Genomic DNA, 144,179 nt, shown 5'->3' with positions numbered 1-144,179 from the left:
AGGTGTTTGAAGAAGGGAGGGCCCTGGCCTACTGAAAATTTTTTTTATGATTTCCTAATCCATATCAATGTGATTCATAAGCATTGCATCCTGAAGATGCCTCCTCCAATCTGTGTAATGGTTGCATGTGATCCAGGTGTACAATTTTCTTTCTCCAGAGAAAGACCAGAAAGGTGTGCAGAAGGAAGCATTTCCTGGAGGAAGGAGTGGCTCATTGGCAGCCTCTTCTGCAGGAAGGGAGGCGATGCCAGGCACAGCCATAGGAGGTAATTGCTGTGCCTCTGGGCCTGAGCCCTACTGAGGCTTGAGCTGCCCTCTCTGCTGCTTGGCACTGCGGGCACAGCCCGGACAAGACGGGCACAGCCCAGAGGAATTGTCCCGAGCAGGCTCAGGGCACTCGGGTACTGAGCTGTCCTGCTGGGCTCCCTCCGTGGGAGACACGTCCTGAAACCTGGGAGCGGCTGCACGGGGTGCCCATGGTGGGGAAAGGGCAGAGGAGGAGAGCAAGGCTCCACTGGGTCCTGACAGGGCCTGGCCTAGTGTCATAAGGTTCGGCAAGGTGTCCCAGCAGAAGGAGGGAGAGAGGGGGGCCGGAGGGAAGCAGGTAAGAATGGTTCTGGCACTACATGCTGCAGTTTTCCCCAAGGCTTTAGGGAAGTTTCCCGCTGTGGCAGGGAGCGAGTCCCAGGGCCGCTGGGTGACTCCAGCTGCCCCTCCAGAAATGTTACACAGGGCCTGCAAAGCATCACCAGGAGCCAGCCCAGAGCCTCCCAGGCCCCTTTGCAGCTTTGGCCACGTCCGTGGACATCCAGCTTTCACAGGCTTACCCAAACCCCTTGCAGCACCCAGGTTCCAAAGCCAAAAAGAGATCCTAGCACCTCACAGAAACAGTTCTGTTTTCTGTTCTTTTCTAGACTTGCGTTGTGACATGGATTCTCTGCTTATCCTTGTGGATGACAGTTTGAAGACCTTGGCACATGCAGGAGCCAAGTTCTCAAAGTCCCTTTTCAATTAAAGGATAATCAGTGTCAGTGAGGCAAAACCTAATGCATGCTCCACTGTCATTAATGGTAGAAAGGTTGTTGAATTCTAGAAGCCTGGCCCTGCTCCCTTCTGGAGCCCTGAGTGATCCCACAGGATCACTGTCAGTGGGAGGAAGGAGCATTTAGCTGTCCATCCTCCTCCTGTGTGCAACGCCACTGTGTCCTTCCGTGTGCTCTGTGCAGCCACGGAGAAGAGCAGAGAGGGAAGGGGCTGGGCCCAGGGCTGTGCCCTGGGGCTGAGCCTTTCTCAGCTCCTTTGCCGGCCCCAGGGAGCCTGAACTGCTCCTGCTGCCACTGCCAAGCCCTGGCCCTGCCTGGGGCTGTGTTTGGAGCTGCTGGCAGCTCCAGGGAGTCCTTTCTGCCCCGACTGCCCCACAGGGGGCTCCTTCCATCCCAGTGTGGGGCCACTGCAGGCACGAGCTCCCCCTGGCCCTGCTCCTGAGTGGAAGGCAGAGCCGAGGGAGTGCCTTGGAGGGCACCAATCACCCAGGTGTCCTCACTGCCACTCGGGCCTGAAGGAGAATCTTCAGCTGTGCTGCGGGTGCTGTTCAGTCCTTCCTTTCTTTGCAGCTGAGCCTGTTGGTAAAGGTGATCTGGCTTCTCAAACCACATTCAGGATTAAATCTCCGGGAGATGGTGAGGGTAGGTCAAGGCCTTTCCCTGGGAGAGCTGCCAGCTCAGAGCCCAAAGCTCGGCCAGGGGGGCATCGCTGCAGGTGCCAGGACAGAGCCATGCACGTGTGTGCCCTCGCCCTGCGTGATCCCCTCACACCTTCTGTGGCTCAGTGGTGCCCGTGCAGCTGAGCAGAGATGGCAGAAGCTTCTGTGGCTGATGTGTTGCAGATGTGTCTGCAGGGAGGACTTTCCCAGGCCCTTTGGTGGATTTTGCACAAAAGCCCAGCTTCCATCGCAGGTGTGAGTAGTGTGTCCCTGCTGACCCCACAGGCTGAGCCCTGCTTTTGTGGCATCCATTCATGGGAAATGGAACCGTGTTGCTCTAAGGTCCTCCAAGGGGAAAGAACAAACCTACAGGACAGAAGAAACCCCATGAGCAATCTGAACACATGAGGCAAATGCTGAAGGAAATGCAGCAGGCAGGACAAGGTGGGTGCATTTCCCTCAGCCTTGTCCTGGGGCTCAGCAGCCGGGGGCTTTGTCTGCACATCTGGACACGCCGTGCCCGGCACAGCGGGAAGGGATCCATGGCAGCCTCGCTGCCCCGCTGCTGCTTCCACGCCCTGCAGGGCTGTTTGCCAGCCTGGCCTGGCTGCAGCTCCTCCCCAGCCTCTGCAGGAAGGCATTGGGCATCAGCTGACAGGCAGACCAAACTGCAGCAAGGGCATGAGATGCCCTGCAATTTCCTGGTCTCGAGGAGGATCAGGAGGGGTGGTGGTTTGGACAAGAGAGAGCCCTGTCACAACACCAATAGCCCGGGCCTTATCCTGATCCTTATCCATGTCTTGGGCAAGTATTGGTTCCTGAAGAGGCCACCTCCCGTATGTGCAATGATTCCCTCTGATCCAGCTCTGCCTCTTTCTTTCTCAAGAGATGGACAGAGAGGCTCTGTGGAAGGCTGCATTTCCTGAAGGAAGGGAGGCAATCCCAGGCATGGGCTCAGCCACAGGAGGTAATTGCTGGTCTGGTCTCAACCCTCAGTGAGGCTGTGTGCCAGAAACTCTTCCATTGTGAAAGGTTCTGACTTTTCCTTGACCTGTCTGAGCTGCCCAAGCAGAGAGAGACAAGAAGGGATAGTTGTGGCACTGCCTGCTGCAGATTACCCCAGGGATTTAGGGAGGAGGAGCAGGAGAATAACCATGGGCCCTGGGCAGGTCAAGCCACCTCCCCAGGGATGTGTCACAGGGCCTGCAAAGAGGGTGGAGGGTGACCAGGGGCCAGGCCAGAGCTCCCCAGGCCCCTGAGCAGTTTGGCCATGTCCATTTACATTTGGCCTCACAACTTTACCCGAGACCCTTGCAGAGCCCATTTCCCTAAGGCAGAGAGAGACCCCAGCAGGCCATGGAAATGGTTCTGATCTCTACTTTCCTCTAGACTGGGACCTTGACATGGTTTATCTGGGAACCCTGGCACATGACAGTTTTAAGACCTTGGGAAATGCTGGAGGCAAGTTCTCAATGTACCTTTCCTGACAACATTTGCAGAGATCAGGTGGCAAGAGCACATAGATGTGCCCTTTCCCTTCAGACCATCTCAAGGTTGATGGATTCAGGAAAATTTGCCCTGCTCCTTTCTGGAGCCCTGAGTGATCCCACAGGATTGCTGTCAGTGGGAGGAAGGAGCATTTAGCTGTCCATCCTCCTCCCATGTGCAATGCCAGTGTGGCCTTCTGTGTGCTCTGTGCAGCCACGGAGAAGAGCAGAGAGGGAAGGGGCTGGGCCCAGGGCTGTGCCCCGGGGCTGAGCCTTGCCACAGGCTGAGGATCACCTACAGTGCCATGGGAGCTGTTCTGTCCTGCCTTTCTTTGCAGCTGAACCTGTTGGTGAAGGTGGTGCAGCTTCCCAACCCACATCCAGGATTGAGCCTCTGGGAGATGGTGAGGGTAGGTCAAGGCCTTTCCCCTGGGAGAGCTGCCAGCTCAGAGCCCAAAGCTCGGCCAGGGGGGCATCGCTGCAGGTGCTAGGACAGAGCCATGCATGGGTGTGCCCTCGCCCTGCATGATTCCCTTGCGACTTCTGCTCAGGCCTGGCAGCTGTTTGGAGGTGGGAGGGCCCTGGCCCAGCCCCAAAATCCCAAATATGGTCCTGATCCTTATCCATTTCTTTGAAAAGCATTGCCACCTAAAGATACCACCTCCATGAATAGTGGATGGTTCCATCTGATCCAGCTATGCCTCTTCCTCTCTCAAGTGATAGACCAAACGTCTTTGCAGCAGGAGGCGCACCCCGGACAAAGCAGAGACCCATTGCCAGTCCCTGCTGCAGCAAAGGAGGAGATGCCAGACACAGGCACCCGTACAGAAGGTAATTGCTGTGCCAGGCTCAGCCCTTGACAGGGCTGTGTGGAAGCAGCTCTTCCCCCAGGTCCTGCCCTTGCTGGGCCCAGCAGCAGCCAAAGCTGGAAGCGCCTCTGGAGGCTTGGAGGCCTCTGGAGCTCATTCAGAGCCCCGGGGAAAGGGGACCCGTGCACCAACGTCCCTCCCGCTGCAGCTGCTCCGGAGCTGGCCCTGAGTGCCCAGAGGCCCAAGGCACAGGAGCAGCCCCGAGCGGGAGCCCTGCCGCGAGCCCAGGGCCAGAGCCAGCCTTGGCTCCCGACTGGGCAGGGGCTGCACTGGGTCCTGACAGGGCCTGACTCTGTGCCCTGAGGCTGAGGGAGCTGTCACGGGGCAGGGAGGGCCAGGGCTGGCAGTGGCTGCTCAGGGATGGCTTTGGCCCGTGTCCCTCCAAGCAGCCACTGCCCAAGCAGCTGCGCTGCCCCCGGGCTCTCCTCCCGGCCTGCTGGGCTTTGTTGGGTGGCACAGCCTGTGCCAAGGGGCGGCAAGGTGCCTGCAGGCCCCAGCTCTGGGGGAAACGGAGAACGTCCTGCCCGCATCCACCATGCTGCCAGCTGAGCAGTGCAGCACAGTACGGGCTGACGCTCCCCATTGCTTCCACAGGGGCAGCTGGCCCCACCACACGTGCTCCTGATTCCCAGGAGGGCCTTGGAAGACGTTTCTGTCAGTGAACAGGCTTCTGGCTAGGGTTACGGGCAGGCCCGCTGGGGCTGCAGCCAGTGCTGGCTCCCACTGAGGCTGCCTGGCCAAGAGCAGCCCCAGGGGCACAGGGCAGAGGCAAAGCACGGTGGGGAGGAGAAAGAGCAGGGACGAGATTGCCCTTGAAAGGCAGAGGCGCTCTGGGGCCCGCTCCTGGCCAGGGAGCCTGCCCAGAGCCGTGCCCTGCTCGCCGGGGCCTTGAGGGGCAGCTGTGCAGCTGGGCCAAGCTGTGCCAGCAGCTCCAGCCGTGCTGGGGAGCCTTGCCAGCTCTGGGCCCTGCTGTGCAGGAGGCTCCCTGTGTGCCACTGGCAGCTGGGGCCTCAGCCACCTCCTCTTTCCACAGATCCACCTCTGGACAAGATTTGTAAGACGATGGCTGCATGTCACACCCAAAGAGCTGCAGCAGCTCCTCCAACACTAAGAAGGGCCTGGGCAGCCCTCTCAGGAGTTCTGAGAAGAAGAGTACAGAACAGTCATCTACAAGGAAACCTCCTATTCTGCTGTAGATCCCACTGCCACCTCCTCTCCCCATGTGTATCCCCAAGCTACTTTCATCTCTTATTTATCCTCCTCTCTCCCGTCCTGAGTTCTTCTATAGACCCCGGGAGAGCAGCCCAGCACCCTTCAGCCCCTCCTGAGTCCAACATGTCCCTTCCTCTGCCCCCGAGCCTGCTGGCCCTGCCCTCTAAACAACACTGAAGTTAACCCTGCTCTCTACCAGGCTAAGTAATGGACCTTTCTTTTGTTGCACTAAAGGGAAGGTGCCATCACACCAGTGTTTGGGTGGCAGCAGCAGCAAAGCCCAGCCGGCAGCAGCACTGGCTCAGCTCCGTGCCCAGGAGCAGCCATGGATGGCCACGGTGTGGGCAGGCAGGAGCCAGGCAGGGGCTGCTGTGACCAGCGGCGGGGTCCCGAGGGCTGGGGGAGCCCAGGGGGCAGGCAGCAGCATGGGGCTCCTGAGAAAAAGCAACCCCATTTTCTTACTTTTCCATTTTTACAAATTAGAAATTTGTAGAAATCTTTAGAAATATTTTTTCGGTATAGAGACCTCTCCAAATATTTCTTCCAGTTTCTCTAGTAGTTAAAGATACTTTAAAGTCATTTTAGAATCCAGAAAAAGTGACCTCATTTTGTCTTCAATTTTCATTTTCAGAAATATTTAGAAATATCTTTGTAGAGGGAAATCCCCAAATGTTTCGTTCTATTTTCCAAAAAACATCTGTATTTTTGAAATTAGTTTTAGGGTTCTGGAAAATATATTTTCCCCTTATAAAATAAAAAATAAAATTGCATTTCAGTGGTAATCTTTATTCTAGGAAGAAGTAAGATCGCCTCAGCCAGCCTGCTGCAGAGGCTCTTTTCCCCGCAGGAGCTTTCTACCTAGTCACAACCAACATACATAAAACCTTTTCCCAGATATTTCCTGGGATTTTTGACAAGCTCATGTCTTAGTATTCTCAGATGAACTTTGAACACAGTGGGAATCTCTTCAAGTTACCATCTTTGTTTGCTTCTGGTGGAACTCCCTCAGTTCCAGAGCAGGGCCTTCTCTCAGATTCCTGCTGCCCCTGGGCTCTCCTCCCGGCCTGCTGGGCTTTGTTGGGTGGCACAGCCTGTGCCAAGGGGCGGCAAGGTGCCTGCAGGCCCCAGCTCTGGGGGAAACGGAGAACGTCCTGCCCGCATCCACCGTGCTGCCAGCTCAGCAGCGCAGCACAGCACGGGCTGACGCTCCCCATTGCTCCCACAGGTGCAGCTGGAACCACAGCACATGTTCCTGATTCCCAGAAGGGCCTTGAAGGTGTTTCTGTAAGGGAACAGGCTGCTGGCTGGGGTTTCTGGCAGGCCTGCTTGTTTTGGAGCTTATCTTCACCTTATACTCTGTCCGAATTTGGACTTAATTGAAGAGAGGACAGTGATTGTTTACTTCACCTTTCCCTCAAACAGCTTCTTCTGAAAGTCTACTGTACATATCAAACATTCCCAGTGAGGCTGCGGTGTAGGTGTGGCCAGTCCATGATTGTCCAAAGAACTCTGCTGAGGGTTGTGCTGCTGCCCAGAGCTTTCATTGGCCTCCTCATTGCTGGGCCTTGTCCTGGGGGGCCCGCTGGGGCTGCAGTCAGTGCTGGCTCCCACTGAGGCTGCCTGGCCAAGGCAAACCCCAGGGGCACAGGGCAGAGGCAAAGCACGGTGGGGAGGAGAAAGAGCAGGGACGAGATTGCCCTTGAAAGGCAGAGGCGCTCTGGGGCCCGCTCCTGGCCAGGGAGCCTGCCCAGAGCCGTGCCCTGCTCGCCGGGGCCTTGAGGGACAGCTGTGCAGCTGGGCCAAGCTGTGCCAGCAGCTCCAGCCGTGCTGGGGAGCCTTGCCAGCTCTGGGCCCTGCTGTGCAGGAGGCTCCCTGTGTGCCACTGGCAGCTGGGGCCTCAGCCATCCCCTCTCTTTACAGGAGCCCCTCTGCAGCTTCACAAGACCGGCCAAATAACTCAGGCAGGGAGAACTGGACATGTCATCTCTCATTTCCGTGCCTGTGTCCGTGGTCCCTTCCATGGCTGCCATACCAGTTTGTTGCTGGGGTCATACTGTTGCCACCACCACCCAGAACAGGACCCTCTGTCCCCAGTGGGGCTGGCTCTGCTCGACAGCCAGGCCAGGATGTGCAGCCCCCCAGACAGGGAAGGGCCTGAGTACAGCAACGTCTTTGGGCTTCAGCTCATGTGTCTGTGAGCTACCACCAGCACAGGCTGAGCTGCTTGTCTAGGAACAGTCATGGGTGGGCAGGCAGTGGCCGAGCATGGGGCTCCTGAGACACCATATTTTGGCATAGTTCTTCATTTTATTAATTAGAAACTTTTAGAAATAAGTAGGGTTTATTTTTTTCCTAATAAAGAAATCGCCAAAAATTTGTCCCCTTTTTCCATAGTAGTTAAGGATTTTTCAAAGTAGTTTTAGAATTCAGAATAGCTTTGAACATTTTAACGCTTCTAGAATCAACTGGACTTGTCATCTTGCATCTCCGTGCCATTGTCCATTGTCCCTTCCCCACAGCTGCATTACCAGCTTATTGCTGCGGACATTCTGTTGCCTCCACCACCCGTAACAGGATCCTCTGTCCCCAAAGTGCTGGCCCTGGTGTCCAGCCAGGCCAGGAGGTGCAGCCCTCCTACCAGGGAAGGGCCTGAGTCCACCAGCATCTTTGGGGTTCAGCTCAGGTGTCTGTGTGCTACCACCAGCACTGGCGGAGCTGCTTGTCTGGGCACAGCCAGGGCTGGGCAGACAGCCGCTGAGCACAGGGCTCCTGAGAAAAAGCAATCCCATTTTGTATTCATTTTACATTTTTACATAGCAGAAATTGTTCAAAATATTCAGAAACAGTTTTTGTAGACAAAAATCCCCATATATTTCTTCCATTTTCCCACCGGAGTTCAGGATTTTTCAAAGTAGTTGTAGAATTCTGAAAAACGTAGAACACTTTAATACTTGCAGAATAAAAAATAAAACTGCATCAAATTGGTAATCTTTACTCTAAGAAGAACTAAGTCATCACAAGGCACCCAGCATACTGGAGAGCCTCTTTTCCCACTGGACATTCTTACCGAGCAACAACAACCAAACTTAAAACCTTTTCCCTGATATTTTCTGGGATTTCTGAGAAGCTCATTGTTGCCCGATTGATAAATGACACAAAACTCGGATAAGTTTTGTGGGTGCTTTATTAAGGGCCCGGGGAACTGGGGGACTCACGTCCCAAAGTCCGAGCCCCCAAATTCACGTATGGGTGCTTCCCTCTTATACATGCGATTCACAACAAAGTCTCCAAGGAACAGTTTCCCGTTCCCCTTGCCTAGTCACAGACCCCTTGTGATACATTCCTTGGTTCACAAACAAGATCATTAATCCTCTGCTTATCTTATTCTAAGAGCATTGTATGCTGCCTCTAGACAGGTTAGCATTCTTACTTTCTTGCACTAGTTTAATTATTATTAAATCTCTAAGACTACCTGCTAGGTAACACACAAAACCCAACACACACTTTCAACGGCTACAAAACTACTTTTTAACAAACCAGTTCACACACAACTCACTATAATTAAATATTTTGCTAAATTTCATTTCTTTTCCAACATTTCCCCCCTTTTGAGCATCCTTCAGTCCTGCTGCAAGGATGCTCAATCAACAGTATTGACAGTAACATCTTCATAACGAGGTGGGGAGTGTTCCTCATTCTGCCGCCCGCGGGTCATCGCCTTCAGCAACCGGAGAGATTGCCTCTTTTCTTTTTCGATCACACCTAAGAGGCATCTATATACAATCCATATAGTCACTAAAAATACTAAAAACATTAGTACATACTGTATAGCAGACATAATCCAGCCAGACAGGTGAAGCCCCAAAGAATCAAATACTGCTCCTATCCAATTAGGCTGTGCTTCCCTTTCAATTTCCTTGGTTTTTGTTTCCACTTCTGCCAGTTGAGAAATATCTTTCTCAACTTCAAGTGTAACATTTGGAATGTGTACACAGCAATGATCTATTCTCCAACTCAGGTAACCACAAACTCCATGTTCCTTTAACAGTAGCAAATCCAATGCCATTCTGTTTTGTATGGCCATTCTTGATGTAGCTTGCAATTGCAAATTTAGATCTTTAAATCCCTTCTTAGTAGCTGCTGCCAACCTTTCTGTCTGTCCTAACAAATTGTTGAGCATTTCCCTGTTTCGATATGTCGCTACCGGAGGGAATGATGACTCCAATATCCATCCAAATTGCACTCCTGAGCCAGGTTCATGCCACTGCTCCTCTAGGGATTCTTCCCTCTTTATGAGTCCTTTCCTTTGGATCAATCTATTCTGTTTCCAGTATGGACACAATGTGGGAACCCCTAGGGTGATTTGTGTTACTGATCCATCTAGAGGTAAATGTGTGGTCCACTGTCCGTGTCCCAACACCCAGACTAGATTTCCAGGGCTATGCACAGTAGTATATCTGCAATCTATAGGCCCATCCATGGACTCTCTGCTAACCATGTGATCATACCCCCTACACTCGCATCCCCACTTTAATGCCATTTTCACCGGTACCAATCCGATTCGGTCTTCCGGTGTATCACATGTAAAAACCTCAGTACAATTCCAATCCTCTTTCTGCGGTCTGAACTCTCGGGAAGATGTAGACGTGATAAGGGCCCTATAATGTGACTGATTCTTTACTCCTGACCATTGGATGCACCATTGTACTTCCCCAAGGTAATTATAGTGTTCCAAAACACTAGGTCCCCATAATGTCTTCCAACTATTCCAGGTGTCAAAATTCTGTGTGACATTCTGACAACTCATCTCATTTTGTTGGGATTTCGTTCTTATTCATACTGTATTGCATGGCTCATCTATTGGGGTTGCAATTAAATACCTCCTGGTATTTTGAATCCAACCATAAAGACTGGATTTCTTTTCACATTCCTCTCTAGTCATAGCCCGAATGGTCATACACAAATCCCTCCATACATCTACTGGTTTGGGAACTGACTGTCAGGACCATGAAACATTCTTGAATGTTTCAGGCATTTTGGTTACTGGTATTATTCCCCAGGGAATTGGTTCGCCTGCAGCCTGTGGTAATGGCAGGCAAGTTGTTATTTTAGTCACATTCTGCATGATCCCAAAATCTCTGATTAATCCTACCACTAAGTTTTCCTGCTCAGTATTTCGTTCTATTGTATCATTAACCTCCCATCTACTCCTACCGTGTCTCTGTAAGGATAACATCATTCTGTCATGCCTCCACCATGCATTTCCTATTCTAGGATTAGCGACACTCGACCACCCACAACCTTTGCCTTCCTTCCCCCACCAACTGGTCCCGTCCTCTATTCTGTCCCAGGTCAGTTCCCTATTTTGCTTCCACCATTTGACCCAAAGGTTCCTTTGATATCTTGATCTTACTAAGAAGGAACAATTTATTCTGAGAGGTGGCCCATCCCACATGTCCACTGCCATTGATACTGGATTAACCTTTATGTTTTCAGCACGATCCCCTGTCCATGGCAAAACCCTCATACTCACTCTTTTGTAATCAAAACTATCCCGTATTTTGACCAAACATGTATATTCTCCCGTATCGTTTGTGGTTACCTTGGTAAGATTCAGTACCGTGTTTCCTTGTTGTTTATCCTGATCCCAACCGACTCCTATCTTGCCTCGGCTTCTTTCAGCCCCCCGTTGCCATATTGCAATAACTTCACCGGCCTCACCTTTCTGGCTGTCAAAGATAACACAAGTTAATTGAACATCCATCCCTTCCATGACTGTAACCTTTGTTTCTTCAACCTGTACAAGAGTAGGCCTTTGAACGGGTAATAGTCTCATGATCACTAGCAGTAATATAATTAAGAAGGCGGCTTTGCGCGGAAGATCATCCGGGTTGGAGACACTATCTGGGTTTCCCACTGGAACGGTGCCTTCTTTACCCTGGTGTAATGGATCCAAGCATCCATCCCCTGGACCTTCACCGCCGTGTAGGTCGTCATCATCACCTGGTGGGGTCCGCTCCATGATTCCCGTAGCGGATCCGTGATCCACTTCTTGACGTACACCTGGTCCCCAGGCTGGATGTCGTGGACAGAATTCTCCAGCGTGAGCGGTCTATTCCACTGTAACGTATTTCTTAAAGAATTCAAGATCTTATTAAGTGACATAACATACTCTGCAATCGCCTGGTCCCCACTCACATGTACCTCCCCTTTTAATACAGTTGCATGATATGGTTTGCCATATAATATCTCATATGGACTTACGCCTACCTTTTCCCTTAGTTTAATTCGAATCCTGAGTAGGGCCAAAGGCAAAACTTGAGGCCAGTGCAGTTTAGCTTCCTGGCAAATCTTTTTGATTTGTCCTTTCAGGGTTTGATTCATCCTTTCCACCTGCCCACTAGACTGAGGTCTCCAGGGGGTATGCAAATTCCAGGTTATATCTAACATTCGTGCTAATTCCTGCACTACCCCGGCTATAAAATGTGGACCCCTATCTGATGACAATCCTAACGGTACTCCAAATCTTGGTATTATTTCTTTTAACAAGGTTTTTACCACCTCCTTAGCCTGATTAGTTCTACATGGAAAAGCTTCCGGCCACCCTGAGAACGTACATACGTACACTAACAAGTATCTGTATCCCTGTGCCCTAGGCAATTCAGAAAAATCAACTTGCCAGTAATCTCCTGGTTGTGGCCCGACTTGCAACTTTCCCATTTGTATTTGTCTCCTAACTACTGGATTATTTTTCAAACATACTGGGCACATTGCATTAACTCTTTTTGCCATTGTTAACATCTGATTAGAGATTATCTCATTCTTCAAAAATTTTACCAATACTTCTGCCCCCCAATGACATTTATTATGTTCTGATTCCAAAATAAATTTCATTATGCGGGTAGGTACCACTATTTGTCCCATTGGTGTAACGTACCACCCAAGTTGATTCTTCTGTGCCCCTAGCAAGTTTATTAGTTTTCCATCTTCTATTGAATATTTGGGCTCCTGATTCAGGTATGGGGTAGCCGGATTTGTTCTTACTGGTACCAATGCCATTTGAGTCCATACTTCCCATGCCACTTGCCGTGCTGTAACATCAGCAAATCGATTTCCTCTGTAAACGTCTCCTTCCGCAGTCTGATGTCCTCTAACATGCATTACTGCAACTGCTTTGGGACTGTGTACCGCATCCAGTAGCTGTAGCACTTCTTCCCGGTGCTTGATGTTGGTTCCCTGTGAATTCAAAAGCCCCCTTTCCTTCCATAACACCCCATGTACATGAACCACACCAAAGGCATATTTAGAATCTGTCCAGATATTAACCCTTTTGTCCTTGCTCAAATACAGGGCTCTGGTGAGTCCAATCACCTCTGCCTTCTGGGCCGAAGTTCCAGGTAACAAAGCCTTTGCCTCTATTACCTGATCCAATGTTACCACTGCATACCCGGCATAGCGAGTCCCATTCTCGACAAAACTGGATCCATCGGTGTATAGTTCCCATTCAGGTTCTTCCGATGGTTCATCCTTTAGGTCGGGTCTGCTGGCATATACTTGTTCAATTACCTCTATGCAATCATGCACCAGTGCCCCAGCTTCCTGGTCACTGCGTAAAAACTCTGCTGGATTAACATGATTTGTAGTCCTTATTTCAATATCATCCTGTTCTCTCAGGATGGCCTGGTATTGCAACATTCGACTGGATGATAGCCAGTGACCCCCCTTTTACTCCAAAACGGCCATGACCATATGGGGAACAAACACTTTCATTTTTGCCCCCAAAGTCAATTTCCGGGCCTCTTGAATAAGAATTATTGTTGCCGCCACGGCTCATAAACATGAGGGCCACCCAGAACTTACCGAATCCAGTTGTTTAGAGAAGTATCCCACTGGCCTCTTCCAGGATCCCACCTTCTGGGTGAGGACCCCCAATGCCAGGTTTTGCCTCTCATTCACGTACAACTGGAATTCCTTGGTCACGTCAGGGAGTCCTAGGGCTGGGGTCTCCTTTAGTGCCTGCTTCAATTCCTGGAAGGCCTTCTTTTGCTGTGTCGTCCACTCCAACCAATGCTGCTTCAAGGCCTCATATAGTGGCTTGGCTAGGAGACCGAAATTCATGATCCACAGTCGACACCATCCCACCATTCCTAGAAAAGATCTCAATTCCTGATGGTTACGAGGCAAAGGAATAGCACATATTGCCTCTATTCGGTTTACTCCCAAACGTCTCTGCCCTTATGTGATCTCACAACCGAGGTAAGTAGCGCTATTTTTGACCAATTGAGCTTTTTCCTTAGAAACCCGATACCCTGCTTGGCCAAGCATGTTGAGTAATAATTAATTGTTAATTCCATGCACATTTCCCTTTCCTTAGTAGCCAGAAAAATGTCGTCCACGTACTGCAGGACTACATACAAGGATGGGGATATTGTTACCTGGGTTATCTTCCATTCCTCCAGCTCCTTGGCCAGTTGGTTTCCAAAAATAGTAGGGGAGCATTTAAATCCCTGTGGGAGTCTCGTCCACATAAGCTGCTTCTTTCTCCCAAAATCAGGACTCTCCCACTCGAAGGCAAAATATTTCCTACTCTCTACTGCCAGTGGGATGCAGAAGAAGGCATCTTTAAGGTCAATCACTGAGAACCATTTAAACTCCTCCGATACAGATGTTAACAAGGTGTAAGGATTAGCAACAACTGGATGTATGTCTTTCACTATTTCATTAATAGCCCTTAAGTCCTGTACCAAACGGTACTTACCATTAGGTTTCTTTGCTGGAAAAATTGGAGTATTATACTCCGATTCACATTCCTGTAATATTCCTTGAGCCAAAAATTGTTTAATTAACGGGGCTACTCCCCTCCTTGCCTCAAGCTTCAAGGGGTATTGCTTTATCCTCACTGGTCGGGCCCCTTCCTTTAGTTCCACCTTTACTGGCTGCGCAGCTTTAGATTTTCCGGGGACCCCTGACTCCCATACCCAGGGTACTACAGCCTGCTCAATTTCTTCTGGAATAGGAGAGGCATCCACTTCCTTGATTACAAAAATGCCTGCTATTTGTTCCTCAGGTATTTCCAATTTCACCCTTCCCCCTTCAAATATTATTTTCACATTAAGTCGGGACAACAGATCTCTGCCAAGAAGGGGTGTGGGGCAGTTTGGCATATACAAAAATTGGTGATCTAATTCCTTCCCCCCAAACCTAAGATTTAAAGGTTGTAAAAATGGTTGTTCCTCTAGCTTCCCTGTTGCCCCCACCACCTGTACCGTTGTGTCACTCAAAGGTCCCAATCGTCTATTGAGTACAGAATAAGTAGCTCCAGTGTCTACCATAAATTCTTGACTATTTCTAAAACTACCCTTAAATCCTTTTCTAGTCAGCTTTGATTCTGATAGTTTCCTAAAACTAGTGCTTGAGCGACTTCTGCTGGTCCTCCCGTGAATCCTCCCACAGGAGCATTCCCCATTGGACCTGTCCTTAATCCCATGTTTCCTATGCCCATACCTCCTCTAACCGGGCATTCATTTTTCCAGTGTCCCAATTGTCGGCAAAACGCACACTGGTTTGGATCCAACCTCCCCGTGTTAGGTGCAAACCCAAATCCTCCCCGACCTCTTGGCAACCCCCTCTGTCCGTGATTAGCTCCTCCCAGACCTCGACCCCTAATGGGTCTTCCTCCTGCCCCTGCCTGTTGCATTACAGCCAGAATACTAGCTTGTTGTCTTTTTGCAGTTTCTTTTTCCCTGTTGTTGTATACCTTCCACGCTACCTCCAGCATTTTATCCAAACTTCTAGTATCCTCTCCTTCCAGCTTTTGTAACTTTTTCCTAATATCCTCTTGTGATTGCCCCATAAAAAACAATGCCAATTGAAGTTTTCCTGATTGATCCTCTACATCTAAATTAGTAAACTTCCGAGCCATGTCTTTTAATCGTTCTAAAAAGGCAGACGGAGACTCATTCTTGTCCTGCTTGACCGAATACAACTTAGACCAGTTCATAGTCTTAGGTATTCCTGTCCTAATTCCTTCCACCAACAATTCCTGATATCGTTTTACAGCCCTTATTCCTCCCATAGAGTTTGGGTCCCACTTAGGTTCCTCACTTGGTACCAATTCATCAACTGTCTCATTTAGTTGTCTCAACCGAATTTCCTCACGAGCCTTTTCTCTAGTGGCTCTAATAACCATTTCCTTTTCCGTGGAATCCATTATAGTATCTAATAATACCTGTAAATCATTCCAGTCCGGATTCTGAGTCTTTATTACCATTTTAACCACCCTTGCCACCCTTTCAGGATCCTCCTGATAACTCCCCGCTGATTGCTTCCATATCACCAAATCCCCGGGGGAGAAAGGCACCTTTATAAGTATCCTTTCTCCCTGTGGTCCCACAGCTTCCCTTAACGGTGCAATTAACTGTGGCCCCTTCTGCCCCTTCCTTCCCTTGCGAGTCCGCCCTGCTAACGGAGTTCTTTTAACACTCTCATTCTTTTCACCATCACCACCATCACTATCACTCTCACTAGATCCTGTTTTTATAGCTATATCCGCAGGGGGAGCAAGGGGCACATTAGGAGCAACCGGAACCCTTGGAGGTGCTATACAATAAGACAAATCTTCCTCAACTGAAGGATACAAATTACGCTCCTTTCTTTCTTTACATCCCACACACTCCCTTTCATCATTCACTTCTAAAACAAAAATACCGCATTCCTTTTGCCATTCCTCTTTCCGATATGAAACGAAAAACAAATCCAAATATGGTATTTCATCCCATTTCTCATTTCTCCTTAAAAATTGCATCAAAGATTCCATTATCCCCAATTCCAGTGTACCATTCACCGGCCATCCCGCTTCCCCAATCTCATATTCAGGCCACCAATGATTACAATAATCTATCATTTTACTTTTATCCAATTCTTGATAATACCCTTCACTTTTCCACCGTTTCAATATACAACCTAATGATGTATTTCCAGGTATTTTACCATTGGCTTGCACTAAGGTTTTAAAAGCTTTAAAAGACATCATATTACAACCTTTAATTCCACTATTAATCCCAATAAACCAATATACCTTAAACCAATATACCTTCTCACCGTCCTTCCCTAAAACAAACAGGAGGCGAGTTCCGGTCCTGCGTCCTTAGACGTCTTATGGCCGGAGACTAGGCTTTTTTACCAACCACCAAATCCAAATCCAATTATCACCTTTTTCCAAAATAAAGCACCTTTGGGCTTACCTTAATGCAGTTTGTCCGACATGCGCGGGGGGTCGGGCACGACCGATGACTCCCCGAGAAGTGCTCGGTGCCGGCTTGGAGTGGATCGGGACGCGAACCGCCCCAGCAGCCCTCGGAGTCCTGCCGCGGTCGCCAGAAAACTGTTGCCCGATTGATAAATGACACAAAACTCGGATAAGTTTTGTGGGTGCTTTATTAAGGGCCCGGGGAACTGGGGGACTCACGTCCCAAAGTCCGAGCCCCCAAATTCACGTATGGGTGCTTCCCTCTTATACATGCGATTCACAACAAAGTCTCCAAGGAACAGTTTCCCGTTCCCCTTGCCTGGTCACAGACCCCTTGTGATACATTCCTTGGTTCACAAACAAGATCATTAATCCTCTGCTTATCTTATTCTAAGAGCATTGTATGCTGCCTCTAGACAGGTTAGCATTCTTACTTTCTTGCACTAGTTTAATTATAATTAAATCTCTAAGACTACCTGCTAGGTAACACACAAAACCCAACACACACTTTCAACGGCTACAAAACTACTTTTTAACAAACCAGTTCACACACAACTCACTATAATTAAATATTTTGCTAAATTTCATTTCTTTTCCAACATCATCTCTCAGTCTTCAGAGGCAAACTTTGAGCACACTGGGAATCTCCTGCTGTGCAGGAGGGTCTCTGTGTGCCAGCTGCAACTGGGACCTTAGCGTCGTCTTATCTCAACAGGCATCCGTCTGCAGCTTCACAGGAGCGGCCAAACGCCTCAGTCTGGGACACCTGTACCAGACATTCCCCATCGCCATGCCCATGCCCGATGCCCCTGTCACAGTTGCTTTCCCAACTTGTTGCTGTGCAGATGCTGCCAGCACCCAAACAAGGTCCTCTCCCCCGGAAGGCACTGGCTGTGATCTCTGGCCCCTACTGAAGGTGGGCAGAGCTTGGCCCAGCATTTCTGTTGAAATAAAGACATGGACCTGCCACCCCAATGTCCGGGTGGCAGCAGCAGCAAAGCCCAGCCGGCAGCAGCACTGGCTCAACTCTGTGCCCAGGAGCAGCCATGGATGCCCACGGTGTGGGCAGACAGGAGCCAGGCAGGGGCTGCTGTGACCAGCGGCGGGATCCCCAGGGCTGGGGGAGCCCATGCTGAGCATCCCTGCGCTGAGGGCACATTTCCTTCCCCGGCATCATCTGGGTCAAGACTTCCCCCAGCGGCAAGCGCAAGAAAAGAGGGAAGCCATCAAGAGCATCTCCATGGACACAGTCTAACCCAAAATGTCAGCAGGTCACAAATAAGGTTTTGCTGAGCAGTGGGATACAGGAAAACAATCAAGGCAGTTTTTTTCTACAGATGGGGGCACACCCTGGGAGTACAGCTGAGGCCATGAGGTCACAGCAGGCTCAGGGGTCACAGCAGGGTGAGGTCACAGCAGGCTCAGGGGTCACAGCAGGCTGAGGTCACAGTTGGCTCTGAGGTCACAGATGTCCCAGACCCAGTGGTTGCACAGCAGCACAAGGAGCGAGCAGTCAGTGCTTGAGCACAACTGTTGCGGCAGCAGCAGCGGCGGTGGCAGCAGTGGTGCTGACATTGGGACAGCGGTGTCAGGACAGCGGTGGCAGCAAGAGCTGCGGGACTGGCAGAGGGCAAGGCAGCATGGCCCTTGCTCTGCGCCTCTTCCTCCTGCTCCTCCTGGCCGTGGCCCTGCCTGCCAGGGCTGCCCAGGCTGCTCCGCTGCAAGCGCGGCGAGCAGGTGAGTCGGCAGCCTGGCTCCCCTTTCCCGGGACAGCGCTCCCTGCTCCCCGGGAAGCGCTGGGGATGGTTTTCCCCAGGCCTTCAGGGAGGGTTTGCTCTGGGGGAGGGAGAGAGCCCCCAGGGTCCTGGGCAGCCCCAGTTTCCTCTCCAGGCATGTGTCCCACGGCCTGCAAAGAGGGTGGAGAGTGACCAGGAGCCTGCCCAGAGCACCCCAGGCCCCTGTGCAGTTTGGCCTTGTGCATTCACATCTGGCTCCCATAGCCTTACCCAACCCCCTTGCAGTACCCAGTTCCCAAAGGCAGAAGGAGATCCCAGGACATCACAGAAATGGTTCTGATCTCTGCTTCCCTCCAGACTGGGATCGCAACTTGCATATTCTAGATGCCGTATTGCATGACAGTTTGAAAATGTTGGAGGATGCTGGAGGTACATTCTCCATCTGCCTTTCCTAAGACAATGATCCTATGTGTCTATGTGGCAAGAGCTCACTCATGAGCCAATTCCCTTAACATAATATCATGGCTGAAGGAATCTGGAATTCTTGACCTTCTCCTTCTGAAGCCCTGAGTGTTCCCACAGGATCGCTGTTAGTGGGAGGAAGGAGGATTTAACTGCCCATCCTCCTCCCATGTACAATGCCACTGTGTCCTTCCGTGTGCTCTCTACAGCCACAGAGAAGAGCAGAGAGGGAAGGGGCCAGGCCCAGAGCTGTGCCCCGGGGCTGAGCCTTGCCTGCAGCCTGAGGATCTCCTACAGTGCCACAGGAGCTGTTCTGTCCTGTCTTTCTTTGCAGCTGAACATGTTGCTGAAGGTGATTTGGCTTCCCAACTCACATCCAGGATTGAGCCTCTGGGAGATGGTGAGAGTAGGTCAAGGCCTTTCCCCTGGGAGAACTGCCAGCTCAGAGCCCAAAGCTGAGCAACGGAGATGGAGATAGAGATGACAGAAGCTTCTGTGGGTGTTGAGTTACAGGGATGTCTGCAGGGAGGACTTTTCAAGCTCCTTTGCTGGTTCCTACACACAAGCCCAGATCCCATCGCAGGGGTGAGTAGTGTGTCCCTGCTGACCCCACAGGCTGAGCCCTGCTTTTGTGGCATCCATTCATGGGAAATGGAACCGTGTTGCTCCAAGGTCCTCCAAGGGGTAAGAACAAAGCTACAGCACAGAAAAAACCCCATGAGCCATCTGGACACATTAGGCAAATGCTGAAGGAAATGCAGCAGGCAGGACAAGGTGGGTGCATTTCCCTCAGCGTTGTCCTGGGGCTCAGCAGCCGGGGGCTCTGGCTGCACATCGGGACACGCCGTGCCCAGCAGTGTGGGAAGTGATCCATGGCAGCTTCGCTGTCCCGCTGCTGCTTCCACGCCCTGCAGGGCTGTTTGCCAGCCTGGCCTGGCTGCAGTTTCTCCCCAGCCTCTTCAGGAAAGCACTGGGCATCAGCTGACAGGGAGCCCAAACAGCACCACGGGCCATGCACACCCTGAGATCCCCTGCAATTTCCCAGTGTCTATCTAGGCTGATCGGTATGGGCGGCTGTTTTGATGAAAGTAGGCCCTGGCCTACCCAGCAAGTTTGTGTTTTTCTCAAGCATTACCTCCTGAGGATTCCACCTTTCCAGTGGGGAACAGCCCTACTGGACCCACCTGTCCCTTTTCCTTTCTGCAGAAATGGATGGAGAAGCTTCAGAGAAGGAAGCATTTCCCAGTGGAAGCAGGGGCTCATTGGCAGCCTCTTCAGCAGAAAGGGCGGCGATGCCAGGCACAGCTACAGGAGGTAATTGCTGTGCCTCTGGGCCTGAGCCCTGCTGAGGCTTGAGCTGCCCTCTCTGCTGCTTGGCACTGCGGGCACAGCCCGGACAAGACGGGCACAGCCCAGAGGAATTGTCCCGAGCAGGCTCAGGGCACTCGGGTACTGAGCTGTCCTGCTGGGCTCCCTCCGTGGGAGACACGTCCCGAAACCTGGGAGTGGCTGCACGGGGTGCCCATGGTGGGGAAAGGGCAGAGGGGCAGAGCAAGGCTCCAGTGGGTCCTGAGAGGCCTTGGCTCTGTCCACTTCTGTTGGGGGAGCAATTTCGAAGGAAAGAGGAATAAAGAGAGAGAGGGAGTCAGGAAGGGAGTAAGGGAGGGCAGGATGGAGGGAGGGATGATTGTGGCACTGCCTGCTGCATTTTTGCACCAGGGCTTTAGAAGGAGTTTCAGCTTTGGCTGTGAGAGAGCCCCAATGCAACCTGTGCTGCTCCAGGCACCTCTCCAGGGATGTTGCACAGGGCCTGCAAAGAGAATGGGGGTGGACCAGGAGCCAGCCCAGAGCTCCCCAGACCCAACTGCAGCTATGGCCATGTCCATGTACATCTGTCTCCCCCGGCCCTCACCGACCCCCTTGCAGTGCCCATTTCCAAGAGGCAAAAGGGGACTCCAGCACACCATGGAAATGGGTCTGATCTGTGCTCGCTTCTAGACTGGGATCGCAAATTGCATTTTCTGGATGCCCTGCTGGATGATGGCTTGAAACTCTTGGAGAATTCTAGAGGCAAGTTCTCCATGTGCCTTTCCTAACAGTGCCAATATCCTGGCATCGATGCAGGTGCCAGGACAGAGCCATGCACGTGTGTGCCCTCGCCCTGCACGATCCCCTCACCGCTCCTGCGGCTCAGTGGTGCCCGTGCAGCTGAGCAGAGATGGCAGAAGCTTCTGTGGCTGTTGAGTTACACGTGTGTCTGCAGGGAGGACTTCTGCAGCTCCTTTGCTGGTTCCTGCACACAAGCCCAGCTCCCATCGCAGGGGTGAGAAATGTGTCCCTGCTGACCACACAGTCTGAGCCCTGCTTTTGTAGCATCCATTCCTGGGAAATGGAATCGTGTTGCTCCTAGGTCCTCCAAGGGGAAAGAACAAAGCTACAGGAGAGAAGAAAGCCCATGAGCCACTCAAAGTCATGCAGCAAATGCTGAAGGAAATGCTTCAGGCAGGACAAGGTGGGTGCATTTCCCTCAGCGTTGTCCTGGGGCTCAGCAGCCGGGGGCTCTGGCTGCACATCTGGACACGCCGTGCCCGGTACAGTGGGAAGGGATCCATGGCAGCCTCGCTGCCCCGCTGCTGCTTCCATGCCCTGCAGGGCTGTTTGCCAGCCTGGCCTGGCTGCAGCTTCTCCCCAGCCTCTGCAGGAAGGCATTGGGCATCTGCTGCCACGCAGCCCAAAACGCACCAAGAGCATGAGATCCCCTGTGACTTTCCATTTCTAGGGTGATCAGTAAGGGCGGGTGTTTTGATGAAAGTGGGCCCTGGCCTCTCCAGACATTTTGTATCATTTCCTGATACTTAACCATATGTTTCACAAGTACTGGCTGCTGAAGATGCCACCTTCCCAGTGAGGAACAGCCCCACCTTATCAGGGGGGCTTCTTTCTTTCTCCAGAAGTGGATGGAGAGGCTGTGCAGAAGGCGGCATTTCCCAGAGGAAGCAGTGCCTCATTGGCAGCCTCTGCTGCAGGAAGGCAGGCCATGCCAGGCACAGCCACAGGAGGTAATTGCTGTCCCTCTGGGCCTGAGCCCTGCTGAGGCTTGAGCTGCCCTCTCTGCTGCTTGGCACTGCGGGCACAGCCCGGACAAGACGGGCACAGCCCAGAGGAATTGTCCCGAGCAGGCTCAGGGCACTCGGGTACTGAGCTGTCCTGCTGGGCTCCCTCCGTGGGAGACACATCCTGAAACCTGGGAGCGGCTGCACGGGGTGCCCATGGTGGGGAAAGGGCATAGGGGGAGAGCAAGGCTCCACTGGGTCCTGACTGGGTGTGGCCGTGTGCCCTTGGACTGGGAGAATTTGTCCCAGCAGAAGGAGGGGTGGTTGGGAGGAGAGGAGGGAGGGAGTTTGCAACACAGCCTGCTGCAGTTTTCCCCAGGGATCAAAGGCAGATTTCATTTGTGCAGCTGAGAGAACCAAAAGGGGCCTTGGCTGGTCCTGCTACCATACCAGGGATGTTACACAGGGTCTGCAGAGCGGGTGGAGAGTGGCCAGGAGTCACCCCAGAGCTCCCAAGGCCCCTGTGCAGCTTTGGCCTTGTCCATTCACATCTGGATCCTAGGGACTTGCCTGACCCCCTTGCTGTGCCCAGTTCCCTGAGGCAGACAGGGATCCCAGCACACAATGGAAATGAATCTTATTTCTGCTAACCTCTAGATTGGGATCAGGACATGGATTATCTGCAAGCCCTGCTGGAGTACGGCTTGAATCTCTTAGGAAAGGCTGGAGGCAAGTTCTCAATATACCTTTCCTGACAGCATTTGCAGAGACCAGGTGGCAAGAGCTCATAGATGTGCCCTTTCCCTTCAGATCATCTCAAGCTTGATGGATTCAGGGAAACCTTGCCCTGCTCCCTTCTGGAGCCCTGAGGGATCCCACAGGATCACTGTCAGAGGGAGGAAGGAGCATTTAGCCGTCCATCCTCCTCCCATGTGCAATGCCAGTGTGTCCTTCCATGTGCTCTGTGCAGCAACAGAGAAGAGCAGAGAGGGAAGGGGCTGGGCCCAGGGCTGTGCCCCAGGGCTGAGCGTTGTCTGCAGCCTGAGGATCTCCTACAGTGCCACGAGAGCTGTTCTGTCCTGCCTTTCTTTGCAGCTGAACATGTTGCTGAAGGTGATTCTGCTTCCCAAACCACGTCCAGGACTGAGCCTCTGGGAGATGGTGAGGGTAGGTCAAGGCCTTTCCCCTGGGAGAGCTGCCAGCTCAGAGCCCAAAGCTCGGCCAGGGGGGCATCGCTGCAGGTGCCAGGACAGAGCCATGCACCTGTGTGCCCTCGCCCTGCGCGATCCCATCACTGCTACTGCAACTCAGGCCTGGTGGCTGTTTGGAACAGGGAGAGCCCTGGCCCTGCCCCAAAAGCCCACACATTTTCTGAATCCTTTCCCCATATTTGGCAAGCATGACATCCTGAAGATGCCAGCACCCAAATCAGGAATACTTCCATTTGATTCAGCTGTCCATTTCCATTTATCAAGGAATGGACCAAATATCTATACAGAAAGAGGCATATCCTGAAGGAAGCAGGGGCCAATTGGCAGCCCCTGCCGCAGGAAAGGAGGAGATGCCAGACACAGGCACAGACACAGAAGGTAATTGCTTTGCGAGGGTGAGGGCCTGCCCTTGCATGGCCTGGCAGCAGCCAAAGCTGGAGGCGCCTCTGGAGGCCTTGAGGCCTCTGGAGCTCGTTCACAGCCCCGGGGAAAGGGGACTCGTGCACCAATGTCCCTCCCGCTGCAGCTGCTCCGGAGCTGGCCCTGAGTGCCCAGAGGCCCAAGGCACAGGAGCAGCCCCGAGCGGGAGCCCTGCCGCGAGCCCAGTGCCAGAGCCAGCCTCGGCTCCCGACTGGGCAGGGGCTGCACTGGGTCCTGACAGGGCCTGACTCTGTGCCCTGGGGCTGGGGGAGCTGTCACGGGGCAGGGAGGGCCAGGGCTGGCAGTGGCTGCTCAGGGATGGCTTTGGCCCGTGTCCCTCCAAGCAGCCACTGCCCAAGCAGCTGCGCTGCCCCCGGGCTCTCCTCCCGGCCTGCTGGGCTTTGTTGGGTGGCACAGCCTGTGCCAAGGGGCGGCAAGGTGCCTGCAGGCCCCAGCTCTGGGGGAAACGGAGAACGTCCTGCCCGCATCCACCGTGCTGCCAGCTCAGCAGTGCAGCACAGCACGGGCTGACACTCCCCATTGCTTCCACAGGTGCAGCAGGAACCACAGCACATGTTCCTGATTTCCAGGAGGGCTCTGGAGGGTTTGTCTGTAGGGGAAGAGGCTGCTGGCTGGGATTAATTGCAGGCCTACTTTTTGTGGAGCTTATCTTTATTTTATGCTGTTTCCAAATTTGGAATTACTGGAAGAGAAAATCGTGAGTGTTTTGTTCATCTTTCCCTCAACAACTTCTTTTGAAAGTCTACTGCAGACAGGAAACATTCCCAGTGAGGCTGCAGTGGAGTTGTGGCCTTTCCATGATTGTCCAAAGAACTCTGCTGAGGGTTCTGCCTCTGCCCAGAGCTTTCATTGGCCTCCTAATTGCTGGGCCTTGGCCTGGGGCCCCGCTGGGGCTGCAGCCAGTGCTGGCTCCCACTGAGGCTGCCTGGCCAAGGCAAACCCCAGGGGCACAGGGCAGAGGCAAAGCACGGTGGGGAGGAGAAAGAGCAGGGACGAGATTGCCCTTGAAAGGCAGAGGCGCTCTGGGGCCCGCTCCTGGCCAGGGAGCCTGCCCAGAGCCGTGCCCTGCTCTCCGGGGCCTTGAGGGGCAGCTGTGCAGCTGGGCCAAGCTGTGCCAGCAGCTCCAGCCGTGCTGGGGAGCCTTGCCAGCTCTGGGCCCTGCTGTGCAGGAGGCTCCCTGTGTGCCACTGGCAGCTGGGGCCTCAGCCACCTCCTCTCTTCACAGGAGCACCTCTGCAGATTCACAAGACCGGCCGAGGACTTCAGTGTGGGAGAACTGGACCTGCCATCTTGCATCTCCGTGCCAGTGTCCATTGTCCCTTCCTCAGGTGCATTACCAGCTTATTGTTGGAAACATCCTGCAACCACTACGCAGAACAGCACCCTCATTCCTCAAAGGGACTGGCCGTGATCTCCTGTCAGGGCAAGAGGTGCAGCCCTGCAAGCCAGGGAGTGGCTTTTGAGGAAAATGATACTTTCTCCTAAAAATTCAAGAGGTTTATTAAAAATTTTTTTGAAATATCACAGGAGACTGAATAGGAAATTATTACAGCACCAGGAGTACAGGATTTTCCCACCATATGCTCATCTACAGAAGGCAGGTTTCACTTTTTGACTCTTTTGCCCTTCCTAAAGTTCTGTCCATGGACCTATTCTTTGCTGTCCAGTGGTGCACTTTGATTCCTTACATCTCCATTGGAGGTCAGGTGCTGCTGTCATAACAAGGTGACCCTCCTGATGTCCGGAACTGAGGTCACCCCATGATAACAATGCAAGGGGGGGGGGGGTAAAACATAACAATAAGTCTATAAAACTTCTCTTAACATATATACATTATATTTGTCTTTTAATTGTGAGAGTCAAATGGCATATTACTCATCTATCACAGGCTTGAGTCCAGCTCCAGCTCAGGTGTCTCTGTGCTACCACCAGCACTGGCAGAGCTGTTTGTCTGGGCACAGCCAGGGCTAGGCAGGCAACAGCCAGGCATGGGGCTCGTGAGACCAACAGCACCCTCATGTTATCTTTGTTTTTCATTTGAAACATTTTGATATGTTTTTCATTTGTAGCATTTAGAAAAGTTTTTCGTAGAATACAGACCCCAGATATTTGTTCCCCTTCACTCCAACAGTTCTCTCTTTGTCAAAGTAGTTTTACAGTTACCTAGTTTTACAGAAACCTAGAATCTTCTGACACTTTGACAATACAAAAAAAAATTGCTTTTAATTCTTAATGTTTACTCTTGCACAGCCCGGACAAGATGGGCGCGGCCCAGAGGAATTGTCTCGAGCAGGCTCAGGGCACTTGGGTACTGAGCTGTCCTGCTGGGCTCCCTCCGTGGGAGACACGTCCCGAAACCTGAGAGCGGCTGCACGGGGTGCCCATGGTGGGGAAAGGGCAGAGGGGCAGAGCAAGGCTCCAGTGGGTCCTGACAGGGCCTGGTCACGTGCCCTGGCACTGGGGGAGCTGTCACAGGGCAGGGAGGGCCAGGGCTGGCAGTGGCTGCTCAGGGATGACTTTGGCCCATGTCCCTCCAAGCAGCTGCGCTGGCCCCGGGCTCTCCTCCCGGCCTGCTGGGCTTTGTTGGGTGGCACAGCCTGTGCCAAGGGGCGGCAAGGTGCCTGCAGGCCCCAGCTCTGGGGGGAAACGGAGAACGTCCTGCCCGCATCCACCGTGCTGCCAGCTCAGCAGCGCAGCACCGCACAGGCTCACGCTCCCCATTGCTCCCACAGGTGCAGCTGGAACCACCACACGTGTTCTGGATTCCCAGAATGGTCCTGGAAGGGGTTTCTGTAAGGGAACAGGATGCTGGATAGGATTAATTGCAGGCCTGCTTTTTCTGGAGCTTATTTTCATCTTATGCTGTGTCCAAATTTGGACTTGCTGGAAGAGAAAACGGTGAGTGTTTTGTTCACCTTTCCCTCAAACACCTTCTTTTAAAAGTCTAATGTTGTAGACAGGAAACATTCCCAGAGAAGCTGCTGTGGTGTTGTTGCCAGTCTGTGATTGTCCAGAGAAGCTGGGGAGCCTTGCCAGCTCTGGGCCCTGCTGTGCAGGAGGCTCCCTGTGTGCCACTGGCAGCTGGGGCCTCATCCACCTCCTCTCTCCACAGGGATGCCTCTGCAGCTTCACAAGACTGGCCAAATAACTCAGCCAGGGGGAACTGGACCTGTCATCTCGCATCTCCATGCCTGTGTCCGTTGTCCCTTCCACGGCTGCATTACCAGCTCATTGCTAGGGACAGCTTGTTGGTATCACCACCCAGAGCAGGAGCCTCTGTCCCCAAAGTTGCTGTCCCTGGTGTCCAGCCAGGCCAGGAGGTGCAGCCCTCCTACCAGGGAAGGGCCTGAGCCTGGCATCATCTTTGGGGTTCAGCTCAGGTGTGTCTGTGCTACCACCAGCTATGGTGGAGCGGCTTCTCTGGGCACAGCCAGGGCTGGGCAGGCAGCAGCTGAGCACGGGGCTCCTGAGACAAAGCAACCTCATTTTGTCTTTGTTTGACATTTATACACAGCTGAAGATTTTAGAAATATTTAGAAACATTTTTTGTAGAAAAATATCCCCAAATATTTCTTCCCTTTTCCCATTGTAGTTTAGGATTTTTCAAAGTAGTTTTAGAATTCTGAAAAATTTGGAACACTTTTACACTAAAAAATAAAACTGCATTTAATTGGTAATCTTTACTCTTAGATGAACTAAGTCATCACAAGACGAGCAGTGTACTGGAGAGGCTCTTTTCCCACTGGAGATTTTTACCTAGTGACAACAACGGACTTAAAGCCCTTTCCCTGATAATTTCCAGAATTTCTTACAAGCTCATCTCTCAGTCTTCAGAGGCAAACTTTGAGCACAGTGGGAATCTCCTGCTGTGCAGGAGGGTCTCTGTGAGCCAGCTGACACTGGGGCCTGTTTTCCGGACATAAATGAAACTCCACGACTTTGTGGAAGTTGTAAAGTTGGTATGTTTATTACTGTGCTGGATGCATGTGGAGATTCCTCTCCTTAAAAGACATGTGTACCTCTGGGAACTCCAGATCCTTTTTTATCACCCTCTCAAATAGATATGCATCCAATTTTACGATAGGTTCATATATATTCATTTTTACAAATTTGGCATAACATTTACTGCTAGTTAGAAAGAATTCCCAGGTCAGGTTGGCCTGTTCTCATAGCAGTTCCTCTGTCTCTGTGTCCCCTGCCACCCCCTTTTCTCTGTCCTTGACTGAAGCAGTTTCTCTGAGCCTAGGCTTTTTACCAGTCAGACTAAACAGCTATATTTTCCAACTACAGACTTTACTCAAAGATGTACATTTCACCTAAATCAAAATGGATTTCTACTCTGGAAAATTTCTACTCTGTCTCTTTTCCCCCCTTTCCTAGAAGTAAGTAAATTCTTTTATCTAATGCAAATGCCTACGACAATAAGTGTCTCTTAATGCTTTAACATGTAGGTTTGATAAGGAGGTTAACACAGCTGTTCGCTGTAGTATTCTCCAATTTCAAATTAGCAATATAATGGATAACCCTAAACTTAGTCCAACTAATATTAACAAAACTACAATGGGATGACACCATTTATTAAGGATTATTGCATTTGGTGACCACCCAAAGATCACATCCCACCAGTGATGATCTGCATTTTGTTTTATTCTTTGCTGAATTCTAGTTATTTCTTTGTTATCATGTTAGACAGTAATTAGGGCTTTCTCTGCTTTCTTGGATTTCTTTCAAGATCTCCAGTAGGTCTTGGTCCTTAATTATTTGTTTTACCAATGTAAGGTCCATCCCAATAGGAGTAGGTGATAGTCTGTGTTACATTGTGTAATTGGTTTCAGTCAACTGGTGGGATGTCACTGGGGTCACGTACAAAAAATCACGCCCAATAATCTTAACAAAATTACAAATACAAAAATTAAAATGTTTTCTTCATGACAAAATAACATCATTGCTATCAATTTTTACAGCAGCACAAGCAGTTCTCAGGCACACATAACTTTTACTAGTATATACGAGCACAGTTTTCTGATCAGTGACTGGGTGAATCTCAAAGTGGCAAATATTCTGTTCACTGTCTAGACACACATCTTGGGCATTAATTGTATTGCTTTCACAAATGAATCCTAGTTGTTCTCTACTAATGCAGGATTCTAACTTTACTGTTTGCCTTTTTTCATTCACCTTTCCTGCCCACACCCTATGTTGTGAAGGGTAGAGTACTCTTTTTTCATTATTTAGTCCCAGTGCAATGATGGGGCGGATAACATAAACAGTGGCATTACGTATGGTAAGGACAAAGGCAGTGGCCACATTAGAAGCAGGATCATAGGTGAAATTTACTGTAGTCCACCAGGATTGAAACTTCTTTTCAAAATCAATCACATTCTCCCAGACAACTTTCCGAATTTCAGCTGGAAAATTACCTTCACCCCCTTCCCGTATGATCAGAGCTGCTGTTGCCTGCATCTATAACTGTGCTTGTATACAACTGAAAGCTAAAGACACATTATTTTCAACTGTACCAAGTGCTTCTACTATTAACTTGTGGTCTTGGCCCCCGACCTTTTCCCACTTTGGCAGTCAGTACTTTGGAAATCTGCCACTGGCTAGTTCCCAAAGCCAATAGAGATGACTGTAAAACCCACTTCAATATTGCAAGGTCACCTGCTGCAGTGGCCAGCTAATTCATCAGTATTTCTGAATCAATTCCATTTAAAACTCTCAATCCATTCCCTAACATCCCAGTTAGATCATTTCTTATTCTGCTCCTGAGCTGTATCTGTCTTTGTAACCATGTTGTGCAGCCCTCAAAGGATGTTCTTAGGAAAGGGGAGCAGGCTGGTTGGATTTTTGAGATGTTAATTTGCACTAGCAACTCAACACGTTTGAGAGACGGTTCTGGATTGAACAACAGTTGTTTTCACTTACATTCTTCACTACGTATGGGCCTATTTCATACACTTCAGGTTCAAGTTTGGGTTGGGTCTGTACTATTTGATTACTAGTGTGGGTTGTATAAGGTTCTACTGTTGTAAAATTGCAGTGTCTATTTAAAATTTAAATGAGAGCCCGATAGCATCTCGAGCTTAAAGGCAGGTCACTTCTACAGGCTGTATCAAGGAGAAATTACACCAACAGTCTGATTCACTTGGGCTATCACAAACTTCTTGGTGCCTGTATACGGGGAGGTTGAGACACTAATTTCATCTGGTTTCTCATAAGCTGTCTCATTGACTACCTAACACTCTATTTTGATTTCTTCTCTCTTGATCTCCTGAAGTGTCCACAGTTCTCGTTCTTGCCACTCTTGCTCCTCATATACCTGATCTTCATGAATTTCTACACTGGATAGGTTTAGCTCTTTTATCTCAGAAAGTTCTCCCATGGATCCGGTATACAGAATGAAAGCTTGGGACCAAGGCCATTCAGCATTGCTTTGGATAGAGGTACTCTCTAATTCTAAGACTCCAGTTATAATTACATAGAAATCAATTCTGTAATTGAAATGACAAACAACCCCTGACTGCAATATACTCATTTTGCCTGAGTAAGTTTTAATCTCAGTTCATTGTTTCTTGATGTCTCTCTCTAAGGGGCTCCTGGGGCTTTCTTCACTCAAGAGTGATGGATCCAGGCATTCTGCTCCTTGATCTGGATTGCAGTGAAGGTGGTGAGAAGCACTTGCAATGGTCTCTCTCACTCTCTCACTTAGTGCATCCAAAGTCTTTTCTGCAAGAGGCTTAACATATACATAATCTCTAGACTGTATGTTATGTACTTGTCTGTCTAGCTCTTTGCTCCGAGTTTTAGCCACGTGTTTCTCAATTTCTCTGAGCTGTTTGCTTAAAGCCGCCATGCAGGTGGCCAGGGTTATCTCTCCAATGTGGGTGGACATTCTCTTTCGTATTCCATATGGTCTTCCATAAAGCATTTCAAAAGGACTCAGCTTTTCTTTAGCTCGTGGTTTAGTCTGAATTCACAATAGTGCCAGTGGAAGAGCTTGGGGCCAGGGCAGATTAACATCCTCCCCAGTCTTACAATCTGCTGCTTAATCAAATGATTCATTTTCTCCACCTGGCTGCTTGATTGCGGGGGGTATGGAGTGTGAAGTTCTCAATATATGAATCTATGCCCAGGTGGCTACTAATCGGTGGCACTATTTTGGAAATGAAATGTGATCCTCTATCCGAGGATATTGTGGCTGGAGCTCTGAAGCATGGTATTATTTCTTGTAATAATACCCTGGTCACCTCTAGAGCTTTGACAGTTCTGGTGGGGAATGCTTCTGGCTAGCCTGAAAATGTATCTGTCAATACTAATAAATACAGATACGCTCCCTTTCCTTGGGAGTTCTGAAAAGTTAATTTGCCACGGCTGTCCAGGCCAATGGCCTCTCTTAATTTGACCGAGTTTCGGCCTGGGGGTATTTTTGGCGTTAGTCTGGAGGAAAGGATCTCACTGTTGGTTTACCTGAGTAATAGTGGCATGCTAGTTCTTGGCAATGATTCTTTCAATCAAATATGCATTTTAGAAAGCCTGTGGAAACTACTACTTAAAAGTCAACACTTTATTTTGATGCACTCTGTATCACTGGCAGCCTTGGTCATTCTGGGAAAGGAGCCACACTTTATAAAAGCTTTTAAGTAGTTAGGCCCCAGTGTGTTTTCTGGTGCTCTTCTTTCACTAGTGATCACAAAAATGGGAAGGGATTACTGGCTGTCTTTCAATGGTAGCCCACCCCTTGTAGTTGCATGTCTCTTTTGATTAGTACTATTATATTTTGGCTTACTTTTGAGGGAAATCTGTCCATAATTACTCAACTTTTTGCTGCTTTATTTGCCTCTCCATCCACTAGCTCATTTCCTTCTTCCAGTGCTGAGCTCTTTCTATGGTGTGCCTTAATACGCCTTTTCAGGCAGCTGAACTGCTTCCAGCAGCTGCATTGTCTCTTCTTTTTGTGAGGTTAGCAGTCCCCTCTCTTTCCAGATGGCTCCATGTGCATGCACAACTCTGAATGCATACCTCGAGTCCATAAAGATGTTTATTCTCTTTCCTTTTGCCATTTCCAAGGCACGGGACAGGGCAATTATCGCTGCCTTCTGCGCAGAGGTGCCTGTCTCTAAGGGCCTGGATTCTATTACTTCTCTGCAGGCAGTCACTGTGAATCCAGCATGTCGCTTTCCACTGGCTACTACTGCCATCAGTGAACCTGATCTCTGCATCATCCAGAGGAGTGTCTTTCAAGTCTAGGCATCTGGAGACAGTAGCTTCAATGGTCTCCAGGCAATCGTGGTGTACTGCTTCTCCTTGATTTCCACTGAGAAAAGAAGCTGGGTTGACAATATTAGTCACCACTATCTCTACATCATCTTGCTCTACCATGATGGCCTGGTATTTCAGAAACTTCTGTGGTGAAAGCCAGAGGCCACCCTTTGCTTCCAGTACTGCGGACACTGTGTGGGACACTAGCACAGCCATTTTTGTCCCAGGGTAAACTTGCGTGCCTCTTGAATATTCAGCACGACTGCTGCTACAGCTCTGAGGCAAGCTCCTGTGGAGCTTCCCAAGACTCCAGATCTTTTGCAAGTTGCTCCCCAAAAAGAGTAGGGGAAATTTTGAAGCCTTCAGATGCATGGACCATGTGAGCTGGGGTTTGCGCCCACTTTTAGGGCTTTCCCATTTGAATGCAAAAATTTTCTGGCTGGCTTTGTGGATAGGGAGGCAAAAGAAGGCATCTTTTGCATCTAAAATGGTTAACCAGATTAGCTCAGGTGTTAAACAAGTTCATAAAGTATATGGATTGGCTACCACAGGATACAAATCTTCTGTTACTTTATTGACAGCCCTCAAATCCTGTACTATCCGGTCTGACCCATCAGATTGCCGAACGGGTAAAATGGGAGTATTGAAATCAGATTGGCATTCCTTTAATTATGCTACCCGCAGAAAATTTCAAATTACTGGGCTGATTCCTTCCCTGTCTTAATTTTTTAGGGGCTACTGCCTAATTCTGACTTGTTGTGTCCCTTCCTTAAGCTTAATTACTATGGAGGAGGCATTTTTCACCATCCCTGGTACACCAGAGGTCCATACCCTGGGAAATACTTAACTTAGTATCTCTTCATCAATTTCCCCCTCAATTTCAATAGCTGGTATGGTTAAACTTAATACCTATATGTACTTTTGATCATTCAGCTCCAGAGCACCCTCTTCATTTTTGAATGTAATTGTGGCTTCAAAACTCCTTCAAAAAATCATTTCCTAAAAGTGCCTTTGGTGAATTGGGCATACACAAAAAATTATGAATACCCCACTGTTTTCCCAATTTCCCAGCCACCTCCTCTCTTCACAGGGATGATTCTGCAGCTTCACAAGACCTGTCAAATAACTCAGGCAGAGAAAACTGGACCTGTCATCTCTCATTTCTGTGCCAGTGTCCGTTGTCCCTTTTACGTCTGCGCTACCAGCTTATTGATGGGGACATGCTGTTGCCAATACCATGCAGACCAGGACCCCCTGTCCCCAGAGGTGCTGGCCCTGGCGACCAGAAGCACAGGGAGCACAAATGGACACAGCCAGGAGGCCCAGCAGCTCATTGCTGAAGGTCCATTTCATGCAAGAGCTGACAATCAGAATATTAAACAAAATAGAAATAAAAGGGTGGGAGGAGGCAGAAGTGAGGTGGCCTCACAGGTTCAACTCTGCATTCTGCTTTTGTCACCAGCATTATCCAAGTTCCTGTACTTTTTTCCTGGAGAATTTGCAGTCAACAGAGCTTCAGTCCCTTTCATCAAATCAGTCTTAAGGCCAGCTTCGGGCTGGGTCATTCATTTAAACTCAAGCACTGACTGGGGTCCAGGCAAAAAAGAACATTAGCTGCAGGCCACCCTTGCAGCTTTTCATATTAATGAGCACAAAGCCTTTATTTCTGCAAACTCAGGGATGCTGGGGGAATCTTTGCACCATCCGGCCGAAGTACAAGTCTCTGGATCCTCCAAGGAACAGAGCCAGCCCCCTTGATTGGGAGAAGGCACGACCTCAGTTGCAGCCCCGGGTCCTGTGGGCCAGGGCACGGCCCTGGCTGTAAATGTGTTGGGCTGCAGCACAGGGCCAGGGCGGAGCTCAGCAGCCTCATCAGAGTCCAAGGCTGCGGCCCTTCCCTGCCGGGACCGGCCCCAGAGGATGGGCTCCGCCTGTCCGCTGTGCCCGCAGGCCGGGCTCAAGGCTTTGCAAGAGGCTTTCTCCCAGCTTTGCAAAACCTCGGCCAAGTGACCCTTTGCTGTGCTGAGAAGAGTAAAAACCCCCTCAAATGTAACCCCACTGCACACCTCATGAGGAATCCCTGCACACTTTAAGAGAGGCCATCAATACTCCTTTGTGATTCATGAGTGACCCCAGCATCCCTCAGCAGGGACCCCAAAATATCCATGCCTGCCTCATGGGGCACAGGCCCAGATGATGCCAGGGAAGGAAATGTGCCCTCAGCGCAGGGACGCTCAGCATGGGCTCCCCCAGCCCTGGGGGCCCTGCCGCTGGTCCCAGCAGCCCCTGCCTGGCTCCTGCCTGCCCACACCGTGGACATCCACGGCTGCTCCTGGCCATGGAGCTCAGCCTGTGCTGCTGTGGGGTGGCCTTTGCGACTGTTACCATCTAGACAGAGCTGTGACAACTCCATTTCTTTATTGAAATATAAAATGTGGGCCAAGCCCTACCCTGGCAGACAGGGGCTGCCCTCCTTCACTCCTGGCTGGGAAACAGGACTTGGGGACTCTGGGGTAGAGGGTCTGTTTTGGAGGGCAAAACCAATTTGGAATTTGAGAAGGCCTCGTGACGGTGCTGCAGCCACGGCAGGGCAGATAGGGGCAGAAATGGAGACCTGGGATAACAAGTTGAGTTCTCTTTGCCCGAGTTGCTAGGCCTATCTTCTGAAGACGCATAGGGGCACCTGTGGAGAGAAGAGGTGACTGAGGCCCCAGCTGCCAGTGGCACACAGGGAGCCTCCTGCACAGCAGGGCCCAGAGCTGGCAAGGCTCCCCAGCACGGCTGGAGCTGCTAGCACAGTTTGGCCCAGCTGCACAGCTGTCCCTCAAGGCCCCGGCGAGCAGGGCACGGCTCTGGGCAGGCTCCCTGGCCAGGAGTGGGCCCCAGAGCACCTCTGCCTTTCAAGGGCAATCTCGTCCCTGCTCTTTCTCCTCCCCACCGTGCTTTGCCTCTGCCCTGTTTTAGGCCAGGAAGCCTTAGTGGGAGCCAGCACTGGCTGCAGCCCCAGCAGATCTTAAGCCCATGCTTCAGCTTGGGCTCCCTGCCAGCTGATGCCAAATGCCTTCCTGCAGAGGCTGGGGAGAAGCTGCAGCCAGGCCAGGCTGGCAAACAGCCCTGCAGGGCATGGAAGGAGCAGCAAGGCAGTGGGGTTTCCATGGATGCCCTCCCGCTGTGCCTTTACTTCACCATTTGCTCTTCATGTGCAATTTAAGGCACTGCTTCCTCTTGTGGTCCTCAAAAGACACAGCCAATAAAACAGGGCGGAAAGTCACCCAACCTCTTCAATGCTTGGATCTGCCAAAAAAACCCTTGAGGAGCACAGGGTGAGTCTGTGCTGCCTGACCAAGCCAGAGCCCTTCCATGATGGAGTGGCTGCCTCAGTGAGTTCTTCAGCCTGGGCTGCTCCCAGCACTGTCACCAGGAGGAGGCTGCCCCCAAAAAGCCACACAATTTGGGGTGCGGCTGTAGGGCACACTGCTATATGGCACAGGGGGAATGCTTCAAGGGCAGGGACAAGGAAGAAGGAGAGGTCTTCTGTATGACTCCCAAAGGTGTTTATGTCCAGGAAGGTCAGGCACAGAAAGACACAAGTCCAGGCTCTAGAAGGGGTTTTCAAAAAGGGGAGGTTCAAGAGGAGGGTACAGAACTTTAACCAAGTGGGAGAAACCTGGGGAGAAGCATAAGGCAGGGAATACAGTGTTTAAACCAATTGGGAATTACAGGGGAGGGGAAGAGGGTAAACAAACCAATGAGACCTCAAGGGATACAAAAATGACAAGGAAGTTTCTGGAGAAAGGGGCAGGCATGAGGAGGGACTGAACATGTTCCTCCTGGCAGAAGGAACAGGTAACATTAAGGAACAAAGGGCAGGTCTTTTGGAGGATGGAATACCAGGGCAAAACCAATGAGGGAGGTGCAAAGGAACAATCCATTAAGGATAAAATATGCTATAACAATACAAGAGACGGGGGGAGGTGGATTATAGAACTGACCATTGAACCTGAATTGCAATTGAAAACACAATAGAGACACACCGCAACACCCCAGTGTGGTAGTCTATTTTACAGTTTGTTCTTCTGTAGTAAGTCTTAAATATTCCTTGTTATACGTTTGTAATGCTTCATTCCGCATATCCCACTTGGTTTCTTTGGTGATTCAGTCTTGAGTTGTTTATTCACCAAGTATATGTCAATGCCCCTGTCCAACAAAGCACAGCCTGTTGTTCTGGTGTGTACACTGTTCATCCCCTCCTCAAAGCAAGATTGCATTTCAAGGTTTGCTCCTTCCCCTTGTTGGTTTCTATTGGATAGCCCTTGCCCTGCACTCCTTCCCTAATGCCTTCCCCTTGGTGAAAAGTTGTGTCACTCCCCTTCTTCCCTCCCTTCCTTAAAATTCAGTGTTTTGCCCTCAGTTATTGTCACTTGTCCCTGACTCCTCTGGTGACATAAACCTTCCTTAGAACTCAAACAAGTGATCTCTCTCGGTTCCTTTGCCTCGGTCCCTCGTACTGGGTTGCTGCTGTGTCACCCGTGCCACAGGTGTCGGCTGCAGGGAGCTGCGAGCCCCTGTACGCACCGCCAGCCGGGAAGGTCCCTGTAGGGATCCAGGGGCAGCCTCTCTTGTGACTGTCCATGGGACTCAGGCAGTGAGCTGGCCAGAGAACATATTGCCTGTGACCCAGCCGCGAAGTTACACCCCAGTGCACAAGGGAAGAGCTAGAGATGGCACCACTCTGGACTTCTGCCATGCCCTGGACACATCAGCCCTGCCCTGCATCCTTGTCCCTCCTTTGGTGAGCTATGGATCTGATGGAGGCACAGTTTGGAGAATGAGCAATTGCCTGGCTGGTCACATCCAGGGGGTTGTGGTCAATGGCTCAGAGGCCCGATGGACGTCAGTGACCAGTGGTGTCCCTCAGGGTGACAGCAGAAGCTCCCTGGACACACTGGGGACTCAGTGTCCTGGTGGTGGTGCTGGACAAGAGAGCTGGAGGGGCCTCCAAAACAGAACTGTTCTGATTGCCCAAGTCTTTCAGACTTGCTCAGTGAATGAGCAGCTGATTGAAGTGAAAAGATACTGAGAAACCACACAGTCCCTTCCCTGGGAAGAAGCATCTCCCCATTCAAACCTCCCCTCCCTCTCTTTATCCAGCTCCAAGAGCAAAAGACATGTATATACATCTATGTATGTATGTATGTATGTATGTATGTATGTATGTATGTATGTATCTATCTATCTATCTATCTATCTATCTATCTATCTATCTAAGTCTATCTTAGTTATCTAGCTATCTAGCTATCTAAGTATCTACCTGTCTTCCTATATATCTACCCATCTATCTATCTAACAAAATAATTTCAGCTTTAAATTAAATCTCTTTATTTATCCTTATCCTTTGAAGTACTTGTTTAGAAAGAATTTTTATTTTTTACAATTACATTTATTAAATGCATTAAATAACAGATGCTTTTAAGCTGTCCATTATGGAAACTGCAGCAAATTCCTCCCTGACTGACAGTCATGAGCACCTGCTGTCAGGGAGGGATCAGAGGGTGTCCAGAGGGTGGGAGCAGATGTATGCCCTCTTCTTCAGGATCTGCTTTGCAGCTTTTTTAATGCGATCATCCCGATTTTCATCTGCATCCATGGTGAAACAGAGAAAAGTAATCTAAGGGAGCATAAAGAGCCATTGTAAATTTCTTTCAAGAAGTGGTTTTGAGTACAAATGCAAGAGGGAGTGCCAGGAAGAAATTTAATATTCTCTTCTGAAAAAGACTGATTATTACAGACTGAGATTCGCAGAGCCAATGCACTGCTGGTGAGTACTTCCCAAAGAGTCCAAATCCCTCATATCTATCAGTCACTAGACAGGAGTCTATACATGTAATATAGATTTTATATTGTTCCATAAAGGACCCTGGCAGTTTGCTTTAGCAATGAAGTGAAGTGACTCTGCTCAACAGGTTCCAGCTCTGCTGCTTGTTTGAATTAAAAGCAGAGAAAAACTCTTCTGTTGGTTAATTAACACTACCAAAAGTTTCATAAGTCTGTGAAAGACATAAGAGCAGAAAAATGATTCCATTTTATAGTACTTACAGTCTTCTAATTCAGCCATGGGATAATTAGGCCAACATTCATTATACCAAATAACGGTATAAAGCACTGGAAAAGAAGTTATATTTTAAACTAAGTTTTAAAACAGTGTATGAATTTCATAAAGAAAACCACGTTTTAACACTGAACTGGACCACATTTGCTTGTGCTGCAACACCACTGTTGCCATTAAACTTTTCATGAGGCAGTAAATAAGCACTGTCCTGTCCTGAACTGTGCTGCCCAAACACTGCTGAGAACTTGCTGTGCCTCTGCCCTGTGCCCCTGGGGCTGCTCTTGGCCAGGCAGCCTCAGTGGGAGCCAGCACTGGCTGCAGCCCCAGTGGGCCCACCAGGACAAGGCCCAGCAATTAGGAGGCCAAGGAAAGCACAGAGCAGCAGCAGAACCCTCAGCAGAGTTCTTTGGACAACCATGGACTGGCCACAACTCCACAGCAGCATGACTACGAGTCAGGCTACCAATGCAATGGAGCACAGTAAAAAGAAAAGCGTAGAGAAAAATCAGCAACTGACCGTCTGATCTCATACAGCTTGCGAATGCCAAGATAGCAGCCTAGCAGCACAAGTGGCACAGTGAACACTATCACCACTGTGCCTATCATGCACTTTCTGCGCACATCCTGGGGGCAGACAATTCTTGGGAGGCGCACTGGATCCGGGCCATATATTCCTGCTTCAGTGACAACGTCTGTGGGAGCAATGGGGAGCGTCAGCCCCTGCTGTGCTGCACTGCTGAGCTGGCAGCACGGTGGATGCGGGCAGAACGTTCTCCGTTTCCCCCAGAGCTGGGGCCTGCAGGCACCTTGCCGCCCCTTGGCACAGGCTGTGCCACCCAACAAAGCCCAGCAGGCCGGGAGGAGAGCCCGGGGGCAGCGCAGCTGCTTGGGCAGTAGCTGCTTGGAGGGACACAGGCCAAAGCCATCCCTGAGCAGCCACTGCCAGCCCTGGCCCTCCCTGCCCCGTGACAGCTCCCCCTGCCCAGGGACACACAGCCAGGCCCTCTCAGGACCCAGTGGAGCCTTGCCCTCCCCGTCTGCCCTTTCCCCACCATGGGCACCCCATGCAATCGCTCCCAGGTTTCAGGACACGTCTCACATGGAGGGACCGCAGCAGGACTGCTCAGACTGGCTGAGCCTGGCACAGCAATCACCTTCTGTGGCACTGTCTGGCATCTCCTCACTTCCTGTATCAGTGGCTAGTACAGGTACATTGCGTCCTCCAGGATGTGCTGCCTTCCGGAAAGACTTTTGGTCCATCTCTTTAGAAAGGAAAAGGGAGAGCTGGATCAGGTGGAGCCATTGCCCCCTGGGGAGGTGGCATCTTCAAGGAGTACCACTTGTGAAAGACATGGATAAGGACCAGGGAAAGGCCAATGCTCTTGGGGCTGCCACAAGACCCTCCCTCCTCCAAACATCTGCCCCTCTGTCTCTGCCCAGAGATCAGGAAATCCCAGGGAATTTCAGGCTCATGATGCAGTTTGGGCTCCCTGTTAACTGATGCCCAATGCCTTCCTGCAGAGGCTGGGGAGAAGCTGCAGCCAGGCCAGGCTGGGAAACAGCCCTGCAGGGCATGGAAGCAGCAGCAGGGCAGCGAGGCTGCCATGGATCCCTTCCAGCTGTGCTGGGCATGGCGTGTCCAGATGTGCAGCCAAAGGCCCCGGCTGCTGAGCCCCAGGACAAGGCTGAGGGAAATGCACCCACCACGGTGCCTCTCCAGGTGAATCAGGATTTGGTCCCGTTGTTTGGATGCCTCCAGGGGCACATTCTGTTTTGTAGGTTTGTTCCTCCCTCTCAGAGGACCTTAGGAGAAAATATTTCCATTTCACCAGGAATAGATCCCACAGAAGCAAGGCTCAGCCTGTGGGGTCAGCAGGGACACACTACTCACCCCTGCGTTTGGGCTTGTGTGCAACATCCACCAAAGGACCTGGGAAGATCCTCCCTGCAGACACACCTGTAACTCAAGAGCCACAGAAGCTTCTGTCACCTGGTTCCTGCCAGGTTGTCAATGATTATTGTCTCAGAACTTACCTGCAGAAGCTCCCATGGGTTCCAAACCATCTTCCATCCCAGCTGCTGGCAAAGCCATTCCAGCATTCTCATCTAGAAGGGAGCACAAAACAGACCCATTTCCATGGTGTACTGGGATCTCCCTCTGCCTATGGGAACTGGGTACTGCAAGGCGATCGGGTAAGGCTGTGGGAGCCAGATGTGAATGGACAAGGCCAAAGCTGCACAGGGGCCTGGGGAGCTCTGGGCTGGCTCCTGGTCACTCTGCACCCTCTTTGCAGGGCCTGTCTGACATCCCTGGAGGGCAGGCACTGACGCACAGCCAAGATGGCAGCTCAAGCCTCAGCAGGGCTCAGGCCCAGAGGGACAGCAATTACCTCCTGTGACTGTGCTGGGCATCACCTCCCTTCCTGCAGCAGAGGCTGCCAATGAGCCCCTGCTTCCTCCAGAAAGTGCTGTTTTCAGCACAGCCTTTCGGTTCATCTCTGGAGAAAGAAAAAGAGACAGCTAAATTAGGTGCGTATGTTCCCCTTTGTGGGAGGTGGCATTTTCAGGAGGCAATAGTGGTCAAATTGATGGATAATAAGCAAGAAATCGTAAAAACTTTTGGGATTGGCCAGGGTTCGCCGTTCTCTAAACTGCTGTCATTCCTGATCTCCCCATGGTCCAGGCAATTGCAGGGGATCTCAGGGCATGTATGGCCCATAGTGCAGCTTGGTCTGTCTGTCAGCTGATGCCCAATGCCTTCCTGCAGAGGCTGGGGAGAAGCTGCAGCCAGGTCAGGCTGGCAAACAGCCCTGCAGGGCGTGGAAGCAGCAGCGGGGCAGCGAGGCTGCCATGGATCCCTTCCTGCTGTGCCGGGCACGGCGTGTCCAGATGTGCAGCCAAAGCCCCCGGCTGCTGAACCCCAGGACAAGGCTGAGGGAAATGCACCCACCACGGCGTCTCTCCAGGTCACTCAGCATCTTGTCCAGAAGTTTGGCTGCCTCCAGGGATTTCTTGTCTCCTGTCCCTTGGTCCATCCATCTAGGAGGATCTTAATAGAAAGTTTTTCCATTTCTACTTCTTGCTGGAGTGGCAGTGAGGGCACCTGGGTGATTGGTGCCCTCCAAGGCACTCCCTCAGCTCTGCCTTCCACTCAGGAGCAGAGCCAGGGGCACCTTGTACCTGCAGTGGCCCCAACTGGAATGGAAGGAGCCCCCTGTGTGGCAGTCCGGGCAGAAAGGAATCCCTGGAGCTGCCAGCAGCTCCAAATACAGCCCCAGGCAGGGCCAGGGCTTGGCAGTGGCAGCAGGAGCAGCTCAGGCTCCCTGGGGCTGACAAAGGAGCTGAGAAAGGCTCAGCCCCATGGAACAGCCCTGGGCCCAGCGCCTTCCCTCTGTGCTCTTCTCTGTGGCTGCACAGAGCACACGGAAGGACACAGTGGCGTTGCACATGGGAGGAGGTTGCATAGATAAATGATCCTTTTTCTCAATGACAGCGATCCGGGGGGATTTTGCAGCCTGCATTGCTGCTAGTAAAGTGCAAGGTAAAGAAGCAAAAAGGGCCTTTGAAAAATATCCGCAGATGTTTAATTCAGCCAGGCGGTGAAATATTCAGGTCCCAGAAACAAACACACAGTGGGTCCAGCTTTCTCTCTCTGGGGGCCCGAGGCCTGACGTTGGTCTCAGGGCACTACAAAGGGCCAATCAAGGAAATGGGAGGCAATGGCTCAGGAACATAAGAACAGTGGAGGGAGCCAATGGGGTGTAACTTAGGGGATACCCCCCAGGGCCTCCAGAGTGGGATCGCTCAGGCTCCAGAAGGGAGCAGGGAAAGGTTATTAGATTCTTTCAACCCTGAAATGATGTTAACCTAAAGTGTTCATGAGTGACCTCTTCGCACATGGACATGGATAATTTTGTCAGGAAAGGCAAAGAGAGAACTTACTATCAGCATTCTCCAGGGATTTTAAGCCATCATCCGATAGGGCATCCAGATAATCTATGACGCCATCCCAATCTAGAATGGAGCACAAACAGACCCATTTCCATGGTGTGCTGGGATCCCCCTCTGCCTTAGGGAACTGGGCACTGCAAGGGGGTCAGGAAAGGCCATGGGAGCCAGATATGAATGGACAAGGCCAGAGCTGCACAGGGGCCTGGGGAGCTCTGGGCTGGTCCTGGTCACTCTCCATCCTCCTTGCAGGCCCTGGGACACATCCTGGGAGAGGAAACAGGGCCAGCCCAGGGCCCATGGAGATTCTCTCCTTCCCCCAGAGGAAACCCTCCCTAAAGGCCTGGGGAAAACCATCCCCAGCGCTTCCCGGGGAGCAGGGAGCGCTGTCCTGGGAAAGGGGAGCCAGGCTGCCGGCTCACCTGCTCGCCGCGCTTGCAGCGGAGCAGCCTGGGCAGCCCTGGCAGGCAGGGCCACGGCCAGGAGGAGCAGGAGGAAGAGGCGCAGAGCAAGGGCCATGCTGCCTTGCCCTCTGCCAGTCCCGCAGCTCTTGCTGCCACCGCTGTCCTGACACCGCTGTCCCAATGTCAGCACCACTGCTGCCACCGCCGCTGCTGCTGCCGCAACAGTTGTGCTCAAGCACTGACTGCTCGCTCCTTGTGCTGCTGTGCAACCACCGGGTCTGGGACATCTGTGACCTCAGAGCCAACTGTGACCTCAGCCTGCTGTGACCCCTGAGCCTGCTGTGACCTCATGGCCTTAGCTATACCCCCAGATTGCACCCCCACCAAGGGACCAAAGCGCACACACAAAGGAGAAAAGTTCCAAAGTTCAGTCATGAGGAAGACCACAGTCTTCCGCCTCAGAGATCACTAAGAGACCCCTGTGCGAACACCACAGCAAACAATGCATGCCCAGAAGGACCTGGATCTGATTACCATGCGAGGCGAGGACAGGAGGGGCCAGGGGTTGAATATGCATGGCAAGGTTGTGCAATGTAATGAACATGGAACATCTTTGAGAATGAAGATGTGGGTCAGACCGAGGCTCAGGGCACAAGTTTTCACGAGAGCTATCTCGCTTGTGTCGGCTGCTGACAATACGTACCCACTTCATAACTTCATCAGACTGTGGAGTCTAATTATTTTGCATATCGCTTCAAGAGCACACAGTTTTCAAAGACACAGGGCCTTGCAGGTCTGAGATTACTTTAAAAACAAAAACAACCTTTATGTGCAACACCTGTGTATCAAAACTTCACAATACAAATAACAAGCTGATTTTTGCTGTTAAGGGGATAAAAAAACACCAAAAACCAATAGCAAAACTGTGACCAAATAGAACAGGCAAACAAAACAACCACCAAGAAAAAAAATCAAAACCAACAAAAAATCCTCAAAAATCCAGAAAAAGATAAAAATCAGGTGAAGGAGGCAGAGATCCAAGAGCAACAAATGGGCAGAGGAACTACAGGACTACAGAAAGGACAGATAATAAGAAAGAAGAGATAATAAGTGGCTATGGCACCAACGCACCCAGGGGATCTGAGATACTGTTCTCACCCTTCTGAAAACTATCTGAAACCAAAATAAACTGAAAATCAATGATTATGACTGTGATCATGGGAACCTCCATGTTTAGCTCTAATAAATCCATTGTGTTAAGTCACATCATCCTGCAAGGGGGCTTTTCTGTCCAAAGAAAGACACTGCAGTGGAAAAGGTGGCCAACTGGAAAACATAAGGAACAAGAGCTACAAATAAAGCACTTTTCAAAATATGTTGTTTGGTAGGTTTGCTGTTTGTTTATGGGGTTTGGGTCTGTCTTTGAAAGCAGCCCCTTAGATGTTAATGCTCACACAAGTCCTTTCTAAAGGGCTGTCTTTGCAAAAACCCTGCCAATTTGGTGATGCAAGACAGAAACAGCTTCCCTTGGGCTACAGCTGGAAGGCTTGGAAATGTGTTCCAGAAACTCATGATGGGACAAAGTCTGATTAACACAATTTAATGTCATGAAGTGCAGGATTGTGAAATACCAAGCTGTGTTATGTGTCAGGTACATACAGGCAACGTATGTATTTGTCATTGTGATATGTGGGGAAACCAACCATGGGACAGTTATAAAGACAAATTCTAACAATAACTGAGGAAAGTAAAGCATGGGAAAAGGCCTTTGAACCTATCTTTTGTTCGCAATTAACCTTTATGAGTCTTAAGTTGATTTAGGAGCATTTGAATTAAAGCATTAAGGATGTTCCTGTTTGACAGGAACTTTCTGCTTGTAGCTAAGCCTTAAAGAGTTTTGCAATATTAACCTTTTAATTTTAGCATAAATTAAGTATAATTTTAGAATATTGCTTGTTGTAAGGATCTTGGAAACTACAGCTTTAGAATATATAAAAAGGAAGCAGGCTTATCTCAGGCCTTAACAAAACAGAGAAAAGCAGCTTGAGAAAAGAAGATGAACATCAACTCAAGGATTAATAGTTTTGACCAAGGGAAGCTGGACATCACTGTGATGTGATTTATAGTCCTTGCAATTAAAAGTTGGACACACATCTGGAGACCTGGACCTCACCAGACGGGATACTTCTTCCTTATTTCGGAAACCGGACCACCACCACCTGGGACACTCCTTTTCTGGGATACATCCTGAGAAAAACTAAATCACAATAGTGTATAGAATTGTGACACAAAATTGGGAATAAAAACTGCTGATGAGTAAAAATTGGAATAGAAACTCTTGAGAAAGCTTATGAATACCCCTTTTAAATACCTGTAAGCCTCAACTATCGGTGGGCAGTGGGAGGGAAAACTTCCCCCACTGTACCTACCACTGTATTGCTCATAATTTACCATATTATTTAATAAATTGATTGCTGCTTGAATATTGGCCTAGTCAAGCTTCACATTTATAACAAGGTGTAAGTTATCCAATAAAATAATTACAGTATTTAAATGACAAGCAGCGGGAAAGGGCTGTGCATTGGAATGACAGGAAACAGACACATAGGCATGATGGAGAAGTGTCCCAGCTGTTATGTTTACCCAATCATCCCATCATAAAATAACCAAACAATATTAAAAATAGTAACAAGTTTAATTGAATAGTTAAATAAAAAAATATATAAAATTGGATACAATATAATTTGATTAAAATAAGGGATAATTTGGTTCCAATAATAGTGCATAAGCAAAAGATAACTGTGGGGTACGGAGTGCAGGGCTCTTGGACCCTTGCCACATCACATACAAGCTTGCCAAGAGATAATCACCCTTATATGCCATGTGTCAATACCATCTCTTCCCATTTTTGGTTTGTCATATCTCTATCTCTGCTTTCATTACCACTTTTACCACGCATGCGCCACTACTCGGTTTGGTGGTTACACAAGTCTTTGGGGGTCATCACTGATGAAGGCTCTGTAGTCTTCTTCTTTGTCCTTTAATTCATCTTTGGGTTACACATGCGCATCAAGCCAGTACAATATAAGCCAAGAATAACATATCACTATATCTATATAACAAGGCAATAAATCCCTTATAATTAGCAATTTCTGGGACCCAACCAGGTTTTGCTTCCTTTCTGCTCATTTTTAGAAACTGTATCTTCAGCTTCTTTCCTCCTGTCCTTGTGAACATCTGCCGGGAGGGGGGTAGTGGAGCCCATCCTCTCCCTCTCTTCTCTGGCACTACAACTTTAAACTATTTTATTATTCCTAAATATTGATTACTGTATCAATATTTAGGACTGTTTCAATTTTCATCAGCACAAATCACACCTATTTATCATACCAGCCCAACCAGACCAGAAGCACTGGGAGCACAAATGGACACAGCCAGGAGGCCCAGCAGCTCATTGCTGAAGGTCCATTTCATGCAAGAGCTGGCAATCAGAATATTAAACAAAATAGAAATAAAAGGGTGGGAGGAGGCAGAAGTGAGGTGGCCTCACAGGTTCAACTCTGCATTCTGCTTTTGTCACCAGCATTATCCAAGTTCCTGTACTTTTTTCCTGGAGAATTTGCAGTCAACAGAGCTTCAGTCCCTTTCATCAAATCAGTCTTAAGGCCAGCTTCGGGCTGGGTCATTCATTTAAACTCAAGCACTGACTGGGGTCCAGGCAAAAAAGAACATTAGCTGCAGGCCACCCTTGCAGCTTTTCATATTAATGAGCACAAAGCCTTTATTTCTGCAAACTCAGGGATGCTGGGGGGATCTTTTCACCATCAGGCCCAGGTAGACGTCTTGGGATCCTCCAAAGGAACAGGGCCAGCCCCCTTGATTGGGAGAAGGCGCGGCCTCAGTTGCAGCCCCGGGTGCCTCCTGTGGGCCAGGGCACGGCCCTGGCTGTAAATGTGTTGGGCTGCAGCACAGGGCCAGGGCGGAGCTCAGCACCCTCATCAGAGCCCAGGGCCACGGCCCTTCCCTGCCGGGACCGAGCCTGGTGCGGCCCAGCCCGGCCTGAGCAGCCCGGCCTGGCCCCAGAGGATGGGCTCTGTCAACCCGCTGTGCCCGCAGGCCGGGCCCAAGGCTTTGCAAGAGGCTTTCTCCCAGCTTTGCAAAACCTCGGCCAAGTGACCCTTTGCTGTGCTGAGAAGAGTAAAAAACCCCTCAAATGTAACCCCACTGCACACCTCATGAGGAATCCCTGCACACTTTAGGAGAGGCCATCAATACTCCTTTGTAATTCATGAGTGACCCCAGCATCCCTGAGCAGGGACCCCAAAATATCCATGCCTGCCTCATGGGGCCCAGGCCCAGATGATGCCAGGGAAGGAAATGTGCCCTCAGCGCAGGGACGCTCAGCATGGGCTCCCCCAGCCCTGGGGGCCCTGCCGCTGGTCACAGCAGCCCCTGCCTGGCTCCTGCCTGCCCACACTGTGGGCATCCACGGCTGCTCCTGGCCATGGAGTTTGGCCTGTGCTGCTGTGGGGTGGGCTTTGCTGCTGCTACCACCTGGACAGTGAGGTTACAGCTTCATCTCTTTATTGCAACAAAAAAGCTGGGCAAGGCTCTGGAATGTAGACGTGGCGTGGGGGACAAAAGCACCTTCAGTGTCATTTGGAAGACAGGTCAGATGATTTTGGGAGGAGGGGGATGTGGTCGTCTCAGCTGGGTACGGAAGCTGCTGAACTGGTTTTGGGGTCGCCGCACAGATTGGGATGCACTGGAGGATGGTGAAGGCATATTGGTGATCCCTGTGGGGAGTGGAGGAGGCTCAGGGATTCCTGCAGGGAGTGGAGGAGGCTTAGGGACTCCTGCAGGGAGTGGAGGAAGCTCAGGGATTCCTGCAGGGAGCGGAGGAGGCTCAGGGATTCCTGCAGGGAGTGCAGGTGGTACTGGGATCTCCACAGGAATCGGCTGCTTCCTCCTATATGGCAGCTGTTCTGGAGTTGTCTTCTGAGAGCTTTTGTTGGCGCTACCCAGGTCCTCACCACTGCTGGAGGAGCTGCTCAAGGTACCTGGGGGTGAGATCCTGTCACTGTCCTTCCGCTACTGTAGAGAGGTGTGACTGTGGAGAGAGGAGGTGGCTGAGGCCCCAAGTGCCAGGGGCACACAGGGAGCCTCCTGCACAGCAGGGCCCAGAGCTGGCAAGGCTCCCCAGCACGGCTGGAGCTGCTGGCACAGCTTGGCCCAGCTGCACAGCTGTCCCTCAAGGCCCCGGAGAGCAGGGCACGGCTCTGGGCAGGCTCCCTGGCCAGGAGCGGGCCCCAGAGCGCCTCTGCCTTTCAAGGGCAATCTCGTGCCTGCTCTTTCTCCTCCCCACCATGCTTTGCCACTGCCCTGTGGCCCTGGGGCTGCTCTTGGCCAGGCAGCCTCAGTGGGAGCCAGCACTGGCTGCAGCCCCATCGGGCCCCCCAGGACAAGGCCCAGCAATGAGGAGGCCAATGAAAGCTCTGGGCAGCAGCAGAACCGTCCCCACCATTCTTTGGACAACCATGGACTGGCCACAACTCCACTGCATCCTCACTGGAAATGTTCCCTGCCTATGAGAAGCATTTAAAGGAAGCTGTGTGAGGTAGAGATGAGCACAACTTACTGTTTCTTTTCCTTCTACCACTGGAACCCAACATAGCACAGCACCATGGAAATTGGCACAGTGAACAGTGTCACTACCGTGCCAATCATGCAGGAGCTGCGCACATCCTGGGGGCAGATAATTCTTGGGGTGTTCCATGGATTCTGGGTGTTTGTGTCTGACTTGCCAAGCACTTCTGTGGGAGCAATGGGGAGCGTGAGCCCGTGCTGTGCTGCACTGCTGAGCTGGCAGCATGGTGGATGCGGGCAGGACGTTCTCCGTTTCCCCCAGAGCTGGGGCCTGCAGGCACCTTGCCGCCCCTTGGCACAGGCTGTGCCACCCAACAAAGCCCAGCAGGCCGGGAGGAGAGCCCGGGGACAGCGCAGCTGCTTGGGCAGTCGCTGCTTGGAGGGATACGGGCCAAAGCCATCCCTGAGCAGCCACTGCCAGCCCTGGCCCTCCCTGCCCCGTGACAGCTCCCCCAGCCCCAGGGAACTGACTGACACAAACTCTACAGCCAGCAAAGAGATTGTCCCAGTGATTTCTGCTTTTCTTCCCTGCAGCTGGTCTCAGAAACATCCCTCACACTGCTCTAAATGCCCACCCATGGACTGACCAGCCCCTATGCCTTTCCAGTCTGCTCTCAGAAATTTTTCAACAAATCCACCAATAAATTCCAGGTTATCTCTGTGAATTGCACTCTGCAGTTTCCTTCATTTTTTTTCCAATAGCTGGAAGTTCCTACATATGGTAATGGTCTTGAGGATCTCCAATTCTTTTCAGTAATTTTTTTGTATTGAGACAGATGAAAGAGCCTTATTGGTTTTAGTTTTTGCAGCACTGGTTTTTTTCTTAGAGTGATGGTTTACTTATTATCTACATGTAAACTTATTTTTATTTATGTTTTTTTTTGTTTCCCATGCAATTATTTTGACAATATGTCATTCACTTCTTAGGTAATGTTCCATATATGAACAATTTTGAATCTCTTTTTATAGGAATATATAGATTTCAGAAAGCTGTATTTTTAATTTTGAAGACACTCCTTCTCCCCATTCCCAGCTTTTATAATCATCCTTTTTGAAACATCCTTGAGAATAGGTAGAGTTATTTGGAAAATGCTTGGCTTAACCTGGGAATGGATTATCATTTTTAATGCTATAAACCTACATTGCTTCAGGCTTCACAGCCACAGTCCTGAATTGTGGCTAAAGGCATGGATGCCTGTCTGAATTAAAACAATGTTTGTGAGGCAGATGAAGAGCTTAGACCTCAGACATTGAAATTCCTGGGAGGAGGAGGAGGAGGAGGAAGAAAGGATAAAATTGTGTTTCAAAGGCTATTTTTTCACTTCTAGTATGCAAGAAGTATGGTAGACTACACGTGTCTTCAAGTGCCATTTAATTCCAGAACAACTCTCTACAGTGCCAGACACCAGGACAAATTACGCAAAACTTTGCATCCTAATGCATCAACTTTAATTCTAGTGAGTGGCAGGCCTTATTTACAGTGCAATTAGAGCAAATCCACAAAGCAATCTTGCCACTGTGTGAATGGCAAGAAGAATTTGCTTGTGAACATGTCCCACTCAATCATGACCAAAATTTGCCTTGACTTGGAAGCAAGTAGAAAAGAAGCAATGCAGTATTTGGGTTTCATCCAGTGATAAAAGAGGCAAGAAGCATTAACAACTTACCTGTTATACAGAACACAAGTACTGATACAGCCAATAATGCACCCACATGAAGGGAACTTCAGGACATTCCTTTATTTCTTAACCAGTAATGGGCAGCAAAATGCTGGCATTTATCTGAACTGGAAGCTGTATTCCTCTCCTGTTTCTCCTTTATTGGAATTAGCAATATTGCTGTTATAAATGATGAATCAAAAGCCAAATTATAAAAGAATGAGAAAAGATTTATTTCTCTTTTTCTGCAACCAAAATACGGTCTTCAAAACCACCATAGCCAAAGAGACAGCGTCAACCCTGGGTTCGGTGCTGGGTGAGCCTGGATCAAATCTCTATCACATCAGAGCCCTCCTTGTTCACAAGAGCCACTTCTAGTGGGGATGTTTTATACAGTTTATTGTGCCCGAGGAGAAGGAGTCCAAGTTTCTTTTGGAACTCTTCACATTCTTAGTTGGTTCTTTCACTGTGCAGAGCTGGACAATTGCCGTTTCCTGGTAATAGCCAGCGTTGATCGAATCCTGGGAAGTTGCTTATTCACATGTATGTTCCTGGTGACTTTGGCTATCTTGATTGATGTTATCAACAGGGCAATGATCGCTCTTAGGCATCTTCCCACTCTCACGGCGGTGATCATCACGCTGGGTGCATTTATTCATAAGCTAAATGCTGAGCCTTATCCTGCCTCCTTCCGGAATTTCGGAGTTTGAATAGACATCTGCTTCTTGGGCTGCTTGTGGTCAGAGACCTGTTTGGATTTCACAATCTTTATAAAATACATTCTTTTATAGCATGAATTATTTCCCAACATATATTACAATCCCTCCCCTTTAATGTCAACACATTCATTTATGCTCCCTCTACATCCCAAATTACCATTATCTATTTACTTCCTACATCTACCCTCCACTGTTAAGGGTCCCCTACAAAGAGCAGGCTTTATTAAATTCTCATGCCATGCACTCATTGCGGGATTCCCTAATAACCATTATAATTGTTCCCATTTATTTTGACCTGTTTCTCAAATTTTGCCAAGACCTCAGCAGCATTGCTTGTACACTTCCCGTCTCCCAGGTTCATGATCATGGACACGTTGTTTCTGGAAGCCAACTCGAGGTCCACTATAGCTATCTGCATACCCTGTACCACGGAGTGTATCAGTCTATTAAAACAAGGTATTAGACAAGGGAGGAATATGACCCCTGCTAGTGAACACAGCACAAAAAATATTATTTTGTTCCACCAGGCCCCCTCAAATAATCTGTCCCACCAAGATGACTGATCGAATTCCATTTCTGGACTGGGACATGGTCATTTTCTTAATTTTGGCTGTCAATCCTCTTATGGTTTCCCCATAATCATCAATTTCAATACAACATTATGATTCATTGAATTTTCCACAGACTCCCTCTTCTTCAGCCAGCAAATAGTCTAAAACTATTTGATTCTGGTACACAAAAGCCTGTACCTGAGTGTGCTGCAGACTCAACAATCCAGGGCCTCTGAGGTGCGATTTGACACAATTTCCTCCACTGCCTGCAGCCTGATCAACCGGTTCAGTAGATAGATTGCAGTCCTATATCCATAGCTCCTGTCCTGAACTCATGTGGCCGGCCCATAGTAACCAATTTCCCTTGCTGCCAGCCACTCCTCCTCCCCCCAAGTTTGCCTGCCACTTATGACAGGTATCATTTTCTTCAAGCCTCTTCTCTCCCTCCTCAGGGTCTCATACAGAGGAGCCCCGAGTAAGTTGCTTTTTGTTTGAGGAAGAGTGAAGAAAACTGGCTGGATCATGCCCAAAGTACATGATCCCTTCCACCTTGGAGGTAACTCACTGTAGGCTTTCTTTCCACAAATCCAATAAATTCCATCTGGGATTTTCCATCTGATATTAGTTTTCCCTGGGTCTCCCCAATATTCTCTCAGTCCTGCCAAGGATTGGTAAGGATTAGCTCCGGGACTCTTGACCCAACATAGTGCCATCTGACCATTCCAATCACAATTTGTTTCATTCTTCTGACTCCAGTACACCATAGGAGGTTCTGGTTGCCAGACTTTGCTCTTGCTGTCTGAATTCACTGAAAAAGTGGTTATACACGGTGTGTATCCCACCATTTCAGTATATTCTTTCCCTTCTCGACTGATGCAGATAGTCCCAATCACTCGCTGCTCCAACACCCATCCCTTAGGTCTTAGTGCCAATTTTGAGACCCTTGGGTTGTCCCATTTCAAAAGCTGTTCTGGAGCCAAACCTTCACCCTTCCAAGGCCACTTCTCTGCCAATTTCAGCCCCCTACAAATCCAATAGTTTGACAGTCCCAATTCCATGGCAATTTCCTGAACTAAATCAATGAGTAAGTTTCCATCTGGGAAGGTAGTTCCCCATCAGCGTATTGTCTCCTGAGCTGTTCGTACTGCTCACTCAAAGTTTTCAATCTTTCCTGTTCCACCCTTTTCTTTCTCAGTTCTGACTACCTCCTTTTCAGCTCCTGAGTAATCGCTCTCATTTTTCCTTCAGGATCTATTCCATCTTTGTTCCTTGCAAAACAGACAGCCATAAACATATTGCAGGCAGATTCTATCATCATTTGCCTGTGCTAAGTCCAACATGATCGGCTCTCTGTTCAGGGTGAATTTGCTATCAAATTTCATATTTCTTCCCACACAGTACATTTTCCTGTTCATCACGCGCATTCCCAGATTCAAATTGTCGTAACACAATGGATTCACCTGGTGATACACTACAAAAATTGATTCTGTCTTTCCCCCAACCCACATTGTTTGCTTACATTGACTGCAAACGGGGATCGACATTGGTTCTACATTTCTTTTCAGCACTCAGTGTTGGTGCTTTCCTGACTGCCCGTTCAGCGTCCCATCCTTCAGATCTAAACACAGGATCTCTTTGCCCAACCTGCACAATTTGACCCGAGTGCCGTTTATCAAACAGTACCTGCCAGATTCCCTTGATGCATTTCTCCAGGGCTTGGCATGCTAAGATCCCCTTGTCCCTTCGCTCAGTCGGGACCATCTGAGTGCACTTACTGCACTCATCCATGGAGCTCTGATTTCCCACATGGATCAGGGTCTCAATGTGCAGACTCTGTGTCCTGCACATGGCTAGGCTCAGGCCAATCAGGATTCCCACCAGGCGTACTCCTCTGCCTTTGCCTCCACCCCCTGGGGTGCCACCAGCGGCGAGGAAGACCATCTTTGCGGCAGCAGGAGTATTCTTCAGGGAACACATTCTCTGACCTAGCCACATTCCTCCTCTTAAAGGAGCCCCACCTCAAGATCTTGACAGCATCTGAGCTGCATGGTACTTTGATTGACTTCCGACATTCCACATCCAATATTTCTGCCTTAGATTTGAGTTTTCCATGCACGCCGTTCTGGAAAACGTGGAACCACTCCTGTGAATCTAATTCGATAATTCCTAAATTTGCGTCTAGGGTTAGATTGCGGTCAGTCAGCTCAAGCTCCTCTTCCAGACACTGGGGGCACAATCCATTTGGTGTCTGTCCCCTCCTATAGTATACAAGAAAAACCCCTTAACAATATTCACACTTGAAGTGTACAAAAAGATAGCATACACAGTCAGACAGTATACAACCTATCCGTTCACCATCGGTCATTTATGAGGATGTTGAAGTTTGATCTTTAGGTCACCTGGAGAAGAAGTGATCCTCTACTCGGGAGCCTCCTCCTGATGCTCGACTTTCTTCACCCTGGACATGTGTGTCCAGCCTTTTTCTGCCATCCGAATGGCCATGTCTTTCGTCAGGACAAGAAAGGGGCCTTCCCAGTGAGGGGAGAGGGGTAAATCTTTCCATACATTCACAAGTACTCTGTCACCTGGCTGAATTTTGTGGATAGCAAATCCCAGAGGGGCGCTCTGAGATACTATCCCCTGTTCTCTCAATTCCTGTAAGTTTCTGTTTATCGCTACTAAATACAGTTGAATTTGGCTGTCCTCCAATCTGGGGTGTCCCACTGGTGTCCTGTGCTTATATGGCATTTCATATAGCATTTCAAAGGGTGAGAGCCCCGTTTTAGAATGAGGCATCATCCTGATACTAAGCAAGGCCAGAGGGAGGCATTTCAGCCAGGATAACCGAGTTTCTAAAATTAATTTAGAGAACTGCGCCTTCAAAGTCTGAGTCATCCTTTCAACTTGTCCCAAGCTCTGGGGATGCCACGGAGTAGTATTCCCACCAAATGCCCAGTGCCTCTGCCATCTGCTTAATAATTTTCAAAGTAAAATCAGTCCCTTGATCCAAGTCAATGTAATTCACCACCCCATATCGGGGCACAATTTCTTCCAGCAATTTCCTGGACACTGTCTGAGCTGTTGCCCTTGGACTGGGGGAAGTTTCCACCAAATGGGTCAATTTGTCAACTTTTACAAGCACAAATTTGAACCTTCTCAGCTGGGGCAATTCAGTAAAATCAACTTGAATTCTCTCCAAAGGTCAGTACCCAATGTGGCGACTCCCCAGGATTGCCTATCTTGCCTTGATTTTGTTAACTTTCTGACAGATCAGACATCCTTGTACCTCTTGTTTGGCCAATTCATAAATTCCTCTGCACCAGAAAAATTTCCAAAATTGTTCAGCCAGGGCCTGAACCCTCCAGTGTGTTTGCTGGTGCAGTCTCCTCAAAATTCTTCGGGCAAAACCTTCAGAGGCTAGTTCTCTCCCATCCAGTAGTTTCCACTTACCTTCCTCCAATTTTTCCCCAATCTTCTCATAACTTTCAATCTCCTTTGGGGGGAGGATGGAGGAGGGTTATTTGGGACCTCGATCCCTTTGATCTCCGGGGTATTTACCATCATCAATGCTGCGGTTTTTGCCTCCTGGTCTGCCAAGTGGTTTCCCCAGGTCTGGAACTGCCTGATGTCCCTTCACATGGACAACCGATATTTCCTCTGGCTCCGTTATTGCTTCCAGAATTTGCCGGATCGATTCCCTGTGCATCAGTCCCTGTCCCGGGGTGTTGATCGTCCCCCTTTCTTCTCAAATTTTCCTAAAGGTGTGAACCTTCCCAAAGGCATACCTAGAGTCTGTAAAAATTGTTCCTTTCTTTCCCTTCAGTTCTTTCAAGGCTCTCGGAACTGCATACAATTCACAAGCCTGTGCTGACCAACCCGCGTTCAGGAGGCCTGCTTCTGTCACTTTTCCTGTTTGCCTGTCGACGACTGCATATCGTGACTCCCTTTTCCCTTCAATCACTCTGCTTGAGCCATCTACAAGCCCTTTTCCTCCTTCGTCTAATTCCTCTTCTTCCAAATCTGCTCTTTGTCTGCAATTCGACTGCTTCCACACAATCATGGATGAGTTTTTCCGAAGCTTCCCCAAACAAAAACTGAGCCAGGTTTTGCGTGGTTGATGTCCGCAATTCCAAGTCCGGTGAGTGAATCAAAGTGGCTTCATACTTCAGCAATCTAGCATCCATGAGCCATTTATCTGCCTTTTGTTGTAGTATGCCCCGCACATTGTGCAGTGCAAATACTACCAAAGGTGCTCCAAAAGTTACTTTCTTGGCTTCCTCCAGCAACAATGCTACAGCTACGATCGCTTGCAAGCACGCGGGCCAGCCCCTGCTTACAGGGTCCAAAAGCCTAGACAAGTAAGCACCCGGTTTCCTGACCCCTGCCCAGTCCTGTCTCAGCACACCATGTGCTGTGTGATTGCTCACATCCATAAACAACTGGAATGGCCATCTCACATCGGGGAGCCTCAGCACTGGTACTGCTGTGAGCACTTCCTTGACTCCCCTAAATTCTTCCTCATCCTTTTCTGTCCATTTGATTCTGTCCGTGGTGAGATTTTCATACAAAAACTTCACCTTCTCACTCTATCCTTCGATTCCACTGCCGACAATATCCCAACAACCCCAGAAGTTGCCTAACTTCTCTTTTTGTCCGTGGGGGTGGTAGGGCAATAATCCCCCAACCCTTTCAGGATCCAACTTCTTTTTCCCTTTTGCTATCCTATGTCTCAAATATCTGACCTCTGGCTCTGTGAACTGCAACTTTGACTTACACACCTTCAATCCTTTTTCCCCTAAAAAGTTCAAAAGTTCAATGGTACTTGTCCTCACATCCTCCTCCCTCAGACCTGCAATCAACAAATCATCTACGTATTGTAGCAATTGTGTTCCCTCTATTGGTACAAAATGACTCAGCACTTGCTCGAGTGCTTGCCCAAAAAGTTTGGAGAATCAACAAAGCCCTGAGGCAACGATGTCCATCTGAGCTGCTGCTTTCTGTTTGTTTCTGGGTCTTCCCACTGAAATGCAAAGTAATCTCTGCTGTCCTCTGCTAAAGGACAGGTCCAGAAAGCATCTTTCAAATCGATCAGACTGTACCATGTGTCCTCGGGAGAGATGTTATTCAGCAGGGTGTAAGGATTTGAGACTGTGAGGAAAAGTGTCTTAGTCCTTTGATTCACAGCCCTTAAATCCTGCACTAGCCTGTGGCTACCATCCGCTTTTCACACTGCCAGAGTCGGGGTGTTGTGTTGGGGCATGCATGGCTCCAACGTTCCCTTTTTCATCAATTCATCAATCACCGGTTTCAGCCTCCTCCTCCCTTCCATGGGGATTGGGGTACTGTTTGACCTGAATGGGGTCTTCTGGCCTTTCAATTTCAACATGGATTGGCTCTATGTCCAACTTCCCGGCCTCCCCCTGGACATACCAAACCTGTGGATTAATCATCTCCTCATTCTGGGTGGTGAGTTTATACAATCTCACTTTGAGCTGGGAATCTTGCACTGCTAAACCCATTTCCAATGCCACCATCAAATACCACCCCACCAAATTAAAGTCTGCATCTTTTATCAATAACATTTTTCCTTTACACTTTTTACTTTCTGTCTCTATTTCAACATTCTTTATGATCGGAACCTTAAAAGGTTCCCCTTTGCTCCAATTACCATCATTGCATCATCGCTTAGAGAGCACCCTCGCAGTAACTGCTGCACCATGGTCCGTTCAGCCCCAGAATCTACTGAAAACCAAATTTCCTGCCTTTGAGGTCCAACTCACAATTTTATCAAGGGCTCCCTTGGTGTTCCAGACCCCAAACTGAGAAGCCCCTGACACCCCTAATCTTCCTGAAACATAGTTTGATCCTTGACCTTGTTGGGACAATTCCTCTGAATGTGTCCCCTTGGCTTGCAGTAGTAGCACTTGAAGTCCTTTTTCTGGCTGTTTGAACCTTTTCTTTGGGAAGGATTTTATTTCTTCACCGGCACTGTTTTTGCCAAGTCTCTGACCTGTTCCTGTTCTTGTGCCTCCCTCACTGCAGCCACTAGCACTTTCGCCTGAATCTTTTGCTTTTTTTTGTCTCTTCTAATGTAGATTTTTCTGGGCTTCTCAGAGCAATTCCTGCAGTTCCCTGTCCTGCCATCCATCTATCTTTTCCAATTTCTTCCTTATGTCTTCCCATGGTTTCATCACAAATTGGGTCTTCAGCAAGACCACCCCAATCGGAGATTCAGGGTCCATCCCGGAATACATTCTCAAGCTCTTTTGGAGCCTTTCCAGCCATTCCATGGGGGTTTCATCTTTTCCCTGGCATTCCCTGAGTACTTTGCTCATGTTTTGTCCCTTTGGCACTGCCTCCCTGATACCTTCTATTATCATATTTCTCAAGTTTATCCTTTTCTGCCTCCCTTCCTCCATTTGGGCATTCCAAGATGGCCACATCTAATCTCCTCGCTCCCCCTGGGGATTCCTGTTCTCCCAATTCCTGATCACGGCTTGTCTGATCATTTCTCTTTCCTCATTGTTGAACAGTGACCTCAGGATCGCACTGAGATCCTTGTACGTGTAGGTGCTGGTTCCTAGAAATTCATCTAGTCGTTCTGCCACCCCCAAAGGATCGTCCCTCAACTTCCCCATCTCTTTCTTGAAAGCCCTCACATCCCCGGTGTCGATTGGTGTATGTACGAAGCCAGTAACCCCTGGAGCCGTCGGTACTTCCTGTAAAGGGAAGAGTCCAGGCTTTTCCTCGTCGTCATCACTATCTCCAGTGGTTGCCCTCCTCGTCCTCCACCTTGTTCAATGGGCTGGAGGAGAGTTTGCTTTCTTTAGGGAAATTATCTGTTTCTCCTTGATTTTGGGAAGGGTCAGTGGCTGGGACTACTCGCATGGGAGTGGAGGCGCCAATACCTGCTCACATGGGAGAGAAGGTGCCGCGGCCATCTCCGGTGGGAGCAGCAGTTCCGAAGCCTGTCCCCGTGGGATCGATGCCTCGGGAGGCAACGTGGGCACCTGAGGTACCTGGGCTGGCACGGGTTGGGGCGAAGGGACAAGGTAGGGCGGTGGAAGGTTTTCCAGCAGTTCCCACTCCTTGCCCTGGTTTTCCAAGCATCTGAGAGCTCTGATGGGGTATAGTAATACGCGAACAAGCATATTTCCACATCTCAACATACTCAATTTCCTCAAAATCCTTGAAAGTGCCGAACACCGGCCAAACCACATATTTTGCAATCTCCTTTCCCCCCCACTTTTCCATACAAAAATGTATCATCTTTTCCTTGGACTTTCCCACCCTCCTGGGGCTGTCATCCCAGTGTTCTAATATCCATCCCAATGGGCTTCCCCTCAAGATTACAGGCATAACCTTCCCGGGATCTTGGGGAGGTTTTTCCTGGAGCTTTTTCCAGCACTTACACTTTTTCAATCCCATTTTCCCAAAAACCCCATTCGCTAATTTTCTCACCTTGTGTCCTTCAGCTGGGATTCTCGACGTGAGTCCCAAGTCTTTGTCCAATGTCGATTTCCTAAGTCTGTGAAACACTACCAGTCTATTCAGCCACGTGGAGAACCCTTCTGCGGGTCTTTTGACTGGTATCAAGCTCTCTTACCTGATTCTCTAGATCAGAAGGCAGACTAGCTCCCAAAATATTTCGGGAACGTTCTTTCCCCTCCTGACCCCAACCATGATTGATCCCCTGAACTCACAATAAGTCCCAGGTCCCACGTGTGACAAGAAAAAGCGCTTGCTTCCTCTTTCACCAACCACATTCCCCGTGGGAGAGGGGAACTGCAATTGTGGTATCCACACTTGCTTCATGATAAAATCACGTCTCACACACGCTCAATCACACCCCGCTCAACCACATGGTACTCACGGTTCCTTTTCCCAGGTGGATTCCTTCTGCACGTCAATTTTCTGAGTGAATAAAAAGCACCACGGCCTCGGAGATCCCTCTTTGGTTCGTTCCCAATTTCCAAGAGCTCTGGGCTCATTTTATCCATCTTTGGCTGTGGTTCTGGCTTCGGTTTGGTATTTGATTGGTATCGCCGGCCAGGGGCTGTGTACAAATCACAAATGGGACAGGACTGCTGTGGAACATGCCTTGAGCCATTTCAATTTTCAGCATCAGTCTCATTACATGGTTATGACAATGGGAAGATGCCACCAGCTCACATCCCAGGCAGCAGACAAAGAACTTAATAATACAACTTACTGTATATGTTTTTTGACCAATCACACAAAGCAAAAACATATTGACAGTAGTTCTATCCAACCACTATAAGCACACGTACCTTTGGTTAAAACAATGCTTGCTTATTTCGAATAAAATACCTGCTTGTAAGCCTGAAAACACAATGCACAGAGCTCCATTATTAAGCTTAAACTTTCTAATATCTTGTTAGATAAACTTTTCTGTAGCTTAGAGAGTTATTCTAGACAAGCGTTAATACACAGACCATTGTTCTATTTGTCCTTGCCTTTCTACTTTTCAAATAATTTTTCTGCTGACCTATCTAGTGACTGCTGCTTAGGTCTAATCACAGTTCTACTATCTCTGAGGCCTGCCTTTTGCAGCTTTCCCAAAAGCCTTTAATTTTTGTGGATTCCCACAGATTGGTTTTGTGAACTCCCAATCCCGTCACCCCACTGATATCAGCGGGGAGCCTCCTGAAAGGAAAGGGGTGCCCGAACCAAAAAATCAAATCACATCAGGGTGGCTCTAATTGTTATAAAAGATCAATTGAAAGTCAAATTATCAAAAAATGCAAAAAGATTTATTTACCTTTTCCGCAACCAAAATACGGTCCTCAAAACCACCACAGCCAAAGAGACAGGGTTGAGCCTGGGTTCAGCTCTGGGTGAACCTGGATCTAACCTCTATCACATCAGATTCCCCCTCGTTCACAAGAGCCACCTCTAGCAAGGATGTTTTATACAGTTTATTGTGCCAGAGGTGAAGGAGTTCAAGTTTCTTTTCTAACTCTGCATATTCATAGTTGGCTGTTTCACTGTGCAGAGCCGGACAAAGGCTGTCTCCTGGCTGATAGCCAGCATTGACTGAGTTCAGGGAAGCCATGTATTCACATAAATCTTCATGGGGTCCCTGGCTATCTTGACGGATGTTATCAACAGGGCGATGATCACTCTTAGGCGGTTTCTGATGGCTCAGGATGGCGGTGATCATCGCCCTGGATGCGTCTATTCTCAGGCTAAAATGCCGATCGTTATCCTGCCTCCTTCAGGAATTTCAGAGATTGAATAGATGTCTGCTTCTTGGGCTGCCAGTGGTCAGAGACTGGTTTGGATTTCACAATGTTTATAAAATACAATCTTTTATAGCATGAATTATTTCTAACATATATTACATTGCTGACGGGACAAGCCTTGGCTTGTCTGGCCCCTGCAGCTGAACCAAATAGCAGCAACTGTGGTGTTCCACCCCAGAGACATTTTCGGCCAGCTGGATGTTGCAGCTGGGCTCGTGGGGACAAGTCCAGACATGCCGGCACTCCGGTGCCGTTGGGATGGAACTTCCTCCCCTGGAGGGTCTGCTCCTCAGGCTTCCCTCTGCCAGAGAAGCTTTAAGGCGGTAGTGAAGGAAAGGAGTCGGTTCTGATGGAGGGTTTTAATCCAGAGCTTAATTCTGGCCCACAGGCCACTGAATCCAGCAACTGCTCCAATGGAACTCCTGGACTGCATGGTTGCTCGCCCTTTTACCCGAGGGAGGGCAGGAGGGAAGGGATAGGGAACCCACCAACCTGGGACAAGAGAGGAGATCTCAAGGGACAAATGACACCTAGATGGCCCAATGCCCGTCCCACCCCGGGTAGAGGGCATCTTTTGAATCTGCCAATCACTCAATGCCCTTCTGGAATTGCAGGATTGGCAGACAGTGCTCAGCAGGGGTCAGGGTGGGAAAAGAAGGGGTGATGGACACACCTGGGAGGGAATCTTCAGGGGAGAAACCCAGGGTTTTGGGGTAAAACATGAAATCACACTGCAACACTCCTGCAGCACACTGTCTGTTATTTGCAGACTTCACTGCCCAGCCAATGAATCCTCTCAGGGCAAATTGCTAAAGGACACAACTACCAAAATACAGGTGCCACATAATCACCCCAGCACTAATCCAGCACTGCTTTGATGGTGCCCAGGAGCATAGAATGGCTTGGCTTTGAAGGGACAATTAAAGGCCATTTAGTCCAATGCCCTGCAGTGAGCAGGAACACCTTTAAGTAGGTCAGGTTGCTGAGAGAATGAGTTTGAATGTCTGCAGGGATGGATGTCCACCTCTCTGGGAAACCTGTGCCAGGCCTTCCAGATCTAATGTAAAAAATGGGTTTCTTTTGTCCAGTCTGAATCGACCATCTTTTGGACTAAAAGCATTCCCTCTCGGTCTGCTCACAAAAGGCTCTACTAAAAGTGCTGTCCCATCTCTTTTACAAGCCTCCTTAAGGAACTGAAAGGAAGCAATGAAGTCTCCCTGGAGTCTGCTCCCTTCCAGGCTGAACGCCACCAGCTCTCCCGGCCTGCCTCCAAAGCAGAAGGGCTCCAGACCTCAGAGCAATTTGTCCCTCCTCTGGACTAGATCCAACAGGACGTGGACTTCCTGTGTGGGGAGCCCAGAGCTGGATGCAGTAATCTGTCGTGGTACAGACAGAGACAGTACAAAGCAACACACTCCGTTTCCAGAAGGCTTCAAACACTGTTTTTATTCTAGCATGCATGCTTGTTGTACATTCTTCCAAAGCTCATGAGTTTACACTTTTCTCACTGGTCATGAGAGACAAGCAAGGTGCTTTTTGAAATAAGCAGTTACAAGTTACACTTATTTATCCTTCTTTCTTTTTTGGTTTCTATGTCAACGACCTTGGTACGAAATTCTTTCAGGGGTAAACATGGATTTTCATGTCAAACCTCTCAATGACTCACAGAGGTTGATGTAAAACCTCTTCCACAGTACTCCACGAGGGGTGTCACCAGAGCAGAGGGGTGGAATCACCTCCTCCAAGCTGCTGGGCACTCTCCTTTGGATGCACATGGCTGGCTCATGTGCAGCCTCTCATCTAGCAGCACCCCTAAGTCCTTCTTGGCAGGGCTGCTCTCCATCCCTTCATGGCCCAGCCTGTGAGATCAGCTGGGCTGGGACTGTGTCACAGCCCTTGCACAGGGCAGCTGGGCAGGACGAGCTCCCTGCCAAAGAAGGCAGATCCCACTCCCCACACAACTCCACCCTGGCCATGAGGTCACAGCAGGCTCTGAGGTCACAGAGGTGCCAGAGCCCCGTGGTTGCACAGCAGCACAAGGAGCGAGCAGTCAGTGCTTGAGCACAACTGTTGCGGCAGCAGCAGCGGCGGTGGCAGCAGTGGTGCTGACATTGGGACAGCGGTGTCAGGACAGCGGTGGCAGCAAGAGCTGCGGGACTGGCAGAGGGCAAGGCAGCATGGCCCTTGCTCTGCGCCTCTTCCTCCTGCTCCTCCTGGCCGTGGCCCTGCCTGCCAGGGCTGCCCAGGCTGCTCCGCTGCAAGCGCGGCGAGCAGGTGAGCCGGCAGCCTGGCTCCCCTTTCCCGGGACAGCGCTCCCTGCTCCCCGGGAAGCGCTGGGGATGGTTTTCCCCAGGCCTTCAGGGAGGGTTTCCTCTGGGGAAGGGAGAGAGACCCCAGGGCCCTGGGCTGGCCCTGTTTCCTCTCCCGGGATGTGTAACAGGGCCGGCAAAGAGGGTGGAGAGTGACCAAGAGCCAGCCCAGAGCTCCCCAGGCCCCTGTGCAGTTTGGCCTTGTGCATTCACATCTGGCTCCCACAGCCTTACCCAACCAACTTGCAGTGCCCATTTACTATAGGCAGAGGAAGATCCCAGCACACCATAGAATAAGTCTGATCTGTCCATCCCCTCTAGATGAGCATGCTAGGAAGGTTTCTCCAGCAGTTTGGCTCCATGAAGATTTCCAGCCTCTAAAGCCTCCTGCAGGTTTGTTGTCAATGTTCCCCTAAGCGGATAATCCTTGACAACCTGGTAGGAACCAGGTGACAGAAGCTTCTGTGGCTGTTGTGTTACAGGAGTGTCTGCAGGGAGGACTTATCAAGCTCCTTTCCGGGTTGATGCACACAAGCCCAGCTCCCATCGCAGAGGTGAGTATTGTGTCCCTGCTGACCCCACAGGCTGAGCTCTGGCGTTGAGGGATCCATTCCAGGGAAATGCAAATACTTCTCTTAATGTCCTATGAGAGGGAGGAACATGCCTGCAGGAGACAGTAAGTCCCTAGAGGCCACCAAACACATGGACAGGATCCTGAGTGACCTGGAGAGGCGCCGTGTTGGGTGCATTTCCATCAGCCTTGTCCTGGGGCTCAGCAGCCGGGGGCTTTGGCTGCACATCTGGACACGCCGTGCCCGGCACAGCGGGAAGGGATCCATGGCAGCCTCGCTGCCCCGCTGCTGCTTCCACGCCCTGCAGGGCTGTTTGCCAGCCTGGCCTGGCTGCAGCTCCTCCCCAACCTCTGCCGGAATGCATTTGGCATCTGCTCACCGGCAGCCCAAACTCCACCACAGGCCCCGCACGTCCTGAGATCTCCTCCAAATTTTCTGGTCTCCAGACAAATCAGGAGGGGTGGTGGTTTGGAGAAGGGAAAGCCCTGGCCCATCTCCAAAGTTTGATTGAGTTCCAGAAACTTATGAATGTCTTTGTCAAGCATTCCTGCAGAAGAGGCCACCGACCGATTGGGGAACAGGCCGCCCTGATCCAGCTGTCCCTCTTCTTTTCTGCAGAGACGGAAGGAGAGGCTGGGCAGAAGGTAGCATTTCCAGGAGGAAGCAGTGGCTCATTGGCAGCCTCTGCTGCAGGAAGGGAGGCGATGCCAGGCACACCCACAGGAGGTAATTGCTGTGCCTCTGGGCCTGAGCCCTGCTGAGGCTTGAGCTGCCCTCTCTGCTGCTTGGCACTGCGGGCACAGCCTGGAAAAGACGGGCACAGCCCAGAGGAATTGTCCCGAGCAGGCTCAGGGCACTCGGGTACTGAGCTGTCCTGCTGGGCTCCCTCCGTGGGAGACACGTCCCGAAACCTGGGAGCGGCTGCACGGGGTGCCCATGGTGGGGAAAGGGCAGAGGGGGAGAGCAAGGCTCCAGTGGGTCCTGAGAGGGCCTGGCTATGTCCCTTTGGGCTGGGGGAAGCTTTCCTGGTAGAAGGAGGGACAGAGGTTGGGAGGGATAGTTGTGGCACTGCCTGCTGCAGTTTTCCCCAGGGATTTAGTGAGGGTTTCCCGTGCGGCACTGGGAGAGCCCCAGGGCCGTGGGCCATTCAGTTGCCTCGCTAGGGATGTAGCACGGCAACTGCAAAAAGTGTGGAGAGGGACCAGGAGCCAGCCCAGAGCTCCCCAGGCCCCTGTGCAGCTTTGGCCTTGTCCATTCACATCTGGCTCCCACACCCGCAGTTCATTAGGGCAGAAGGGGATCCCAGCAAAGCATGGAAATGGGTCTGATCTGTGTTCCCTTCTAGATGACCATGCTAGGAAGGTTTCTCCAGCAACTTGGCTCCATGAGGATTTGCAGCCTCTTCCGCCTCCTGCAGGTATGTTGTCAATGTTCCCCCCTCAGGGGATAATCCTTGACAACCTGGCAGGAACCAGGTGACAGAAGCTTCTGTGGCTGTTGTGTTACAGCAGTGTCTGCAGGGAGAACTTCTCAGGCTCCTTTCCGGGTTGCTGCTCACAAGCCCAGCTCCCATCACAGGGGTGAGTAGTGTGTCCCTGCTGACCGCAAAGGATGAGACCTGCTTCTGTAGGATCCACTGTTCTGACATGCAAACACTTCTCTTAAGCTCCCCCGAGAGGGAGGAACAAACATGGAGGAGACAGTAAGTCCCTAGAGGCAGCCAAACACATGGACAGGATGCTGAGTGACCTGGAGAGACGCCGTGGTGGGTGCATTTCCCTCAGCCTTGTCCTGGGGCTCAGCAGCCAGGGGCTTTGGCTGCACATCCGGACACGCCGTGCCCGGCACAGCAGGAAGGGATCCATGGCAGCCTCGCTGCCCCGCTGCTGCTTCCACGCCCTGCAGGGCTGTTTGCCAGCCTGGCCTGGCTGCAGCTTCTCCCCAGCCTCTGCAGGAAGGCATTGGGCATCAGCTGACAGGCAGACCAAACTGCACCATGGGCCTGTGATCCCCTGCAATTTCCTGGTCTCTGAGCACATTTGGAGGGGCAGCTCTTTGGAGGAGGGAGGCCCCTGGAGCAGCCCCAATAACCTCATCTTTCTCCTGCATCTTATCCATTACTTGGACATGCATTGCTTCCTGCAGATGCCACCTTCCCATTGGGGAACAGACCCCCTGATCCAGCTGTCCCTTTTCATTTCTGCAGAGCTGGAAAGGGAGGATTTGCTGAAGGCTCAGTTTCCCGGAGGAAGCAGGGGCTCATTGGCAGCCTCTGCTGCAGAAAGGGAGGCGATGCCAGGCACAGCCACAGGAGGTAATTGCTGTGCCTCTGGGCCTGAGCCCTGCTGAGGCTTGAGCTGCCCTCTCTGCTGCTTGGCACTCCTGGCACACAGCATTACCTGACTCCCTTCCAGTGCTGGGTTCACTATAGAAGGGGATCCCAGCACAGCATGGAACGGTTCCCATCTGTGCTCCTTTCTAGACTGGGATCCTGAGTTGCATCATTTGGGAATGGTGGTAAAGCACGGCATAAGGATGTTGGAGCTTGGTGAAGGTAGGCTACCAGCAACCCTTCCCTAACAGAGTAATCATTTTCCAAGAGGAATCATTGTCCAGAGTAATATTACTGTGTCATTCCCCTAAAGATCCTCTGAAGTTTGATGCATTTTGGGAATCCTGGCCTCCAAATTTCACCTCTTGTGCCCAACAGTGATCCCACAGGATCACTGTCAGTGGAAGGAAGGAGCATTTATCTGTCCATCTCCCTCCCGTGTGCAATGCCACTGTGTCCTTGTGTGTGCTCTGTGCAGCCACAGAGAAGTGCAGAGAGGGAAGGGGCCGGGCCCAGGGCTGAGCCTTTCTCAGCTCCTTTGCCAGCCCCAGGGAGCCTGAGCTGCTCCTGCTGCCACTGCCAAGCCCTGGCCTACCCCGGGGCTGTGTTTGGAGCTGCTGGCAGCTCCAGGGAGTCCTTTCTGCCCCGACTGCCCCGCAAGGGGCTCCTTCCATCCCAGTGTGGGGCCACTGCAGGCACGAGGTCCCCCTGGCCCTGCTCCTGAGTGGAAGGCAGAGCTGAGGGAGTGCCTTGGAGGGCACCAATCACCCAGGTGCCCTCACTGCCACTTGGGCCTGAAGGAGAATCTTCAGCAGTGTCACAGGAGCTGTTCTGTCCTGCCTTTCTTTGCAAATGAAGATGATGATGAAGATTATCCTGATGATGAAGATTATCCTGTTGATGAAGATGATCATGTTGATGAAGCTGATCTGGATTCACAACCCATAGTCATCATTGAGCCTCTGGGAGATGGTGAGGGTAGGTCAATTCCTTTCCCCTGGGAGAGCTGCCAGCTCAGAGCCCAAAGCTCGGCCAGGGGGGCATCACTGCAGGTGCCAGGACAGAGCCATGCACGTGTGTGCCCTCGCCCTGCGCGATCCCCTCATCGCTCCTGCGGCTCAGTGGTGTCCATGCAGCTGAGCAGGGATGGCAGAAGCTTCTGTGGCTGTTGAGTTACAAGGGTGTCTGCAGGGAGGACTTTCCCAGGTCCTTTGGTGGTGATTGCACACAAGCCCAGCTTCTAGAGCAGGGGTGAGCAGTGTGTCCCTGCTGACCCCACAGGCTGAGTCCTGCTTCTGTGGGATCCATTCACGGGAAATGGAAACATTTCTCTTAAGACCCCCTGAGAATGAAGAACAAGCCTATAGGAGCTGGTAATTCCTTAGAGGAATCGAAACATCTGGAAAAAAAATGGAGTGATATGGACAGCCAGCGTGGTGGGTGCATTTCCCTCAGCCTTGTCCTGGGGCTCAGCAGCCGGTGGCTGTGGCTGCACATCTGGACACGCCGTGCCCGGCACAGCAGGAAGGGATCCATGGCAGCCTCGCTGCCCCACTGCTGCTTCCACGCCTTGCAGGGCTTTTTGCCAGCCTGGCCTGGCTGCAGCTTCTCCCCAGCCTCTGCAGGAAGGCATTGGGCATCTGCTGACAGGCAGCCCAAACTGCACCACAGGCCTGTGATCCCCTACAATTTCCCTGTCTCTGGGTAGATGCAGAGAGGCAGCTGTTGGCAGGGTGTAGGGCCCTGGAGCTGCTCTAAAACCCTGGGCATTTTCCTTGGCCTTGTCCATGCCTTTGACAAGTATTGTCTGGGGCAGAAGGGCACAGCACAGAGGAATTATGGCATGCAGGCTCAGGGGTTTGGGTACTGAGCACTCCTATGCCAAGGGGCAGCAAGGTGCCTGCAAGCCCCAGCTCGGGGGGAAACAGGGAGTGAGAACGTCCTAGCTGTATCCACTGTGCTGCCAGCTCAGCAGTGCAGCACAGCATGGGCTGACGCTCCCCATTGCTCCCACAGATGCAGCTGGCACCTCAACACGTGCTGACAACACCTGGAGAAGAGTTTTCTGCTGGGGAACATCTTGTCTGATCAAGTTGATGGCCATTGTGGCTGTTGTAGCACTTTTCCTGTTGATTTGCTGTGCAGCGATCTGGTATTACTGGAAGAGAAAATCGTGAGTGTTTTGTGATTCTCTATTTAAAACAGCTTCCTTTAAAGACTGCTCATAGGCAGGGAACATTCCCGATGAGGCTGCAGTGTAGGAGTGGCCAGTCCATGATTGTCCAAAGAACTCTGCTGAGGGTTCTGCTGCTGCCCAGAGCTTTCATTGGCCTCCTCATTGCTGGGCCTTGTCCTGGGGGGCCCGCTGGGGCTGCAGCCAGTGCTGGCTCCCACTGAGGCTGCCTGGCCAAGGCAAACCCCAGGGGCACAGGGCACAGGCAAAGCACGGTGGGGAGGAGAAAGAGCAGGGACGAGATTGGCCTTGAAAGGCAGAGGCGCTCTGGGGCCCACTCCTGGCCAGGGAGCCTGCCCAGAGCCGTGCCCTGCTCGCCAGGGCCTTGAGGGGCAGCTGTGCAGCAGGGCCAAGCTGTGCCAGCAGCTCCAGCCGTGCTGGGGAGCCTTGCCAGCTCTGGGCCCTGCTGTGCAGGAGGCTCCCTGTGTGCCCCTGGCAGCTGGGGCCTCAGCCACCACCTCTCTCCACAGGTGCTCCTGTGCATCTACAGAAGAGGAGCCTAAAACCTCAGTCAAAGTGCTCCCCACCTGTTATCCCACCTGTCCACGTCTGCCCCCATCTCCCCTGCCACGGCTTCAACCCCATCACAAGGCCTGCCCAAAACCCACCCCTCCTAAACGAGCCCCTCTGCCCCAGAGCCCCCTGGTTCTTTTCCCCAGCCAGAACTGAAGCTGGGCAGGCCCTATCGGCCAGGGGAGGGATTGTCCCCAGTTTTTTGTTCAAATAAAGTAATGGAGATTTCACAGCTCTGTCCAGGTGGTAGAATCAGTAAAGCCCACCCAGCAGCAGCACAGGCTGAGCTCCATTGCCAGGAGCAGCCGTGGATGCCCATGGTGTGGGCAGGCAGGAGCCAGGCAGGGGCTGCTGTGACCAGCAGGGGCCCCCAGGGCTGGGGGAGCCCATGCTGAGCGTCCTTGGGCTGAGGGCACATTTCCTTCCCTGGCATCATCTGCGCCTGGGCCCCATGAGTCACACAGGGATATTTTGAGGTCCCTGGTGAGGGGTGCAGGGGTATCATGAGGAACAAAGGAGTATTGATGGCCTCTCCTAAGGTGTGCAGGGATCCCTCAAGAGGAATGTAGCAGGGATACACTTGAGAGGTGTGATAAATGCATATTTCATGATTGTCTTTTTGCAAATATTAAAATGAATATTATATGTGTTGTGTTAGAAAGTAATTCTGTATTAATTATCTTAATTAGTGTGGTAAATATAGTTTTAGGTTATAACAAAATGTTAGAATAGAAACTGCACTATGTAGGATACTTTTTTTCCTAAAGAAAGGACTCGCACTGAGATAGCAGCCACAGGACACCTAAATCTTTCAGAGAAAGAGAATTTATTGCTGCCTCACACAGCCAGGGCAACACCATTCATCTTATGAGGAAGAAGTTGATGATGACCAGACAGAATCCTGTGTTTGAATGGAATTTATGCATCATGTATGAGATGTATGAATATGTAACAAGTTATTGGTTTTAAGGATAAATTATCTGTTAACGTGAGTCCTTTTTTGGGCTTATGCTGTCCAGAAAATGGGTACCCAGACATCCATAACTCTTTGCTTCTATTGTCTCATATTGTCCTAATCCCAATTGTCCAAATTATTACTACTCTAATTGTATTGGAATTTTTATAACCATTTTATTATTATTAAACTTTTAAAATTTTGAAAACAAGTGATTGGCATTTTTTACAACTATGGTAGCAGAGGATGGTTACCAACACCTCGCTGCTGGTGCTTTAGGATTGTCAGAGTGGGGAAGGCGCGCCCTGCCCACTTTGCAGCCTCGCTCTGTCTCCCCTGAGGTGACCAACAGACGCAGGTTACGATCGGTGGACAAGCAGAGACAATAAAACAAAGAGAAGGGAAAAAGGCTCCCTGCAACCGTGGTAATTGGCCCCCTAAGACTAGTAGTGCACATGAAGAATCCGGGAAGGAAAAGGGACTGGTACTTTTTGGGGGGAGCAAGCACGGGGGGATAGATGTATGTGAATGAGAGACAGGCTGGTTGTCCCAGACCTGCCAAGTGAGTGCTGGAATCTCCCATGCTGCGTTTCCGACTTTCTGCGAGGAAAGTGGCCAGTAAAGAGATGAAGTGAGTGATACGAGAGTGAAAGAATCCCCCAGGGTAACTGGGAGGGGTCTCAGGGAGGGGTTGGATCCCTCGGAGGTAGGGAGCAAGGTTTCCTAGCCCAATCCACTACGAAATGGGACAGGAGGGGCCCCTAAAACCTGCTGGGTTGAGGGATTTACATTCCAAGAGCATCTAGGGTTGAGCAGAATTCTGCCAGACTGAGGATATGCCCGAGAACACGCAGGATGGGACAACACATCTAGACTGAGGGACGAAAATTTTCCCCAAGAGCATCTGTGGTTGGACCACACACCTGGGTTGAGGGACAGAAAAATGTCCAACAGCATCTGGGGTTGGACAACCCAGCTGGATTGAGGGAAAAATGCCCAAGAGCATCTGGGATTGGACAACACAGGTGGGTTGAGGGATATCCAATAGCATCTGGAATGGCCAGTAACACCTAAACTTGTAATAGGTGATGTGAAAGTAAAAGGTACCTTGTTGTTGTCTTGTTGTGTGCGAGAGTGAGTCACACACAAAATCAGTCTCAACTTCCTGCGTGGGTGGGAAGAGGGGGCAGTGGAATGAGGAGTGTGTGACCCACAAAACAAGCCAGTGTTCCCTGGGTGGGTGGGGGCTGTGGCATAAAGTGCAGGTGACCTGCAAACAGGCTATTGTTCCCCGGGCAGGTGGGGCTTTGGCTGAAGGCTTTGTGGGACCTGCACACCAAGCTAGTGTTCCCCAGGCGTGTGAGGGGCCGTAGCTGAAGAGTGTGAAAGACACGCAGACAGCCTCACAGGTGAGTGGACACCAGAGGCAGCCAGAGTCAGGGCCCTTCCAGGAGCCCTGGCAACACTGAGACCTGGAGGCCAACCCCAAGGCGAGGGAGGGGGCCACAGGGACCCATGATTTTCTGGCAACAGGGATCCGCTTTGTGTCTTGAGGGTGTGAAAGAATTTGTGAAAGTGAATGAGAGGTAAAAGTGAGTGAATGTAGACGAATGGAAGTATTGGTAATGTAGAAGCTCTACCACATCTCCTTGGAGGGAGGTGTATTGTATTGAAAAGTAGTGTGTGAAAAACATTTTTTAATTTTAGGTCTAAGTAGTTGAAAGATAAGTGGTATTTAAGCTGTTTTGTGAAAGTGAGAAACAGAAGCAGGGGATGTGTCGACGGAAGGAGACCAGGACATCAATTAGATCATCACAGGCCCAATTTTATTGATCAGTACAGCAGGTTAAATACAGTTCATAATGAGCTTCATACATATTGCAAAAGTTGAGCTCAGGATTGGTTAGTTACATATCAGCAACTACGCCTACTTCTACATTCTTATGGTTCTACTTTTGATACTTTCTACATATTCTCAGGGAGAATCTCTCTTTCCTATCCTCATGTTGCGGCAAGGGCATTGTGTCCTTGCCTGTCATTGGTCACTGACTGCTGACTTCTCCTTTCAGCTTACTGACTGTTGACTTCCTTCTCTCAGCTTTACCAGTGGCATTATTGTCAGTATGGCTTTTCTCAGCTAACCAACTATTAATAAAACTCTCCACATTTCCCCCGTTTTCTTCTTGAGCAAGGAGATTAGTTTGCCAGGTTTTTGCTATTGTACAGCTGACCATGTTTTGAATACAGTTAAAGATACAAGGCAAAATAAGCAAAAACAGTAAAATTACACCCAGTAGTCCTATAGCATAGATCACAAGGTTCCTCAGCCGTGGCCCAAGTCCTAAGCTTTTAAGCCATTCGTCAATTCCTAAACCTTCTTCTTCCCTGAGTTTATGAAGTCCCTGTTGCAGTTCTTTTATCTTAGTGTGAATGGACACCGAATAATCAGACAGATTCATGCAACACATTCCCTCGAACTCTTCACATCCATGCCCTTGTGCTAAGAGCAAAAAATCTACAGCAGCTCTATTTTGCAAAACAGCATGGTTAACACTTTGCACATCTGCAGTTAGCATGTCTAGAATTTGTGATGTCTTGTTCAGCTCGTCCTTTGCCCAGCATCCTAATTGTTTTGCTAAATTCATGGCTTTATTGGCAGATCCTCCTGGCAAGATAGTTGAAACCACTACTTGTTTGAATGTACCCCAAAACTGTGGATCTCCTATCTGGCTGCAGTCTAAGTCATGTATGCTACGTCTTTTCCTGTTTGAATTTTGACTCAGCTGCATTAGCAAGGACACATTAGGGTGAAATAATGACAATTTTCCCAAATAACAGGGTCCACCCTGTGGTTTAGCTGGTATACTATTCCACGCCCTGTCTCCACAAATCAAAAATATTCCTGTGGGTAATTTCATTGGTGCCGTGATATTTGTGCCGTTACATTGACTGTAATGCTGCGGACAGAATTTACTCACATTCAGGGATGAATCTAGGGTGGCCCATGTTTCTTTAGGTTGGTTTAAATTCTGAGCATCCGAAAATTCAAAGCTAAACCATCCGCCAGCTGTAGTGTTAGACATAATGGCGTTTGTACTTCCAAAAAGATCCAGTTCCTCAGGAGGAGAATGCAAAGAGGTGTTAAGTGATTGGATTAGTAAGCATTGGCGATAGCCATCACTCTGACTTGCAGTATACCCTTGTTGTACTGGCAATGTGATGTTTGACATGTTAGACATACATAAGGTTTGATTGTTTATCAAACTGCAAAATTCTCCAGGAGACCACACCGGAAGTCCCACCAGGCATGTTCGAAATGGGTTAGTGACTCCTCCAAGACTAAGACAAAGTGATGATTGGTTAGTTCGATTAGCAAGTGTCACCCATAAATTTTCTCTTGGTTGATTAAAGTGTGTTATTCCTACTGCTTCACTTGCTACAGCATTGAGCAGTATAATAAAAACAAACCTCATTTTTCTTTCTGCTTGCTTTGTTTTTCCTTTCTTCATTGTCTTTTCCCTGGTTTGCTAGATTGTCTATTGTAAGGCTGAGTCAATTTTTGAATACACTGATCTAATTCCAAATCAGCATCCTTGCTTACAGGTATAGTGTGAGGTAGGTTTAAAGGCAAATCAGCTTTACAGCGAGCTGCTATGATGCGTGAGGATGTAGTAATTTCAAGCTCTCTAAGTACTTGCTGTAACTTCCACCTCATATATGCTATGGCTACTTGTTCTGCACTCTCATAAAGTTGTAATCCTGACCTTCCTGGTAGGCCAGTACTTTGCTCAAGAGATCTATACCAGGAAGAATATCGAATCCACTTCCCAAAACAAGAGTGACACCATAAAATTCCTACTGTCCTCTGTGAATACCAATAAACCTTATTGCAATCAGCACAATGCAAAGCTACCCAAGCATAGCACTTATTATCCCTTTTGCAAACATAACAAGGAAGTGTATATAGGAAAGGATCAGTATTAAAATTTGTCTCTGTGACCCAATCCAACCAGTTCAATGGTGGTGATTGCAAAGCTTCTTCAGCTTTCTTACTATATGAAGCTAACAGTTCGAGCTCTTTCTTTAATGCAAAGCATATCTTATCTCATAATCGCTGTTCTTGTTCTTCAACAGCTACAGCATCCCACCAGGCAGGGTCCCATAGATGTAAAATTGCCCTAATCATAGAAAAGTAATTAGCAATCACTAATAGCCTTATTTAGATAAGGTCGTTCCCTTTCTTGCCTTCTTTTTCTTATCTGTCTTCAGTTTTGCTGCTCCTAATTTTACTGGTCCTGTCACTTGCAAACTCAATTTTTGCAAACTTTCAATGCAGCAGTCTAGTGCTCTTTCAGGATTCCCCTTGAAGGGTCCTACAATCGAATGCTGCGTTAAAGGTACTAATTTTCTGCACCTTACAGAAACTATGCGTGATTTACTTTGAACCTTAATTCTACTCACAATACATTGTACCTCCCATCGATAATAAGCAAGAATTTTCTGTTCAGGAGACTCATAAAGATTTAAAGCTATATATGCATTTTGCCCTTTTTGTCTCCTTAATTCATCTTGCCAGCTTTTACCCCACGTGTGCTCATGCTTACAAATGTGACACCACAAATCCCATAATAATGATTGTTCTATCCAGAAAGTTCTTTCACAACCCCCACAGCGTAGGGCTATCCAGGCAGCACAATGTGGATTGTGACAGTCAAGGCAATGTTCTTCCACTGGATTTGTTAAGCGAAAGGTTGATAATGAGTCAATAAAACCAATCAGCTCCTGGGCTGTCCAGTAGTGATGTGTCAGTGCTCTGTCCACCATTTTCAAGTATCCCTTCAGCTGTAGCAGTAACGGTCGTAGTACTAGAAGCAGTTTCTTCCCCAGTCGCTCCCTGTCCTCCTCCGCAAGGCGATCCACCGGAGGCTGCATCAAAAACAGGTTTAGTCCACTTAGCAGGCACCCACAAAGGTCCTGTAGGTGAGGAAACACAAAGATACCCCTGACCCCAATATAATACTTTTGCAGGTTTTTCCCATAATCCTGTACTCGGGTTCTTATACTTAACCCAGACCTCTGTTTCCTTAGTATTTTCCTGACCTGACCTCGGATGATGTTTAATTGCAGGAGGGGTATCGTCTTCCCCAAAAATACATAAATGATTAATCACATACAAAACCTTAGCCAAACATGCTTGTGGATCTCTCAAATCTTGATGTTTTTCAATATACTGCTTAAGGGTACTGTTTGCTCTTTCCCGTAAAGTTTTCCTTAACTGTATCAGTAACTCATACAATCGTTTATTATTCACTTTCTTAATTGCTGCTTCCTGTATTCGTCTGACAACTCCTGCGACATACATACAGTCTGTGACCACATTTAAAGGCTCCTGTAAGTTGGACACTGCCCATACTTCTGCTAACAATTCCAGGGTTTGTAAGCTATCCCTGTGTGTATTGTTCCTTTACCAATTCATGGGCATGCATAAGACTCTCCCCTTTTAATGGTCATTGCTTAACCATCACCGGTGTATCCGTTTTCCAGATGAATGGAATGGGGAAAGTCCAAGCAATGGCAATTACCCCAAAGGGTGCTGATTAGTTAACACCACTCCCAATCGTGTTAAAATGTCCCTTCCAATTAAACAGGAAACTGTAGGAGGCAGTTGAACAATTGAAAACACAGCAGATACTTGTTGATTCTCAATGCACACAGACTAAGGCGGCGATCTGCTTGCCAATGTAAATCCTCCTACTCCTGTGAGCATGTTTGATGATGGAATTAGAGGCCAATGTTGTGGCCACGCTTCTGGAGAAAAGATGCTAGTATCTGCTCCTGTGTCCAATAATCCATAAAGGGTTATGCTTTGATGCCCATAGGTAATTTCAACTTTTTGCTTTTGTCTATTTTGTAAATCCACAGTCAAAAGTGTAACACCAGTAGAGCCAAAACCTTTTTCATTCCGTGTTTGCCCAGTAAATGATTGTATTCCCGATGTCATTTGTGATAGTGGTACCAGTTGTGCGATGCGTTGTCCTTTTGTTATTTTAATCGGAGGATAAAGGGTGTAAGCCATGATTTGTATTTCTCCTGTATAGTCCGCATCAATAACACCAGTCAAAACAAATAATCCCAACATGGTTGTGGAGGAACGTCCCAGCAATAATGCTCCACATGTTTGTCCATTTAATATAAGAGGACCCTTTACTCCAGTGGGTATCCTCTCAGGCCGGTTTGTCATTAGTGTGACGTCTACTGCTGCTGCTAAGTCCAAGCCGAAGCTCCCTGTTGTTGCGGGTTGCAGACAGGAGGTAGCAGCGATGTTACGGCAGCAGCTGGTGTCTCTGATGTCACGGCGGCAACTTGCGTCTGTCCCTCATTGCCACATCGGTAACACTTGATGAATGGTCTCGAGCCTCCTTGCGTGAATGCCAGTGAGCCGCTTCGGAGAGGAGCAAGAGCAGCTAAGACCTGACTCTGAGTAGACTCTGCTTGCTTTTGTAACGCTAATCCTAATTCCTTTAAGGCTTCTGCTATAAATGCCTGTGAAGCTGTTGGCATTAATGCCATTCGCTCTAATGCCTCCTCAATAGTCCAATTTGCCCCTAAAGTAGCTAACACTCTTTGTGTTGCTGGATTGCTATTTTGCAAAGCACACTGCTTCAATAGTGCCCTGCAACACCAGCCCGATCTATAGCAGTAGCTGCTCTATCGATAAAATTTCCAAATGATTTTTCTCTACCTTGTTTAATACCCGTATGAGCCAGTAACCCTCCTGGCTCTTTAACCATATCTATTGCAGCAAACACTAACCGCATAGACTCTCTAAGTTTATCTGCTCCCGATATCATCTGTGCCTCTGTACGCAAATATGCCCCTAAGCCCATCAGCTCCTCTACTGTCACTCCATGTAATAGATCTCCCTGAGCTCGTTGTACAGCAACCGACTCATTAACTAGAGCTTGCCAATGTGCATTAAACAATAACTGCTGATGCTGAGTGAATATCAACCAAACTATTCCTCTTAAATCATTAGGGCATAAAACCTGAGTATAAAAAACATAATCTAGCATTTGCCTAACAGGTTCACTTTTTACTCCAAACTGACTAAACGTAGAACGTAGCTGAGCTAACAGCTTCCAATCTAAGGGAGTATATTCTGCTATATTATGCGTAAGGTTCCCCTGTGCATCATACTGTGGTGTGTATGTGACTGGACATGCAAGACTAGAAGCTACTTCCACCGCCTCATCATCCCCCATTTGCATTACTTCTTTTGCCAAAGCAGCCCAAGCTTCCCTCCTTTGTTTAGCCATCTCCCCCCATGGATCACGGTGTGCCCCCGGGATGGGATCTGACTCTCTTAGGGTGCTATGCTGCTGGCGCTTCGGTACAGACACCGAGTTTTCGCACGGGGAAGGTGGTGGAACAGAAGCCGGCTCGCGTGGGGGAAGCGGCCCCCCCGCTGGAGCTGACAGTGAAACCGGAGCCGGCTCGCGCGGAGGAAGCAGCGGAGGCAAAGCTGGCAGCGGAGGTGAAGCTGGCTTGCTCCCACCCCCACCATCCGACTCGCCCTCCCCCTCTGACAGGAAAGGTGCAGACGGTTCCACTGTGCCTATAGGGAAATCCTCCACACCACTTTGCTGGGGACTCTTAGGCATAAATATCTTAGTTACAGAAGGTGCTAAGGGATCATCCTCACGACCATACCCTATATTCCTCTTACGAGCTTCTGTCGCCCTTTCTGCTGCCTTTCTCTCAGAGACCTGCTTAAGTAACGTGTTATACACCACCCGCCATAACTTCCCTAATTTCTTTGCTGACTTATCATCGTCTAACACTGTATCCCACAGTATTTCCCCAAACTTTCTCCACCTTTAAGTAGGTCAGGTTGCTGAGAGCATGAGCTTGAATGTCTGCAGGGATGGATGTCCACCTCTCTGGGAAACCTGTGCCAGGCCTTCCAGATCTAGTGTAAAAAATGGGTTTCTTTTGTCCAGTCTGAATCGACCATCTTTTAGATTAAAAGCATTCCCTCTCGATCTGCTCACAAAAGGCTCTACTAAAAGTGCTGTCCCATCTCTTTTACAAGCCTCCTTAAGGAACTGAAAGGAAGCAATGAAGTCTCCCTGGAGTCTGCTCCCTTCCAGGCTGAACGCCACCAGCTCTCCCAGCCTGTCTCCAAAGCAGAAGGGCTCCAGACCTCAGAGCAATTTGTCCCTCCTCTGGACTAGATCCAACAGGACGTGGACTTCCTGTGTGGGGAGCCCAGAGCTGGATGCAGTAATCTGTCGTGGTACAGACAGAGACAGTACAAAGCAACACACTCCGTTTCCAGAAGGCTTCAAACACTGTTTTTATTCTAGCATGCATGCTTGTTGTACATTCTTCCAAAGCTCATGAGTTTACACTTTTCTCACTGGTCATGAGAGACAAGCAAGGTGCTTTTTGAAATAAGCAGTTACAAGTTACACTTATTTATCCTTCTTTCTTTTTTGGTTTCTATGTCAACGACCTTGGTACGAAATTCTTTCAGGGGTAAACATGGATTTTCATGTCAAACCTCTCAATGACTCACAGAGGTTGATGTAAAACCTCTTCCACAGTACTCCACGAGGGGTGTCACCAGAGCAGAGGGGTGGAATCACCTCCTCCAAGCTGCTGGGCACTCTCCTTTGGATGCACATGGCTGGCTCATGTGCAGTCTCTCATCTAGCAGCACCCCTAAGTCCTTCTTGGCAGGGCTGCTCTCCATCCCTTCATGGCCCAGCCTGTGAGATCAGCTGGGCTGGGACTGTGTCACAGCCCTTGCACAGGGCAGCTGGGCAGGATGAGCTCCCTGCCAAAGAAGGCAGATCCCACTCCCCACACAACTCCACCCTGGCCATGAGGTCACAGCAGGCTCTGAGGTCACAGAGGTGCCAGAGCCCCATGGTTGCACAGCAGCACAAGGAGCGAGCAGTCAGTGCCTGAGCACAACTGTTGCGGCAGCAGCAGCGGCGGTGGCAGCAGTGGTGCTGACATTGGGACAGCGGTGTCAGGACAGCGGTGGCAGCAAGAGCTGCGGGACTGGCAGAGGGCAAGGCAGCATGGCCCTTGCTCTGCGCCTCTTCCTCCTGCTCCTCCTGGCCGTGGCCCTGCCTGCCAGGGCTGCCCAGGCTGCTCCGCTGCAAGCGCGGCGAGCAGGTGAGCCGGCAGCCTGGCTCCCCTTTCCCGGGACAGCGCTCCCTGCTCCCCGGGAAGCGCTGGGGATGGTTTTCCCCAGGCCTTCAGGGAGGGTTCCCTCTGGGGGAGGGAGAGAGCCCCCAGGGCCCTGGGCTGGCCCTGTTTCCTCTCCACAGATGTGTAACAGGGCCGGCAAAGAGGGTGGAGAGTGACCAGGAGCCAGCCCAGAGCTCCCCAGGCCCCTGTGCAGCTTTGGCCTTGTCCATTGACATCTGGCCCCCACGGACTTTCCCGACCCCCTTGCAGTGCCCAGTTCCCGGAGGCAGAAGGGGATGCCAGCGCATCATGGAAATGGGTCTGGTCTTTGCTCCCTTCTAGATTTGGATCGCAACTTTGATGATTTGGAATTGTTGTTAAATGATATTTCGAATGTCTTGAAGAATGCTGGAGGTAAGTTCTGAATTTCCCTTTCTAGTGACATATTAATCAGTATCCAAGTGGCAAGAGATCGTGCCTCTGCCATTTCCATTAGCAGGTAAGTCAGGGCAGAAGGGTTCTGAAAACCTTGCCCTGCTCCTTTCTGGAGCCCTGAGGGATCCCACAGGATGACTATCAGTGGGAGGAAGGAGCATTTAGCCGTCCATCTTCCTCCCATGTGCAATGCCACTGTGTCCTTCTGTGCGGGCTGTGCAGTCACAGAGAAAAGCAGAGAGGGAAGGTGCTGGGTCCAGGGCTGTGCCCCAGGTCTGAGCCTTTCCTGCAGCCTGAGGATCTCCTACAGTGCCACGGGAGCTGTTCTGTCCTGCCTTCCTTTGCAGCTGAACCTGTTGGTGAAGGTGATCTGGCTTCCCAACCCACGTCCACGACTGAGCATCTGGGAGATGGTGAGGATAGGTCAAGGCCTTTCCCCTGGGAGAGCTGCCAGCTCAGAGCCCAAAGCTCGGCCAGGGGGGCATCGCTGCAGGTGCCAGGACAGAGCCATGCACATGTGTGCCCTCGCCCTGCGCGATCCCCTCACCGCTCCTGTGGCTCAGTGGTGTCCGTGAAGCTGAGCAGAGATGGCAGAAGCTTCTGTAAATGTTGTGTTACAGATGTGTCTGCAGGGAGGTCTCTTCCTGATCCTTCCCTCATTCCTACACAGAAGCCTGCCTCCCATCGCAGGGGTGAGTAGTGTGTCCCTGCTGACCCCACAGGCTGAGCCCTGCTTCTGTGGGATCCATTAATGGGAAGAGGAAACATGTTTTTCTAAGGTCCTCTAAAAGGAAAGAACAAAGCTGCAGGACAGAAGAAAGCCCATGAGTCATCTGAACACATGAGGCAAAGGACAAAGGAAATGCAGCAGACAGCACAAGGTGGGCGCGTTTCCCTCAGCCTTGTCCTGGGGCTCAGCAGCCGGGGGCTTTGGCTGCACATCTGGACACGCCGTGCCCGGCACAGTGGGAAGGGATCCATGGCAGCCTCGCTGCCCCGCTGCTGCTTCCACGCCCTGCAGGGCTGTTTGCCAGCCTGGCCTGGCTGCAGCTCCTCCCCGGCCACTGCAGGATTGATTGAGGCATCAGCTGAAAGGCAGCCCAAACTGCACAATGCACCTCAGATCGCCTGTTTTTTCCCATCTCCAGGCAAATCAGAAGGGGCAGCTGTTTGCAGTACAGAGGGCCCTGGCCAAAACAAAAATTTTATAGGGATTTCCTAACCATTCTTGACCATGTCTTTGACAAGCATTGCATCTTGAAAATTCCCCATCCGCAATGGGGAACAGCACTGCCTAATCCAGCTGTACCTCATCCTTTCTCCAGAAGCAGATGGAGAGGCTGTGCAGAAGGAAGGCTTTGCATTTCCCGGAAGAAGCAGTGGCTCACTGACAGCCTCTGCTGCAGGAAGGGAGGCGATGCCAGGCACAGCCACAGGAGGCAATTGCTGTGCCTCTGGGCCTGAGCCCTGCTGAGGCTTGAGCTGCCCTCTCTGCTGCTTGGCACTGCGGGCACAGCCCGGACAAGACGGGCACAGCCCAGAGGAATTGTCCCGAGCAGGCTCAGGGCACTCGGGTACTGAGCTGTCCTGCTGGGCTCCCTCCGTGGGAGACACGTCCCGAAACCTGGGAGTGGCTGCACGGGGTGCCCATGGTGGGGAAAGGGCAGAGGGGGAGAGCAAGGCTCTACTGGGTCTTGAAAGGGCTTGGCCATGTGCCCTTGGGATGGGGAAGGGGTCCCAAGGCAAAGAGAGATGGAGAGATAGAAGAAGGTGGGGAAGGCAGGAGAAAGGGCAGGAGAGTCAGAGGGACAGGGGGACAGCTGAGGGACTGCCTGCTGCAGCTTTCCCCAGGGTTTGTGCAAGAGTTGCAGCTGTGGGAGTAAGTGCACCCAGGGCCTTTGGCTGCTTCAGCCGCCCCACCAAGAGTGTCGCACAGGGCATGGAAAGAGGGTGCAGAGTGACCAGGAGCCTGCCCACAGCTCCACAGGCCCCTGTGCAGCTTTGGCCTTGTCCATTGACATCTGGCTCCCACAGCCTTACCCGACTCCGTGCAGTGCCCATTTCCCAGAGGCAGACGGGGATCCCAGCATGCCCTGAAAAATGTTCTCATCTGTGCTCCGTTTCAGATGAGGTGTCTGGAAAGGCTTCTCCATTAGATGGGCGGCATGAAGTTTTGAAGCCTTTGAAACCTCCTGCAGATCTGTTCTCATTGTTCCACAACAGAATAATTGTTGACAACCTGGCAGGAACCTGGTTACAGAAGCTTCTGTGGATGCTGTGTTACAGATGTGTCTGCAGGGAGGACTTTTCCTGTTCCTTTGCTGGTTCCTTCACCGAAGCCAGGCTCTCATCGCAGGGGTGAGTAGTGTGTCCCGGCTGACCCCACAGGCTGAGTTCTGCTTTTGTGATATCCATTCATAGGAAACCAAATCATGTTTTTCGAAGGTCCTCCAACAGGAAAGTACAAATCTACAGCACAGAAGAAACCTCATGAGCCATCTGAATACATGAGGAAAAGGACGAAGGAAACGCAGCAGGCAGGACAAGGTGGGTGCATTTCCCTCAGCCTTGTCCTGGGGCTCAGCAGCCGGGGGCTTTGGCTGCACATCTGGACACGCCGTGCCCGGCACAGCAGGAAGGGATCCATGGCAGCCTCGCTGCCCCGCTGCTGCTTCCACGCCCTGCAGGGCTGTTTGCCAGCCTGGCCTGGCTGCAGCTTCTCCCCAGCCTCTGCAGGAAGGCATTGGGCATCAGCTGACAGGCAGCCCAAACCGCACCATGGGCCTCAGATCCCCTGCAACATCCCTGTCTCTGAGCTGATCAGGATTGGAGGAGGAAGAGGTTGAGGGGGAGACACCGAAGTCCATCTGATTTCCTGAAACCTATCCATGATTTGAAAGGACTCCTGAATATGCCACCTCCCCAATGGGGAACAGCTCCATCTGATCCAGCTGTGCCTCTTTCTTTCTTTAGAAATGAAAGGAGAGGCTGCGCAGAAGGAAGCATTTCGCACAGGAAGCAGTGATTCTGTGCCAGCCTCTGCTGCAGGAAGGGAGGCGATGCCAGGCACAGCCACAGGAGGTAATTGCTGTGCCTCTGGGCCTGAGCCCTGCTGAGGCTTGAGCTGCCCTCTCTGCTGCTTGGCACTGCGGGCACAGCCCGGACAAGACGGGCATAGCCCAGAGGAATTGTCCCGAGCAGGCTCAGGGCACTCGGGTACTGAGCTGTCCTGCAGGGCTCCCTCTGTGGGAGACACGTCCCGAAACCTGGGAGCGGCTGCACGGGGTGCCCACGGTGGGGAAAGGGCAGAGGGGGAGAGCAAGGCTCCACTGGGTCTTGAAAGGGCCTGGCCACGTGCCCTTGGGCTGAGGAAGGGGTCCCAAGGCAAACAGAGATGGAGAGATAGAAGAAGGTGGGAAAGGCAGGAGAAAGGGCAGGAGAGTCAGAGGGACAGGGGGACAGCTGAGGGACTGCCTGCTGCAGCTTTCCCCAGGGTTTGTGCAAGAGTTACAGCTGTGGGAGTGATTGCACCCAGGGCCTTTGGCTGCTTCAGTCGCCCCACCAAGAGTGTTGCACAGGGCATGGAAAGAGGGTGCAGAGTTACCAGGAGCCTGCCCAGAGCTCCCCAGGCCCCTGTGCAGCTTTGGCCTTGTCCATTGACATCTGGCTCCCACAGCCTTACTCGACCCCCTTGCAGTGCCCATTTCCCAGAGGCAGACGGGGATCCCAGCATGCCCTGAAAAACCTTCTCATCTCTGCTCTGTTCTAGATGAGCTTGCTAGGAAGATTTCTCCATTAGATTGGCTGAAGAAAGTTTTGAAGCCTTTGGAGCCTCGTGCAGGTTTGTTCTCATTGTTCCACCATGGAATAATTGTTGACAACCTGGCAGGAACCTGGTTACAGAAGCTTCTATGGCTGTTGTGTTACAGATGTGTCTGCAGGGAGGACTTTTCCTGTTCCTTTGCTGGTTCCTTCACCGAAGCCAGGCTCTCATCACGGGGGTGAGTAGTGTGTCCCTGCTGACGCCACAGGTTGAGCCCTTCTTCTGCGGGATCCATTCATAGGAAATGGAACCACTTCCTCTTAAGGTCCTCTGAGAGGGAAGAACAAAGCCACAGGGCACAAGAAAGCGCATGAGTCAAATAACATCCTTAAACAAATCGTGACAGAACTGCACAAAGAGAATGATGAGAGCATTTCCCTCAGCCTTGTCCTGGGGCTCAGCAGCCGGGGGCTTTGGGTGCACAGCTGGACACGCCGTGCCCGGCACAGCGGGAAGGGATCCATGGCAGCCTCGCTGCCCCGCTGCTGCTTCCACGCCCTGCAGGGCTGTTTGCCAGCCTGGCCTGGCTGCAGCTTCTCCCCAGCCTCGGCAGGAAGGCATTGGGCATCAGCTGACAGAGAGCCCAAACTGCACCATAGATCCCCTGCATTTTCCTGGTGTCTGAGCACATCCTGAGGTGTGGCTGCTTTGCAGAGGGAGGGCCATAGGAAGCCCCAAAGGCCTGTGGGGATCAGGATTTTTTTGATTCTTATCCATGTTGTGGACAAGTATTGCCTCCTGAAGAGGCCACCACCTGGATGTGCAATGTTTGCATCTGATCCCACCAAGCCTTTTCCTTTCTCAAGGGATGGACAGAGAGGCTCTGTGGAAGGCGGCATTTCCTGCAGGAAGGGAGACAATGCAAGGCACAGCCACAGGAGGTAATTGCTGTGCCTCTGGGCCTGAGCCCTGCTGAGGCTTGAGCTGCCCTCTCTGCTGCTTGGCACTGCGGGCACCGCCCGGACAAGACGGGCACAGCCCAGAGGAATTGTCCCGAGCAGGCTCAGGGCACTCGGGTACTGAGCTGTCCTGCTGGGCTCCCTCCGTGGGAGACACGTCCCGAAACCTGGGAACGGCTGCACGGGGTGCCCATGGTGGGGAAAGGGCATAGGGGGAGAGCAAGGCTCCACTGGGTCCTGACAGAGCCTGGCTATGTGCCCTTGGGCTGAGGAAGCTGTTCCTTGTGCAGGTTGGCAAACAGGAGGGCGGGACGGAGGTTGAGAGCAATAGCTGTGGCACTGCAGATTTCCCCGAGCATTTAGTGAGGGTTTCCTGTGTGGCAGTGAGAGAGCCCCAGGGCCCTGGGCTGCTCCAGCTGCCCCTCCAGGCATGTTGCACAGGGACTGCAAATTGTCTGGAGAGTGATCAGGAGCCACAGGCTCCCACAGCCTTACCCCACCCCCTTGCATTGCCCAATTCCCCAAGTCAGAAAGGGATCCCAGCACATCATGGAAATGGTTCTGAAGCATCTCTGCTCCCTTCTAGATTGGGATCATGACTTGGGTTATTTGCAAATGCTGGTAAATGGTGGTTTGAAGATGTTGTCAGATGCTGGAGACAAGTTCTCAATGTACCTTTCCTGACAGAATAATCAATGTCTATGTGGCAGCAGCTCACTCATATGGCATTTCCTTTAAGTTCCTCTAAAGGTTGTTCAGTTCGGGAAACTTTGCCCTGCTCCCTTCTGGAGCCCTGAGGGATCCCACAGGATGACTGTCAGTGGGAGGAAGGAGCATTTAGCTGTCCATCCTTCTTCTGTATACAATGTCAGTGTGTCCTTCTGTGTGCTCTGTGCAGTCACAGAGAAGAGCAGAGAGGGAAGGGGCCGGGCCCAGGGCTGTGCCCCGGGGCTGAGCCTTGCCTGCAGCCTGAGGATCTCCTGCAGTGTCACGGGAGCTGTTCTGTACTGCCTTTCTTTGCAGCTGAACCTGTTGGTGAAGGTGATCTGGCTTCCCAACCCACGTTCAGGATTGAGCCTCTGGGACATGGTGAGGGTAGGTCAAGGCCTTTCCCTGGGAGAGCTGCCAGCTCAGAGCCCAAAGCTCGGCCAGGAGGGCATCGCTGCAGGTGCCAGGACAGAGCCATGCGCGTGTGTGCCCTCGCCCTGCGCAATCCCCTCACACCTTCTGCTCAGGCCTGGCAGCTATCTGGAGGAAGGTGGCCCCTCGCCTAGCCCCAAAATGCCAGATGGATTTTGAATCTTATCCCCATTTTTGATAAGCCTGATGTCCTAAAGATGCCACCAAAAGAAATCATAAATTGTTCCATCTGATCCAGCTGAACTTTTTCATGACATGGGCACAGGCACAGGAGGTAATTGCTCTGCCACTGTCAGCCATTTAGCAGGGCTGTGTGGCGGCACCTCTTTCCCCCAGGCCCTGCCCTTGCATGGCCCAGCAGCAGCCAAAGCTGGAGGCACCTCTAGAGCTCATTCACAGCCCCAGGCAAAGGGGACTCATGCACCAACGTCCCTCCCGCTGCAGCTGCTCCGGAGCTGGCCCTGAGTGCCCAGAGGCCCAAGGCACAGGAGCAGCCCCGAGCGGGAGCCCTGCCGCGAGCCCAGGGCCAGAGCCAGCCTTGGCTCCCGACTGGGCAGGGGCTGCACTGGGTCCTGACAGGTCCTGACTCTGTGCCCTGGGGCTGGGGGAGCTGTCACGGGGCAGGGAGGGCCAGGGCTGGCAGTGGCTGCTCAGGGATGGCTTTGGCCCGTGTCCCTCCAAGCAGCCACTGCCCAAGCAGCTGTGCTGTCCCCGGGCTCTCCTCCCGGCCTGCTGGGCTTTGTTGGGTGGCACAGCCTGTGCCAAGGGGCGGCAAGGTGCCTGCAGGCCCCAGCTCTGGGGGAAACGGAGAACGTCCTGCCCGCATCCACCGTGCTGCCAGCTCAGCAGTGCAGCACAGCATGGGCTGATGCTCCCCATTGCTCCCACAGGTGCAGCTGGAACCACCACACGTGTTCTGGATTCCCAGAAGGGCCCTGGAAGGGGTTTCTGCCAGGGAACAGGATGCTGGATAGGATTAATTGCAGGCCTGCTTTTTCTGGAGCTTATTTTCATCTTATGCTGTGTCCAAATTTGGACTTGCTGGAAGACAAAACGGTGAGTGTTTTGTTCACCTTTCCCTCAAACACTTTCTTTTAAAAGTCTAATGCTGTAGACAGGAAACATTCCCATAGAAGCTGCTGTGGTGTTGTTGCCAGTCTGTGATTGTCCAGAGAAGCTGGGGAGCCTTGCCAGCTCTGGGCCCTGCTGTGCAGGAGGCTCCCTGTGTGCCACTGGCAGCTGGGGCCTCATCCACCTCCTCTCTCCACAGGGATGCCTCTGCAGCTTCACAAGACTGGCCAAATAACTCAGCCAGGGGGAACTGGACCGGTCATCTCGCATCTCCGTGCCCGTGTCCGTTGTCCCTTCCACAGCTGCATTACCAGCTCATTGCTAGGGACAGCTTGTTGGTATCACCACCCAGAGCAGGAGCCTCTGTCCCCAAAGGTGCTGTCCCTGGTGTCCAGCCAGGCCAGGAGGTGCAGCCCTCCTACCAGGGAAGGGCCTGAGCCTGGCATCATCTTTGGGGTTCAGCTCAGGTGTGTCTGTGCTACCACCAGCTCTGGCGGAGCGGCTTGTCTGGGCACAGCCAGGGCTGGGCAGGCAGCAGCTGAGCACAGGGCTCCTGAGACAAAGCAACCTCATTTTGTCTTTGTTTTACAGTTATACACAGCAGAAGATTTTAGAAATATTTAGAAACATTTTTGTAGAAAATATCCCCAAGTATTTCTTCCCTTTTCCCATTGTAGTTTAGGATTTTTCAAAGTAGTTTTAGAATTCTGAAAAATTTGGAACACTTTTACACTTGCCGAATAAAAAATAAAACTGCAATAATTGGTGATCATTACTCTTAGATGAACTAAGTCATCACAAGACGCCCAGAGTACTGGTGAGGCTCTTTTCCCACTGGAGATTTTTACCTAGTGACAACAACGGACTTAAAGCCCTTTCCCTGATAATTTCCGGCATTTCTTACAAGCTCATCTCTCAGTCTTCAGAGGCAAACTTTGAGCACAGTGGGGAGCTCCTGATGTGCAGGAGGGTCTCTGTGAGCCAGCTGACATTGGGGCCTCTTTTGCGGAGATAAACGAAACTCCACGACTTTGTGAAAGTTGTAAAGTTGGTATGTTTATTACTTTACTATGCTGGATGCATGTGGAGATTCCTCTCCTTAAAAGACATGCGTCCCTCTGGGAATTCCAGATCCTTTTTTATCACCCTCTCAAATAGATATGCATCCAATTTTATGATAGGTTCATACATATTCATTTTTACAAATTTGGTTGGACATTTACCGCTCGTTAATCTTTATCAGAAAGAATTCCCAGGTCAGGTTGGTCTGTTCTCATAGCAGTTCCTCTGTCTCTGTGTCCCCTGCCACCCCCTTATCTCTGTCCTTGACTGAAGCAGTTTCCTTTAAATGCTTCTCATAGGAAGGAAACATTCCCAGTGAGGCTGCAGTGGTTGAGTGGGATGTCCATGATTGTCCAAAGAACTCTGCTGAGGGTTCAGCTGCTGCCCAGAGCTTTCATTGGCCTCCTAATTGCTGGGCCTTGTCCTGGGGGGCCCGCTGGGGCTGCAGCCAGTGCTGCCTCCCACTGGGACTGCCTGGCCAAGGGAAACCCCAGGGGCACAGGGCAGAGGCAAAGCACGGTGGGGAGGAGAAAGAGCAGGGACGAGATTGCCCTTGAAAGGCAGAGGCGCTCTGGGGCCCGCTCCTGGCCAGGGAGCCTGCCCAGAGCCGTGCCCTGCTCGCCAGGGCCTTGAGGGGCAGCTGTGCAGCAGGGCCAAGCTGTGCCAGCAGCTCCAGCCGTGCTGGGGAGCCTTGCCAGCTCTGGGCCCTGCTGTGCAGGAGGCTCCCTGTGTGCCACTGGCAGCTGGGGCCTCAGCCACCTCCTCTCTTCACAGGCACCACCTCAAAGAAAAGTTTAAAGCTGGTGGCTGGTCACAAGACCTCTACAGCCGGAAGAGCAGTAGCAGCAGCTCTGAATCTGACCAGTTTACAATTGTACCTGAAAGCTCTGTGGTGCTTGAGGTGGAGCTGTCACCCCAGTGTCCGGGTGGCAGCAGCAGCAAAGCCCAGCCGGCAGCAGCACTTGCTCAGCTCCGTGCCCAGGAGCAGCCGTGGATGCCCACGGTGTGGGCAGGCAGGAGCCAGGCAGGGGCTGCTGTGACCAGCGGCGGGGTCCCCAGGGCTGGGGGAGACCCTGCTGAGCGTCCCTGGGCTGAGGGCACATTTCCTTCCCCGGCATCATCTGGGCCTGCACCTCCTCCAGTGGCAAGCCCAGGAAAAGAGGGAAGCCATCAAGAGCATCTCCACAGCCACACCCTGACCAGCAATTCCAGCAGGCAAAACAAAGCCCCACCCTAATTAACACACACTTGATAGAACCTAATTGATGGCCCATCACCAATGCAGGGTGCTGCACAGGGTCTGCTCCTCTGGACGAGGGCCAGAAGGGGAGGGAAGGGCTGTGTGGCCTTGGGGCCCGATGGGGCTGATGAACAGCCCCAGAGGCACAACAGCCCAGCTGCAGCCACACTCCGTTTCCTGGTCAGAACCCTAGCCGTAGCTGCCCTAGCCTTCCCCTTAAGGCACCTGGGGACTTTGGGGGCCCCATAAGGTGCACGAGGGGCTGGGGTCCCTTATGGGACACACAGGGATATTTCAGGCTCCCTCTGAGGCACGGAGGGTGCTGGAGTCCACTTCAAGTCATGCAAAGGATTTGGAATTTTGTGTGAGGGATGCACGGAGTTAGGGATCTCTCCCAAGGTGTGCATGGCGCTGTGGTCTCTGCTGAGACACATGACGGGTTTGGGCTCTCACTTCACATGCGGAGAGGGCTGTGGGCTCTCATAAGCGTCCCGGGGCTTTGTGTCCCTCCTGCTGCCCGCAGTGGGGCGGGAGTCTCTGCTCAGGCCCGCAGGGCTCGGGGCCCTCCCGCGCTCCCTCCCGAGGCCCTCCGGGCCCGTCCGGCTCGGGGCTGCCGCGGCCCTGGGGCAGCCGCCGTGCCGGGACGGCGCTGGCGACGAGCCGAGCCGGAGCTGCCCCGCCGGGTCGCGCTGCACGGGCACGGCACGGGCGGCGCTGAGCGCCGGGCAGGCGGCGCCACAGCCCCGGCCCTGCCTCCTTCGGGGCCGGGCACACACAGCCCCGCAGGCAGAGCGGCGGCTCCGGGCTCCGCTCGGCGCCCGAGGGGACGGAACCGATGCCACAGGAGCCTGGGGAGCCCCGCGCAGGGCCCCGGCGCCGCCCGCTCGCCTCTCCTGTGGCCATCCCGGGCGGCAGGGACTCGCTCTGGGCGAGCTGCCGGCTCCTGCCACTGCCCTGACAACGCTGAGGGGCCTTCGGGGCCGGGACTGGGCTTGCCAGGGAGACAGTTCATAGGAGACTTGCTCAGACTTGCTCAGGCCTTTTACAAGATTTACTGCGAAACAACTTAAAATCCCAGGCTAAATCGTGTGGTTTAACGCCTGGGGATTTGCAGTCTCATCCCGTGGCCACAGCAGCTGACGGGTGGAGTCCACCAATCCCGCCACTCCCAGGTTCGCCGCCAGGACCCCAACTTCTGGCTCCGTCTGCGGCGCAGCGACGCAGGCGAGAGCAGCACTGCGAAGCACTGAGGCGAAGGAAGGAAGGAAGGACTGGACACACGGAGGGATGCCCAGCCGCTTGACTGACACAGCCGCCGCCACCACTGGTTTCACGGAAAAACTGTTGGGGGGGCACTTATAAAGGCGAAGGGCGTGACACGAGGGGACAGAAGGGACCAATGAACGAAGCCCAGGGGAGGAGCGAGGGACACAACCGAACCAATAGCAATGGCACTGGGGAGGGAGAAGGGTCGGGGGACAAATCATGTGTTAAGTAAGGCAAGATTGACACAGAAATTTCTCGAAATGAAAGGGGGCTGCTTACAATGATGGACAGGTAACTGGCCAGAGGAACAAACCTTTATGAGGGAGAACATGGGGGGAACCGAGGGTCAAACCAAAATCCTAATTTCCAAAATAACCAACTTTACACTAAAACCCGTATAAAACACACAATGCCACAGGGATTCCTTGAAGATGCTATGTAACTCCCCGTGGTGCCAGGCCAGGCCGGGTCCCAGTGTGAGGAATGAAATCCTGGAGATGAGAGCTCTTTTTCAGAGTTGTCATTGGTAGTTGACGTTAATGAAATTGATAAGGTCTTTATTTGAAATATTGGTCTGTTGTTAAACATTGACTGTTAGAGTTCTAGGACTTGCCTTCAGTTGCCATTGCTGACTGATACTATTTTACCTGTATTTGTATCTCTTCTTGTCATACTCTGTATTTGTACCCCGTGTTAGTCATTTGTTAAACTTTGAATGTTAGTATTCTATGACTTGCTTTTAGCTGCCGCTGTTAGATGTTGCTATTTCACCCTGTATTTTTATCTTTCCCCGTCATTCTCTGTACTTGTTCCCCTTTCCGTCTCACCCAGGATTTGTATCCATTCCCTTCGGGAACCACTTTTCCTACTCCCCTCCTCACAGGAGGACTTGCACCCGGACTGAATTTAAATGAGAGGCTGTGGGAACTATATGAACCCTCTCAAAACAACAAAGCAGCACATAAACTTTGACTTTAGCCCATCAGAACCACACTAAGCCACCCACTCTTGGCCAGAGCCGGATTCCGTCCTGTCCCCATAATTTTGATAGTACCCAGCTTGGAAGATGCCCCTCGGCTGTGAGCCAATATTTGCCTTCCTAAGGACTCAGGTGAGGATGAAAGGCCCAGCTGTGCCGAGAGACAAAGCTGTACTCTTCCTCCTCAGCGTCGTCCAGTGGGAGCAGTGGCGGTGTGCGTGACACCTCGGTTGCCCACCCAGAGCTGTCTTTAATAAAGGCATTTTAAATTAGCTCCTCTCCTGGCCCTATTTCTAACACCAGCGAGCACCAACACCCAGCAGCTCTCATGTATGCAGCACGGCTGGCACCGGGGACACGAGTCAACATCCCTCCAGCTGCCCGCTCTGCCTGCAGGCTGTCACGCAACAGCAATGTTCCAGCCAGAACAGGCATTTTTACATCCTCAGCACCACGTGCTCTTGTGGTCCTGCTAGTGCATCAGAGAGAAAAGCCAAATGTGACAGACCAAACTTGACTGTAGGAGAAGGATGGCTCAGCAGAGGCACTGGGGACCTGTGGTGCCAGGCAGTGCCCGGGCACTCGGACACAGCAGCAATACCCCAGACTGTCACACTTCACCTGGGAGGGCATCAAAGCCCAGGGGTTCTTTGTTCAGGGTCCCCCAGAGGCACCAGCTCAAGCTGCCACTGTTCCACCACCATAAAATTGTTTTAAGGATCCAGAAGTCTGACACTCTGCTATGGAGAACATTCCACATTTCCAGTCTTTTGGGCATTTAGGACCTTTTGATTTTGCTTTGCACCCAAGAAAAATAAATCTCCAAATGTGCACAAATAACTCCTTTAGCATTTCCTCCTTTTATTTTCAGCAGAATTTTACATTGTTCTCTGCTACCTTGTCCTTGTTATGAATAAGAAGCTTGACTAGGCCAATATTCAAGCAGCAATCAATTTATTATTTAATATGGTAAAGTATGAGCAATACAGCGCTGGGTACAGTGGGGGAAGTTTTCCCTCCAACTGCACACCGATAATTGTGGGTTACAGGTATTTATAGGGGTACTCATCACCTTTTTTCCGCAGTTTCTATTTCCAATCTTTTACTCATCAGCAATTTTTATTCCAAATTATTACATCACAATTCCATACACTGTTGTGATTTTAATTTCTCAGGATGTATCTCAAAGGAGTATCCCCAGATGGTGGTGGTCCAGTTTCCGAAAGAAGAAAGACAACTCCCATCTGGTGGGGTCCAGCTCCCCAGATGTGTGTCCACCTTTTAATTGAAGAGATTCTAAATCTCATAACAGTGATGTCCAGCTTCCCTTTGGTTGAAACCATAAACCCTTGAGATGATGTTCATCTTCCTTTCTCTCAAGCTGTTTTTCTCTGCTTCAATAAGGCGTGAGATAAGCATATTTCCTTTATATATATTCCAAAGCTATAGTTTCAACGATACAAGTTATATTCTAAAATTATACTTCAGAACATTATTATTGCAGAACTCTTTATGAATTAAACGCAGGCAAAAAGCAACATCTTTAACACCTTAATTCAAATGCTCTTAAAGAAACCAGGGTTAATTGCAAACAAAAGATAGGTTCAAAGGCCTTTTTCCATGCTTTATTCTCCTCAGTTATTATTAGAATTCACAGCTCTCCCATTGTCGGTGTCCACACATTTTGCATTCACAGCTACACACATCGCCTGTTTGTACCTGACACGAAACACAACTTTGAATTTCACATGGGGACCTGTGGATCCAGCCAGTGCCCAGGCACTCAGACACAGCAGCAATACCCCAGACTGTCACACTTCACCTGGGAGGGTATCAAAGCCCAGGGGTTCTTTGTTCAGAGCCCCCAGAGGCACCAGCTCAAGCTGCCACTGTTCCACCACCATAAAATTGTTTTAAGGATCCAGAGGTCCAACACTCTGCTATGGAGGACATTCCACATTTTCAATCTTTTGGGCATTTAGGACCTTTTGATTTTGCTTTGCACCCAAGAAAAATAAATCTCCAAATGTGCACAAATAACTCCTTCAGCATTTCCTCCCTTTATTTTCAGCTGATTTTTACATTGTTCTCTGCTACCTTGTCCCTGTCTTTCCAAAATTCCTGTGCCTATTCAAGCCCTGGCTTGGCGCACACATTTTCTTTAGTTCTGTAGGGATGTAACTCCAGCAACGCTGCCGAGCACACCCATTTCACTGTTGCACAAACCTAACTCTGTGCTGCAGTATGTGAATCCCACTGTGGTGTGGGAGATGGCAGGGCACCAGAGCAGGCCCTGAAGCACGGACATTCGGGGGTGGAATGTCCTGGGGTGACGTTCTGATGCTTGTATCCCCATTCATCTGTTCTGTGCCTTTGAGACTGGCTTTGAAGAGTGGAAGTTTTGTTTGGGTTTCTCTTATCAGGGACACAGAGACAAGCAGTACACAGGGCTGTTTTCACTTCTTGCTTTCAGCTTGCTCCTTTGCTTGCTCTCTTTTCTGCTCTTGCTTCTGCTCTGCTTTGGCCTCTGCTTATTAGCTAGCTCTAGCTAAACAGTCCAAATTCCTTCCTGGACTGTTTCTCCTCTCCTTTTCTTCGACCGTCTCAAACCTGCTCCGGACTGGGACCTGGGAACACCGAGGATTTGCACCGTTTTGGCCTGCAGCAGCTACCCCAGTGCCGGAGGGACTGAGAACAGAGTAACCATCCTGAAAGAGACTTTCTGATTTTGTCATCTTTCCCAGAGCGGTGTCATCGGGTATTGTTCATTTTGTGTGCTGGGGGGTACTGTGCCTGAAATAAACAGGTTCTTTCCACCTCTGTCTGAGGAATTTTTTCCTGAACCGGTTGGGGGGAGGGGCCAAGTGCGTTTGCTTTCTGGAGGGGCCCTCCTTTGCAGATTCTTTAACAAATTTACCCTAAACCAGGACAAAATATTGACGCCCAACGTGGGGCTCGAGAGAGAGTGGAAAAACCCTGTTTTGACTGCATTTTGGTTGCTATTACTCTGTGTTCATTTAAGTCAGCTAGTAGCCATGCTTTTTGAGTTCATAATGTCTATTGGGGTGAAGGTTTGCATGCATTTCATGTCCCTAGGGTTTTTTGAGATTTTAATACCTCTCTGGTCCCCAGGTTTACTTTCTCATCCAGAAATAGCTTTAGTATTGTCCCTAATACATAGTTTTTACATCAGAGGGGCAGTGACCAGAGTAGCTATCCTGCTGGGCTTGGTGGCAATGATGTGCAAGAAGTTTATAAACATGCTAGGGTCTGCTCCAGGTATGAATGGTTCATGGCTATGGTTATGCATCCAGTTTGTTGCAGGAGGAGCAGCAGGGAATGAGGTTTTTCAGCCTCTGCTTTCCTTCTTCTCCTATGAATCTGTTGCATCACTAGTGAAGGATGTTCAGTTTCCCCTCAATGTTAAAGAAACCATCTTTCTGGTATTCAATCTGGTAACCTTCCTCTATACAGCCTGCTGCTTCTCTGGAATGAGGGCTGAGATTTCTAGATGGGCTGATGAGACCCCTGACTCAGAATAAAACCCCGGTGTGGAAAATCCTAAGTGGTGTGGGAAATGGGAGGATATGGGCCAAATCCTGAAGGAATTCTCTGACCCTATAGTCTGGGATTTTCCCCATGAACAAATTCAGAACCCAGCTGAGGTGGGCAAATATCTGAAAGAGAAGTACCAGGATGAGCCTAAGGAGAGGAAGGTCATTGCAGTGAGCTGGGCCCTGGCATATGCTTATCGCACACTGCTAGATACTGTCGGGCAGCAGACAGAGGCAGGGGGCAGGGAGATAAATCAGCAACTATCCCGGTGACTCAGGCTGCAGCTAACACTCCAGGCTCAAAGCCAGCATCTAAACCCATGGCTGTTGCTACCAGCACTAAAAGTGGGAAATGCACGGACAAGACCCATCGACCAGTGGATAATGATGATGAAGGAGAAGGAACCTCAATGCCTCCTGACATAAAATCAGGAGTCAAAGCAGCAGGTGCAAGATCAGATGCAAATATTGAGTCTTATTCCCTGAAGGACCTTCGTGGCCTACGGAAGGATTACACTCAAAGGTCTGATGAATCCATAATTAGTTGGCTGGTCCGTCTCTGGGACGCTGCAGGCGAGGCTACAATTCTGGATGGCACTGAAGCCAGGCATTTGGGATCCCTGTCACAGGATCCTGCCATAGACCAGGGAATGATGAGGGGGGCTAACTCTCACAGCCGCTGGGAACGGGTCCTAAGAAGTTGTCCTGGTTTAGGACAAATTAGGGGAAATCTCCAAAAGGGAGCCCCCAAAAAAAACCAACCTCCAACCACCTGTCCCCCAATACCGGGTTCGGGAAGGAATTCCTCGAAGGAGCAAAGTGGAAAACAAAACCTATTTATTAACAAGTAACAAAAGAACACTCCCCAACACAAGAAAAGAAAAGAAACCAGGCAGTGTTGTGGAGGGCGCTGAGCTTCTCTCGCAGATTCTGTGGGTCCTGGATGTCTCAGGTCAAGTCCGGAGCCAGTCCAGTATCTTCAGGGGAGGGTAAGAAAGAGGGAACAAACGAAAAGAAAAAAAACCAGCACAGAAAGCAGAAAGCAGCAAAAAATCCTATCAGCTAGGGGCCGAGGCAGGAGCAAGCAAGCAAGCAAGTAAGCAAGCGGCAAGCCAAGCCAAGCAGCCAAAACCCAAAAGCGAAAGTGCCTCGGTCACACTCCCTCCTCCCTGCCCGCCCCGCCGCGGCAGGACGGCTGGGGGCGGGGGGGGGAAGAGAGAAAAGGCACAGCTGCCAGACACAACACACGATATTGGGATAAAGGCTGTCACCCCACGACACTCCACCCCTTATCCCATATAGTGAACATACAATAAAAAACTTTCATTTCACTTACTCACACCTTTGACACTTACGCATTCCTCTCATCTTACTTGCTCAGACCTTTGACACTTACGGTTTCCTTCTGTCTCACATTCAACAAACAATGACATTCATATATGAGTCTCATCCCACAATCAGGTCTCCCTGAGGTACACACCGTGTTGTTCCATCTTTCTGCATTATCCACCATGTATAACCTGGTCCTTGAGCAAAGACAATCCCACGGATGGGTTTGTCTGTACTTGAGGCAGGGTTGATCCATACTGTCTTTCCCAACAAACCTCTGACATGGGCCACTGGGGCTTTATCCCCATCTACTATATTAAGGAGCTCAGACTGAGCAGGACCCGCTCAGTTGGTGGAACCTCGAGTGTTAACTAACCGGGTAGCCTTTGCCAAATTCTGCTCCCAGTTTTTTAAAGACCCCCACCCAATGCTTTTAAGGTGGTTTTTAACAATCCATTGTACCTTTCCACTTTCCCTGCAGCTGGTGCATGATAGGGGATATGGTATACCTACTCGATGCCATGTTCCCTAGCCCAAGTATTAATAAGATTGTTTTTAAAATGAGTTCCATTATCCGACTCAATTCTCTCGGGAGTACCAAAGGACCTGCTTTTCAAGGCCCACTATAGTGTTACAGGCTGTAGCATGAGACACGGGGTAGGTTTCCAACCATCCCGTGGTGGCTTCTATCATGGTTAGTACATAGCGCTTGCCTTGGCGGGTTTGAGGCAGTGTGATGTAATCAATCTGCCAGGCCTCCCCGTATTTGTACTTAGATCACCGCCCCCCATACCAGAGGGGCTTCACCCGCTTGGCCGGCTTAATGGCAGCGCACGTCTCACAGTCACGAATAACCTGAGAGATACTGTCCATGGTTAGATCCACCCCTCGGTCTCGTGCCCACTTATAGGTGGCATCTCTACCCTGGTGGCCTGAGGCATCATGGGCCCATCGTGCTAAGAATATCTCTCCCTTATGCTCCCAGTCGAGATCTATCTTCAACTCCCCTATCTTTGCAGCCTGATGTACTTGCTGGTTGTTTTGCTGCTCTTCATTAGCTCTACTTCTGGGGACATGGGCATCTACATGGCAAACCTTCACAGGTAACTTCTCTAACCAAGTAGCGATATCTTTCCACTCTTCCGCAGCCCAAATTGGTTTTCCTCTGCGCTACCAGTTGGCCTCTTTCCATCTCTTCAGCCATCCCCATAGAGCGTTGGCTACCATCCAAGAATCGGTATACAAATAGAGCCTTGGCCACTTCTCTCTCTCTGCAATACCTAGGGCCAGTTGAACAGCTTTGATTTCAGCAAATTGACTGGATTCACCCTCTCCTTCAGTAGCCTCTGCAACCCGTCGAGTGGGACTCCATACAACACACACGATATTGGGATAAAGGCTGTCACCTCACAACAGAAGTGTAGCAGAAAGATACCTGTGCGCAGACGATCTCTATATGCAGCAAACTCAGTGGAAGACCATAGAGCAAGGGATCCAACGCCTGAGAGAAATGGCAGTGGCAGACATTATCTTCTCAGATGATATAACAACTAGGAACCCAGACTTAGTACCATGCACGTCTGCGATGTGGCGAAAACTTGTACGACTTGGGCCACATGAATATGCTTCTGCTTCAGCCATCATGAAGAGGGATGAGAGGGATGAGACTGTGCTTGACATGGCAAGGAAGCTCCGAGCATATGCAGATGCTGTGCATGGCCCGAGACATGCCAGAATCGCAGCAGTAGAAACACTTCTGCAGAACTTAGATGATAAGATAGAGGAGAATCATAAGAAGCTTAGAGAAGAGATTAAAGAAGACCTTCTCCAAATTTCAGCAGTGCAGATCCAAGGTTCTGGTCTCCAAGGCAGACGTTTCCCAGATGGTGAGAGAAGGTACACCCCACGAGCTGAGCTGTGGTTTTACCTGCGTGATTGTGAGGAAAACATGAGAAGGTGGGATAGGAAACCTACCGCGGTTATGGCACGATGGGTGCGTGAACTGAAGGAAGCCACCAGAAGGAAAGCAGCTCCAGTTGCCCGTAGCCGAACGGCCAGGTATGATGATGATGACATGTCTGATCCCCTCGAAGGAACATCCAAAACATACGCCCAGTGAAAGAGGGATAACCAGGCTTAGAGGGGCCCTGCCTCTAGCCAGGTAGAGGCCAGAGAAAATCGTGTTTTCTGGTCTGTGTGGATTTGTTGGCCTGGCACATCGGAACCACAGGAGTACAAAGCTTTGGTTGATACTGGTGCACCACGCACATTAATTCCATCAAGACATGTGGGGACAGAGTCTGTTTCTATTGCTGGTGTGACAGGGGGATCCCAGGATTTCACTTTGGTGGAAGCTGATGTGAGCCTAATGGGAAATGAGTGGAAGAAGCATCCTATTGTGACTGGCCCAGAGGCCCCATGTATTTTGGGCATAGACTACCTTTGAATGGGTACTTCAAAGACCCAGAGGGACTCAGATGGGCATTTGGAATAGTTGCTGTAGAGACAGAGGACATCCAGCAATTGAACACCTTGCCTGGGTTGTCTGAGAATCCATCTGCAGTAGGATGCCTGACGGGAGAAGAGCAACGAGTGCCAATTGCCACTTCCATAGTGCATCGACGACAGTATAGGACCACTCAAGATGCTGTGATCCCCATCCACAAAATGATGCCTGAGCTGGAGAGCCAAGGGGTGGTCAGCAAGACCCAGTCACCCTTCAACAGCCCCATTTGGCCTGTGCGAAAATCTGAAGGAGAATGGAGATTGACTGTGGACTACCGTGCATTGAATGAAGTGACTCCACCACTGAGTGCTGCCGTGCCAGACATATTAGAGCTCCAGTATGAGCTGGAGTCCCAGGCAGCAAGGTGGTACTCCACTATAGACATTGTCAATGCATTTTTCTCCATTCCTCTGGCAGCAGAATGCAGGCCTCAGTTTGCCTTCACATGGAGGGGAGTGCAGTACACCTGGAAGCGACTGCCCCAGGGGTGGAAGCACAGCCCCACCATCTGCCATGGACTGATCCAGGCTGCACTGGAAAAGGGTGAGGCTCCAGAACATCTGCAATATATTGATGACATCATTGTGTGGGGGAACACAGCTGCGGAAGTGTTTGAGAAGCGGGAGAAAATCATCCAGATCCTCCTGGGAGCTGGTTTCGCCATTAAAAAGAGCAAAGTAAAGGGACCAGCTCATGAGATTCAATTCCTGGGAGTGAAGTGGCAAGATGGACGGCATCAGATTCCTACAGATGTCACCAACAAGATCACAGCAATGTCTCCACCCACCAATAAGAAAGGGACACAAGCTTTCCTGGGTGCAATAGGTTTTTGGAGGATGCATATTCCTGAGTACAGTCAGATCGGGAGCCCTCTTTACCTGGTCACCCACAAGAAGAACAATTTCCAGTGGGGCCCTGAGCAGCAACAAGCCTTTGTCCAGATCAAGCAGGAGATTGCTCATGCAGTAGCCCTTGGCCCAGTCAGGACAGGACCAGAGGTAAAGAACATGCTCTACTCTGCAGCCGGGAACCATGGCTTGTCCTGGAGCCTTTGGCAGAAGGTGCCTGAGGAGACTCGGGGTCGACCACTGGGATTTTGGAGTCAAAGCTACAGAGGGTCTGAAGCCAACTACACTCCAACAGAGAAGGAAATCTTGGCTGCCTATGAAGGAGTCCAGGCTGCCTCGGAGGTAATAGGCACTGAAGAACAACTCCTCCTGGCACCCTGACTACCAGTGCTGGGCTGGATGCTCAAAGGCAAGGTTCCTTCCACTCACCATGCCACCAGTGCTGCATGGAGCGAGTGGATTGCTCTCATCACTCAGCGTGCCCGTATAGGTAAACTGAATCGCCCTGGGATTTTGGAGGTAATTACAAATTGTCCCGAAGGTGAGAATTTTGGTGTCACAGATGAAGAGGAACAAGAACCAGTGACACGTGCTGAAGAGGCTCCTCCCTATAACCAAGTGCCCCCAGAGGAAACACGCTACGCTCTTTTCACTGATGGTTCCTGTCTCCCTGCATTGTAGGGATGAACCGGAAGTGGAAAGCAGCCGTATGGAGCCCCACACAACAGGTTGCACAAGCTACCGAAGGAGAAGGTGGATCAAGCCATCTCGCTGAACTCAAAGCTGTTCAGCTGGCCCTAGACATTGCTGAGAGAGAGAAGTGGCCAAAGCTCTACCTCTACACTGATTCATGGATGGTAGCCAATGCTCTGCGGGGATGGCTGGAGAGGTGAAAAAAGGCTAACTGGCAACGTAGAGGGAAACCAATTTGGGCTGCTGATGAGTGGAAAGACATTGCTACCAGGGTAGGGAGGCTACCTGTGAAAGTCCGCCATGTAGATGCCCACGTACCCAAGAGCAGGGCAAATGAGGAGCACCAAAACAATGAGCCGGCTGCAAAGATAGGGGTGTCCAAAATAGACCTAGATTGGGAACATAAGGGAGAGTTATTCCTAGCTAGATGGGCCCATAATGCCTCAGGCCACCAGGGCAGAGATGCCACCTATAAGTGGGCACGAGACCGAGGAGTGGATCTAACCATGGACAGTATTTCTCAGGTTATCCATGACTGTGAGACGCGTGCTGCCATCAAGCAGGCCAAGGGAGTGAAGCCCCTGTGGTACGGTGGGCGGTGGTCCAAGTACAAGTATGGGGAGGCCTGGCAGATTGACTCCATCACACTGCCCCAGACACGCCAGGGAAAACGCTACGTGCTGACCATGGTGGAAGCCACCACTGGATGGTTGGAAACCTACCCTGTATCTCATGCTACAGCCCGGAACACCATCCTGGGCCTTGAAAAGCAAGTCCTGTGGAGACATGGTACACCTGAGAGGATTGAGTCAGACAACGGGACTCATTTCAAGAACAGCCTTATCATCACCTGGGCTAGGGAACATGGCATTGAGTGGGTGTACCATATCCCCTACCATGCACCAGCTGCAGGCAAAGTGGAGAGGTACAATGGACGACTAAAAACCCAGTTGAAAGCTTTGGGTGGGGGATCTTTAAGAACTGGGAGCAGCATTTAGCAAAGGCCACCTGGTTAGTTAACACCCGAGGTTCCACCAACTGAGCAGGTCCTGCCCAGTCTAGTGGTACATATCAGAGGTTTGTTAGGGAAGACTGTGTGGATCAATTCTGCCTCGAGTACACATTCATGGGGTTGTCTTTGCTTAGGGACCAGGTTGCACGTGGTGGATAATGCAAAGAGATGGAACAACACGATGTGTACCTCAGGGAGACCTGATTGTGGGGTAAGAATGATGTGCAATATCACTGTTCATTGAATGTTACTGCCATTGTCTGTACATTAAACCATACAGACATGAGATAGAAGCAAATGTGTAAGTGTTGAAGGTCTGGGCAAGTGGAAGATGGAAAAGGAAATGTGTAAGTGTGGAAGGTCTGAGCAAGTGATAGATGGAGCTTTAAGTGACTAAAGTGAAAAGGGGGAATCCTGCAGCTCTGTAATATAGGGCCTGGATTCAGTGGTCCAGTGTGGGGATGTGATGAAGGCATGATGGGTATTGCTTGTACATTTTGGGGGAACAGATGGAAATTTTGTATGAATAAGGCATGATATGTTGTAGTATGTTGATGGTATGGGGATAAGGGGTGGAATGTCCTGGGGTGACGTTATGATGCTTGTATCCCCATTCATCTGTTCTGTGCCTTTAAGACCGGCTTTGAAGAGTGGAAGTTTTGTTTGGGTTTCTCTTATCAGGGACACAGAGAGGGGCAGTACATAGGGCTGTTTTCACTTCTTGCTTTCAGCTTGTTGCTTTGCTTGCTCTCTTTTCTGCTCTTGCTTCTGCTCTGCTTTGGCCTCTGCTTATTAGCTAGCTCTAGCTAAACAGTCCAAATTCCTTCCTGGACTGTTTCTCCTCTCCTTTTCTTCGACGATCTCAAACCTGCTCCGGACTGGGACCTGGGAACACCAAGGATTTGCAACGTTTTGGCCTGCAGCAGCTACCCCAGTGCCGGAGGGACTGAGAACAGAGCAAAAGAACCAACCCCGAAAGAGACTTTCTGATTTTGTCATCTTTCCCAGAGCGGTGTCATCGGGTATTGTTCATTTTGTGTGCTGGGGGGTGCTGTGCCTGAAATAAACAGGTTCTTTCCACCTCTGTCTGAGGAATTCTTTCCCAAACTGGTTGGGGGGAGGGGCCGTGTGGGTTTTGCTTTCTAGAGGGGCCCTCCTTTGCAGATTCTTTAACAAATTTGCCCTAAACCAGGACAGGGGGATTAGTGACTAGACTGTTGGAACCTGGGTTAACTCTCAGAACTCCGGCACCACCGCAGGAGTAGGGAACTGCCTCAGGATAGGGATTTCCCAGAGGCAGAACCTTTAGAGCCACTTGCTCTACTGTGCCAGACACCAGCCACGACAGGGACCAGGCAGAGGAGAAAGGAGGAGGCCCTCTGAGGTTCCACAAGGAAGAGTTTATTCCAGGTGAAAGAAATAGGATAAAAAGCCCCTAGATTTATTGTGCAAGGGGGTTTATACAGATAGAAGTCAGGGGGTGCATACAAACAGCTGACCAATAGGGAATCCTCAGGGGAGCAGGGAGGGGATCAGTCAAGTGTCTGGGGCCCATTGCGGTAGGAGGGTGGAGAGGATGGCTCACATGGGCCCACGGGGCCTCCGGAATAGGGGAATTCCAAAGGGCTGTTGCAGTCAGAGATTGGCCCGAAGGCTCCTTTGGGAACCAAGGGGTTGTGGTGCCGTGGCAGGCAGGGAAAGAGCTGGAACAAGGGGCGGGAAATGGCATGAGGGACAGCTTTGAGGGAGGGTAAAACCCACGGGTAAACCATGAACAACTTAAAGAGGAATCAATAAAATAAATTCAAACTGCAACGATCAAGAGCATCTTCAGAGACACAGCCTGACCGACCAGCAATGGAAGCTGGAGAAACAAAAAGTTTTGCTGAGCAATGGCCCTTTGATGAAGCAAAACATTTACAATCAGGGCAGCCCATTGGTACAGATGGGGGCACACTCTGGGGGTACAGCTGAGGCCATGAGGTCACAGCAGGCTCAGGGGTCACAGCAGGCTCACGGGTCACAGTTGGCTCTGAGGTCACAGAGGTGCCAGAGGCCCGTGGTTGCACAGCAGCACAAGGAGCGAGCAGTCAGTGCTTGAGCACAACTGTTGCGGCAGCAGCAGCGGCGGTGGCAGCAGTGGTGCTGACATTGGGACAGCGGTGTCAGGACAGCGGTGGCAGCAAGAGCTGCGGGACTGGCAGAGGGCAAGGCAGCATGGCCCTTGCTCTGCGCCTCTTCCTCCTGCTCCTCCTGGCCGTGGCCCTGCCTGCCAGGGCTGCCCAGGCTGCTCCGCTGCAAGCGCGGCGAGCAGGTGAGCCGGCAGCCTGGCTCCCCTTTCCCGGGACAGCGCTCCCTGCTCCCCGGGAAGCGCTGGGGATGGTTTTCCCCAGGCCTTCAGGGAGGGTTCCCTCTGGGGGAGGGAGAGAGCCCCCAGGGCCCTGGGCAGCCCCGGTTTCCTCTCCAGGGATGTGTCCCAGGGCCTGCAAAGAGGGTGCAGAGTGACCAGGAGCCTGCCCAGAGCTCCCCAGGCCCCTGTGCAGCTTTGGCCTTGTCCATTGACATCTGGCTCCCACAGCCTTACCCGACTCCCTTGCAGTGCCCATTTCCCAGAGGCAGAAGGGGATCCCAGCACACCATGAATCACAGAATCACTGGGTTGGAAGAGACCATCAAGTCCAACCCAGCCCTAATGCCTCAAATACACCATGACACCAGGTGCCACTTCCAGTTTTTTTAAGACACATCCAGGGATGATGACTCCACTCCTCCCTGGGCAAACCATTCCAGTACTTTATGACCCTTTCTGTAAAAAACTTTTTCCTAATATCCAACATATATTTCCCTTGGCACAGTTTAAGACTGTGTCCTCTCATGCTGTCACTTGCTACCATGGAAATGGTTCTGATCTGTGCTCCCTTCTAGATCGGGATGCTGGAAATGTTTCTCTGGAACCTTGGCTGGAAGATAGTTTGGATCCAGTGGAACCTCCCACAGGTAAGATATCTATGTTTTTCCATAGAACAATGACTGACAAGCTGGCAAGAACCAGGGGACAGAAGCTTCTGTGGCTGTTGTGTTACAGGTGTGTCTGCAGAGCAGAATTTTCCAACTCCTGGGCTGGATACTGCACAAAAGCCCAACTCCCATCACAGGGGTGAGTAGTGTGTCCCTCCTGACCCCACCACAGGCCGAGCCCTGCTTTTGTGGCATCCATTCCTGGGAAATGGAACTACTTTCTGTTAAGGTCTTCCAAAAAGAAAGACCCAAGCTAAAGGAGAAAATAAATCCTTGAAGCCTCCTGAACTTCTGGACCAGATGCTGAGTGACCTGGAGAGACAGCTTGGTGGGCGCATTTCCCTTAGCCTTGTCCTGGGGCTCAGCAGCCGGGGGCTTTGGCTGCACATCTGGACACGCCGTGCCCGGCACAGCAGGAAGGGATCCATGGCAGCCTCGCTGCCCCGCTGCTGCTTCCACGCCCTGCAGGGCTGTTTGCCAGCCTGGCCTGGCTGCAGCTTCTCCCCAGCCTCTGCAGGAAGGCATTGGGCATCAGCTGACAGGCAGTCCGAACCGCACCACGAGCTTCAGATCCCCTGCAACATCCCTGTCTCTGAGCTGATCAGGACTGGAGGAGGAAGAGGTTGAGGGGGAGACACCGAAGCCCATCTGATTTCCTGAAACCTATCCATGATTTGAAAGGACTCCTGAATATGCCACCTCCCCAATGGGGAACAGCTCCATCTGATCCAGATGTGCCTCTTTCTTTCTTTAGAAATGAAAGGAGAGGCTGTGCAGAAGGAAGCATTTCGCACAGGAAGCAGTGATTCTGTGCCAGCCTCTGCTGCAGGAAGGGAGGCGATGCCAGGCACAGCCACAGGAGGTAATTGCTGTGCCTCTGGGCCTGAGCTGAGGCTTGAGCTGCCGTCTCTGCTGCTTGGCACTGCGGGCACAGCCCGGACAAGACGGGCACAGCCCACAGCAGGCTCAGGGCACTCGGGTACTGAGCTGTCCTGCAGGGCTCCCTCCGTGGGAGACACGTCCCGAAACCTGGGAGTGGCTGCACGGGGTGCCCATGGTGGGGAAAGGGCAGAGAGGGAGAGCAAGGCTCCACTGGGTCCTGACAGAGCCTGGCCACGTGCCCTTGGGATGGGGAAGGGGTCCCAAGGCAAAGAGAGATGGAGAGATAGAAGAAGGTGGGAAAGGCAGGAGAAAGGGCAGGAGAGTCAGAGGGACAGGGGGACAGCTGAGGGACTGCCTGCTGCAGCTTTCCCCAGGGTTTGTGCAAGAGTTGCAGCGGTGGGAGTGATTGCACCCAGGGCCCTGGGCTGCTTCAGTCGCCCCACCAAGAGTGTTGCACAGGGCATGGAAAGAGGGTGCAGAGTGACCAGGAGCCTGCCCAGAGCTCCCCAGGCCCCTGTGCAGCTTTGGCCTTGTCCATTGACATCTGGCTCCCACAGCCTTACCCGACTCCCTTGCAGTGCCCATTTCCCAGAGGCAGATGGGGATCCCAGCATGCCATGTAAAACGTTCTCATCTCTGCTCTGTTCTAGATGAGCTTGCTAGGAAGATTTCTCCATTAGATTGGCTGAAGAAAGTTTTGAAGCCTTTGGAGCCTCGTGCAGGTTTGTTCTCATTGTCCCACCACGGAATAATTGTTGACAACCTGGCAGGAACCTGGTTACAGAAGCTTCTATGGCTGCTGTGTTACAGATGTGCCTGCAGGGAGGACTTTTCCCGTTCCTTTGCTGGTTCCTTCACCGAAGCCAGGCTCTCATCACAGGGGTGAGTAGCGTGTCCCTGCTGACCCCACAGGTTGAGCCCTTCTTCTGAGGGATCCATTCATAGGAAATGGAACCACTTTCCCTTAAGGTCCTCTGAGAGGGAAGAACAAAGCCACAGGGCCAAATGATGAGCCAAATACCATCCTTAATCAAATCGTGACAGAACTGCACAAAGGGAATGGTGAGAGCATTTCCCTCAGCCTTGCCCTGGGGCTCAGCAGCCGGGGGCTCTGGCTGCACATCTGGACATGCCATGCCCGGTACAGCAGGAAGGGATCCATGGCAGCCTCGCTGCCCGGCTGCTGCTTCCACGCCCTGCAGGGCTGTTTGCCAGCCTGGCCTGGCTGCAGCTTCTCCCCAGCCTCTGCAGGAAGGCATTGGGCATCAGCTGACAGAGAGCCCAAACTGCACCATGGATCCCCTGCATTTTCCTGGTGTCTGAGCACATCCTGAGGTGTGGCTGCTTTGCAGAGGGAGGGCCATAGGAAGCCCCAACAGCCTGTGGGGATCAGGATTTTCCTGATTCTTATCCATGTTGTGGACAAGTATTGCCTCCTGAAGAGGCCACCACCTGGATGTGCAATGTTTGCATCTGATCCCACCAAGCCTTTTCCTTTCTCAAGGGATGGACAGAGAGGCTCTGTGGAAGGCGGCATTTCCTGCAGGAAGGGAGACAATGCCAGGCACAGCCACAGGAGGCTGTGCCTCTGGGCCTGAGCCCTGCTGAGGCTTGAGCTGCCCTCTCTGCTGCTTGGCACTGCGGGCACAGCCCGGACAAGACGGGCACAGCCCAGAGGAATTGTCCCGAGCAGGCTCAGGGCACTCGGGTACTGAGCTGTCCTGCTGGGCTCCCTCCGTGGGAGACACGTCCCGAAACCTGGGAACGGCTGCATGGGGTGCCCATGGTGGGGAAAGGGCAGAGGGGCAGAGCAAGGCTCCACTGGGTCCTGACAGAGCCTGGCTATGTGCCCTTGGGCTGGGGAAGCTGTTCCTTGTGCAGGTTGGCAAACAGGAGGGCGGGACAGAGGTTGGGAGCAATAGCTGTGGCACTGCAGATTTCCCCGAGCATTTAGTGAGGGTTTCCTGTGTGGCAGTGAGAGAGCCCCAGGGCCCTGGGCTGCTCCAGCTGCCCCTCCAGGGATGTTGCACAGGGACTGCAAAGTGTCTGGAGAGTGATCAGGAGCCACAGGCTCCCACAGCCTTACCCCACCCCCTTGCATTGCCCAATTCCCCAAGTCAGAAAGGGATCCCAGCACATCATGGAAATGGTTCTGAAGCATCTCTGCTCCCTTCTAGATTGGGATCATGACTTGGGTTATTTGGAAATGCTGGTAAATGGTGGTTTGAAGATGATGTCAGATGCTGGAGACAAGTTCTCAACGTACCTTTCCTGACAGAATAAACAATGTCTATGTGGCAACAGCTCACTCATATGGCATTTCCTTTAAGTTCCTCTAAAGATTGTTCAGTTCGGGAAACTTTGCCCTGCTCCCTTCTGGAGCCCTGAGGGATCCCACAGGATGACTGTCAGTGGGAGGAAGGAGCATTTAGCTGTCCATCCTTCTTCCATGTGCAATGTCAGTGTGTCCTTCTGTGTGCTTTGTGCAGCCACGGAGAAGAGCAGAGAGGGAAGGGGCCGGGCCCAGGGCTGTGCCCCGGGGCTGAGCCTTGCCTGCAGCCTGAGGATCTCCTGCAGTGTCACGGGAGCTGTTCTGTCCTGCCTTTCTTTGCAGCTGAGCCTGTTGCTGAAGGTGATCTGGCTTCCCAACCCACGTTCAGGATTGAGCCTCTGGGAGATGGTGAGGATAGGTCAAGGCCTTTCCCTGGGAGAGCTGCCAGCTCAGAGCCCAAAGCTCGGCCAGGGGGGCATCGCTGCAGGTGCCAGGACAGAGCCATGCACGTGTGTGCCCTCGCCCTCGCGATCCCCTCACACCTTCTGCTCAGGCCTGGCAGCTATTTGGAGGAAGGGAGGCCGTGGCCTAGCCCCAAAAGGCCAGATGGATTTTGAATCTTGTCCCCATTTTTGATAAGCCTGATGTCCTAAAGATGCCACCAAAAGAAATCATAAATTGTTCCATCTGATCCAGCTGAACTTTTTCCTTTTTCAAGTGATGGAGCAAAAGGCAGGACAGAAGGGAATGTTTCCCCAAGCAAGCAGAGGCCGACTGGCAGCCCCTGCTGAAGGAAAGGAGGAGATGCCAGACATGGGCACAGGCACAGGAGGTAATTCCTCTGCCACTGTCAGCCATTTAGCAGGGCTGTGTGGCAGCACCTCTTTCCACCAGGTCCTGCCCTTGCATGGCCCAGCAGCAGCCAAAGGTGGAGGCACCTCTGGAGGCTTGAAGGCCTCTGGAGCTCATTCACAGCCCCGGGGAAAGGGGACCCGTGCACCAACGTCCCTCCCGCTGCAGCTGCCCTGGAGTTGGACCTGAGTGCCCCGAGGCCCAAGGCACAGGAGCAGCCCCGAGCGGGAGCCCTGCCGCGAGCCCAGGGCCAGAGCCAGCCTTGGCTCCCGACTGGGCAGGGGCTGCACTGGGTCCTGACAGGGCCTGACTCTGTGCCCTGGGGCTGGGGGAGCTGTCACAAGGCAGGGAGGGCCAGGGCTGGCAGTGGCTGCTCAGGGATGGCTTTGGCCCGTGCCCCTCCAAGCAGTGACTGCCCAAGCAGCTGCGCTGCCCCCGGGCTCTCCTCCCGGCCTGCTGGGCTTTGTTGGGTGACACAGCCTGTGCCAAGGGGCGGCAAGGTGCCTGCAGGCCCCAGCTCTGGGGGAAACGGAGAACGTCCTGCCCGCATCCACCGTGCTGCCAGCTCAGCAGCGCAGCACCGCATGGGCTCACTCTCCCCATTGCTCCCACAGGTGCAGCTGGAACCACAGCACATGTTTCTGATTCCCAGGAGGGCCCTGGAAGGGGTTTCTGTCAGGGAACAGGCTGCTGGATAGGATTAATTGCAGGCCTGCTTTTTTTGGAGCTTATTTTCATCTTATGCTGTGTCCAAATTTGGACTTGCTGGAAGAGAAAACAGTGAGTGTTTTGTTCACCTTTCCCTCAAACACCTTCTTTTAAAAGTCTAATGCTGTAGACAGGAAACATTCCCAGAGAAGCTACTGTGGTGTTGTTGCCAGTCTGTGATTGTCCAGAGAAGCTGGGGAGCCTTGCCAGCTCTGGGCCCTGCTGTGCAGGAGGCTCCCTGTGCTCCACTGGCAGCTGGGGCCTCAGCCACCTCCTCTCTCCACAGGGATGCCTCTGCAGCTTCACAAGACTGGCCAAATAACTCAGCCAGGGGGAACTGGACCTGTCATCTCGCATCTCCGTGCCCGTGTCCGTTGTCCCTTCCACGGCTGCATTACCAGCTCATTGCTAGGGACAGCTTGTTGGTATCACCACCCAGAGCAGGAGCCTCTGTCCCCAAAGGTGCTGCCCCTGGTGTCCAGCCAGGCCAGGAGGTGCAGCCCTCCCACCAGGGAAGGGCCTGAGCCTGGCAACATCTTTGGGGTTCAGCTCAGGTGTGTCTGTGCTACCACCAGCTCTGGCGGAGCTGCTTGTCTGGGCACAGCCAGGGCTGGGCAGGCAGCAGCTGAGCACGGGGCTCCTGAGACAAAACAACCTCATTTTGTCTTTGTTTTACAGTTATACACAGCAGAAGATTTTAGAAATATTTAGAAACATTTTTTGTAGAAAAATATCCCCAAGTATTTCTTCCCTTTTCTCATTGTAGTTTAGGATTTTTCAAAGTAGTTTTAGAATTCTGAAAAATTTGGAACACTTTTACACTTGCCGAATAAAAAAATAAAACTGCAATAATAGGTGATCATTACTCTTAGATGAACTAAGTCATCACAAGATGCCCAGTGTACTGGTGAGGCTCTTTTCCCACTGGAGATTTTTACCTAGTGACAACAACGGACTTAAAGCCCTTTCCCTGATAATTTCGGGCATTTCTTACAAGCTCATCTCTCAGTCTTCAGAGGCAAACTCTGAGCACAGCGGGAATCTCCTGCTGTGCAGGAGGGTCTCTGTGAGCCAGCGGACACCGGGGCCTCTTTTGCGGAGATAAATGCAACTCCACGACTTTGTGAAAGTTCTAAAGTTGGTATGTTTATTACTGTGCTGGATGCATGTGGAGATTCCTCTCCGTAAAAGACATGCGTCCCTCTGGGAACTCCAGATCCTTTTTTATCACCCTCTCAAATTGATATGCATCCAATTTTACAATAGGTTCATACATATTCATTTTTACAAATTTGGTGTGACATTTACCGCTCGTTAATCTTTATCAGAAAGAATTCCCAGGTCAGGTTGGCCTGTTCTCATAGCAGTTCCTCTGTCTCTGTGTCCCCTGCCACCCCCTTTTCTCTGTCCTTCATTGAAGCAGTTTCTCTGAGCTTTGGCTTCTTACCAGTCAGACTAAACAGCTATATTTTCCAACTACAGACTTTACTCAAAGATGTACATTTCACCTAAATCAAAATGGATTTCTACTCTGGAAAATTTCTACCCTGTCTCTTTTCCCCCCTTTCCTAGAAATAAGTAAATTCTTTTATCTAATGCAAATGCCTACGACAATAAGTGTCTCTTAATGCTTTAACATGTACATATGATAAGGAGTTTAACACAGCTGTTTGCTGTAGTATTCTCCAATTTCAAATTAGCAATATAATGGATAACCCTAAACTTAGTCCAACTAATATTAACAAAACTACAATGGGATGACACCATTTATTAAGGATTATTGCATTTGGTGACCACCCAAAGATCACATCCCACCAGTGATGATCTGCATTTTGTTTTATTCTTTGCCGAATTCTGGTTATTTCTTTGTTATCATGTTGGACAGTAATTAGGGCTTGCTCTGCTTTCTTGGATTTCTTTCAAGATCTCCAGTAGGTCTTGGTGCTTAATTAATTGTTTTACCAAAGTAAGGTCCATCCCAATAGGAGTAGGTGATAATCTGTGTTACATTGTGTAATTGCTTTTAATCAACTTGTGGGATGTCACTGGGGCCACGTAAGAAAAATCACACCCGATAATCTTAACAAAATTACAAATACAAAAATTAAAATGATTTCTTCTAGACAAAACACATCGTTGTTATCAATTTTTACAGCAGCACATGCAGCTCTCAGGCACACATAACTTTCACTAGTATATACGAGCACAGTTTTCTGATCAGTGACTGGGTGAATCTCAAAGTGGCAAATATTCTGTTCACTGTCTAGACACACATCTTGGGCATTAATTGTATTGCTTTCACAAATGAATCCTAGTTGTTCTCTAGTAATGCAGGATTCTGACTTTACTGTTTGCCACTTTTCATTCACCTTTCCTGCCCACACCCTATGTTGTGAAGGGTAGAGTACTCTTTTTTCATTATTTAGTCCCAGTGCAATGATGGGGCGGATAACATAAACAGTGGCATTACGTATGGGAAGCACAAAGGCAGTGGCCACATAAGAAGCAGGATCATGGGTCAAATTTACTGTAGTCCACCAGGATTGAAACTTCTTTTCAAAATCAATCACATTCTCCCAGACAACTTTTCCGAATTTCAGCTGGAAAATTACCTTCACCCCCTTCCCGTATGATCAGAGCTGCTGTTGCCTGCATCTATAACTGTGCTTGTATACAACTGAATGCTAAAGACACATTATTTTCAACTGTACCAAGTGCTTCTAATATTAACTTGTGGTCTAGGCCCCCGGCCTTTTCCCACTTTGGCAGTCAGTACTTTGGAAATCTGCCACTGGCTAGTTCCCAAAGCCAATAGAGATGACTGTAAAGGCTGCTTCAATTTTGCTAGGTCACCTGCTGCAGTGGCCAGCTTATTCATCAGTATTTCTGAATCAATTCCATTTAAAACTCTCAATCCATTCCCTAACATCCCAGTTAGATCATTTCTTATTCTGCTCCTGAGCTATATCTGTCTTTGTAACCACGTTGTGCAGCCCTCAAAGGATGTTCTTAGGAAAGGGGAGCAGGCTGGTTGGATTTTTGAGATGTTAATTTGCACTAGCAACTCAACACGTTTGAGAGACGGTTCTGGATTGAACAACAGTTGTTTTCACTTACATTCTTCACTACGTAGGGGCCTATTTCATACACTTCAGGTTCAAGTTTGGGTTGGGTCTGTACTATTTGATTGCTAGTGTGGGTTGTATAAGGTTCTGCTGTTGTAAAATTGCAGTGTCTATTTAAAATTTAAATGAGAACCCGATAGCAGCTCGAGCTTAAAGGCAGGTCACTTCTACAGGCTGTATCAAGGAGAAATTACACCAACAGTCTGATTCACTTGGGCTATCACAAACTTCTTGGTGCCTGTATACGGGGAGGTTGAGACACTAATTTCATCTGGTTTCTCATAAGCTGTCTCATTGACTACCTAGCACTCTATTTTGATTTCTTCTCTCTTGATCTCCTGAAGTGTCCACAGTTCTCGTTCTTGCCACTCTTGCTCCTCATATACCTGATCTTCATGAATTACTACAGTGGATAGGTTTAGCTCTTTTATCTCAGAAAGTTCTCCCATGGATCCAGTATACAGATTGAAAGCTTTGGACCAAGGCCATTCAGCATTGCTTTGGATAGAGGTACTCTCTAATTCTAAGACTCCAGTTATAATTACATACAAATCAATTCTGTAATTGAAATGACAAACAACCCCTGACTGCAATATACTCATTTTGCCTGAGTAAGTTTTAATCTCAGTTCATTGTTTCTTGATGTCCCTCTCTAAGGGGCTCCTGGGGCTTTCTTCACTCAAGAGCGATGGATCCAGGCATTCTGCTCCTTGATCTGGATTGCAGTGAAGGTGGTGAGAAGCACTTGCAGTGATCTCTCTCACTGTGCATCCAAAGTCTTGTCTGCAAGAGGTTTAACATATACATAATCTCTAGACTGTATGTTATGTACTGGTCTGTCTAGCTTTTTGCTCTGAGTTCTAGCCACATGTTTCTCAGTTTCTCTGAGTTGTTTGCATAAAGCCACCATGCAGGTGGCCAGGGTTATCTCTCCAATGTGGGTGGACATTCTCTTTCGTATTCCATATGGTCTTCCATAAAGCATTTCAAAAGGACTCAGCTTTTCTTTAGCTCGTGGTTTAGTCTGAATTCGCAGTAGTGCCAGTGGAAGAGCTTGGGGCCAGGGCAGATTAACATCCTCCCCAGTCTTACAATCTGCTGCTTAATCAAATGATTCATTTCCTCCACCTGGCTGCTTGATTGCGGGTGGTATGGAGTGTGAAGTTCTCAATCTATGAATCTATGCCCAGGTGGCTACTAATCGGTGGCACTATTTTGGAAATGAAATGTGATCCTCAATCCGAGGATATTGTGGCTGGAGCTCTGAAACATGGTATTATTTCTTGTAATAATACCCTGGTCACCTCTAGAGCTTTGACAGTTCTGGTGGGGAATGCTTCTGGCTAGCCTGAAAATGTATCTGTCAATACTAATAAATACAGATACCCCCCTTTCCTTGAGGGTTCTGAAAAGTTAATTTGCCATGGCTGTCCAGGCCCATGGCCTCTCTAAATTTGACCGAGTTTCAGCCTGGGGGTATTTTTGGGGTTTGTCTGGAGGAAAGGATCTCACTGTTGGTTTACCTGAGTAATAGTGGCATGCTAATTCTTGGCAATGATTCTTTCAATCAGATATGCATTTTAGAAAGCCTGTGGAAACTACTACTTAAAAGTCAACCCTTTATTTTGATGCACTCTGTATCACTGGCAGTCTTGGTCATTCTGGGAAAGGAGCCACACTTCATAAAAGCTTTTAAGTAGTTAGGCCCCAGTGTGTTTTCTGGTGCTCTTCTTTCACTAGAGATCACAAAAATGGGAAGGGATTACTGGCTGTCTTTCAATGGTAGCCCACCCCTTGTGGTTGCATGTCTCTTTTGATTAGTACTATTATATTTTGGCTTACTTTTGAGGGAAATCTGTCCATAATTACTCCACTTTTTGCTGCTTTATTTGCCTCTCCATCCACTAGCTCATTTCCTTCTTCCAGTGCTGAGCTCTTTCTATGGTCTGCCTTAATACTCCTTTTCAGGCAGCTGAACTGCTTCCAGCAGCTGCATTGTCTCTTCTTTTTGTGAGGTTAGCAGTCCCCTCTCTTTCCAGATGGCTCCATGTGCATGCACAACTCTGAATGCATACCTCGAATCCATAAAGATGTTTATTCTCTTTCCTTTTGCCATTTCCAAGGCACGGGTCAGGGCAATTATCGCTGCCTTCTGCGCAGAGGTGCCTGTCTGTAAGGGCCTGGATTCTATTACTCCTCTGCAGGCAGTCACTGTGTATCCAGCATGTCGCTTTCCACTGGCAATGTGGCTACTACTGCCATCAGTGAACCCGGTCTCTGTATCGTCCAGCGGAGTGTCTTTCAAGTCTGGGCATCTGGAGTAGGTAGCTTCAATGGTCTCCAGGCAATCGTGGTGTACTGCTTCTCCTTGATTTCCACTGAGAAAAGAAGCTGGGTTGACAATATTAGTCACCACTATCTCTACATCATCTTGCTCTACCATGATGGCCTGGTATTTCAGAAACTTCTGTGGTAAAAGCCAGAGGCCACCCTTTGCTTCCAGTGCTGCGGACACTGTGTGGGACACCAGCACAGCCATTTTTGTCCCAGGGTAAACTTGCGTGCCTCTTGAATATTCAGCACGACTGCTGCTACAGCTCTGAGGCAACCTGGCCATCCTTTGGCTGTTGCATCTAGCTGCTTGGAGAGGTAAGAGACTGCCCTCTGATATGGACCCAAGTCCTGAGCCAATATTCCTAGGGCAATGCCCTGTCTTTCATGGGAACCCAGAAAGAATGGTTCACTTCCATCTGGAAGTCCCAAAGCTGGAGCTGACATGAGGGCACTCTTTAGCTGGTGAAAGGCCCGTGTGCCTTCCTTTGTCCACTGGAGATCTCTGTTTCCACTGGCAATAAGAGCATAGAGGTGTCTGACGAGCAGTCCATAACTATAAACCACAGCCGGCACCACCCTGCCATGCCTAAGAAGGTTTGGAGTTCCTTTATTGTCTGGGGTTTTGGGGTTTGGCATATGGCTCCTTGCCAGCCTGCCCTCACGTCCATTGCCCAGCACTCACCTGGTACCCCAGGTAGATTACTTTCTCTTTTACTGCCTGTGCCTTTTTCTTTGACACTCTGTGTCCTTGGAGTCCTAGGAAATTCAAAAGGCTTACTGTCCAGGCCAGACATGCTTCCCTCGTCCGAGTGGCTACTAGAAGATCATCCAGGTACTACAAAAGCCTTCCTTCTTCCTGTGGAGCTTCCCAGGACTCTGGATCTTTGCAAGTTGTTCTCTAATCGGAGTGGGGGAATTTTTTGAAGCCTTCAGGCGCATGGACCATGTGAGCTGGGCTTTGCACTGCTTTTAGGGCTTTCTCATTTGATTGCAAAAATTTTCTGGCTGGCTTCGTGGGTATGGAGGCAAAAGAAGGCATCTCTCCGGTCTAAAACAGCAAACCAGGTTAGCTCAGGTGTTAAACAAGTTAGTAAAGTATATGGATTTGCTACCACAGCGTATAAATTCTTTGTTATCTTATTGACAGCCCTCAATCCAGTACTATCAATTATTGGGCTGATTTCTTCCCTATCATCTTTTTGAGGGGATACTACTGTATTCTCACTGGTTGACTTTTTTCTTTAAGCTTGATTAATATGGGAGGGCATTTTTCACCTTCCCTTGTACAGCAGAGGCCCACACCCCCGAAAATACTTATTTACTTATTCTAATACCTGTTTACTCATGTTTTTTTAAATTTCAATGGCTGTTAATGTTAAGCTTAACATCTATATATCACTTGCCTCCAGAGTAACCTCTCCATTTGAGAATGTTTAGCGAATTGGTCGTATAGAAAAGCTTCTAAGTACATGTTACTTTAAAGGTTTGCAAAAGTATGCCTTATTAGAGTGGGCAGTTGTGCCCTACACTACAACATAAACATTCTCCACAGGTACTCAAGCTTTATTTAAAACTGAATATATGGCCTCTGTATCAACTAAAATTCTATCCTTTTCTTCTGGTCTCACTGCCTCTCGCAGAGGGGTCTGTGACATCCGAGTTCTGGATGAAATTGAACTGCCAGGAGGGGGATGGGTGCAAGTGGGTATACCTTTGGAGCCTGAGTCCTCGTGCCTTTTGGAGAGGTCATCTTTATCCTTCCTCCCTTACCTTAGGAGGAGCCTTTAACAAATCCTATGTACTCAATTTGCGAATTGTGATTGCTTTGCGTTTGAGCATGATAATCTTTGTCTGACTTCATACATTGCTATCTTACGCTGCATGCTGAACAACACGTTTGATTTGCCTTCTCTTTGCTTTGATTTGTTTTTTTCTGAGATCTACTCAAGTAGGTCAGAGGGAGCTCTGAACCCACAGTTACTCAGCTATTCTGGGTGATTTTTTAAAGCAAAAAACACATCAGCATACGGGATGTTCTCTCATTTACCTTCTCATTTTAAAACAGCATTAACCGTAATAAGGTATTATAAATCTTTTTATTTTCTGAGCCGCCCCTACTGACAGCCTTCTCCCAGTGAGCTCTTTTCAAAAGGGGCTAGTTCAGGAACCTCTTTACTCTGGGTAGTTCTCATTATCTCCTTCTCCTTATACTATCTTGTTTCTACCCAAGCTTCACAGTGTCTTTTCTCAGTTTTTCTTCACACACAGACCTCCAGGTGGCAGGTATCAGAAGTGATTCTCCACACATAAGCTTTAGGATCTCAGGTTCTGAATTGGTTTGATCAGGAACATTTAAGTTACACTTAAGACACAGAACAGTAATACTAGTGCCTCTCACAAACTCTGCATTGCACATAAGGTGCCAGCCTCTCAATGCACCAAAAACTCCCAGGAATTGCCTGCAGGCTATCCCATTTATCACTTCGGCGTTTATCACTTAACCTCTACGGCAGGTTGTTCTCCATCTAAACTTACTATATTACCCACTGAAGTCCCATCTCTTCTATCTAAACTCTGTTTTACAAAATCTCAGTCTTTTCTAGTTCTCTTCTTGCACAATCTAATTAAAGCATTGTTTCTACGGACACTCACTTTACTGCCTTGCTTGTTACAGCAAAAACTCTGAAAAGCCTACAGACACAGACACACAGATACACACACACACACACACCTCTATCTCAAATTCACTAGAGCCAGGGCTTGAATCGCTGTGGGGGGGAATTCTTGGAATTCCTTTAATTTGCTTTACCACGGTTAAACATAAATCACCATACCATAGTTACTCTGTGTAAAAAGCTACACTTGTTGCAAACAAAATCTTAAAATCTCCACAAACACCACTATACAATCCAAGACTCAAATTACTACAATGTGGACAAAGAACTACACAAAATCACTGGGAAAGGGCATATCTCTCCAAGTGCCCACTTTCCTCAACACAGCACAGCTGACAATAATTCAACATTTACCCACATCAGCTTTCTCTGGACACAAAATCAAAATAACACAGTAAAATTCATGAGATCAAGTCCAAATTACCAGTCCAGGCAAAGAAACTCCCTGAGCTTGTATTCACGGTTAAAATGTGCCAAATCTACATAAATCACCACATTTAAACACAATAAATATCCTCACTGATGTTTCTCCACTTGTTCTACGTCTCTGCAGGGCGCTGCCTGCCCCCACAGCCTGCCTCAGCCGGTGCTTCAAGCTTCACTCGGCCGCTTCTAACACGGGTAGAACTCACCCCTCACGCCATGGGTGAACTCACTTGTTCGCTCTCTCTTTCATACGCCACACATTCGCACGATTGCAAACACATTAATGATAACCACACAATGCATTCACCATACAATGATACAGTGTCCGGACACCACACAGACACACAGGTTCACTCAACCCACCCTCAGGGTTGCTAGCGGCCGCTCTATCAGAGGGTGAACCCCCGTCTCTAGTGCAGCCACTCAACTGGCTGCAAGCACAGGCGGAGCACTCAGATGTCTCTGAGTGACTTATTCAGCCATCCTATCTCTCTTTTCCCTCTGGGGCCCTTTGATATACATACCATTTCCTCCGCACAGCAGCACGTCCTTGTCTGTCTCCGCAGGAGGCAAGCTGAGACGAGCAGAGCTCCTGCGGGAAAATCCCGGGGCACGCCTAGGAGGTCTGTCTATCCATTCTGCCCCTGTGGGGAGAGAGACGGTCCCATCAGGGTCACCAAAATGTTTTGCAGAGATCAACAAAACTCCACAACTTTGTGAAAGTTGTAAAGCCAATATCTTTATTACAACATATATTACAATATATATATTTAGAAGTACTTCCTGATGATGCCACCTCCCCAGTGGGGAAGGAATTGTCTGCCCTCATCGAGCTGTCCCTTTTTGTTTCTCCAGAAATGGACCAAAAGCCTTTGCTGAAGGCAGCACTTTCTGAAGGAAGCAGTGGCACATGCCAGACACAGATACACAAAGGGAGGAGATACCAGACAGTGCCACAGAAGGTGATCATTGTGCCAGGCTCAGCAGCCACTGCCCAAGCAGCTGCGCTGCCCCCGGGCTCTCCTCCTGGCCTGCTGGGCTTTGTTGGGTGGCACAGCCTTTGCCAAGGGTGGCAAGGTGCCTGCAGGCCCCAGCTCTGGGGGAAACGGAGAACGTCCTGCCCGCATCCACCGTGCTGCCAGCTCAGCAGTGCAGCACAGCATGGGCTGACGCTCCCCATTGCTCCCACAGACGTTGTCACTGAAGCAGGAATATATGACCCGGATCCAGTGAGCCTCCCAAGAATTGTCTGCCCCCAGGATGTGCGCAGGAAGTGCACGAGAGTCACAGTGGTGATAGTGTTCACTGTGCCACTTGTGCTGCTAGGCTGCTATCTTGGCATTCGCAAGCTCTACGAGATGAAACGGTCAGTTGCTTATTTTTCTCCACGGTTTTCTTATAACTCTGCTGCATATCATTGGTAGCCTGACTCGTAGTCATGCTGCTGAGGAGTTGTGGCCAGTGCAGGGGGACGGGGTAAGTATAAGTCTAATTGTGTCAGGAACCCACGTCTTATAAAGGAACCCACTAGGCTGCAGCAAAATAAACAAATATGGATAACATTGTAACCAGACCAGTGAAGAGATTTTTGCTTTTATTTCCAGCACATCAGTCTCAAAATACAAAATGGAGACATGACAGCTCACTGATCCATACGAAAAAATTTCCCCTCCACCAGCGCTGGTACAGAAATACATAAAATCATCTCAGACTAGAATTCAGCCAATCAGACACAGAAAACACGTATTGACAAGCATTCTATCGAATCCTACAAAGCACACGCAATGATAGTTAAAACAAAGACTAATTCATAAGAGACAAAGAACAAAGTTCTATTCATGCTAACCTTCTAAAGATATAAATTAAATAACCCTGTTGCCATCCTAAAGCCAATTCTACAGAGGCCTATTGTTATTTGTCACGTATGCTCTACTGCTTGGGAGACTTTTCTGCTTGCATGGGAAACTTTTCTGCAATGCTAACAAAACTCCAATCTAAGGCCTACATACCTTTTTTTAATCATTTCTTAAAAATCCTCTAACCTTATGGATTCCAACAGCCAGTCCATGGTTGTCCAAAGAACTCTGCTGAGGGTTCTGCTGCTGCCCAGTGTTTTCATTGGCCTCTTATTATCTGGCCCTTGTCCTGGTGGACCCGCTGGGGCTGCAGCCAGTGCTGGCTCCCACTGAGGCTGCCTGGCCAGGAGCAGCCCCAGGGCCACAGGGCAGAGGCAGAACAAGGTGGGGAGGAGAAAGAGCAGGGACGAGATTGCCCTTGAAAGGCAGAGGTGCTCTGGCGCCCACTCCTGGCCAGGGAGCCTGCCCAGAGCCGTACCCTGCTCGCCAGAGCCTTGAGGGGCAGCTGTGCAGCTGGGCCAAGCTGTGCCAGCAGCTCCAGCCGTGCTGGGGAGCCTTGCCAGCTCTGGGCCCTGCTGTGCAGGAGGCTCCCTGTGTGCCCCTGGCAGCTGGGGCCTCAGCCAGCTCCTCGCTCCACAGGTGCTCCTGTGCATCTTCAGAAGAGGGGCCTAGCAACTTGGGCAAAGAGAACTTGGCCTGTTATCCCAGGCCTCCACTTATGCCCTTATCTGCCCTGCTGAGGCTGCAGCACCGTCACGAGGCCATCCCAAATTCCCCTCCTCCAGCATGAGACCCTCAACCCCAGAGCCCCTCGTCCTGTTCCCCAGCCAGGAGTGAAGGGGGGATCCCCTGTCTGCCAGGGCCGGGCTTGGCCCTCATTTTATATTTCAATAAAAAATGGAGTCGTCACAGCTCTGTCCAGATGGTAACAGCTGCAAAGGCCACCCCGCAGAAGCATTGGCTGAGCTCCATGGCCAGGAGCAGCCGTGGATGCCCACGGTGTGGGCAGGCAGGAGCCAGGCAGGGGCTGCTGTGACCAGCGGCGGGGCCCCCAGGGCTGGGGGAGCCCATGCTGAGCGTCCCTGGGCTAAGGGCACATTGCCTTCTAGGGGATGATCTGGGCCTGAACCTCATGAGGCAGGCATGGATATTTTGGGGTCCCTGCTGAGGGGTGCAGGGATCCCTCATGAGGTGTGCAGCAGGGTTACATTTGAGGGGGTTTTTTACTCTTCTCAGCACAGCAAAGCGTCACTTGGCCGAGGTTTTGCAATGCTGGGAGAAAGCCTCTTGCAAAACCTTGGGCCCGGCCTGCGGGCACAGTGGACAGGCGGAGCCCATCTCCTGGCGCAGGCTGGGCTGCTCAGGCCGGGCCGGGCCGGGCCAGGCTCGGGGACCGGCAGGGAAGGGCCATGACCCTGGGCTCTGATGAGGCTGCTGAGCTCCGCCCTGGCCCTGTGCTGCAGCCCAACACATTTACAGCCAGGGCCGTGCCCTGGCCCACAGGAGGCACCCGGGGCTGCAACTGAGGCCGCACCTTCTCCCACTCAAGGGGGCTGGCTCTGTTCCTTTGGAGGATCCCAAGCCTTGTACTTCGGCCTGATGGTGCAAAGATCCCCCCAGCATCTCTGAGCTTGCAGAAATAAAGGCTTTGTGCTCATTAATATGAAAATCTGTATGGATGGCCTGCAGCTAATTTTCTTTTGTTGCCTGGACCCCAGTCAGTGTTCGAGTTTAAATGAATGACCCAGCCCAAAGCTGGCCTTAAGACTGATTTGATGAAAGGGACTGAAGCTCTGTTGACTGCAGATTCTCCAGGAAAAAAGTACAGGAACTTGGATAATGCTGGTGACAAAAGCAGAGTGCAGAGTTGAACCTGTGAGGCCACCTCAATGCCGCCTCCCCCCACCCTTTTGTTTTTATTTTGTTTAATATTCTGAGGGCCAGTTCTTGCATGAAATGGGCCTTCAGCAAGGAGCTGCTGGGTCTCCTGGTTGTGTCCATTTGTGCTCTCTGTGCTTCTGGTCGCCAGGGCCAGCACCTCTGGGGACAGAGGGTCCTGTTCTGGGTGGTGGTGGCAACAGCATGTCCCCAGCAATAAGCTGGTAGTGCAGCCATGGAAGGGACAACGGACACTGGCACAGAAATGAGAGATGACAGGTCTAGTTTTCCCTGCCTGAGTTATTTGACAGGTCTTGTGAAGCTGCAGAATCATCCCTGTGAAGAGAGGAGGAGGCTGGAGAATTGGGAAAACAATGGGGTATGCATAAGTTTTTGTATATGCCCCTATCAGCATAGGCATTTTTAGGAAGTGATTTATTGAAGGAGTTTTGAAGCAACCATTACATTAAAAAATGGAGAGGGTCCTCTGGAGCTGAATGATCAAAAGTACATCGAGGTATTAAGTTTAACCATAACAGCTATTGAAATTGAGGGGGAAATTGATGAAGAGATACTAAGTTAAGTATTTCCCAGGGTATGGACCTCTGGTGTACCAGGGATGGCTAAAAATGCCTCCTCCATAGTAATTAAGCTTAAGGAAGGGACACAACAAGTCAGAATTAGGCAGCAGTACCCCCTAAAGAATGAAGACAGGGAAGGAATCAGCCCAATAATTGAAAATTTTCTGCGTTTAGGGTTATTGAAAGAAGGCCAATCTGATTTCAATACTCCCATTTTACCCGCAATCTGATGGGTCAGACCGGATAGTACAGGATTTGAGGGCTGTCAATAAAGCAAGAGAAGATTTGTGTCCTTTGGTAGCCAATCCATATACTTTATGAACTTGTTTAACACCTGAGCAAACCTGGTTAACCATTTTAGAATCAAATGATGCCTTCTTTTGCCTCCCTATCCACAAAGTCAGCCAGAAAATTTTTGCATTCCAATGGGAAAGCCCTAAAAGTGGGCACAAAACCCAGCTCACATGGCCCGTGCTTCCTCAGCGCTTCAAAATTTCCCCTACTCTGTTTGAGGAGCAACTTGCAAAAGATCTGGAGTTTTGGGAAGCTCCACAGGAAGAAGGAAGGCTTTTGTAGTACCTGGATGACCTTCTAGTAGCCACTCGGACGAGGGAAGCATGTCTGGCCTGGACAGTAAGCCTTTTGAATTTCCTAGGACTCCAAGGACACAGAGTGTCAACGAAAAAGGCACAGGCAGTGAAAGAGAAAGTAATCTACCTGGGGTACCAGGTGAGTGCTGGGCAACGGACGTGAGGGCAGGCTGGCAAGGAGCCATATGCCAAACCCCAAAACCCCAGACAATAAAGGAACTCCAAACCTTCTTAGGCATAGCAGGGTGGTGCCGGCTGTGGTTTATAATTATGGACTGCTCGTCAGACACCTCTATGCTCTTATTGCCAGTGGAAACAGAGATCTCCATTGGACAAAGGAAGGCACACGGGACTTTCACCAGCTAAAGAGTGCCCTCATGTCAGCTCCAGCTTTGGGACTTCCAGATGTAAGTGAACCATTCTTTCTGGTTTCCCATGAAAGACAGGGCATTGCCCTGGGAATATTGGCTCAGGACTTGGGTCTATATCAGAGGGCAGTTGCTTACCTCTCCAAGCCACTAGTTGCAACAGCCAAATGAAATTAGTGTCTCAAGTTTGTGGTAGCCTAAGTGAATCAGATTGTTGGTGTAATTTCTCCTTGGTACAGCCTGTAGTAGTAACTTGCCTTTAAGCTCGAGATGCTATCGTGCTCTCATTTAAATTTTAATTCGACACTGCTCTTTTTACAATGGCAGGACCTTATACAACCCACACTGGTAATCAAATAGTACAGACCCAACCCAAACTTGAACCTGAAGTGTATGAAATAGGCCCCTACGTAGTGAAGAATGTGGGTGAACAACGACTGTTGTTCAATCCAGAACCGTATCTCAAACGTGTTGAGTTGCTAGTGCAAATTAACATCTCAAAAATCCAACCAGCCTGCTCCCCTTTCCTAAGAACATCCTTTGAGGGCTGCACAACGTGGTTACAAAGACAGATATAGCTCAGGAGCAGAATAAGAAATGATCTAACTGGGATGTTAGGGAATGGATTGAGAGTTTTAAATGGAATTGATTCAGAAATACTGATGAATAAGCTGGCCACTGCAGCAGGTTGACCTAGCAAAATTGAAGCGGCTTTTACAGTCATCTCTATTGACATTAGGAATTGCAGATTTCCAAAGCACTGACTGCCAAAATGGGAAAAGGTCGGGGGCCTAGACCACAAGGTAATAGTAGAAGCACTTGGTACGGTTGAAAATAATGTGTCTTTAGCTTTCAGTTGTACACAAGCACAGTTATAGATGCAGGCAACAGCAGCTCTGATCATACGGGAAGGGGGTGAAGGTAATTTTCCTGCTTCTTATGTGGCCACTGCCTTTGTCCTTACCATACGTAATTCCACTGTTTATGTTATACACCCCATCATTGCACTAGGATTCAATAATGAAAAAACAGTGAGTGCTCTACTCTTCAGAACATAGGGTGTGGGCAGGAAAGGTGAATAAAAAGTGGCAAACAGTAAAGTTAGAATCCTGCATTACTAGAGAACAACTAGGATTCATTTGTGAAAGAAATACCATTAAATGCCCAAATGTGTGTCTAGACACTGAACAGAGTATTTTCCACTTTGAGATTCACCCAGTCACTGATCAGAAAACTGTGCTCGTATATACTAGTAAAAGTTATGTGTGCCTGAGAACTGTTTGTGCTGCTGTAAAAATTGATAACAACGAAGTTATTTTGTCTAGAAGAAATAATTTTAATTTCTGTATTAGTAATTTTGTTAAGATTATCGGGTGTGATTTTTCGTGTGCGGCCCCAGTGACATCCCACCAGTTGATTAAAACCAATTACACAATGTAACACAGACTATCACCTACTCCTTTTGGGGTGGACCTTATATTGATAAAACAATTAATTAAGCACCAAGACCTACTACAGATCTTGAAGGAAATTCCAGAAAGCAGAGGAAACCTTAAATACTGTCCAACATGATAACAAAGAAATAACCAGAATTCTACAGAGTAAAGCAAACTGCAGATCATCACTGGTGGGATGTGATCTTTGGGTGGTCACCAACTGACAATGGAATCCTTAATAAAATATGTCATCCCGTTGTACTTTTGTTAATAGTAGTCGGACTAATTTTAGGGTTATCCATTATATTGCTAATTTGAAATTGGAGAATACTACAGTGAACAGCTGTGTTAACCTCCTTATCATATGTACATGTTAAAGCATTAAGAGACACTTATTGTCATAGGGATTTTCCTTAGATAAAAGAATTCACCTATTGTCTAGGAAAGGGGGGAAAAGAGACAGAGTAGAAATTTTCCAGCGTAGAAATCCAGTTTGATTTAGGTGAAATGTACTACAGTCTGTACTTTGAAAACATAGCTGTTTAGTCTGACGGCCTGTTCTGGTAAAAAGCCTAGGCTCAGAGAAACTGCTTCAGTGAAGGACAGAGATATGGGTGGGGGATTGGGACAGAGAGACAGAGGAACTGCTATGAGAACAGGCCAACCTGACCTGGGAATTCTTTTTGATAAAGATTAACTAGAGGTAAATGTCAAACCAAATTTGTAAAAATGAATATGTATGAACCTATCGTAAAATTGGATGCATATCTATTTGAGAGGGTGATAAAAAAGGATCTGGAGTTCCCAGAGGGACGCATGTCTTTTACGGAGAGGAATCTCCACATGCATCCAGCACAGTAATAAACATACCAGATTTACAACTTTCACAAAGTCGTGGAGTTGCGTTTATCTCCGCAAAAGAGGGCCTGGTTGCAGCTGGCTCACAGAGACCCTCCTGCACAGCAGGAGATTCCCACTGTGCTCAAAGTTTGCCTCTGAAGACTGAGAGATGAGCTTGTAAGAAATGCCCGAAATTATCAGGGAAAGGGCTTTAAGTCCGTTGTTGTCACTAGGTAAAAATCTCCAGTGGGAAAAGAGCCTCTCCAGTACACTGGGCGTCTTGTGATGACTTAGTTCATCTAAGAGTAATGATCACCAATTATTGCAGTTTTATTTTTATTCGGCAAGTGTAAAAGTGTTCCAAATTTTTCAGAATTCTAAAACTACTTTGAAAAATCCTAAACTACAATGGGAAAATAGAAGAAATACTTGGGGTATTTTTCTACAAAAAATGTTTCTAAATATTTCTAAATTGTTCAGCTGTGTATAAATGTAAAACAAAGACAAAATGAGGTTGTTTTGTCTCAGGAGCCCCGTGCTCAGCTGCTGCCTACCCAGCCCTGGCTGTGCCCAGACAAGCCGCTCCGCCAGAGCTGGTGGTAGCACAGACACACCTGAGCTGAACCCCAAAGATGATGCCAGGCTCAGGCCCTTCCCTGGTAGGAGGGCTGCACCTCCTGGCCTGGCTGGACACCAGGGGCAGCACCTTTGGGGACAGAGGCTCCTGCTCTGGGTGGTGATACCAACAAGCTGTCCCTAGCAATGAGCTGGTAATGCAGCCGTGGAAAGGACAACGGACACGGGCACGGAGATGCGAGATGACAGGTCCAGTTCCCCCTGACTGAGTTATTTGGCCTGTCTTGTAAAGCTGCAGAGGCATCCCTGTGGAGAGAGGAGGTGGCTGAGGCCCCAGCTGCCAGTGGCACACAGGGAGCCTCCTGCACAGCAGGGCCCAGAGCTGGCAAGGCTCCCCAGCACGGCTGGAGCTGCTGGCACAGCTTGGCCCAGCTGCACAGCTGCCCCTCAAGGCTCTGGCGAGCAGGGCACGGCTCTGGGCAGGCTCCCTGGCCAGGAGCGGGCCCCAGAGTGCCTCTGCCTTTCAAGGGCAATCTCGTCCCTGCTCTTTCTGCTCCCCACCTTGCTCTGCCTCTGCCCTGTGCCCCTGGGGCTGCTCTTGGCCAGGCAGTCCCAGTGGGAGGCAGCTATGACTGCAGCCCCAGCGGGCCCCCCAGGAGAAGGCCAAGCAATGAGGAGGCCAATGAAAGCTCTGGGCAGCAGCAGAACCCTCGGCAGAGTTACATGGACAACCATGGACTGGCCACAACTCCACTGCAGCTTCTCTGGGAATGTTTCCTGTCTACATTAGACTTTCAAAAGAAGCTGTTTGCGGGAAAGATGAACAAAATACTCAACCTTTCTCTTCTAGTAAGTTCAAATTTGGACACAGCATAAGATGAAAATAAGCTCCAAAATAGCCGGCCTGCAATTAATCCTATCCAGCATCCTATTCCCTTAGAGAAACCCCATCCAGGGCCCTCCTGGGAATCCAGAACACGTGTGGTGGGGCCGACTGCACCTGTGGGAGCAATGGGGAGCGTCAGCCCGTGCTGTGCTGCACTGCTGAGCTGGCAGCACGGTGGATGCGGGCAGGACGTTCTCCGTTTCCCCCAGAGCTGGGGCCTGCAGGCACCTTGCCGCCCCTTGGCACAGGCTGTGCCACCCAACAAAGCCCAGCAGGCCGGGAGGAGAGCCCGGGGGCAGCGCAGCTGCTTGGGCAGTGGCTGCTTGGAGGGACACGGGCCAAAGCCATCCCTGAGCAGCCACTGCCAGCCCTGGCCCTCCCTGCCCCGTGACAGCTCCCCCAGCCCCAGGGCACAGAGTCAGGACCTGTCAGGACCCAGTGCAGCCCCTGCCCAGTCGGGAGCCGAGGCTGGCTCTGGCCCTGGGCTCGCGGCAGGGCTCCCGCTCGGGGCTGCTCCTGTGCCTTGGGCCTCTGGGCACTCAGGGCCTGCTCCAGAGCAGCTGCAGCGGGAGGGACATTGGTGCACGGGTCCCCTTTCCCTGCAGCTGTGAATGAGCTCCAGAGGCCTCCAAGCCTCCAGAGGTGCCTCCACCTTTGGCTGCTGCTGGGCCATGCAAGGGCAGGACCTGGGGGAAAGGGGTGCCGCCACACAGCCCTGCTAAAAGGCTGACAGTGGCAGAGCAATTACCTCCTGTGCCTGTGCTCATGTCTGGCATCTCCTCCTTTCCTGCAGCAGAGGCTGCCAATCGGCCTCTACTTCCTTGTGGAAACATTGCCTTCTGTCCTGCCTTTTGCTCCATCACTTGAAAAAGGAAAAAGTTCAGCTGGATCAGATGGAACAATTTATGATTTCTTTTGGTGGCATCCTCAGGACATCATGCCTATCAAAAATGGGGATAAGATTCAAAATCCATCTGGTTTTTTGTGGCTTGGCCAGGGCCCACCTTCCTCCAAATAGCTGCCAGGCCTGAGCAGAAGGTGTGAGGGGATCGCGCAGGGCGAGGGCACACACGTGCATGGCTCTGTCCTGGCACCTGCAGCAATGACCCCCAGGCCGAGCTTTGGGGTCTGAGCTGGCAGCTCTCCCAGGGAAAGGCCTTGACCTATCCTCACCATCTCCCAGAGGCTCAATGCTGAACGTGGGTTGGGAAGCCAGATCACCTTCAGCAACAGGCTCAGCTGCAAAGAAAGGCAGGACAGAACAGCTCCTGTGGCACTTTAGGGGATCCTCAGGCTGCAGGCAAGGCTCAGCCCCGGGGCACAGCCCTGGGCCCGGCCCCTTCCCTCGCTGCTCTTCTCCATGGCTGCACAGAGCACACGGAAGGACACACTGCCATTGCACACAGAAGAAGAATGGACAGTTAAATGCTCCTTCCTCCTTCTCAGAGTGATCTTGTGGGATCACTCAGGGCTCCAGAAGGGAGCAGAGCAAGGTTTCCAGAACTGAGCGTCTTGTCTGGGCTGTGCCTGCATTGCCAAGCAGCCGAGAGGGCAGCTCAAGCCTCAGCATTGAGGCTTGATTACCTCCTGTGACTGTGCTAGGAATCGCCTCCCTTCCTGCAGCAGAGGCTGTCAATGAGGCACTGCTTCTGCTGCGAAGTGCTTCCTTCTGCCAAGCCTCTACCTCTGCTTCTGGAGAAAAGATGAGGTATAACTGGATCAGGTGGGGCTGTTCCCCACTGTGCACATGGCATCTTCAGGAGCCAATGCTTGTCAAAGACACCGTTAAAAAGCAGGAAAGCCCTGTAAACTATTTGGGTAGGCCAGGGCCCTCTGTTCTCTAAACAGCTGCCTGTTCTGATATGCCTGGAGACAGGGAAATCACAGGGGATCTCAGGCCCATGGTGCAGGTTGATCTCCCTGTCAGCTAATGCCAAATGCCTTCCTGCAGAGGCTGGGGAGGAGCTGTAGCCAGGCCAGGCTGGCAAACAGCCCTGCAGGGCATGGAAGCAGCAGCGGGGCAGCGAGGCTGCCATGGATCCCTTCCCACTGTGCCGGGCACGGCGTGTCCAGATGTGCAGCCAAAGCCCCCGGCTGCTGAGCCCCAGGACAAGGCTGAGGGAAATGCACCCACCACAGTGCCTCTCCCGGTCTCTCAGGATCCTGGCCCTGTGTTTGTCTGCCTTCCAGAGATTTCTTGTCTTCTGTGACTTGCTTCTAGGTGTGAGAGTCTGTGCGAATTTTCCTTCATCTGCCTCACGATCGTCATTTGGGGAGCACTGAAGAGAAGACCACCCCTGTCTAGCTCTGTAGGAGAAAGTCACACGCCAAAGGCCCTGAGACCTGAGAGCACATTGCTAAGTTATTGTTTTCACAGGTGTTGTTTGCTGTATGCTGCACTGAGCCCAAAGAAGGGGGCACTGTGCCCTTTCTGCAACAATAGCCCTTGGAAGCTCTCCCACCTCTCGGCCTGGCTGGACTTCTCCTGAGTTTCGGGGGTCTCCCACAGAAGACCCTCACCTGTTTTACAACCACCGTGACAGACAGACTGAGATGTAAGAAGCCTCTCCATCAAGGACTGAGACATGAAACCCCTATGTGAAAAGGCCCCTCTCCTCCTTCTAAGGACTGGGACTGAAACCCCCAACCCGGGGGAAGTGTGTGGGGGCGGCAAGCTGACCAAAGCGAGATGTTTGCCTGCAGGTTGTTACCACTTGACCACAAAAACAGTGCCTCGTCCCTTCCATCCTCCCCTCCCTCGGGTAAAAGGGCGAGTAACCATGCAGTCCAGGCATTCCATTGGAGCAGTTGCTGGATTCAGTGGCCTTTGGGCCAGAATTAAGCTCTGGATTAAAACCCTCCATCAGAACCAACTCCTTTCCTTCACTACCGCCTTAAAGCTTCTCTGGCAGAGGGAAGCCTGAGGAGCAGACCCTCCACGGGAGGAAGCTCCATCCCGCTGACACTGGAGTCCCGGCATGACTGGACTTGTCCCCACGCGCCCAGCGGCAACATCCAGCTGGCCGCAAGTGTCTCTGGGGTGGAACACCACAGTTGCCGCTATTTGGTTCAGCTGCAGGGGCCAGACAAGCCAAGGCATGTGCCATCACTAGTATTGGTGTAATATATGGTATGAAAAATTCATGCTGTTAATAAATGGTGTAAAATATAGTGAAATCCAAAATCATGTCTTTGACCTCCTGGCTGGGAGCAGCTCTCTATTTAGATTCAACTAGCTCCTGGACACAAGTTAAGATAACAATCAACACCTAAACATAAGAATAGAAGCTTCCATGGCGATGATCACTGGTTTCTTGCGTCATGGGGAGCCACCTAAGAGTGATTATCACCTTGCCAGTTGCATCCATCAAGATAGTCAGCGGTGCCAAATTGGTGCAGCTGAATACACGGCATCCCTGAACTGATTGACGCTGATGCCACACCTGGACTCGGCTTTTGTCCAGCTCTGCCCATGGAAAGAAACAGCAATGCACGTGAAGAGATACAAAGGAAATTTGGTCATCTTTGCCTCGGGCAGAATAAACTGCATAAAACCTCGTTGCAAGAAGCAGCATGCGTGAACTGGGTAGACTCTGACACTCGGGAGGTCAGATACAGGTTCACCCGGCAGCTTTCCCGGGCTCGACGCTGTCTCTTTGGCTGTGGTGGTTTCAAGGACCAAAATTCGGTGTCACAGACAAATTAATAAACCTTTGCTAAATTTTTGACAATTTTGGGTCATGATTTGATCATTTATAACATTGGTAATTCCAATAAAGGAGAAACAGGAGAGGAACACGGCTTCCAGTTCAGATAAGTGCCACCATTTTGCTGCCTATTCCTGGTTAAGAAATAAAGCAATGTCCTGAAGATCCCTTCATGTGGGTGCATTATTGGCTGTATCAGTACTTGTGTTCTGTAAAACAGGGAAGTTGTACAGCTTCTTGCCCCATTTATCACTGGATGAAACCCAAATACTGCATTGCTCCTTGTCTACTTGCTTCCAAGTCAAGGCAAATTTTGGTCATGATTGAGTGGGACATATTCATCTGTTCACAAGCAAATTCTTCTTTCCATTCACACAGTGGCAAGGTTGCTTTGTGGATTTGCTCTAATCGGACAGGAATTAAGGCCTACCTCTCTCTAGAACTAAAGTTGATGCATTGGGAGACAAAGTCTTGAGTAATTTGTCCTGCTGTCTGGCACTCTAGAGAGTTGTTCTGGAATTAAATGACACTTGAGGACACGTGTAGTCTACCACACTTCTGGCACACTAGAAGTGAAAAAACAGCCTTTGAAACACGATTTTATACTTTCTTCCTTCTCCTCCTCCCAGGAATTTTAATCTCTGAGGTCTAAGCTCTTCAGCTGCCTCACAAACATTGTTTTAATTCAGACAGGCATCCAGGCATTGAGCCACAAATCAGGCCTGTGGTGTGAAGCCAGAGTGCGATCAAAATTACAAATACAGCTTTATATTCCTATAGAAAGAGATTCAAAATTGTTCATACATGTAACAGTGACTAAGAAGTGAATGACAGATTGTCAAAATAATTGCTTGGGGAACAAAAAGACATAAATAAAAATAAGTTTACATGTAGATAATAAGTAAACCATCACGCTAAGGAAGAAACCAGACCTGCCAAAAGTAAAACCAGTAAGGCTGTTTCATCTGTCTCAGTACCAAAAAAATTGCTGTAAACTACCAGAGATCCTTAAGAGCATTACTATATACAGGACATTCCAGGTATTGGGAAAAAATGAAGCAAACTGTAGTGTGCAATTCCCAGAGGTAACCTGTAATTTATTGGTGGATTTGTTGCAAAATTTTAGAGAGCAGACTGGAAAAGCATAGGGGCTGGTCAGCCCATGTGTGGGCATTTAGAGCAGTGTGAGGGATGTTTCTGGGACCAACTGCAGGGAAGAAGAGCAGCAGACAATTACTGGGACAATCTCTTTGCTGGCCGTGGAGTTTGTGTCAGTCAGTTCCCTGGGGCTGGGGGAGCTGTCACGGGGCAGGGAGGGCCAGGGCTGGCAGTGGCTGCTCAGGGATGGCTTTGGCCCGTGTCCCTCCAAGCAGCCACTGCCCAAGCAGCTGCGCTGCCCCCGGGCTCTCCTCCCGGCCTGCTGGGCTTTGTTGGGTGGCACAGCCTGTGCCAAGGGGCGGCAAGGTGCCTGCAGGCCCCAGCTCTGGGGGAAACGGAGAACGTCCTGCCCGCATCCACCGTGCTGCCAGCTCAGCAGCGCAGCACCGCACGGGCTCACGCTCCCCATTGCTCCCACAGGTGCAGCCGGCCCCACCACACGTGTTCCTGATTCCCAGAAGAGGTGTGAAAAATGTCAAGCCCTTGTTTTTAAAATTTTAAAATTTTATTAATACTAAAATATTTATAAAAATGGCAATATCATTAGAGTGATAAAAATTTTGGAAAATCTGGATTAGGAGACAATAGAAAGATAGAGTTACGGACATCTGGGTACCTATTTTCTGGGAAGCATAAACCCGAAAAAGGACACACTTGAACAGAGGATTAACCCTTGGAAACAATAACCTGTTGCATATTAATGCATCTCATACATGATGCATAAATTCCATTCAAACACAGGATTCTGTCTGGTCATCCTCAACTTCTCCCTCTTAGTCCTAACCAGCTTCTTGATAGCTTAGCGAGGCAGGAAGAAATTAGTTAATTCTGATAGGAGAGCAATAAATTCTTTCTCAGCCGTCCTGTGGCTGCTATATTTGCAAAAAGCCAATCATAAAATACACATTTCTCAGAGGACCTCAGAATGGGGTGCTGTTGGGGAACACTCTGTTTGCTTGGGACAAGGGCAAGTTTGACCTTCTGTTGATGCCAGGAAAGGATTTGGAAGTGCTCAACAGAGCCCTGATTGAGAGCTTCCCTGTTGCGGTGCATGTTTTTGATTGTAATTCGGTCCTAGTAGTCAGTTTTATAACACCCCCTTATTTGGTATTGTTATACCATATTTCATTGCCAATGGGTTGCTCGATTCCCCCCTGTATATTGCTGGTTTTTTCCCTAGTTGTCCATTTCCCCAAAGACCTGAACTTTTGTTCACTGTTCCTGCTCCCATTCAATGTCAATTCCTTCCCAAGCCTGCCCCTTTCTCTAGAAACTTCCCTATCAATTTGGTATCCTTTGAAACCCTATTGGTTTGTTTAAGTTGTCCTCCTCCCCTGTAATCCCCTATTGGTTTAAACAATGTATTCCCCGCCTTGTGTTCCACCCTCAGTTTCTCCCAACTGGACTGTATCCTGCCCAGGGACCTCCCCATTTTGGAAATCGGTGTATGGCTTTAATTCAGTGTCTTTCTGTCGCTGACTCTGCGGGGAATAAACATACAGAAGAGCTCTCCCTGTTCCTTGTCTCTACCACAGCGCAGTCCACGTGTGCTGTAAAGCAGCTGTGCCCTGCAGCCAAACCCCAGAGTTGACAGTTTTCTGGGGGCGGCCCACTCTGGGTGTTGGTGTTGGCAGCTAGTCAGGCTGAAGAAATCGGGCACTGCAGCACTTCCCAAATGAGCTCTTCTCTTGCAATAAAGAGATGGAGCTGTCAGCCCACTCTCCGGGTGGCAGCAGCAGCAAAGCCCAGCCGGCAGCAGCACTGGCTGAGCTCCGTGTCCAGGAGCAGCCGTGGATGCCCACAGTGTGGGCAGGCAGGAGCCAGGCAGGGGCTGCTGTGACCAGCGGCGGGGCCCCGAGGGCTGGGGGAGCCCATGCTGAGCGTCCCTGGGCTGAGGGCACATTTCCTTCCCTGGCATCATCTGGGCCTGCACCTCCTCCAGTGGCAAGCCCTGGAAAAGAGGGAAGCCATCGGGACGTGCTTGCCTTGAGAATAATGGAAAGAGGCTGGACTCTGAAGGAAGTCCTTCATAGCCTGAGGGATGAGCTCAGAGCCCGACAGACACTGGGCCTGTGGCAGCCCTGCATCTCTTATGAGCAGAGTGGGGATTTGCCCCCCAGGCCCCATCTGTTCACCCAGGGACACATGGTGAACACACACACACAGAAGATGGCTCAGCACTGGTGCTGCTCCCTGAGTGTTATGTTTGGGTCCCTCTAAAGGCATGCAGGGGCTTTGGGTCACCTCTGTGCTGTGCAGGGGACTGGGGACACCAAGAAGTTGTGCATGGAATTTAATGAATGTCCCAAATTGTGCAGAGGCATCTGTAAATTGAGCAGGAATTGGGGGTCTCCTGTGAGGCACACAGGGGGAGTTTAGGGTGGCTGAGGACACCTATAAGTTGTGCTGTGGGTTTGGGTGTCCCCTGAAGTGTGCAACTACCATGATGTCCTGTGTTACATTATTTTTGTAAGCTTTCACATCAAGTTCTTCACTTTTAAAATATGGGACAAAGGGCTGCACAGCGCAGAGCAGGGACTCGGTGTTAGCATGGCAGGGCTGCTGCTGCCTGCAATAGCTGGAATCACCAACATGAGTGGAATTTTGGATTTGGCATTGCTGTTGTATGTAGAGCCAGGAAATGTTCCACTTTTCCAATATCATATATCTCACTTCTTTTAAAGAAAATCTAGATTGCAAATAGACACAAGGTGGGACAGGCTCTCCTCGCTGGAAGGGTACCTCTTGAGATCCATTCCAATGAAATCCTGCCCCAGCCATGAGGTCACAGCAGGCTCTGAGATCACAGAGGTGCCCGAGCCCCGTGGTTGCACAGCAGCACAAGGAGCGAGCAGTCAGTGCTTGAGCACAACTGTTGCGGCAGCAGCAGCGGCGGTGGCAGCAGTGGTGCTGACATTGGGACAGCGGTGTCAGGACAGCGGTGGCAGCAAGAGCTGCGGGACTGGCAGAGGGCAAGGCAGCATGGCCCTTGCTCTGCGCCTCTTCCTCCTGCTCCTCCTGGCCGTGGCCCTGCCTGCCAGGGCTGCCCAGGCTGCTCCGCTGCAAGCGCGGCGAGCAGGTGAGCCGGCAGCCTGGCTCCCCTTTCCCGGGACAGCGCTCCCTGCTCCCCGGGAAGCGCTGGGGATGGTTTTCCCCAGGCCTTCAGGGAGGGTTTCCTCTGGGGGAGGGAGAGAGACCCCATGGGCCCTGGGCAGCCCCAGTTTCCTCTCCCGGGATGTGTCACAGGGCCTGCAAAGAGGGTGGAGAGTGACCAAGAGCCAGCCCAGAGCTCCCCAGGCCCCTGTTCAGCTCTGGATTGTCCATTCATATCTGGCTCCCACAGCCTTACCCTACCACCTTAGAGTGCCCAGGTCCCAATAGCAGAGGGGGGATCCCAGGACACCATGGAAATGGGTTTGGGTTATTGCTTCTTTCTAGATGAGCTTGCTAGGAAGGTTTCTCCAGCAGCTTGGCTCCATGAGGATTTCCAACCTCATAAGCCTCCTGCAGGTATGTTGTCAATGTTCCCCTCAGAGGATAATCATTGACAACCTGGCTGGAACCAGGTGACAGAAGCTTCTGTGGCTGTTGTGTTACAGGAGTGTCTGCAGGGAGGACTTTTCAGGCTCCTTTCTGGGTTGCTGCTCACAAGCCCAGCTCCCATCGCAGGGGTGAGTAGTGTGTCCCTGCTGACCCCACGGGCTGAGCCCTGCTTCTCTGGGGTCCACTCTTCTGAAATGCAAACACTTCTCTTAAGGTCCTCTGAGAGGGAGGAACAAGCCTGGAGGAGACAGAAAGTCTCTAGAGGTGTCCAGACCCATGGCCAGGTTCCTGAGTGACCTGGAAAGACGCCATGGTGGGTTCATTTCCCTCAGCCTTGTCCTGGGGCTCAGCAGCCGGGGGCTTTGGCTGCACATCTGGACACGCCGTGCCCGGCACAGCGGGAAGGGATCCATGGCAGCCTCGCTGCCCCGCTGCTGCTTCCACGCCCTGCAGGGCTGTTTGCCAGCCTGGCCTGGCTGCAGCTTCTCCCCAGCCTCTGCAGGAAGGCATTTGGCATCTGCTGACAGAGAACACCAGCTGCAACACCCCAGTAACCTGATCTTTCTTCTGCATCTCATCCATTACTTGGACATGCATTGCTTCCTGCAGATGCCACGTTCCCATTGGGGAACAGGCCCACCTGATCCAGCTGTCCCTTTGCCTTTCTGCAGAGATGGAAGAAGAGGATTTGCCGAAGTCTCAGTTTCCTGGAGGAAGCAGGGGCTCATTGCCAGCCTCTGCTGCAGGAAGGGAGGAGATGCCAGGAACAGCCACAGGAGGTAATTGCTGTGCCTTTGGGCCTGAGCCCTGCTGAGGCTTGAGCTGCCCTCTCTGCTGCTTGGCACTCCTGGCACAGAGCATTACCTGACTCCCTTCCAGTGCTGTGTTCCCTATAGAAGGGGATCCCAGCACAGCATGGAACGGTTCCCATCTGTGCTCCTTTCTAGACTGGGATCCTGACTTGCATCATTTGAGAATGGTGGCAAAGCATGGCATAAGGATGTTAGAGCTTGGTGAAGGTAGGCTATCAGCAATCCTTTCCTAACAGAGTAATCATTGCCCAAGTAATGTTAGAGCATCATTTCCCTAAAGATCCTCTCCTCTGAAGTTTGATGGATTCTGGAAATCCTGGCCTCCAAATTTCACCTCTTGTGCCCAACACTGGTCCCACTGTATCGCTGTCAGTGGGAGGAAGGAGTATTTATCTCTCCATCCTCCTCTAGTGTGCAATGCCAGTGTGTCCTTCTGTGTGCTCTGTGCAGCTACAGAGAAGAGCAGAGAGGGAAGGGGCCAGACCCAGTGCTGTGCCCCAGGGCTGAGCCTTTCTCAGCTCCTTTGCCAGCCCCAGGGAGCCTGAACTGCTCCTGCTGCCACTGCCAAGCCCTGGCCTACCCTGGGGCTGGATTTGGAGCTGCTGGCAGCTCCAGGGAGTCCTTTCTGCCCCGACTGCCCCGCGAGGGGCTCCTTCCATCCCAGTGTGGGGCCACTGCAGGCACGAGGTCCCCCTGGCCCTGCTCCTGAGTGGAAGGCAGAGCTGAGGGAGTGCCTTGGAGGGCACCAATCATCCAGGTGCCCTCACTGCCACTCGGGCCTGAAGGAGAATCTTCAGCAGTGTCACAGGAGCTGTTCTGTCCTGCCTTTCTTTGCAGATGAACCTGATGACGAAGATGATCCTGATGATGACGATGATCCTGTTGATGACGTTGATCTGGATTCCCAGCCCATACCCATTACTGGGCCATGGAGAGATGGTGACGGTAGGTCAAGGCCTTTCCCTTGGGAGAGCTGCCAGCTCAGAGCCCAAAGCTCGGCCAGCAGGCATCACTGCAGGTGACAGGACAGAAACAGGTGTCCCTGCTGATGCCATGGGCTGAGCCCTGCTTTTGTGGGATCCATTCATGGGAAATGGAAATATTTCTCTTAAGGTCCCCTGAGAAGGAAGAGCAAACCTGGAGGAGTGAGTGAGTCCCTGAAGGAATCCCAACATCCAGAAAAAAAACGGAGTGATGTGGACAGCCAGCATGGTGGGTGCATTTCCCTCAGCCTTGTCCTGGGGCTCAGCAGCCGGGGGCTTTGGCTGCACATCTGGACACGCCGTGCCCGGCACAGCGGGAAGGGATCCATGGCAGCCTCGCTGCCCTGCTGCTGCTTCCACGCCCTGCAGGGCTGTTTGCCAGCCTGGCCTGGCTGCAGCTTCTCCCCAGCCTCTGCAGGAAGGCATTGGGCATCTGCTGACAGGCAGCCCAAACTGCACCACAGGCCTGAGATCCCCTGCGATTTCCCAGTCTCTGGGTAGATGCAGAGAGGCAGCTGTTTGCAGGAGGGAGGGCCCTGGTGCAGCTCTAAAACCCTGGGCATTTTTCTTGTCTTTTTCCATGCCTTTGACAAGTATTGCCTGGGGCAGAAGGGCACAGCACAGAGGAATTATGGCATGCAGGCTCAGGGGTTCGGGTACTGAGCACTCCTGTGCCAAGGGGCAGCAAGGTGCCTGCAGGCCCCAGCTCAGGGGGAAACAGGGAGTGAGAACGTCCTAGCTGTATCCACTGTGCTGCCAGCTCAGCAGTGCAGCACAGCACTGGCTCACACTCCCCATTGCTCCCACAGATGTAGCCGGCAACTCAACATGTGCTGACAACATCTGGAGAAGAGTTTTCTGCTGGGAAAAACCTTGTTTGGTGAAGTTGATGGCCATTGTGTCTGGTGCAGCACTTTGCCTGTTGATTTGCTGTGCAGCAATCTGGTATTGCTGGAAGAGAAAATCGTGAGTGTTTTGTGATTCTCTACCTCAAAGAGCTTTCTTTAAAGACTGCTCATAGTCAGGGAACATTCCCAGTGAGGCTACTGTGGAGTTGTGGCCAGTCCATGGTTGTCCAAAGAACTCTGCTGAGGGTTCTGCTGCTGCCCAGAGCTTTCATTGGCCTCTTAATTGCTGGGCCTTGTCCTGGGGGGCCCACTGGGGCTGCAGCCAGTGCTGGCTCCCACTGAGGCTGCCTGGCCAAGAGCAGCCCCAGGGACACAGGGCAGAGGCAAAGCACGGTGGGGAGGAGAAAGAGCAGGGACGAGATTGCCCTTGAAAGGCAGAGGTGCTCTGGGGCCCGCTCCTGGCCAGGGAGCCTGCCCAGAGCCGTGCCCTGCTCGCCGGGGCCTTGAGGGACAGCTGTGCAGCTGGGCCAAGCTGTGCCAGCAGCTCCAGCCATGCTGGGGAGCCTTGCCAGCTCTGGGCCCTGCTGTGCAGGAGGCTCCCTGTGTGCCACTGGCAGCTGGGGCCTCAGCCACCTCCTCTCTCCACAGGTCTCCTGTTCATTGTCAGAAGAGGAGCCTAACAACTCAGGCAAAGTTCTTCCGACCTCTTATCCCAATTCTCCACATCTGCCCCCTCTTCCGTGGCTGCAGCACCATCATGAACCCTTCCCAAAACCCACCCCTCCCAAATGAGACCCTCTTCCCCTGAGCCCCATGGTCCTGTTCCCTGGCCACAACTGAAGTTGGCCAGCCCCTGTCTGCCAGGGCAGGACTTGGCCCACATTTGATGTTTAATAAAGAAATGGAGTTGTCACAGCTCTGTCCAGGTGGTAGCATGTGCAAAGCCCACCCAGCGGAAGCACAGGCTGAGCTCCATGGCCAGGAGCAGCCGCGGATGCCCACGGTGTGGGCAGGCAAGAGCCAGGCAGGGGCTGCTGTGACCAGCGGCGGGGCCCCGAGGGCTGGGGCGTTCCTGGGCTGAGGGCACATTGTCTTCTGGGGAATGATCTGGGCCTGAACCTCATGAGACACAATGTGATATTTTGGGGTCTGTGCTCAGAGGTGAAGGGGTCCCTCATGAGGCACACAGTGATATTTTGGGGTCCCTGCTGAGGGGTGAAGGGATCCCTCATGAGACACACAGTGATATTTTTGGGTCCCTACTGAGGGGTGCAGGGATCCCTCATGAATCACAAAGAAGTATTGATGGCCACTCCTAAGGTGTGCAGGGATCCCTCATGAGGTGTGCAGCGAAGTTACATTTGAGGGGGTTTTTTACTCTTCTCAGCACAGCAAAGCGTCACTTGGCCGAGGTTTTGCAATGCTGTGAGAAAGCCTCTTGCAAAACCTTGGGCCCGGCCTGCGGGCACAGTGGACAGGCGGAGCCCATCCCCTGGGGCCAGGCCGGGCTGGTCCGGCCGGGCTGGGCCACACCAGGCTCGGGGCCCGGCAGGGAAGGGCCATGGCCCTGGGCTCTGATGAGGGTGCTGAGCTCCGCCCTGGCCCTGTGCTGCAGCCCAACACATTTACAGCCAGGGCCGTGCCCTGGCCCACAGGAGGCACCCGGGGCTGCAACTGAGGCCGCACCTTCTCCCACTCAAGGGGGCTGGCTCTGTTCCTTTGGAGGATCCCAAGCCTTGTACCTCGGCCTGATGGTGCAAAGATCCCCCCAGCATCCCTAAGCTTGCAGAAATAAAGGCTTTGCGCTCATTGTTATGTTTGCCCAATTACCCCATCATCAGAAAACCCCAACAATATTAGAGGTATTAGCAAATCTAATTGAATAGTTTAGAAAATATATAAAATTGGATACACTTGAAATATTGACAGTATAATTTGATTAAAAATAAGGGATCATTTGATTCCAATAATAGTGCATAAGCAAAAGATAACCGTGGGGTACGGGTTGCAAGGTTCTTGGACCCTTGCCACCTCATGAACAAGCTTGCCAAGTGAAGATTCTCCTCTTCTATGCCATATGCCAATGGCATCTCCTCCCATTTTCGATTCATCACACTTCTACCTTCGCCCTCATCACCACCTTTACCACGCATGCTCCACCATTCTTTTGGTGGTCGCACCCCTTTTTGGGGGTCATCTTTGGATGAAGGCTGTCCTCTTCTTTGATGTCTTTTGATTCACTTTTGGGTTACGCATGTGCACTAAGCTAGCATAATGCAAGCCAAAACGAACATAATATTATATTTAAGCTTCAAAGCAATAAATCTCTTATAGCTGGCATTTTCCTGGGACCCAACCAGATTTTCCTTTCTTTCTCTTAATTTTTAGTACCTGATATCTCTTGCTTTTTCCTGCTTTGAACATCTGCAGGAAAGAGGGGGGTTGAACCCCTCCTCTCCCTTTCTTTCTTGGCATGACACGTTGTAACTGTGTTATTAATTACTGCATGAATATTGATTACTGTTTTAATTTTGTCAGCATGAATCATACTTATTTACCACAAATCCCCCATTTCTCTTCTTCATCATTGATTTGTGCTTTATCAAAAAACTGTGCCCTGATATCCTTTATATTCTTCAGAATTTGGATTTTCTTGTTGTCTCATTTCAACTTCAAACTTTTCTAGCATTTCTCTCGCTGCCTTTAGTTTTTCACACTCTTTTTCAAATTTGGCTAGCATTTCCTGTGTTTCAATCTCTCCAGGTCCTGCCCACAGTTAATTGGTTCCTTGTTCTTTAACACTGGTCGATTTAGCTCTTACTACCATTATAGATCTTGGTTTTCCTTTCACTGCTGATTCTGGATCTAGAGGCATTGTTGTAATCTGCATCCCTTGAATCACAAGTGAATTAGCCTACTAAAACACGGAATCATACAAGGCAGAAACAAAAGTCCCAAAGCTGAACGTAACAACGTGAATCCTAACTTTTTCCACCAAACACCTCCAAAGAGGTTATCTCACCAATCTGCTTTCAAGATTGAATTCTACATTTGTACTGGCACATGCGCCACCCTTTTAATTTCCTCCGCATGTTCGGTGATAGCTTCTCTATAATCATCAATTTCTATGCAGCACTCAGATTCATTAAATCTCCCAGAAACTCCTCCTTCTTCTGCTAACAGATAGTCTAGGGCAATCCTGTTTTGGTACACAAACGCCCACATTTGTGAATATTGCCTGGCCAGCAATTTTAGGGCACCGGAGGTGTTATTTGACACCACTTCCACTACTGCTTGGAGCCTTATCAATCAACTCAACAGGTAAATTGGGGTCCTATATCCCCATGGCCCGTCCTGAGCCCATGTTGCTGGGTCATAATATGCTATAATTCTTTCTGCAGGCCATTTGTCCTCTCCCCATTTTTGGTTCCCTCCTGCTGTTGGAAAATTGAAATTCAAATCTCTTTTCTTCCGCTGCAGGGTTTCATACAATGGAGTTCCTAACGTATTGTTCCTAGACCTCAGTAGAACAAAGAAGGAGGGTTGTATTACTCCTAAGGTAGAGGTTCCTGCCCATTTTTGAGGTAACTCACTGTATGCTCGTTGCCCACAAATCTGATATATCCCCTATGGGGCTTTCCATTTCTTATCAGTTTTCTCTGGCTGTTCCCAATAAGACCTCAGGCTGCTGATGAATTGGTAGGGGTTAGCTCCAGGACTTCTGTACCAGCATAAATCAATTTGATCATCCCACTCACAGTTTATTTCTTTTATTGGTCCCCCATATCCATCAGGAATTTCAGGTCACCAAACTTTTGAACCATTATCTGTATTGACTACTAATGTGGGCTTAACAGGAGTATGCTGCACTATTTTATTACATTTCTTTCCTTCTCAGGTTATACAAATGGTTCCAATTACTTGATGGCTTAAAATCTATCTTTCAGGTCTCTTCAATGTTCCAGAAATTTGGGTGTGGTTCCATTTTAAAAATTGCTCTGGAGCTAAGCTCTCACCTTTCCACAGCCATGTTTCAGCCATTTTTAGACCCCCATAAATCCAACATTTGGATAATCCCAATTCTGCAGCAATCTCTTGCATCAATCCCACAAACGGATTCTTTTTGAGGCTGGCAGATCTCAATCTTTGTAGTGCTGTTTTAGTTGTTTATACAATTTGGCCAGTTCTTTTGACTCTTTTTTCTCCTGTTCTTTCCTCTATTCCCCCTTGGTTCCTTTTCTTCTTTCCTGTTCTCTTTTAATTTTTCTCTTATTTCCTGGCCTCCTATGCCTATACTTGGATCATCTCCATTATCATCGCTTTCAAAACAAAAGAATCTTTCGTATTGAGGGCAAATCTGATCGCCATGGGGATAAGGAGCTCGTTCATGGTATTCCAAATTTTTCCTTACCCAATACATCTTTCCCTTTTTAACACAAACATCTATAAAACTGCTGCAATTGTAGCAGGCAGAACTAACACAGATTCTATTTTGTCCCTAATCCAAACAGGGTGATTGCAATAGTCACAAATGTTGAAATTGCTGGGACTTGGTTTTTCTCTGTTTGCTTTTTCATTGCCGATCCTTTCATTTCTTGAACTCTGTCCAGTGTGGCTTTCTGGCTTTGGCCAACTGTCCAGGCTACCATAATAAACACAGTGAAAATAATCCTCAGGAAATCTACCTTTCTACCATTCTCAAGGCCCCTTGGGTTGCAACCAAGGGCCGAGATGCCAGTCTTCTCAGTAGCAAAGGTAATATCCCGGGATCTAGTCACTGGTGGTTTTAGTTTCCTTGGTACCCATAGCCCCACAGAGCTTGCTTTTCCCCTTTTAAATGCCATTTCCCAGTTCAGGCTGGTTAAGAAAAGATAATTAAAATTAAAAGAGCAGGGAAAAGGTTAGGCTGAAACACCATAAACCTGTATTTTCCAAAATCTCTGGGATGTGCCAACCACAATAGGATTTTACCAATTATTTTCTGCTTCAAGGGTGGGGAGTTCATTAAGTCGCCGCCTCCAATAGGCAAACTCACAGCACTAATATGCCCCTGGAATGTGCCTATGATGTGGTATATAGACTTCTTCTCCACAACAACTATTGATTATAAGACACTGGTCTATAAGGCCATTAATTGCTCGTTCTCTTATTTGTGCTGCAGCCAATATAGCAAGAACCAATTGATCTAAGTTCTCTGTTAATCCAATTGTTGCTGGAAGGGTCCCGTCTCCCAGTCTCAAAAGTATCTCAAAAAATCACTAGCAATGCGTTCTATAGTTAGCCAGCTAAATACATAACCATAGCAAAACCAACAAATCAATTGTCTCTCCTTCTCTTCCCTCTTAGTTACTCTCAACCATAAATTAAAGCAAAGTGTGCAAACAATACACATCCAGAGAGGACACTTTAAACCATGTTCACCGCACTCCCAACATTTTACTTGTCTCTGAGGTCTTTTAACAACAGGTGTTATCAATCTCAGTTTCTAAAATTGCAGTGAAATATGTACCCTGGTCTGAATCAATGACCCTCACTAATCCAAATCTTGGAATTACATGTTCTAACAATATTTTAGCCACCGTTTGAGCTGTAGCCCAAGCTGCTGGAAATGCTTCTCCCACAGAGTTAATGGATCTATTATAACTAACAAATACTTCCACTGACCCACTTTAGACAATTCTGTGAAGTCAGCCTGGATCTTTTCAAACGGCCTGTAGGCTGTTTTGTACCCTCCAGAGAGAGGGCTCCTCAACACATTCTTAGACACCCCTGGGTAATTTGTTTTCCACTTTCAAATATCTCTATACACCCATAAAATTTTAAAAAGTGATCACAGAGGGCTCTTGTTCCCCAGTGTGTCTGTCTATGCAAGTTATCTAAGATCTGACGTGCCACTGGCTTTGGCATCATAATCCTGCCATCAGGAAGAAGCCACTTTCCCTCCTTAAATGTTGCTCCTAATTTCCTTATAGCTGCCAGTTCTGCTAGTGAAAGGGAAAGTGTCTCCTGCTGAATGACTGTTTCTTTTAAGGTCATGATTTCAGTATCTCTTTTCCTTAAGGCTGCTCTTCTTGCTTCTTCATTGGCCAGATTATTTCCTCTGACTCTAATATCCCCCCCTCTCTGGTGCCCCTTTACATGAACCACTGCTATTCTCTTTGGGCCCTTTAAAGCTTCAAGTATCTGAATTATCAATCTCTCGTGTACTAACCCTTTTCCTTGAGTGCTTGTAAGTCTCCTTTCCTTCCAAATTTTTCCAAAAGTATGTACTACACTGAAAGCATATCTGGAGTCCATATAAATAGTCCCTTCTTGCCCTTCTAGTATTAATGATGCACGGAGTAATGCATTAAGTTCACAAGCTTGTGCTGACCAGGATGGACTAAGGGGACCAGATTCCTTTACCTCAAGCTGTCCCCCACTGATTATAGCATAACCTGATTTTCTTTTCCCACTCACTACCCGAGATGACCCATCTGTAACTAACTTTTCTCCCCTTTGTAATTCTTGGTCTCCCAAATCTGGACGTATTTTTGTTTGTAATTCTGTAACCTCTATGCAATCATGTATCAGCTGTTCCCCTGGATCCTCATAAAGAAATTGAGCAGGGCTCTGTATTTGTGTCACCTTCAAGTCTAATTCAGGGGAGGTAATCAAGACAGCCTCATACTTCAGTATTCGTCTATCTCTTAACCATTTTTCAACTTTTTGTGCTAAAATTCCCCTAATATTGTGAGGGGTGTATACTCCCAAAGGTGCACCAAAGGTTACTTTTTGGGCCTCTTCCACTAGCAATGCAGGCGCTACCAAAGCCTTAAACATGTTGGCCAGCCTTTACTAACTGGATTTAATAGTTTTGAACAATAGCCCACTGGTTTCCAGCTTCCTGCCCAGTCTTGAGTCAGTACCCCTGTCTGATGAGTTGTACTTAGAAATAACTGAAAGGGTTTTCCCTTAGTACAGGAGCCTGCAACAAAACTTCTTTAACCTCTTCAAATTTTTTCTAATCCTCTGTAGTCCACTTAAAATGGTTTGTAGGCAATTTTTCATACAAAAATTTCACTTTTCCACTAAATCCTTCAATCCACTGTCTGCAATAACCCAAAAGACCTAAAAACTGTCTTATTTTTTATTTCAGGGGTCCCATGTTTCATATTTCTCAAACTCTCTCAGGGTCCAGCTTTTTCTTTCCCTTACTGATCCAATGACCTAAGTACCTGACTTCTGACTCCACAAACTGTAATTTGGATCTGAATATTTTCAGACCATTTTCACCTAAAAAATTCAGCAAATGAATAGTGCTCCTCCTAGTTTTCTCCTCCGTTTCCTCTGCTAATAACAAATCATCCACATACTGTAACAACTTGATTCCTTCAGGCAACTCAAAAGTTTTAAAGAGATTTTCTAATGCTCTCCCAAAAAGATTAGGTGACTCGGTGAAACCCTGCGGTAGTACCGTCCACCTGAGCTGTTCTCTTCTACCTGTCTCCCAATCTTCCCACTGAAAAGCAAAATAATCTCTATTGCCCTCATCCAAAGGGCAAGGCCAAAAGGCATCTTCTAAATCCACCACACTATACCACATGTAATTAGGAGGCAATTGACTCAACAAAGTATATGGGTTAGCCACTATTGGAAAATGTGTAATAGTCCTTTGTTTTATTGCCCTTAAATCTTGAACCAGCCTGTAACTCCCGTCAGGTTTCTTTACCGGTAAGATGGGAGTATTAGGGGGTGACGTGCAAGGTTCTAATATTCCTTGCTGTATCAAATTTTCAATCACTGGTTTTAATCCCTTCCGCCCCTCTAGTGATATTGAATATTGCTTCACTCAGATTGATACTTCTCGATTCTGTATTTCAATTTTAATAG

The sequence above is a fragment of the Melospiza georgiana genome, chromosome 11 (assembly GCF_028018845.1).
Source record: "Melospiza georgiana isolate bMelGeo1 chromosome 11, bMelGeo1.pri, whole genome shotgun sequence".
NCBI classification, from domain to species: domain Eukaryota; kingdom Metazoa; phylum Chordata; class Aves; order Passeriformes; family Passerellidae; genus Melospiza; species Melospiza georgiana.
Note: the sequence above shows the minus strand (reverse complement) of the source record.